Below are 144179 nucleotides of genomic sequence, written 5' to 3'. Positions count from 1 at the left end.
AAAGGGAAAAGGAAAGGGAAGCATGGCAAGAAAGTCTGGAGAAGTCATCCGACGCATTTAAAGGCAGAGTAATAAAGAAATCAAATCATTGAAAAACAAAATTAGTGAATTAGAAAAGGTAAACAACTCCAAGGAAAACAGGATTAGTGAGCTAGAAAAAGAAAACAGCTCTCTAAAAAATAAAATGGATGAAATGGAAAAAAAATTCCATTGAAGAAAAAAACTCACTTAAAAACTCAATTGGACAATTACAAAAAGATATAAAAAAAGTGAGTGAAGAAAATACATCATTGAAAATTAGACTCGAACAAATAGAAATGAATGACTCAAGGAGAAACCAAGAAGTAGTCAAGCAAAACCAGAAAAATTAAACAATTGAAAAGAATGTCAAGTACCTTATTGGAAAGACAACAGACCTGGAAAACAGATCCAGGAGGGACAATTTCAGAATAATCGGACTCCCTGGAAAATGTGAGGAAAAAAAGAGCCTCTACACTATTTTCCAGGAAATTATCAAAGAGAACTGCCCAGACGTTTTGGAAACAGAGGGTAAAATAGACATTGAAAAAATTCATCAATCACCTACTGAAAGGGACCCTAAAATCAAAATGCCAAGAAATATATTGGCCAAGTTCAAGAACCATCAGATGAAGGAAAAAATACTGGAAGCTGCTAGAAAAAAATCAATTCAGATATGGAGGATCCACAATAAGGATAACCCAAGATCTAACAGTGTCCACTTAAAAGAATGAAGGGCCTGGAACATGATACTCCAAAAGGCTAAGGAACTTGGTATGCAGCCAAGAATAACTTACCCAGCAAGAATGAGCATCGTTTTCCAGGGAAGAAGATGGACATTTAACGAAATAAATGAATTCCATCTATTCTCAATGAAAAAACCAAATCTACACAAAATGTTTGATCTTCAAGTACAGAACTCAAGAGATTTCTAAAAAGGTAAAAAGAAATCTTGAGAACTATATTTCTGCCATAAAGATATATAAAGAACACATGTATAATTTGTCCTAGAAACTAGAGGTGGAAAGGAAATTATATCATAAAAAAGGGTAAAGAGGTGGTACTACATCTCATGAAGAGGCAAAGGTAACCTATTATATCTGAGAGAAAGAAATGAGGGGGATGAACATAGTGTGTACATATTCGATTTATGGTGAAACTTCTTCCACTTCATTGAAAAGTGAGAGGGAAAGAGTAAGCTAAGGGGAAAGGAATACAGAAATTGTGAGAAAAAGGGGTAAAATAGGAAGAGGAACTTTAAGGTGGGGGAGGGAAACTAAAAAGGGAGGGCTGTGAAAAGCAAGTGGTATTCACAAGTTTAATACTGGGTAGGGGGTTAAGAGGGAAGGAAAGGAGAAAAGCATAAGCAGGGGTTAACAGGATGACAAGCAATATAGAATTAGTCATTCTAACCATAAATGTGAATGGGGTAAACTCCCTCATAAAGAGGAAGCAGTTAGCAGACTGGATGGAAAGCCAGAATCCTGAAATAGGATGATATATTCAAACTAAAAGTAAAAGAGTGGAGCAGAATCCACTATGCTTCAGGTGAAGCCAAAAAAGCAGAGTTAGCCATCTTCATCTCAGATCAAGCAAAAACAAAAATTGATCAGGGGGCAGAGCCAAGATGGCAGAGAAGATATATGTGAATTTGTAAGCTCCCTTCTTCCCTCAATACCAACTAGTTAAATCAGCTTCAAAAATAATGCTGGACTGATAAAAACCACAAGGATTAGAAGCACAATTTACCAGCTGAAGAGAATCTGGAATTTCAACAGACAAAGTTAGGTCCTGAGGGGAGGAAAAAAAAAGATCAGCACAGACAGGATTAGGTGCTAGCACACTGTGCTGATCGGGCTGGGGAGAACTCTGGGATCAGAGAAGCCACTGAGATAGAGGAATCTGTCACAGGCTGATAGCTCTTCTCTGCTTATAAAATAGCAGACCAGAAGAGAAATCAAGCTACTTTAAAATATAAAGCCATATCCTTAATCCACCCCAATCCGGAAGTGACCTAACACCAATCTTGGCACTGCTGTACAGCCACCTTCTGCTCCCCAGGGCTTCTCCTTGTGGTAATTGAGAGCCTGAACAGCAGGGGACATAGCCTGAGGCAGCCTCTAATCCACATAGTGTGGGGCTCAGCCTGAGGCAGTGGAAATCTAGCAGCAGAGCAATTCCCAGAGAAGCAGAACTCCCAGAGAAGCGGAACCTTTGAAGTAGGGACCACGGTTTCAGGGCAGACATTCCCTGTTTGAGCACAGGGGCTTTTCGCATCAGCTGCTAATACCCACGGCCCCACAGGAGGCTTTGGCTGGGGTTTGTGATGCTTTCACTGTTCAGCCTTAAACCTCAGGGCAGTTGCTAGGCCACACAGAGGGGTCCTTCACTGGGCACTCCTCAAAGCTGCAGTGGTGCTAACCACCTCTAAGGCATTTCCAGGGAGGGGAGGGGAACTCTCTTCAGAGCTCTCTCTTAGCTCAGGCAAAGGACTGCTGCATCCATGTGGTCTGGGAGGAAGCTGGTAAATAATTTTTTTTACCCCAAGGGCAGACCCCCACAGATTTTTAACAATGAGTAAGAAGCTGAAGAGAAGAATTGACACCTTCTGCACAGAGAAAGAGAGGGTATCCAATCCCGAGGAAGCTAACACCAGACAGTCTCCAGATAACACCGTAAAGGGGAATGATACCTGCCCCCCATCACATAACTCTCTCCTAGAAGAGATTATTAAAAAGTTAAGAGAGTTTGAAGAAAAATGGGGAATGGAAAGAGAAGCTATGATAGAGAATAACAATGTCCTAAAATTTGAGTTGGAAAAAATAAAGAATTAATAAGAGGTGCAGGGAAACAAAATTTGTGAATTAGAAAAAGTTAAAAAAATCACAGGAAAGTAGGATTTGCGAATTGGAAAAAGAAAATAACTCACTAAAAAAAATTAATGAAAAGGAAAATAATTCAAAAGAGCAAAATAATTCATTTAAAAACTCAATTGGTCATATACAAAAAGAACCAAAAAATGTGAATGAAGAAAATAACTCATTAAAAATCAGACCTGAACAAATTGAAATGAATGATTCATTGAGAAACCAAGCTAGAGAATAAGGTCAAATACTTATACTTACTAGGAAAATCTATAGACCTGGAAAATAGATCTAGGAGAGATAATCTGAGCATTATTGGACTTCCTGAAAACTGCGATCAACAAAAGAGACTAGATTCTATTTTACAGGAAATCATCAAAGAGAATTGTTGAGAGAATAGAAACAGAAGGGAAAATAGGCGTTCAAAGAATTCATAGAACACCTTCTGAAAAATACCCTAAAAAAAGAACTCCACAGAACATTGTGGCTAAGCTGCAGAACTACCAAACAAAGGAAAAAAATACTGCAAGCAGCTAGGAAAAGACAATTCAAATATCAAGGTGCCACAATAAGGGTAATGCAAGGTGTGGCTGCCTCCACATTAAAGGATCAAAGGGCCTAGAACCTGATATTCTGAAAGGCAAAAGAACAAGGATTGCAACCAAGAATAAACTACCCAGCTAAGTTTAGCATTTTCTTCCATGGAAGAAAAAGGTCATTTAATGAAATAGAGGAATTCCATTTGTTTCTAAGAAGAAAAAAAAAATGCGACTTAAACAAAAAAGTTGATCTACATCCACAAGACTTAAGAGAAGCAGAAAAAGGTAAAAAGAACTCTTGAGAACTGTATCTCTGTTGCGGATACAGTAAGTCCACATGGATAATTTGATTTTACTGATATAATATAAAAAAGGAAGTAGTAGAGGGAAGGGTATAGTATCAGAAAAAGGGGAAGGAGAGATAAAAAGAGGGAAACTACGTCCCAGGAAGAGGCATAGAAAATCTACCACATCTGAGAGAATTTAGAGAGGGGGAGAAACATTGTGTGAATCTTACTCTCATCAGAGTAGGCTTAAAGAGTAAATAATTGACATATTTGTTTTTCTTTTTTTTTTTTTTTCAAAATTAAATTTTCCTCTGTTTATTATGTTATTTTCCTTTAATTTATTAAAAATAAGAATATCTACAAAAAAACAAATATAACTGTTAACACACTGATAAATGTAAATATGGAATTCCTCTACTAAGGGTATTAAATATACCAATGTGCTCCCTATGTTGCTAGCCAGTAAACTCTCTTTTCAGGTACCCTATGTTATAACAATCCAGGAATATCGAAACAGAATAGAACTGAAAATAGAAATGGGATTGGTTTCTCAAATTCTATGAATAGACCTAACTCTTCTTTCCTTTAAATGACACTGCTTTAAGTCCTATAGCAATTCACTTTGGTCTTCCCCAGATAAATATAGCTTCAAACATAAAAATTATGTCATATCTCACAAGTCATCTCTATAAATAACATATGATCATTTTATCCTTTTTTTTTTTCAATTTCAAGATAGATTTATTTTTAAAAGCCCATGACATCCTTTTTTTTTATTATATATATATATATATATATATATATATTTTATAATATTATCCCTTGTATTCATTTTTCCAAATTATCCCCCCCTCCCTCTATTCCCTCCTCCCGACGACAGGCAATACCATACATTTTACATGTGTTACAATATAGTCTAGGTACAATACATGTGTGTGAATATCATTTTCTTGTTGCACAATAAACATTAGAATCCGAAGGTACATGCAACCTGGGCAGACAGATATTAGTGCTAACAATTTACATTCCCCTCCCAGTGTTTCTTCTCTGGGTGTAGCTACCTCTGTCCATCATTGATCAACTGGAAGTGAGTTGGATCTTCTTTATGTTGAAGATTTCCACTTCCATCAGAATACATCCTCATACAGTATTGTTGTTGAAGTGTACAGTGATCTTCTGGTTCTGCTCATTTCACTCAGCATCAGTTGATTTAAGTCTCTCCAGGCCTCTCTATATTCCTCCTGCTGATCATTTCTTACCGAGCAATAATATTCCATAACCTTCATATACCACAATTTACCCAACCATTCTCCAACTGATGGACATCCATTCATCTTCCAGTTTCTAGCTACAACAAAAAGAGCTGCCACAAACATTTTGGCACATATATGTCTCTTTCCGCTCTTTAGTATTTCTTTGGGATATAATCCCAGTAGTAGCGCTGCTGGGTCAAAGGGTATGCACAGTTTGATAACTTTTTGGGCATAATTCCAGATTGCTCTCCAGAATGGCTGGATTCTTTCGCAACTCCACCAGCAATGTATTAGTGTCCCAGTTTCCCCACATCCCCTCCAACATTCATCATTATTTGTTCCTGTCATCTTAGCCAATCTGACAGGTGTGTAGTGGTATCTCAGAGTGGTCTTAATTTGCATTTCTCTGATCAGTAGTGATTTGGAACACTCTTTCATGTGAGTGGATATAGTTTCAATTTCTTCCTCTGAGAATTGTCTGTTCATATCCTTTGACCATTTATCAATTGGAGAATGGTTCGGTTTCTTATAAATTATGGTCAGTTCTCTATATATTTTAGAAATGAGACCTTTGTCAGAACCTTTGTTTTTAAAAGTATTTTCCCAATTTGTTACTTCCCTTCTAATCTTGTTTGCATTAGTATTATTTGTACAGAAACTTTTTAGTTTGATGTAATCAAAATCTTCTATTTTGTGATCAATAATGATCTCTAGTTCTCCTCTTGTCATAAATTCCTTCCTCCTCCACAAGTCTGAGAGGTAGATTATCCTCTGTTCCTCTAATATATTTATTATCTCCCTCTTTATGCCTAAATCATGGACCCATTTTGATCTTATCTTGGTATATGGTGTTAAGTGTGGATCCATATCTAATTTCTGCCATACTAATTTCCAGTTTTCCCAACAGTTTTTTCCGAATAATGAATTTTTATCCCTAATGTTGGTATCTTTGGGTTTGTCAAAGATTAGATTGCTATAGATGTACCCTTTTTTGTCCTTTGTATCTAATCTGTTCCACTGATCTACCGGTCTATTTCTTAGCCAATACCAAATGGTTTTGGTGACTGCTGCTATATAATATAGCTTTAGATCAGGTACACTTAGACCACCTTCCTCTGAGTTTTTTTTCATTAGCTCCCTTGCAATTCTCGACCTTTTATTCTTCCATATGAATTTTGTTGTTATTTTTTCTAGGTCATTAAAATAGTTTCTTGGGAGTCTGATTGGTATAGCACTAAATAAATAGATTAGTTTGGGGAGTATTGTCATCTTTATTATATTCGCTCGGCCTATCCAAGAGCACTGGATGTCTTTCCGATTATTTAAATCTGATTTTATTTTTGTGGCAAGTGTTTTGTAATTTTTCTCATATAATTCCTGACTTTTCTTTGGTAGATGGATTCCCAAATATTTTATACTCTCAACATTTGTTTGGAATGGAATTTCTCTTTGTATCTCTTGCTGTTGCATTTTGTTAGTGATATATAAAAATGCCGAGGATTTATGTGGATTTATTTTGTATCCTGCCACTTTGCTGAAATTTTGAATTATTTCTAGTAGCTTTTTAGCAGAGTCTTTGGGGTTCTCTAAGTATACCATCATGTCATCTGCAAAAAGTGATAGTTTAATTTCCTCATTTCCTACTCTAATTCCTTGAATCTCTTTCTCGGCTCTTATTGCCGAGGCTAGCGTTTCTAGTACTATATTGAATAGTAATGGTGATAGTGGGCAACCTTGTTTCACTCCTGATCTTACTGGGAAAGGTTGCAGTTTATTTCTATTGCATATTATGCTTACTGACGGTCTTAAATATATACTCCTGATTATTCTAAGGAATAATCCATTTATTCCTATACTCTCAAGAGTTTTTTAGTAGGAATGGATGTTGGATTTTGTCAAATGCTTTTTCTGTATCTATTGAGATGATCATATGGTTCTTATTAATTTGATTATTAATATGGTCAATTATATTAATAGTTTTCCTAATATTAAACCAGCCCTGCATTCCTGGAATAAATCCTAATTGATCATAGTGTATTATCTTGGAGATGATTTTCTGAAGTCTTTTTGCTAATATCTTATTTAAGATTTTAGCATCAATATTCATTAAGGAGATTGGTCTATAATTTTCTTTCTCAGTTTTCGATCTACCAGGTTTAGGTATCAGTACCATGTCTGTGTCATAAAATGAGTTTGGTAGGACTCCTTCATCCCCTATTTTTTCAAATAATTTATATAACATTGGGGCTAATTGTTCTTTAAATGTTTGGTAGAATTCACATGTGAATCCATCTGGCCCTGGGGATTTTTTCCTGGGGAGTTGATTAATAGCTTGTTCTATTTCTTTTTCTGAAATGGGACTATTTAAGCAATTTATCTCCTCCTCTGTTAATCTAGGGAGCCTATATTTTTGGAGGAAGTCATCCATTTCACTTAAGTTATCAAATTTATTGGCATAAAGTTGGGCAAAGTAACTCCTTATTATTTCTCTAATTTCCTCTTCATTGGTGGAAAGATCCCCCTTTTCATTTGTAAGACTATCAATTTGATTTTCCTCTTTCTTTTTTTTTGATCAAATTTACCAAAGGTTTATCTATTTTATTGGCTTTTTCATAAAACCAACTCTTGGTTTTATTTATTAATTCAATAGTTTTTTTACTTTCAATTTTATTGATTTCTCCTTTTAATTTTTGTATTTCGAGTTTAATTTTTGGTTGGGGGTTTATAATTTGGTCTTTTTCTAGCCTTTTAAGTTGTAAGCCCAATTCGTTAATCTTCTCTTTCTCAATTTTCTTCAAATAAGCCTCTAAAGATATAAAATTTCCCCTTATTACTGCTTTAGCTGCATCCCAAAGATTTTGATATGATGTCTCATCATTATCATTATCTTGGGTGAAATTGTTAATTGTTTCTATAATTTGCTGTTTCACCCAGTCATTCTTTAAGATGAGATTATTCAGTTTCCAATTACTTTTTGGTCTATTTACCCCTAACTTTTACTGAATGTAGCTTTCATTGCATTGTGATCTGAGAAGAAGGCATTTATTATTTCTGCCTTCCTACATTTAATTTTGAGATCTTTATGTCCTAATATATGGTCAATTTTTGTATAGGATCCATGAACTGCTGAGAAGAAAGTATATTCCTTCCTATTGCCATTCAGTTTTCTCCAAAGGTCTATCATACCTAGTTTTTCTAATGTTCTATTTACTTTTTTAATTTCTTTCTTGTTTGTTTTGTGGTTTGATTTGTCTAAATCTGAGAGTGCAAGGTTGAGATCTCCCACTATTATAGTTTTACTGTCTATTTCTTCTTGCAGTTCTCTTAACTTTTCCTTTAGAAAGTTAGATGCTATACCACTTGGTGCATATATGTTTAGTATTGATATGGCTTCATTATTTATGCTACCTTTCAGCAGGATATAGTTTCCTTCCTTATCTTTTTTAACGAGATCTACTTCTGCTTTTGCTTGATCTGAGATAAGGATAGCTACCCCTGCTTTTTTGGCTTTACCTGAAGCATAATAGGCTCTGTTCCATCCTTTTACCTTTACTCTGTATGTATCTCCCTGCTTTAAGTGTGTTTCCTGTAGGCAACATATTGTAGGGTTCTGCTTTTTGATCCAATCTGCTATCCGTCTCCGTTTGATGGGATCGTTCATCCCATTTACATTTACAGTTAAAATTACTAATTCTGTATTTCCTGCCATCGTATTATCCCCAGATTATGCTTTTTTCCCTTGACCTCCCTGATTCCCCTCCCTGATATTTAATTTACAGACCCCCCTTGTGACGCGCAACCCTCCCTCTTTTTTTTTTTTTTAGGATCCCTCCCCCCTCCCTCCAAGTCCCTTCACTTATTCTCCTTTTCCTTTTCCCTTTTCCTCTCCCCCCTTTTAATGAGGTGAGAGAAAATTCTCTGAAAAACAAATATGTTAATTATTTACTCTTTGAGCTTCTTCTGATGAGAGTAAGATTCACACAATGATTCTCCCCCTCACTAAGTTCCCTCAGATATGGTGTATTTTCTATGTCTCTTCCTGGGATGTAGTTTCCCTCTTTTTATCACTCCTTCCCCTTTTTCTGAACCGACCTCCTTCCCTTTACTACACCCCCCTTTTTTTCTTTTATATCAGTAAAATCAAATTATCCTTGAGTATTTTTTATATACCCACAACAGAGTTACAGTTCTCAAGGGTTCTGTGTACCTTTTTCTGTTTCTCTTCAGTCTTGTGGATGTAGATCAAATTTTTTGTTTAAGTCTGGTTTTTTTTCTTAGAAACATATAGAATTCCTCTGTTTCATTGAATGACCATCTTCTTCCATGGAAAAAGATGCTAAACTTAGCTGGGTAGTTCATTCTTGGTTGCAGTCCTTGATCTTTTGCCTTTCGGAATATCAGGTTCCAGGCCCTTCTATCTTTTAATGTGGAGGCAGCCAGATCTTGGGTGACCCTTATTGTGGCACCTTGGTATTTAAATTGTTTTTTTCTAGCTGCTTGCAGGATTTTCTCCTTTGTGTGGTAATTCTGCAGCTTAGCCACAATATTCCGTGGTGTTCTTTTTTTAGGGTCTATTTCAGAAGGAGTTCGATGAATTCTTTCCACATCTACTTTCCCTTCTGTTTCTATTATCTCTGGACAGTTCTCTTTGATAATTTCCTGTAAAATAGAATCTAGGCTCTTTTTTTGGTCATAGTTTTCTGGAAGTCCAATAATCCGCAGATTATCTCTCCTAGATCTATTTTCCAGGTCTATAGATTTTCCCAGTAAGTGTTTGACGTTGTTCTCCAGCTTCTCATTTTTTTTGTTTTGTTTGACTGATTCTTGGGTTCTCTGTGAATCATTCATTTCTATTTGTTCCATCCTGACTTTTAAGGAGTTATTTTCTTCTTTCACAGTTTTTAGTTCTTTTTGTAAATGCCCAATTTCGTTTTTAAATGAATTATTTTGCTCTATTGAATTTTTTCCATTTCCCTAATTTTTTTTTGAGAATTATTTTCTTTTTCCAATTCAGAAATTCTATTTTCTTGAGACTTTTTTATCTTTTCCAATTCAGAAATCCTACTTTCCTGTGTTTTTTTAACCTTTTCTAATTCACTAATTTTGTTTCCCTGCATCTCCTGTGAATTATTTATTTTTTCCAACTCCAATTTCAGCATGTTGTTATTCTCTATCATAGCTTCCCTTTCCTTTCCCCATTTTTCTTCGATCTCCCTCAATTTTTTAAGAGCTTCTTCTAGGAGAGAGTTATGTGATGGGGGGCAGGAATCGTTCCCCTTTAGGTTGTTATCTGCTGATTCTCTGCTGTCAACTTCCTCGGGGTTGGATACCCGCTCTTTCTCTGTATAGAAGGAATCTATAGTTTTTCTAGCTTTTTTGCTCATATTTAAAAAAATGTTTTGGGGTCTGTCCCTGGGGTAGGAAATTATTTACTTCTTTACCAGCTTCCTCCCAGACCGGATGGATGCAGCGGCCCCTGTGCCTGAGCTAAGAGAGAGCTCTGGGAGAGAGTTTCCCCACCCCCTCCCTGGAAGTGCCTCAGAGGTGATTAGCACTACTGTGCTTCGAGGGCGTAGAATAGTGAAGACAGCACGAAGCCCAGCCTATGTGTCCGGGTGGGGAGTGGATGTCTGCAGCAGGTGACGTGAGAAGCCCCTGTGCTCAAACTGGAAGTGTCTGCCAGAAACCGCAGTCCCTAGTTCAAAGGTTCCGCTTCTCTGGGACTTCCTGGAGCTGAGTTCCACTCCCTCCAGCTAAGCTAGGCAGTGTGTGTTGCCTTGGGCCGTATCCACCCACTTGTCAATCTCTTAACTATTCTCAGGAGGTAGCTGAGGCCACACCCCCTGGTGCCAAGAGATCTGCTGAGTCACCCCCAGGATCGGGGAAAATCTAATTTGAGTTTTAAAATATTTTGGCTTTCTCTTCTGAACTGTTCAATAATTAGCAGAGAACAGCTAACAGCCTGTGCCAGATTCCTTTACCTCAGTGGCTTCTCTGATCCCAGAGCCCTTCCCAGCGCAATGGGCGCAGTGTGCACCTACCCCACCGTCTGTGCTGGTCTCTCTTATTCCTCCCCTGAGAACTGACCTTTCCTGTTGAAACTCCAGATTCTCTTCAGCTGGTAAGTCGTGCTTCCAGTCCTTGTGGTATCTATCAGTCCTGAGCTAATTCTGAGACTTAATTTATCTAATTGGTTGTGATGGAGTGAGGACGTTCACTGAGTCGTGTGTTTCTTCTCCGCCATCTTGGCTCCGCCCCCGACATATTTGTTTTTCAGAGAATTTTCTCTCACCTCATTAAAAGGGGGGGGAGGAAAAGGGAAAAGGAAAAAAGAAATAAGGGAAGGATACAAGAAAGGGGAAGGGACTTAAAAGGAGGGAGAAAGGATACTAAAAAGGAATGCCTGCACATCACAAGTGGGGTCTATAAATTAAATACTGGGGAAGTTGTTCAGTGGGGTCATGGGGAAAAAAGTATATTCTGTGCATAATATGATGGCAGGAAATACAGAATTAGTCATTTAACAGTAAATGTGAATGGGATGAACTCTCCCATTAAACAGAGGCAGATAGCAGACTGGGTCAAATGTCAGAACCCTACAATATGTTGTTTGAAGGAAACATACTTAAAGCAAGGAGATACATACAGAGTAAAGGTAAAAGGTTGGAGCAGAATCTATTATGCTTCAGGTAAAGGCAAAAAAGCAGGGATTGCCATCCTTATCTCAGATCAAGCAAAAGCAGAAATTGATCTAATTAAAAGATAAGGAAGGAAACTATATCCTCCTAAAAGGTAGCATAGACAATGAAGCCATATCAATACTAAACATATATGCACCAAGTGGTATAGCATCTAACTTCCTAAAGGAAAAGTTAAGAGAGTTGCAAGAAGAAATAGACAGCAAAACTATAATAGTGGGAGATCTCAACCTTCTTTAGGGGCTTATTTGAATAAAATAGAGAAAGAGAAGATTAATGAATTGGGCCTGCAACTTAAAAAGCTAGAAAAAGACCAAATTAAAAAACCCCAACCAAAAACTAAACTTGAAATATTAAAATTAAAAGGATAAATCAATAATATTGAAAGTTAAAAAACTATTGAATTAATAAATAAAACCAAAAATTGGTTTTATGAAAAAGCCAATAAAATAGATAAACCTTTGGTAAATCTGATAAGAAAAAGGAAAGAGGAAAATCTAATTGTTAGTCTTAAAAATGAAAAGGGGGATCTTTCCACTAATGAAGGGGAAATTAGAGAAATAATGAGTTACTTTGCCCAACTTTATGCCAATAAATTTGATAACTTAAGTGAAATAGATGATTACCTCCAAAGATATAGGCTTCCTAGATTAACAGAGGAGGAGGTAAAGTGCTTAAATAGTCCCATTCCTACTAAAAACACTTGACAGTATAAGAATAAATAGACTATTCCTTAGAATAGTCAGGAACATATATTTAAGACTGTCAGTAAGCATAATATATAATGGAGATAAACTGGAATCTTTCCCAGTAAGATCAGGAGTGAAACAAGGTTGCCAACTATCACCATTACTATTCAATATGAGGAAATCAAACTGTCACTTTTTGCAGATAATATGATGGTATACTTAGAGAACCTCTGAGATTCTAATAAAGAAGTTATTAAAAATAATTGACAATTAGCAAAATTTCAGGATACAAAATAAATCCACATAAATGCTCAGCATTTTTATACATCACCAACAAAATGCAACAGCAAGAGATACAAAGAGAAATTCCATTCAAAACAAATGTTGAGAGTATAAAATATTAGGACATCCATCTATTAAAGAAAAGTCAGGAATTATATGAGCAAAATTACAAAACACTTGTCACAAAAATAAAGTCAAATTTAAATAATTGGAAAGACATCCAGTGCTCATGAATAGGCAGAGAAAATATAATAAAGATGACAATACTTCCCAAATTAATCTATTTATTTAGTGCTATACCAATCAGACTCCTAAGAAACTATTTTAATGACTTAGAAAAAATAACTACAAAATTCATGTGGAAGAATAAAAGGTCAAGAATTTCATGGGAATTAATGAAAAAAAAAGTCAGATGAAGGTGGTCTAGCTGTACCTGATCTAAAGCTATATTATAAAGCAGCAATCACCAAAACCATTTGGTATTGGCTAAGAAATAGACCAGTCAATCAGTGGAACAGATTAGGTACAAAGGACAAAAAAGTGTACAACTATAGCAATCTAGTGTTTGACAAACCCAGAGATAACAACATTTGGGATAAAAATTTGTTATTTGAAAAAAAAAAAAACTGTTGGGAAAACTGGAAATTAGTATGGCAGAAATTAGATATGGATCCACATTTAATACCATATACCAAGATAAAATCAAAATGGGTCCATGCTTTAGGCATAAAGAATTAGACCATAAATAGATTAGAGGAACGAAGTATAGTCTACCTCTCAAACCTGTGGAGGAGGAAAGAATTATGACCAGAGGAGAACTAGAGATCATTATTTATCACAAAATACAAGATTTTGATTACATCAAACTAAAAAGTTTCTGAACAAACAATACTAAAGCAAACAAGATTAGAAGGGAAATAACATTAAAGGCCTCATTTCCAAGATATATAGAGCACTGACCCTAATTTATAAGAAACCAAACCATTTTCCAATTGATAAATGGTCAAAGGATATGAACAGACAATTCTCAGATGAGGAAATTGAAACTATATCCACTCATATGAAAGAGTGTTCCAAATCATTACTGATCAGAAAAATGCAAATGAAGACAACTCTGAGATACCACTACACACCTGTCAGATTGGCTAAGATGACAGGAACAAATAATGATGAATGTTGCAGGGGATGTGGGAAAACTGGGACACCAATACATTGTTGTTGTAGTTGTGAAAGAATCCGGCCATTCTGGAGATCAATTTGGAACTATGCCCCAAAAGTTATCAAACTGTGTATACCCTTTGATCCAGCAGTGCTACTTCTAGGCTTATATCCCAAAGAAATACTAAAGTGGGGAAAGGGACCTGTATGTGCCAAAATGTTTGTGGCAATCCTTTTTGTAGTGGCTAGAAACTGGAAAATGAATGAATGTCCATCAATTGGAAAATGGTTGGGTAACTTATGGTATAAGAATGTTATGGAATATTATTGTTCTGTAAGAAATGACCAGCAGGATGAATACAGCAAGGTTTGGAGAGACTTACCTGAACTGATGCTGAGTGAAATGAGCAGAACCAGAAGATCACTATCCACTTCAACAACAATACTTTATGAAGATTTATTCTGATGGAAGTGGATATCTTCAACATAAAGAAGATCCAACTTATTTCTAGTTGATCAATGATGAACAGAAACAACTACATCCAGAGAAGGAACACTGGGAAGTAAATGTAAATTGTTAGCACTACTGTCTTTCTACCCAGGTTACTTATACCTTCGGAATCCAATTCTTAACATGCAACAAGAAAATTGGATTTACACATATATTGTATCTAGGTTATACTGTAACACATGTAAAATGTATGGGATTGCTTGTCATCTAGGGAAGGGAGTGAAGGGAGGGAGGGGAAAATTTGGAAAAATTAATACAAGGGATAATGTTATAAAAAATTACTCATGCATATGTATTGTCAAAAAATTATAATTTTATAATTATAAAATTAATTAAAAAATAAAAAATATAAATATAAATATAAAAAAATGAAAACTAAAATTGATCTAATTAAAAGATATAACGAAGGGTATTATATCTTGCTAAAGGGTAGCATAGATAATAAAGCAGTATCAATATTAAACATATATGCACCAAGTGGTTCAGCATCTAAATTCTTAAAAGAGAAATTAAGAGAGCTGCAAAAAGAAATAGACAGGGAAATTATAATAGTGGGAAGTCTCAACCTTGCACTCTCAGAATTAGATAAATCAATCCACAAAATAAATAAGAAAGAAGTCAAAAAGGTAAATAGAATACTAGAAAACTATAATATGATAGATCTTTGGTGAAAGCTAAATGGAGACAGAAAGGAGTACACTTTCTTCTCAGCAGTTCATGGAACCTATACAAAAATTGATCATATACTAGGACATAAAGACCTCAAAATCAAATGCAGTAAGGCAGAAATAGTAATTGCATCCTTTTCAGAACACAATGCAATTAAAATTACATTTAACAAAAAGCCAGGGGAAAATATGTTAGGTTCTTACTAAGTGCTAATGAGATAATGAGATATTAGGTTCTTAGTAATTGCTAAGTCAGTACTTAACAATTCTCTAGTTCTGGTCTTTACTAGGAGTTCAACCCCATTGAATTCCTGGGGAAGAGCTTGCATGCTTAGGAGGAGCAAGTTCATTGTTTTAAATAATTTTTCCCAGAAGGCCTTGAATTATCCCACACCCATTCTCTGGGAGGATAAAAGAGGGCAGCTCTGGAGGAAACAGAGAGATTTTGTCTGGACGAGACTTGAGGCTGCTCTCTTCAGGAAGGGAAGTCAGCTCTCTATAGGAAGAAGAATCTGTCCGAGAGATTTGAGTTGACACAGCATATCTCCTCCCAGAGAGCTATCGGCAGCTTCTGGAGACAACAGCATGTTACAAAAATAGACCAAAAAATAATTGGAAACTAAATAATCTTATGCTAAAGAATGATTGGAGAAAACAGCAAATCATAGACATAATTAATAACTTCACCCAAGAAAATGACAATAATGAGACATCATACCAAAATGTATGGGATACAGCCAAAGCAGTAATAATGGGAAGTTTTATAACTCTAGAGACCTACTTGCATAAAATAGAGAAAGAGAGGGTCAATGAATTGGGCTTACAAATAAAATTACTAGAAAATGAACAAATTAACCCCCCCAGACAAACTCGAAACTTGAAATTCTAAAAATAAAAGGTGAGATTAATAAAATTGAAAGTAAAAAAAACAAAAAAAAAAAAACAAAAACTATTGAATTAATTAAACTAAGAGTTGGTTCTATGAAAAAACCAACAAAATAGACAAACCCTTAGTAAATCTGATTTAAAAAAGGAAAGAGGAAAAGCAAATTGTTACTCTTAAAAATGAAAAGGGAAACTCACCACTAATGAAGAAGAAATTAGAACAATAGTTGGGAACTACTTTGCTCAGCTTTATGCCAATAAATTCGATAACTTAAATGAAATGGAAGAATAACTTCAAAAATATAGCTTGCCCAGATAAACAGAGGAAGAATTAAATAGTCTAAATCGTCCCATTTCAGAAAAATAAGTAGAACAAGCTATTAACCAACTCCCTAAGGAAAAATCCCCAAGACCAGATGGATTTACATATGTTCTACCAAACATTTAAAGAACAACTAACTCCAAATGCTATATAAACTATTTGAAAAAATAGGGATTGAAGGAGTCCTACCAAATTCCTTTTATGACACAGACATGGTATTGATACCTAAACCAGGTAGGCTGGAAACAGAGAAAGAAAATTATGGGCCAATCTCCCTAATGAATATTGATGCTAAAATCTTAAATAAGATATTAGCAAAAAGACTTCAGGAAATTATCCCCAGGATAATACACTATGATCAAGTAGGATTTATATCAGGAATGCAGGGCTGGTTTAATATTAGGAAAACTATTAGTATAATTGACCATATTACTAACCAACTTAACAAAAAACATATGATCATCTCAATAGATGCAGAAAAACCATTTGATAAAATCCAACATCCATTCCTACAAAAACACTATTCCTTAAAATAATGAGTATATATTTAAAACCGTCAGTAAACATGATATGTAATGGCGATAAACTGAAACCTTTCCCAATAACATCAGGAATGAAACAAGGTTGCCCACTATCACCATTACTATTCAATATTTTATTAGAAATTCTAGCCTTGGCAATAAGAGCTAAGAAAGAGATTCAAGGAATTAGAGTAGGTAATGAGGAAATCAAACTATTACTCTTTGCAGATGACATGATGGTACACTTAGAGAACCCCAAAGACTGCTAAAACGCTATTAGAAATAATTCAGAACTTTAGCAAAGTTGCAGGATACAAAATAAATCCACATAAATCCTCAACATTTCTATACATTACCAACACAATCCAACAGCAAGAGATATAAAGAGAAATTCCATTCAAAATAACAGTCGATAGTATAAAATATTTGGGAATATATCTACCAAAGGAGAGTCAGGAATTATACTTGCACTTCCCATGGCTACTTGCCATATGATGGCCTGGGGAGAGGCTTTGCCCTATGCTTTCTATTTAAGGACTATGCTTTTAAATTAGTGGGTGAAAAACCAACACACCCACCTGCCGTTGTTATTGAGACAATGTTATTGGACATGACTTTGCTTATGTGCACCTGTGAAACTGGAATTGCTCTAGGATTGTGAAAAATGCAATAGAGAATTGTGAGAAACTAGAATTGCTCTAGGATTGTGAAAAGTGCAATAGAGAATTGTTTTAAGCTAGAATTGTTCTAGGATTGTGAAAAGTGCAATTGAGAATTGTGCTAAGCTAGAATTGTTCTAGGATTGTGACAAGTGCAACAGAAAATTGTAAGAAACTAGAATTGTTCTAGGATTGTGAAAAGTGCAACAGAATTGTAAGAAACTAGAATTGGTCTAGAATTGTGATAAATGTAACTAGAATTGTGACAACCTACCTCACTGATATTTAATTGTTAACTAGAATTGTGATGTTTTACCTTGTTGACTTCCCACCTCAGTGTTGACATCCTACCTCATTGGCATCCAACCTCTTTGGCTTATTATCACGAGTATGACTTTGATGAATGGGTTGAACACTTGGGCCACTGTTGAGCCTGGTTCTTATTGTCATACTTCTATTTACTGATCTGCTACTTTCTACCTCCTTGGGCATAACACTCTGTCATCTCATGGATCAAGTGAACTATAGCTGGTGCTAAAAGTTTAGCTTGGTGAGATGTGCGGTTCCTGCAAAACAAGAGAAAGGGAATTGTAAGAGCCCTTTAAATGGGCGCCACAGTGCATCGGGAGATTGAGTGGTCCGGAAGTAATTTCTATGGATATTAGGACTGCCTTGTAGGTGGGATCCTGTCCATTTTGAGATAGCTTCATAATGGGTGATTCTCTCGCTGATTGGCTGTGTGTGTGACCTCACAGGCCCTATGTAAGCCCACTGCAGGCAGCAGTTGCTCTCTTTAACTTGGCGCTCTTCACCCTGGCTCCCTAGCCTGAGTGGCCAAGCCAAGATGGGTAGCCAAAAGAGGTAAGGATTTTGGTAGTGAACACGTGGGTTTTCTGACCAGGTGTTCACTCGGGAACCAACAAGCCAGGGCATCAGTCAGGGCATTATGTGAGTAGGTATAATAAAGGCTTTTAAGATTACATGTGGCTGTTCTTGAGTGCGCTACCAGTTATTAAGCTATAGATTCAAGAGATTGTGGCCAGAGACCTTTGAAGGCCTTAGAGGAGGCAAGCCGGGTAGAGTTCACACTGCTAAGCACAGTGGTCAAAGGTACTCTGGTGGGTCTAGGACAGACTAGTAATTGTAACTGCCAGGAGAGCATGTTACAATTGATCACCAAATAGAAAAGTTTGGTTATATCAAATTAAAAAGCTTTTGTACAAACAAAACTAATGCAAACAAGATTAGAAGGAAAGTAACAAATTGGGAAAACATTTTTACAGAAAATTGACTCTAATTTATAAGAAACAAGCCATTCTCCAATTGATAAATTGTCAAAGGATATGAACAGACAATTTTCAGATGATGAAATTGAAACTATTTCCACTCATATGAAAGAGTGTTCCAAATCACTATTGATCAGAGATATGTCTCTGTCATTTGGCTGTCAGATTGGCTAAGATGACAGGAACAAATAATGATGAATGTTGGAGGGGATGTGGAAAAACTGGGACACTGATGCATTGTTGGTGGAGTTGTGAAAGAATCCAACCATTCTGGAGAGCAATCTGGAATTATGTCCAAAAAATTATCAAACTCTGCATACCCTTTGACCCAGCAGTGCTGCTACTGGGCTTATATCCCAAGGGAATACTAAAGAAGGGAAAGGGACTTGATGTGCCAAAATGTTTGTGGCTAGAAACTGGAAAATGAACCAATGCCCATCAATTGGAGAATGGTTGGGTAAATTATGGTATATGAATGTTATGGAATATTATTGTTTGTTAGAAATGACCAACAGGATGAATACAGAGAGGCTTGGAGAGACATCATCTGATGCTGAGTGAAAGTGCAGAACTAGGAGATCATTATACACTTCAACAATGATACTGTATGACGATGTATTCTGATGGAAGTGGTTATCTTCAACATAGAGAAGAACTAATCCAATTCCAATTGATCAATGATTGGCAGAATCAGCTACACCCAGAAAAGGAACACTGAGAAATGAGTGTAAACTGTTAGCATTTTTTGTTTTTGTCCCCAGATTATTTTTACCTTCCGCATCCAATTCTTCCTTTGCAACAACAACAACAAAATTCGGTTCTGCACATATATATTGTACCTAGGATATAGTATAAGATATTTAATATGAATGGGAATGACTGCCATCTAGGGAAGGGGGTGGAGGGAAGGAGGGGAAAAATTCGGAACAGAAGCGAGTACAAGGGATAATATTGTAAAAAATTACCTATGCATATGTGCTGTCAAAAATATTATAATTATAAAATTAATAAAAAATAAAAAGAAAAAAAAGAAAGTCATAATTAATTCTTTCAACAAAAATATATTAAAAACTATTTATTCTGCAGGATTAGAAAATTAGTCAGTGTAAGAACATATTAAAATTCTTCTTTATGCTATGCACTGTTTAAAAAACTAGAGATACAAAGGGAAAAAAAGTATTGGGAGAAAGATTAAGTGAAGATAAATAAACAAATATGATATATAATATATATATATAAACAGTAATTTCTTCAGGGGAGGTTATTAATAACTGGAAAATAAATAAAACATTGTGTAGGAGGGTACCATATGATTTGAACCTTGAAAGTAAGGGATTCTTAAATGCTGAAGTGTGAATAGTATGTTCTAGGCAGGAGATAACGTGTTCAAGTTATTAAGATGATGGATAAATAACATTTGTTTATGAAGAATAGGAAGGAGACCGATTTAGCTAGAATATGAGAGGTATAAAGACAATTAATGTTCAATAAACCTGCAATTGGTTGGAGTTACCCTATGAATGGCTTAAAAGACTAAACAGAGATATTAGAATTTTATCTTAGAGACACTAGGGAACCACTGAAATTTCTGGAGTAGGGGAATAATCTGTATTTTAGAAATATCATGTTGGAGCTGGGTAGGAAGTTAACTGTCCATCACTGAAGATCTTCAAATACAGCCTGGGAAAGCTGGTCATTGATGGTCATTCCTGTTCAAGCATGAGTAAGAGTAGATGATCTCTAAAGTTATGCCCTACTTTAAAAAATTAGTGATTCTATGGGGAAAAAAAAATGACAGGTCTGTTGGGTCCATTCAAACAACCAATTTAGCTAAAAAAATAGCACAGCCAGTCACTTAACTAAGAATAAAGGTCAATTTTGTCAAAATGATTGATCCTATTGTCTTAGGTAGACTTGCACTTCTTAAATCATTTTCTTTGTGATTTTTCACAATCAGAGATAGTTCCAGGTCAAGATGTACCAGACAATCCTATTTTCTTACTTTTTTAATATTTGAAAATCATTTTGTAATTTCTGTTGAGTATATAGAATATTGTTTCTTCTTAAGAGAGAAACAAAATTTGCATTATGGTAGCTCTTGTAAAGGTTTGATTATTATTAAAACAGAAAAACTCTATTCTCTTTGATATATTTTTAAAGAATTTTGCTATTGAATTTATCTGTTAGTTTCCCATCACTTAGTCCAGAATTTCACAGAAATTACAGGCACTGTTATTATTGCTTAGTTGCACTGGATTGGTCATTTGATGATACAGGATTTGTGAATGTTTTTTCTATTGGTGAGCTAAATAATAAGAAGAAATCCTTTGAAGCCCTACCCCTGCATTCGGCACCATTTGTGGGTTTTTTTTAGATAGGCAAACAATGCTTTACAAACTAATATAGTGAAAGGAATTGGGAATCAGGAGGATACAAATAATAATAAGCATAGGAAGTAGCAACTGCAGTCTTAATAATTATGTACTAGGTAAGTGATTAGCATCAGTCATATTGGTCTTTAAAGCATTTATAGATAATATATGTCATTATAAAATAAATAACTACATCATATATAATTGACCTTTGTTTTTGTGGAAACAAATTGGTTTAAGAAAGCAAAAACAAACACCAAAAGAGTCTCTAAAATAGTTTTTAAAAATTGAATAAATGCTGTAATTGATAATTTAAGCAATGGTACACTTTTTGAATGTACTCTTGCTAAAGAAAATAAAGTCTGTTCCTTTAATTACAAGTATGCTGGCAAGGTAATCCATTTCATCTAAAATGTTTTGTTATCATTTGCTACAGTTTTCATTTGCCATCATTTTATTCATTTTACTGAGGTGAAGTAAAGGTGTAAGTCAGAAAGTGATGTTTAGTGTGAGAAGATAAAAATTTGCAATGTGTCAGTCAGTCATATTGGAATCCTCATACAAGAAGATAGTAGAGATTGAAAAAAATAATGAACTTAGAGTATTTTTGTCATTGGTAAATAACTATTGATCAAGTAGTCTTTCCAATGAATTGTACAGAAAAAAAAACAGCTATTACAGCTTTAAAAACAGAAATTTGGCTAAAAACATTGAATTTGGTGACTGCAATAGAGGTAACCTAAGAGTCCCCTGAAAAACTTGTCACATTTAATTTTTCAGACAAACCAGCAGACCACAGGGGAGCCTAGCACAGTATTTAAGCTTGTTTTCAATATAGTAGAAATTCAATTTTATTTTGCTCCATCTGTTGTTACTTTCCGTTTCCAAATCACAGTTTAAAACAAAACTGAGTACCATTGTGTATGTTTTCTAAACTGTTTGTATAATATGCATTCTAAAATCCCAACTCTTGGCAGAGAAAAAGCCAAGTCCAATTATATTCATTTGGATGGTCCCTCCATCCAAAGAATAAACATCAGGTGAATGTTAAATTTCTCACTTTAAACTCACAACTCATCCTTGATTGTTTATTTCTGAAATAAAATTGTACTCTTGAAAAATAGTATTTCTTTTCTCATTAACTCCCTGGTGCATAGTTATTTCACTTCTATTTTCCTAAAATGAGGAACAAGGATGGTGCAATACATCTGGAGGTCATTAAAATGAAAGTTGGTAATTTCTGAGCACAGTGCTGGTAATAAGATTGACTTTGTTTTATGGACAAGTTTTCATATAATCGCCCAGTTACTTTAGATGAATTTTCTTAAACTGTGCAAATTCTGGTCTTTCCTATCAGGCTAATGTGGCATGTATAAAACTTTACAAAAGATACTCATTCTTTTTCCATCTATACATACCATCAGTCAAACATAATGTATGTCATGCAAAAGAATATTGATTGTTGAATAATTCTTTAGTTATATTTAATTAACAATATTTTGATTTTACCTAGAAACACTGTTCTGATTCAGAATTTCTGATCACATATTTGGAATTTTCCTATTTCAGAATATATGGCATAGAAAAGGAAAATGCTATTCATTCATATTCATATTCATTCATATTCATTGGGGGGGGAGGTTATTTTAACAACAATTGAACCTGAGTTTTGATGTGCATTTTGGATATAAGAAAGTCATGTCTTTAGAGATGTTAAGGGGGGGGGATGGGAGTATGATGAATAAAATGTTATCAGTGTTGCTGGAGGAGACTAGGGGATGAAGAAAGGAAGAACATATTATTATCTTGCTCTGTGGGCAGTAGGAAATTGGGCCAGTAAACTATATATTAGTGAAAAAAGGGAAACTTCTTTTTGGTTGCTTATATTTAAATCTGTTCATAATGTATGAGGGGGAAAAATAAGAGAATCTGTAACCTTGGTTTCTTTATCCTATTGTCTTCCAGGTCTGTTTTTCAAGGTGATAAAGGATATATTTCTCATTAGTCTTCTTGATGACATAATGACTTCATGTATTTATAATTATAACTACATCTATCACTCTTTTACTTTATGCATATATGCATTGTAAACATATGATATATACATATGTATACAGATACACATATGTATATCTATCTATCTATACATATATATACACTTCTGTGTGTTTCAAATTTTAGTAGCTTAAAAATATACCAAGACTAGTGGAACACACTATATATGTAAGTTTCAAGTTTACTCCTACTATAGAAAATAAGGTCTTTAAGAATAATACTTGTTTCTTTATATTTTTGTCTCCAGTACATCACAGAGTAGAGTCACATAATGGGTACTTAATTATTTGTGGATTTATTAATATGTATGACATAATTATATGTGATATATTTCAATACAATATTAAATATATATATATAATGTAACAACATAATAAATAGTATGATATGTATAATATATAATGCATATGTGTATCCTTGAATATGAAAGAGTATTTTCTTCAGAAAATTCAACCTTCTATATTTATGTACTCCACATTGTTCATTCTGACTTTATCTAGTTATTTGGATGTTGGTTACTTGATAAAAAATCTTCTAATAATGAGTTAGTTCTGAAGGGAGAAAAAAAAAGATAAGATAATAAAGTGCTATTCAGGACTAGATATAAAATGGAGTTTATAATTGTGCAAGTTTTTCTTTTTTTTTTTTTTTTTCCCATGGAAGTAAAATTAATTAAATAATTTCAGTGGCATTATCAAAAACCTGGCTGAATTCCAATCAGAAAATTGCTGACATTTCTTCTCTAATATCATTTTGATTGAACAACATTTGTTATTCTTTACTTTCTTTTTCTAGCAGATGTTGGGACTGATTGTCTCCTATAGGCCAGTATGGATGGTTTCAATTGCTGCTTCCAAGTGGACAACAGAAGTGAAGTATGTCTCCTTTTCTTGCTATTTTACCTACAAGAATTAAAAAAAATGTAGAAAGTGAGGAGGGCAGATCTGATAGCTAAACAACACTCATCAGCAAGGTAGTTGATTTCAGAAAGCAAATTAGGAAGAGTTAAGTTTGTCATTGTTTGAAAATTTCTTTCTTAATCCTGGGTAGCAATTCTAAATTCAGAAAACCCATGTTTAAAGTCTAACTGCTTATATGACTTTGAGCAAATCACTAAATATCTTTGGGGTTTAATTTCTTCATACATAAAATTTTTAAAAAATTGTACTAGAGAGACCCTGAGGTCCCTTCCAACTCCCTCTATATGATTCTATTATCCTAACACTATTGTGACCAATGAGATCATTTCAGAAATTTTAGAATAGCCAGTGTTCTTCCTCACAATCTTTTAAAAAAAAGCATCAATGTCAGTGTGGGACCAAGATGGCAGATTACAAATAGCAACCTAGAAGAATTCTTATAATATTCCTATCCAAAGAATGTTAGAAATGAATTTTTAAGTCAAATTGTGAAACAATGGAAACAACAAAAAGTCAAACAGAATTTTTTTTACATCTAAGACAATATAGAAAATCAATAGAAGACTGTGATACCTGGTGAGTATTGGCCAGGAGCACATATGATGGGAAACTAAGAGCAGTAGTGTAACTAGCTACAACAATGACAGCAACCACAATTTTTACATAAAGTTGAAAGTCCACAAATAAGATATAAATTAAGCAAATAACAAAACCAAAACTAAACTTAATTATTTAAAAAGCTACTAAAGTGGCAGGAAAGATTAAGGTATAAACTCTGAAGAAGACAACGATGTGAAACAAGCAAAAACAAATTCTCCAAGAAAAATCTTAATTGAACTCAAGATCAAAAAGAATTTGTGGAAGAATTAAAGAAGAAAATAAGATTAGAAGTGGAAAAAATGGTCAAGAAATCAGAATAATGCAAAAGGATGAAAATAGAATTAAAAGCTTAGTAAAAGAAGCATTAAAAAGTACTGAAGAAAATAACACCTTAAAATTTAATTGGTTTAGAGGTCAAAGAGGCACAAAATTTCACTGAAGAAAGGAATTCCATAAAAGCAGTATAAAGTAAAAGGAAAAGGAATTACAAAAGTTCATTACATGAAAAAAAATTTTGTAAAGCAGAATTGGGTCAAATGAAAAAGAGATATAAAATTTAACTGAATAAATTGATTCCTTCAAAATTACAGTGGAGTAAATGGAAGTCAATGACTCCATGAGACATCAAGAAACAATAAAACAAAGCCAAAAGAATGGAAAAGTAGGAGAAAATGTGAGATATCTCATTGGTCTAGGTCACAGTGGTCCTCAAACTTTTTAAAATAGGGAGCCAGTTCACTGTGGCCCGCGGGCCATAGTTTGAGAACCCCTGGTCTAGTATGTCAAGGAGAGATAAATTAAGAATTATTGAACTACCTAAAAACATTATAGGTTTATAATGCATACATATATGTATATGCATTATGAATATGTAAATATGTATACATATTCATAATACATATATATGTATATATATATATACATATATATAAACATGCATGTAGATATGCATGTAATTGGGCCCTGATGATTTAGGTTCAGATGGTAAAATGAAAATTTAAAGAATCTGCCAATCACCTTTTGAAAGAAATCTTGAAATTGTAAACTCTCAGGAATATTATATCCAAGTCCAAAGCTCCCAAGTCTAGGAGAAAATATTACAAGCAGTCAGAAAAATCATTTCAAATACCATGGAATTACAGTCAGGATGCAACAAAGTTTAGCAGCTTCTGTCTTAAGAAGTGGAGAATTAGGTTAATTAGGTTAATTAAGAATAACTTATCCAGCAAACCTAGGTGTAATATTTATGGGGGAAACATTTAATTTCAATTCAATTCAAATATTCAATTCTAATGAAATAGAATACTTTTAAACATGTCTGATAAAAAAAGACTAAAGTTGAATATAAGACTGAATAGAAGCATAATAAATTAAAATGAAAGAATTATCATAAGAGATTCAATAAAATTAGACTATTTAATTTTTATATTGGAAGATCATTCATGTTACTCCTAAACATTTTATAATTCTTAGGGCAATTATAATGAGTCTATATAGACAGAAGTCATGAAATATGAGTTTACTTATGCTGGGGTGATCTAAAAGAGATTAAAGAATGAGGATGCAGAAGGCATTGGGAGAAGTGGTGAGATAGAATGGGGGAAATTATTTTACACAAAAGAGGGCCACAAAAAAAGAGCTTTAATATTGAATGGGAAATTGGGTGTTAGGCAAAACTTGAACTTCACTGTCATCAAAATTGTTTCAAAGAAGAAATGGAATAGTATATACTTGAGCACATGCACACACACATAAACACATGTGCACACACAATTGGGTATAGAAATCTATAATGTCCAGTAGGTAAATAGGAAGGGAAGGAAAGAGGATAAGGGGGATGGGTGGAATGAATAAAGGATGAGTGGATTAGTGGATATAGTAGTAAGAAGCAAAATAAGCTTGAAGGAGGCAAGGATACAAAGAGAGAAGAATAAACAAGAAGAGGGATTCTCAAACTATGGCCTGTGGGCCAGATGCTGCCCGCTGTGGATGTTTATGTAGCCCACTGGGTTATGGCAAATGAGCTGAGGGGCAAAGAGTTTTTGTTTTTAATATAGTCTGGCCCTCCAACAGTCTGAGGGACAGTGAACTGGCCCCCTATTTAAAAAGTTTGAGGACCACTGAACAAGAGAAAACAGAATGAAGGAAAATACACAGCTAGATATAATTTTGAAAATGAATTGATGAGCTCACTCATAAGAGGAAAATAGATAGTAGAACACATTAGAAACTATAATCTAACTATATATTATTTACATGAAACTTACTTGAAATGGAAAGACAGACACAATCTTAAAATACAGCACTAGAGCAAGGTCTATTCTGTTTCAGTTGAAGATAAAAAGGACAAACAAAAAAGGTATAGCATCATGATATCAAAGTGAAAGCAAAAATTAACCCAATTCAAAGAGATATTCACTACATTTTGCTAGAACATGATCACTAATAATGAAGCAATATAAAAATAAATAGTATGATTTTCTTTGACAAACTTTGTTTCTCAAATATATTAAACATTTATGTGTGTATATTTATATATGTGGATGTATATATACACACACACACACATACACACACACATACACACACACACATATATATATATAAATGAGACACATTTATAAAAATAAAAGCCATTTACCAACTGATAACTTATCAAGGAATATACCAAGAGTTTACAGAAAAATAAATCAAACTTATCTATAATCATACAAAAAGTGCTCTAAATTACCATTGATTGGAAAAAGGCAAATTAAAATAGCTTTGAGGGAACACCTCATACCGATCAGAAATAACAAATGCTAGAGTGAATGATGGAAAGTATGTACACTAATAAACCACTGGTTGAGTTGTAAATTAATCAAATGTTTCTGGATAAAAATATAGAACTATGTTCAAAGAGCTATAAAATTGTGTATCTCCTTTGACTCAGTAAACTATCACTAAATTTATTTCCTAAAAGGATCAAAAAAGGAAAGCATATATATATATATATATATATATATATATATATATATACATACATACATATATTTTATATATGTATATATATATATACATACATATATTTTATATATGTATATATATATACATATATCTTTATATATGTATATATATATACATATATATACACACACAGAAATATTCATAGCAACTATTTTTGTGGTGGAAACAATTGAGAGAAAACTCATTATTTTGGGGAATGGATGAATAAGTTGTGGCATATAATTTTGATGGAGTACTATTTTGCAGTATAAAATGAAGAGGTAGTTACAGGAAAAAATACTATATATATATATATATATATATATATATATATATATATATATATATATATATATATATACAGAGACAGAGAGAGAGAGAGAGAGAGAGAGAGAGAGAGAGAGAGAAACTGATACAAATTGAAGTGAGAACTAGATCATTTTGCATAGTTAGAGCAATTTTGCAACAATAGTCAGTGTGAAAATCTTTGATACTTTGATCAATAAAATGATGCAAAACAATTCCAAAAAACTAACAAAGAAAAAAATACTATCCACTTTCATTAAAAAGAACTGATACACTCATTGAAAATTGAATTATAAATGTATCCATTTGAAAAAATGTTTTATATGATTTCACTATTTCTACTTATACATCTGCTGAAAATATTAATACTCTACTGCTGCTAATATTATTATTATTAATGCTGCTGCTGCTATCACTATTACTGTTGCTGCTGCTGCTGCTACTCCTACTTTACTATTATTATTACATATACTATGTTGTATAATACCACTTTTACTATTACTATTACTGAGGCTGCTGCTGCCACAATATTACTATTTTTACTACCACTATTACTGATACTATTACTCTTGATATTGCTGCTGCAATTGATACTACTATTATAGCTATCATATTACTACTGCTGATGATGATACTATTACTACTATTATTATTACTGCTACTACTAATATATATATATATATATATATATATATATATATATATATATATATATATATATATATTACTGCTACTGCTGCTGACATTATAGCTACTGTTACTACTCTACTACTACTACTACTACTACTACTACTATTATTATTATTATAATTATTATTGCTATTGCTGCTGCTACTGATACTGTTGCTGATCCTACTACTATATCTGCTATTACTTAACTACTGCTGCTGATCACTGCTGATTACTGCTGATTACTGCTGATTACTGCTGTTGACTGTTGCTGACTGCTGCTGGTTACTGATACTGCTGCTGATACCAGTACTATTACTATTATTGCTCTTGCTTCTGATATTACTATCAATGCTATTGTTACTATTATTGCTCCTGCTGACTATTGCTGACTGCTGCTGAATACTGTTGACTACTCCTGATGACTGCTGCTACTTATTGATTACTGCCTGTCATTTATTGCTAAATGCTCCTGACTCCTGCTACTATTGCTGCTAATGCTCCTGCTGCTTTAATACTACTCTCACAATTACTATTACTGTCATTGGTGCTGATACTACTCTATTATTATTATTATTGTTGTTGACTATTGCTAACTGATGTTGATTACTGTTGACTGCTGCTCCTGCTGCTGCTTCTGATACTATGTCTATTACTATTGTTATTACTGCTACTGCTAATGCTGACTGCTGCTGATTGCTACTATTGACTATTATTGATTGCTGATTACTACTGCTATTGCTTGAGACACTTCTCCTGCTATGCCTACTATTACTGCTAATACTATTACTGCAGCTGCTGCTTTGGTTATTACTTCTCAGAGGGTGTCAACAAATTAAAGAAAATAAAGAAAAACATGTTTTGATATCCCTTAGCTTAGGCAGCCAATTGAAATCTGAATTCTTAGAAGTGGCATCTAGAAAATAAGCTCATGATGTATTCATAGCTTGGTAAATTACTGTTACCTATTGGACTTCGAGTCAAGAAGCTCTGAGTTTAAACCCAGTCTCAGACACTTTTTACCTGTGTGACCCTGGTGAATGACTTTATCTTGCCTCAGTTTTTTATCTGTAAAATGAGAACAACAGCATCTACATCAGGTATAAAATGATATTTGTAAAAAGTTTTGAAATCTTTAAAGTACTATATGTTATTTATCACAATACATTTGCCTCTCTTTTTTGTACATACAGGGAGTAAATAAAGTTAAATTATTCAAGGTTTTCTTACTATTTTTCTAAAATCTCAGTCGCTTTTGTTTTGAAGCATTTCACTTATATTTTTAATATATAAAACAGTGGAAAGACTATTCTAGAGTGGAGACATCAAAGAACAGACCTTGAACATAAACTGGACACCTGATAAAGCCATGAACCATTGAAGTCAGCAGAGAGGACCCAGCACTACATGCTGGGAGTCCTCTTTGTGTAGGTGACAGTGTGGAAGGGGAGGTAAGAAAGAGACACACAGTTTACATTGGATCCAGTCACTGCTTCAGATTAAGACACAGAATTTGTGATTGTATATACAGATTGTCATCTAGAGATCTTTCTCCATTTTGATCATTAACATTTGGTGTTCCAAGGCAGAATCTTAGGGTCTACATGGGCCCCAAAGTTTGGGAAATCTTCAGAGCTTCTCATGTCAGAAACCTCCTCACTGCTGCCTAATGCCCATTAGGCATCTTTCACCAGAAAGCCTTTGGATTGTGCTTTGGCCTCTTCATAAACAAAGGGCTTCATGTAAACCTGTAGCCTTGGTCCCTACCACATCAGCCCAAGTATTGTTTCTCTAGTCTAAGGACATGATTATTGGCTTCTTCCACATTCTGAGAAAGTCCTTTGACAGTCCAGAGTTAGGGTGGGGACTCTGCTCTGCAAGAAATAGATGTGAACTCATCCATGATTCTGCAGATAGTCTTGCCTCAGGCTACAATAATGTGGGTGAGGACTTGATAGTCAAGTGAGAATTAATTCTCTGAGAATATCTGCTCCAGATCTCCAACAATTTTCATAACTGTATCATGGGGAGCTTCTGTATTCTTTTCCTACCTTGTAATAGTAATTTGGTCCTATATCTGATTTTCATCCTCCTTGTTGGAAAATTGGAAAATCACTTTGGAGTTAGATATTCATGTCAAATTCACCATCATTTATAGACCCCATATCTTTTTTGCACAATTATATAGTTATGGACATGAAAGGACATTTTGAAATCAGTGCCTCAAAAGCTTTCTTGCCAATCTCACACTTTTCTTTTCCATTGGAAATTATGAGGATTCCTTAGAGAACTAGAGTCAATTTCTTACTACTACTATTACTACTACTACTACTACTATTAATATTATTGCTACTGTTGTTGCTACTGATACTGTCACAGATCCTACTACTATATCTGCTATTCCTTAACAAGTGTTGCTGATTTCCCTTCCCTTCCCAATTGCTTCCCCATGTTCTTGAACTACTGGCTCAGCAATGGGAAATATATTTTCCTCCCTGTCAGGTCTGGACAAAAAAATACTGGACAGTATGACTGGTTCTGGAAGAGTTAAAGCCCTTGATGGAACAGTTGCACTTTGGGGGATGGAAACTCTATTATCCTCCAAATTCTAACTGATCTCCTGAATGAATTTTTTGCTGCCTCTACACAATGACGTTATGTAAGAACTAGTTTCTTTAGATGACAAAATAGTGATGATTGAGCAACAGTAAGATTGTATGATGGTCAGTTCTGATGGGCAAGACTCTTTTCAAGATTGAGGTGATTCATGCCAGTCCTAATGGTCCTGTGATGGAGAGAGCCATCTGAACCCAGAGAGAGGACTGAGGGCATTAAGTATGATCACAACATAGCATTTTCATTTTTGTGGTGGTTGTTGTTTGCTTGCATTTTTTTTCTTTCTCATTTTTTCCCATTTTGAGCTGATTTTTCTTATGTAGCATGATAATTGTAGAAATGTGTATAGCAGAATTGTAGCTTTATAAAGAATTAACTACCCAGTAAGATTCAGCATCATCTTTCAGAGGAGGTGATGGAGCTTATATGAAGTAAAAAAATTTCAATCATTTCTATTGAAAAAAAAATATATCTACAAACACAGGACTAAAGAGAACCATAGAAAGGTAAACAGAAGGAAAATATATAGTTAAAAATTAAATTGTTTATATCCCTAGATGGGAAAAATGTCTGTAACTCTTGAGAATGATATCTGACACTGGGACAGATCATGGACTAAGAGTATGGTTGTGAATGAACTCTAAGGTGATATCAAAGAAAAAGACATCTAGGGGTGGGAAAAGGGCTATGCTGGAAAAAGATGAAAGGGAAGGTATAATGGGCCAATGAGTATACACTAGGAGGCTCAAAAGACCTATTGCAGTTGAGGGGGAAAAGAAGGGGGATGACAATTGTCTGAAGCTTGATCTCATCGTTTTGTCTCTAAGAGAGATTAACTTTTTTAAGTCCAAACTAGCTCCCTGGAAGTTTCAGGATCAGCCAGAGTCAGGATAAGTAAAGGTCTTTAGGGGGAGATTTAAAGAAGCAGGCAAACTGCCAGGAGTTTTGCTAAAGATCTCTTCTTGATTCTAGAGCCAGAATCTCCACCTTTCTCCTCCTTGTTCTGCTGCCAATTGACTCTCTGGCCTCTTGTCACCCTACCCTCTAATCCTTGCCTACAATTATCTTAACCCCAAATATTGAGCCATCACCAAACAGTGAAAGGGCCATTTTCCCAAACATATGCTAATAGAGTCATTATCCAATAAGTAATTAGTCTTAAGTGTCTGATTCAAGTGCACCTTTTTTTTTTTTAATTCATTTTTCCAAATTATCCCCTCCCTCCCTCCACTCCCTCCCCCCCGATGGCAGGTAATCCCATACATTTTACATGTGTTACAATATAACCTAGATACAATATATGTGTGTAAATACCATTTTCTTGTTGCACATTAATTATTAGCTTCCGAAGGTATAAGTAACCTGGGTAGATAGACAGTAGTGCTAACAATTTACATTCGCTTCCCAATGTTCCTTCTCTGGGTGTAGTTATTTCTGTCCATCATTGATCAGCTGGAAGTGAGTTGGATCTTCTTTATGTTTAAGATTTCCACTTCCATCAGAATACATCCTCATACAGTATTGTTGTTGAAGTGTATAGTGATCTTCTGGTTCTGCTCATTTCACTCAGCAACAGTTGATTTAAGTCTCTCCAAGCCTCTCTGTATTCCTCCTGCTGGTCATTTCTTACAGAGCAATAATATTCCATAACCTTCATATACCACAATTTACCCAACCATTCTCCAATTGATGGACATCCATTCAACTTCCAGTTTCTAGCTACAACAAAAAGAGCTGCCACAAACATTTTGGCACATACAGGTCCCTTTCCACTCTTTAGTATTTCTTTGGTATATAATCCCAATAACAGCTCAAGTGCACCTTTTTCATATTTTCAGCCTTTTACATAACATATTACTTTAGTTGGGTATAGAAACTTATTTAATCCTAAAAAGAAGTAGGAGAAAGAAGAGGAAAAGAAAAGTGAGGCAAAGGAGAGAAAGGAAGGAAGGAGTACTACAGAAAAATGTAAGAGAAGGGTTGATAGAAGACAAGACAAGGTACTGGGTAGAGTGGGTTAAAAACACTACTAAGAAAAGGGGGAGGACTGATAAGAGATAAACTAGTGGAGGGGGTTGGTTTAAAAAACACTAGTAAGAGAAGAGGGAAATAGAAGATAAGAGGTGGGGTGGGTAAAAAAAAACACAGGACTACTGAAAGGGGAAATAGAGAACAAAAGTATATACGGGGGGAAAAATAAGAGGGAGGGAAATACAGAGCTCTTAATCACAACTGTTAATGTGAATGGCATGAACTCTCCCATAAAATGGAAGCAAATAGAGTGGATTAAAAGTGGAATCCTACTATATCTTGTTTACAAGAATTACATCTGACATAGGGAGACACATACAGAGTAAAGGTAAATGGCTGGAACAGAATTTCCAGGATTAGCAATTATCTCCCACCTCTGTGTATACATACTTGTTGATGATGAAATGGGTGAAGTGTCCTTTGATACCAATGAAAAACTTAAGATGCTTGGGTAGAAAGGACAATTCCATTTCTCTAATACTAGCCAGATGGTTCTAAATGAAAAAAAATTGGGGTTCAAGCAACTTCATAAAGCAAGCCTTGCTTGCCTGTGATGACAATGGTTTCTAAATTATTCTCTGTTGGCAGATCAAATTTGATGTTGTTTTCTTCACAAAACTTTTGTGATGTCTATATCTTCTTTCCCATTGATGTTCTTGTGGAACTGTTTGAAGACCAGAACAAAAATGGAATAGCTATTTTCAACCAGACTTGCCACCTTCTTCCACAAGTATATATACATACACACACATCCATATTTTTGTAATATTTTCTTTTTCCCAATTATATGTGAAACATCTTTTTACACTTATTTTTAAAACATTGAATTTCAAATTCTTTCCTTTCCTCTTTCCCCTCCCAAATTGAGGTGATGTGAATTTATGCAAACAAATTCTATTAATGTCATGTTATAAAAGAAAGCTTAGTTTTCCCCTGAAAAAAGATCTCAAGAAAAGTAAAGTAAAATAATAAATATGTTTCAATCTCTGAATATATTTTGTATATTTTCTACCACATGCTTGGAGCCTCTGAGTTGAACAATATCACTTTTTGGGGCTGTCTGAAAAACTGAGGATAACTTCCAGGAACTTATCACAAATTTCATGGCTTTGTTTATCTTTCTTCCCAATTTTTGTTCCATGAAATTTCTTCTCAGTGATAAGTCCTATGAAAATTTTTTATATAAGATTAAAGTTCTAGCAGGTTTTTCTTGGCTTATTGGATGTCCTCAGGGTTCTCATGAATTTGGATCCAGTTACTTTTTTTTTTTTCATTGTCAGGAGGGATTCTTATCTTGTACTGATCTTTGATTCTATTCATGTGGGTACCATTCTTTCCAATCATATGTGTGTGGAACTTGTGGCCAGTATTGATCTCAACATAAGCCATCTGGTTAATCAGATTATTGGCCATGACCTCTTTTTGTTCTTGAGCCATATTCACATGCTCATGTCATTATATCCTTATAATTTTATCTTCTCCTTTAGTAAATTCTATGTGAAACTTTGGCATCTAGTGAGTAATTTTGGCCAGGTTCTGCTTTTCTAGCCTATGATGAAACAGTGAATCTAAGATAGCACAGACACAGCGGGGACAAGGAAACTCTTGAATTTAGCATAGGCTTTGGTGTTAGCCCTTGCTCTCACCTCTCAGGGTTATTGCCAAGATTAGTCTCTGAGCTGTGGTCTATGAATTTGATCTTAACCAACATTCCAATTCTCTTCAGAATCTCCTGAAGGGAGTTGCACATGGGCTTCATGATGTACTTGTGCTAAGACTTCTTCACCCTTACTGCAATGGTGATGGCTTTCTTTTTCTTCTTGTATATCATCTTGATGCAGACCACAGCCTACAGCCAACTGTTCCTTCAGTCTGGTGAAGATAATCTCAGTGGAGTTCAAGGTGGGATTCCTATCTATCTCCTGAGTGATCTGGCTTACCAGATTGTTGCATAATGCAAAAATGAAAGGGTGGAATACCTTCTCTATGTTGAACCTGTCCAACTCTTACTTTTCCTGTTCATGACTTCATGACATGCTTTCTTAATATCTTTTTTAGTGCTAATTTTCTTGGTTGCTGGGATTCTCTGGGAGAGGGATCTGGACCTGGGCTGCAGTTTTGAGCTCCAATTTCTCTCTTTTTCTTGTCAATGACAAAGCAATGATGTGGGAATGGCCACCATTGCTGAAGGTTGTGTCGGCATCCTCACAACAATGTTCTTCTGATCATTCATGACTGCTTCCAACTTTCCAAAGACCATGATGGAGGGGTCCTAGTCTTTGGTAAGGGATAGCTCCAGGTGAGCGCCAGTCATTTGTATGTTCTTCAGGCAGTTCTTTACTTGCTCCCCTTCCCCAAACTAGTTCATATCCTTATACTGCCTTTCTTCCAGGGAAGCATGAAACAGTTGAGTAATGAGGAAGGATTTAATGGGCAGGATCTTGTTTCCCCAGACCATAACAGGTTCCTTAGCTGTTCCAAATAAGCAGACTTCCCAGGAAGTGAGGAAAGCTTTTTTTAAAAATAAATTTGAGGATCACTTTCATCATCCAAATTAAAAGGAAATTTTATCTAAAAGCTAGGTGTTCTGTAAAGCTCTCCTGGGTCAAAACTGCAACAGAGATCATTGTTGATGTCCCATCTACATGCAATCCAGATAAGTCACATCTAAATACTTAGTAGCTAGAAAGTCCTATTGCCACCTATAGTGAGTGTTAGCAAAAATGGTGAGCACATATATCATAGATCCAGAATCCTGGCTCCATCCTTATTTCCCTAGATCTCTGTGACCTGGAACTCTGGATGTATATGTATGTGTGCATGTGTGTAATGAAGTGTGTCTATGCTTAAAATTTTCCTATTGAGTCTTCTCTGTCTATTGTTAAAAAAAAAAGTGTCTCACCAAGAATTTCACTGAGTCACTGATGAATGTACATAAAATTTTATTTTACATTCCCACAAGAGTAGGTGGTAGGCACTTTTGAAGGTGAAGGTAGTCTTTCTTTCCTATCCTGAAGTGCAAGTTCCTCCCCTGATTCCCCATTGATAGGGTATTATAGAGGTTACAGAATGTCTCCACTCCTGATTATATCTCCCCTTGGCATAGTTTTCTATGTGTAAACCCTCTATAAATTTTGTTTCCTATGTTTCATGTCAATCTAATCCCTGGGTTTCATTTTCATTTCTCCAATTTAGGTTTCATTTAATTCTGTGGAAACTAAACTCTCATTCAGTTCTTACAATATCATTCACTGAAACATTATTATTCACTTGTATTCCACAAAACTTAAGTATGTGGCAAATAGTAACATTGTAGTTTCTATTTCTTATAAAAAATTTTTATATGGAGACAGATTTATGTGTACATAAAAACAAAATTGCAACTTATAAAAACATTGTCCTCCTAACTCTGGCCAGTGGTTAATATAAATGTTATTATCCTCATTTGACCAATTTAGCATTTGAGTTTAGGGGTACCTTATGTTAGGTGAATTATTGTTTACATAAGTAGGGTCAGACTTATGATTACAAATCAGTGTTCTCTCCACTATCAGTCTGATGACATTGTGAATAGAATGTTAGATTTGGAGTCAAAAAAATAAAAGTACAAATATTACCATATGCACTTAGCTATATGGTTTGGATAAGTGCCTTATCCTATCTATATTAATTTTGTCATCATCATCATCAGAAAAAAATGACGATAGGAATGGCAAATACTTCCCAGAATTTTTTGAAGAGGAAATGAGTTAACATTTGTACAGTACTATATAAATGCTAACTTACATTATTACAACTGTAAATTTTCAGCAAAATTATGTTAAGCAAGAAAATGGATAGCATGAAAAAATGTAACTATAAGGAGCAAGTAATATTGATTCCACAATGGTCCATGGACCACAACTTGAAGATTACAGCATGAATGGCAACTTTACTGGAAGAGATATATTAATTGAGGGATTACATTGTTCCATCTTTGCCTAATCTGATACCACACAGAGACCTGGAGACTTCTTCCCTCAGGAAATTTTGCCAGACCACTGTGCCAAATCTTTAGTTCCTGGAATCAGACTCCTATTATTCCTGGCAAACCTTGCTTCTAGAATTCTGATGTTGAATTGCTAGATGGACTTTTACTTAGCATCATGTTCAAACACTGGATTGAGCCCTGCACCTTAAAATCCCCTCACATGTTACAGCATTCTCATCTTATATAAAAATAACTTTTAACACCAGGACGCTACTTTAACATCCTCTTGACTCAATCTTTGACAATAAGCTAAAATTTCATTAAAAAAATGTTTGACAAGAGGAAAGTATTATTGACTTTGTTTTGCAATGACGAAATATAAGCAGTAAGAGTTAATGAAGTTAATATTAAATGCTCTTGGATAGGGCGAGCAAATATAATAAAGATGATGGTAATACCTAAACTAATCTATTTATTTAGCACTATACCAATCAGACTCCCAAAAAACTATTTTAATGACCTAGAAAAAATAACAAAAAAGTACATATGGAAAAACAAAAGGTTAAGAATTTCAAGGGAATTAATGAAAAAAAAAATCAAATGAAGGTGGCCTAGCTGTACCACATCTAAAATTATATTATAAAGCAGTAGTTACCCAAACCATTTGGTATTGGCTAAGAAATGAACTAGTTGGTCAGTGGAATAGGTTAGGTACAAAGGACAAAATAATCAATAACTTTAATAATCTAGTGTTTGACAAACCCAATGATCCCAGCTTTTGGGATAAGAACTCAATGTTTGACAAAAATTGCTGGGAAAATTGGAAATTAATATGGCAGAAACTAGGCATTGACCCACACTTAACACCATATATCAAGGTCAGGTCAAAATGGGTTCGTAACCTAGGCATAAAAAATGAGATTATAAATAAATTAGAGGAACAAAAGATAGTTTACCTCTCAAAGCTGGGGAAGAGGAATCAATTTATGTCCAAAGAAGAACTAGAGATCATTATTGATCACAAAGTAGAAAACTTTGATTATATCAAATTAAAAAGGTTTTGTATAAACAAAACTAATGCACACAAGAGTAAAAGGGAAACTGGGAAAACATTTTTACAGTCAAAATTTCTGATAAAGGCCTTATTTCCAAAATATATAGAGAATTGACTCTAATTTATAAGAAACCAAGCCATTCTCCAATTGATAAATGGCCAAAGGATATGAACAAACAATTCTCAGATGAAGAAATTGAAATTATTTATAGCTATATGAAAAGATGCTCCAAGTCATTATTAATCATAGAAATGCAAATGAAGACAACTCTGAGATACCACTACACACCTGTCAGATTGGCTAGAATGCCAGGGAAAGATAATGTGTAATGTTGGAGGGGATGTGGGAAAACAGGGACACTGATACATTGTTGGTGGAATTGCAAATACATTCAGTCATTCTGGAGGGCAATTTAGAACTATGCTCAAAAAGTTATCAAACTGTGCATACCCTTGACCCAGCAGTGTTACTACTGGGCATATATCCCAAAGAGATCTTAAAAAAGGGAAAAGGGGGGCGGAGCCAAGATGGCAGAGAAGAAACACACGACTCAGTGAACGTCCTCACTCCCTCACAACCAATTAGATAAATTAAGTCTCAGAATTAGCTCAGGACTGATAGATACCACAAGGACTGGAAGCACGACTTACCAGCTGAAGAGAATCTGGAGTTTCAACAGGAAAGGTCAGTTCTCAGGGGAGGAATAAGAGAGACCAGCACAGACGGTGGGGTAGGGGCACACTGCGCCCATTGCGCTGGGAAGGGCTCTGGGATCAGAGAAGCCACTGAGGTAAAGGAATCTGGCACAGGCTGTTAGCTGTTCTCTGCTAATTATTGAGCAGTTCAGAAGAGAAAGCCAAAATATTTTAAAACTCAAATTAGATTTTCCCCGATCCTGGGGGTGACTCAGCAGATCTCTTGGCACCAGGGGGTGTGGCCTCAGCTACCTCCTGAGAATAGTTAAGAGATTGACAAGTGGGTGGATACGGCCCAAGGCAACACACACTGCCTAGCTTAGCTGGAGGGAGTGGAACTCAGCTCCAGGAAGTCCCAGAGAAGCGGAACCTTTGAACTAGGGACTGCGGTTTCTGGCAGACACTTCCAGTTTGAGCACAGGGGCTTCTCACGTCACCTGCTGCAGACATCCACTCCTCACCCGGACACATAGGCTGGGCTTCGTGCTGTCTTCACTATACTACGCCCTCGAAGCACAGCAGTGCTAATCACCTCTGAGGCACTCCCAGGGAGGGGGTGGGGAACTCTCTCCCAGAGCTCTCTCTTAGCTCAGGCGCAGGGGCCGCTGCATCCATCCGGTCTGGGAGGAAGCTGGTAAAGAAGTAAATAATTTCCTACCCCAGGGACAGACCCCAAAACATTTTTTTTAAATATGAGCAAAAAAGCTAGAAAAACTATAGATTCCTTCTATACAGAGAAAGAGCGGGTATCCAACCCCGAGGAAGTTGACAGCAGAGAATCAGCAGATAACAACCTAAAGGGGAACGATCCCTGCCCCCCATCACATAACTCTCTCCTAGAAGAAGCTCTTAAAAAATTGAGGGAGATTGAAGAAAAATGGGGAAAGGAAAGGGAAGCTATGATAGAGAATAACAACGTGCTGAAATTGGAGTTGGAAAAAATAAAGAATTCACAGGAGATGGAGGGAAACAAAATTAGTGAATTAGAAAAGGTTAAAAAAACACAGGAAAGTAGGATTTCTGAATTGGAAAAGATAAAAAAAGTCTCAAGAAAATAGAATTTCTGAATTGGAAAAAGAAAATAATTCTCAAAAAAAAAAAAATTAGGGAAATGGAAAAAAATTCAATAGAGCAAAATAATTCATTTAAAAACGAAATTGGGCATTTACAAAAAGAACTAAAAACTGTGAAAGAAGAAAATAACTCCTTAAAAGTCAGGATGGAATAAATAGAAATGAATGATTCACAGAGAACCCAAGAATCAGTCAAACAAAAAAAAAAAAAAAAATGAGAAGTTGGAGAACAACGTCAAATACTTACTGGGAAAATCTATAGACCTGGAAAATAGATCTAGGAGAGATAATCTGCGGATTATTGGACTTCCAGAAAACTATGACCAAAAAAAGAGCCTAGATTCTATTTTACAGGAAATTATCAAAGAGAACTGTCCAGAGATAATAGAAACAGAAGGGAAAGTAGATGTGGAAAGAATTCATCGAACTCCTTCTGAAATAGACCCTAAAAAAAGAACACCACGGAATATTGTGGCTAAGCTGCAGAATTACCACACAAAGGAGAAAATCCTGCAAGCAGCTAGAAAAAAACAATTTAAATACCAAGGTGCCACAATAAGGGTCACCCAAGATCTGGCTGCCTCCACATTAAAAGATAGAAGGGCCTGGAACCTGATATTCCGTAAGGCAAAAGATCAAGGACTACAACCAAGAATGAACTACCCAGCTAAGTTTAGCATCTTTTTCCATGGAAGAAGATGGTCATTCAATGAAACAGAGGAATTCTATATGTTTCTAAGAAAAAAAACAGACTTAAACAAAAAATTTGATCTACATCCACAAGACTGAAGAGAAACAGAAAAAGGTACACAGAACCCTTGAGAACTGTAACTCTGTTGTGGGTATATAAAAAATACTCAAGGATAATTTGATTTTACTGATATAAAAGAAAAAAAGGGGGGTGTAGTAAAGGGAAGGAGGTCGGTTCAGAAAAAGGGGAAGGAGTGATAAAAAGAGGGAAACTACATCCCAGGAAGAGACATAGAAAATACACCATATCTGAGGGAACTTAGTGAGGGGGAGAATCATTGTGTGAATCTTACTCTCATCAGAAGAGGCTCAAAGAGTAAATAATTAACATATTTGTTTTTCAGAGAATTTTCTCTCACCTCATTAAAAGGGGGGAGAGGAAAAGGGAAAAGGAAAAGGAGAATAAGTGAAGGGACTTGGAGGGAGGGGGGAGGGATCCTAAAAAAAAAAAAAAAAAGAGGGAGGGTTGCGCGTCACAAGGGGGTCTGTAAATTAAATATCGGGGAGGGGAATCGGGGGGGTCAAGGGAAAAAAGCATAATCTGGGGATAATACGATGGCAGGAAATACAGAATTAGTAATTTTAACTGTAAATGTAAATGGGATGAACGATCCCATCAAACGGAGACGGATAGCAGATTGGATCAAAAAGCAGAACCCTACAATATGTTGCCTACAGGAAACACACTTAAAGCAGGGAGATACATACAGAGTAAAGGTAAAAGGTTGGAACAGAGCCTATTATGCTTCAGGTAAAGCCAAAAAAGCAGGGGTAGCTATCCTTATCTCAGATCAAGCAAAAGCAGAAGTAAATCTCGTTAAAAAAGATAAGGAAGGAAACTATATCCTGCTGAAAGGTAGCATAAATAATGAAGCCATATCAATACTAAACATATATGCACCAAGTGGTATAGCATCTAACTTTCTAAAGGAAAAGTTAAGAGAACTGCAAGAAGAAATAGACAGTAAAACTATAATAGTGGGAGATCTCAACCTTGCACTCTCAGATTTAGACAAATCAAACCACAAAACAAACAAGAAAGAAATTAAAAAAGTAAATAGAACATTAGAAAAACTAGGTATGATAGACCTTTGGAGAAAACTGAATGGCAATAGGAAGGAATATACTTTCTTCTCAGCAGTTCATGGATCCTATACAAAAATTGATCATATATTAGGACATAAAGATCTCAAAATTAAATGTAGGAAGGCAGAAATAATAAATGCCTTCTTCTCAGATCACAATGCAATGAAAGCTACATTCAGTAAAAGTTAGGGGTAAATAGACCAAAAAGTAATTGGAAACTGAATAATCTCATCTTAAAGAATGACTGGGTGAAAAGAGCAAATTATAGAAACAATTAACAATTTCACCCAAGATAATGATAATGATGAGACATCATATCAAAATCTTTGGGATGCAGCTAAAGCAGTAATAAGGGGAAATTTTATATCTTTAGAGGCTTATTTGAAGAAAATTGAGAAAGAGAAGATTAACGAATTGGGCTTACAACTTAAAAGGCTAGAAAAAGACCAAATTATAAACCCCCAACCAAAAATTAAACTCGAAATAAAAAAATTAAAAGGAGAAATCAATAAAATTGAAAGTAAAAAAACTATTGAATTAATAAATAAAACCAAGAGTTGGTTTTATGAAAAAGTCAATAAAATAGATAAACCTTTGGTAAATTTGATCAAAAAAAAGAAAGAGGAAAATCAAATTGATAGTCTTACAAATGAAAAGGGGGATCTTTCCACCAATGAAGAGGAAATTAGAGAAATAATAAGGAGTTACTTTGCCCAACTTTATGCCAATAAATTTGATAACTTAAGTGAAATGGATGACTTCCTCCAAAAATATAGGCTCCCTAGATTAACAGAGGAGGAGATAAATTGCTTAAATTGTCCCATTTCAGAAAAAGAAATAGAACAAGCTATTAATCAACTCCCCAGGACAAAATTCCCCAGGGCCAGATGGATTCACATGTGAATTCTACCAAACATTTAAAGAACAATTAGCCCCAATGTTATATAAATTATTTGAAAAAATAGGGGATGAAGGAGTCCTACCAAACTCCTTTTATGACACAGACATGGTACTGATACCTAAACCTGGTAGATCGAAAACTGAGAAAGAAAATTATAGACCAATCTCCTTAATGAATATTGATGCTAAAATCTTAAATAAGATATTAGCAAAAAGACTTCAGAAAATCATCTCCAAGATAATACACTATGATCAAGTAGGATTTATTCCAGGAATGCAGGGCTGGTTTAATATTAGGAAAACTATTAATATAATTGACCATATTAATAATCAAATTAATAAGAACCATATGATCATCTCAATAGATGCAGAAAAAAGCATTTGACAAAATCCAACATCCATTCCTACTAAAAACTCTTGAGAGTATAGGAATAAATGGATTATTCTTTAGAATAATCAGGAGTATATATTTAAGACCGTCAGTAAGCATAATATGCAATAGAAATAAACTGCAACCTTTCCCAGTAAGATCAGGAGTGAAACAAGGTTGCCCACTATCACCATTACTATTCAATATAGTACTAGAAACGCTAGCCTCGGCAATAAGAGCCGAGAAAGAGATTCAAGGAATTAGAGTAGGAAATGAGGAAATCAAACTATCTATCACTTTTTGCAGATGACATGATGGTATACTTAGAGAACCCCAAAGACTCTACTAAAAAGCTACTAGAAATAATTCAAAATTTCAGCAAAGTGGCAGGATACAAAATAAATCCACATAAATCCTCGGCATTTTTATATATCACTAACAAAATGCAACAACAAGAAATACAAAGAGAAATTCCATTCCAAACAAATGTTGAGAGTATAAAATATTTGGGAATCCATCTACCAAAGAAAAGTCAGGAATTATATGAGAAAAATTACAAAACACTTGCCACAAAAATAAAGTCAGATTTAAATAATTGGAAAGACATTCAGTGCTCTTGGATAGGCCGAGCGAATATAATAAAGATGACAATACTCCCCAAACTAATCTATTTATTTAGTGCTATACCAATCAGACTCCCAAGAAACTATTTTAATGACCTAGAAAAAATAACAACAAAATTCATATGGAAGAATAAAAGGTCAAGAATTGCAAGGGAACTAATGAAAAAAAAACTCAGAGGAAGGTGGTCTAAGTGTACCTGATCTAAAGCTATATTATATAGCAGCAGTCACCAAAACCATTTGGTATTGGCTACGAAATAGACCGGTAGATCAGTGGAACAGATTAGATACAAAGGACAAAAAAGGGTACATCTATAGCAATCTAATCTTTGACAAACCCAAAGATTCCAACATTAGGGATAAAAATTCATTATTCGGAAAAAACTGTTGGGAAAACTGGAAATTAGTATGGCAGAAATTAGATATGGATCCACACTTAACACCATATACCAAGATAAGATCAAAATGGGTCCATGATTTAGGCATAAAGAGAGAGATAATAAATAGATTAGAGGAACAGAGGATAATCTACCTCTCAGACTTGTGGAGGAGGAAGGAATTTATGACCAGAGGAGAACTAGAGATCATTATTGATCACAAAATAGAAGATTTCGATTACATCAAACTAAAAAGTTTCTGTACAAATAATACTAATGCAAACAAGATTAGAAGGGAAGTAACAAATTGGGAAAATATTTTTAAAAGCAAAGGTTCTGACAAAGGTCTCATTTCTAAAATATATAGAGAACTGACCATAATTTATAAGAAACCGAACCATTCTCCAATTGATAAATGGTCAAAGGATATGAACAGACAATTCTCAGAGGAAGAAATTGAAACTATATCCACTCACATGAAAGAGTGTTCCAAATCACTACTGATCAGAGAAATGCAAATTAAGACCACTCTGAGATACCACTACACACCTGTCAGATTGGCTAAGATGACAGGAACAAATAATGACAAATGTTGGAGGGGATGTGGGGAAATTGGGACATAATACATTGCTGGTGGAGTTGTGAAAGAATCCAGCCATTCTGGAGAGCAATCTGGAATTATGCCCAAAAAGTTATCAAACTGTGCATACCCTTTGACCCAGCAGCGCTACTACTGGGATTATATCCCAAAGAAATACTAAAGAGCGGAAAGAGACATATATGTGCCAAAATGTTTGTGGCAGCTCTTTTTGTTGTAGCTAGAAACTGGAAGATGAATGGATGTCCATCAGTTGGAGAATGGTTGGGTAAATTGTGGTATATGAAGGTTATGGAATATTATTGCTCGGTAAGAAATGACCAGCAGGAGGAATATAGAGAGGCCTGGAGAGACTTAAATCAACTGATGCTGAGTGAAATGAGCAGAACCAGAAGATCACTGTACACTTCAACAACAATACTGTATGAGGATGTATTCTGATGGAAGTGGAAATCTTCAACATAAAGAAGATCCAACTCACTTCCAGTTGATCAATGATGGACAGAGGTAGCTACACCCAGAGAAGAAACACTGGGAGGGGAATGTAAATTGTTAGCACTAATATCTGTCTGCCCAGGTTGCATGTACCTTCGGATTCTAATGTTTATTGTGCAACAAGAAAATGATATTCACACACATGTATTGTACCTAGACTATATTGTAACACATGTAAAATGTATGGTATTGCCTGTCGTCGGGGGGAGGGAATAAAGGAAGGGGGGGTAATTTGGAAAAATGAATACAAGGGATAATATTATAAAATATATATATATATATATATATATATATATATATATATATAATAAAAAAAAAAAAAAAAAAAGGGAAAAGGGACCTGTATGTGCAAGAATGTTTGTGGTAGCCCTCTTTGTAGTGGCCAGAAACTGGAAACTACGTGGATGCCCATCAATTGGAAAATAGCTGAATAAATTGTGGTATATGAATATTATAGAATATTATTGTTCTGTAAGAAATGACCAATAGGATGATTTCAGCAAGGCCTAGAGAGACTTACAAGAACTGATGCTGAGTGAAATGAGTAGGTCCAGGAGATCGTTGTATACTTCAACAACAGTACTATATGATGTTCAATTCTGATGGATGTGGCCATTTTCAACAATGAGATGAAGCAAATCAGTTTCAATAGAGCAGTAATGAACTAAACCAGCTACACCCAGCAAAAGAACTCTGGGAGATGACTATGAACCACTACATAGAATTCCCAATCTCTCTATTTTTGTCCACCTGCATTTTGGATTTCCTTCACAGGCTAATTGTACACTATTTCAAAGTCCAATTCATTTTTTTCAGCAAAATGACTGTTTGGACATGTATACATATATTGTATTTAATTTATACTTTAACATATTTAACATGCATTGGTCAACCTGCCATCTGGGGGGGGGGGGAGGAGGGGAAAAATTAGAACAAAAGTTTTGGCAATTGTCAATGTTGTAAAATTACCCATGCATATATCTGGGTAAGTAAAAACTATAAAAAAAAGAAAGAAAGAAAGAAAGAAAGAAAGAAAGAAAGAAAGAAAGAAAGAAAGAAAGAAAGAAAGAAAGAAAGAAAGAAAGAAAGAAAGAAAGAAAGAAAGAAAGAAAGAAAGAAAGAAAGAAAGAAGGAAGGAAGGAAGGAAGGAAGGAAGGAAGGAAGGAAGGAAGGAAGGAAGGAAGGAAGGAAGGAAGGAAGGAAGGAAGGAAGGAAGGAAGGAAGGAAGGAAGGAAGGAAGGAAGGAAGGAAGGAAGGAAGGAAGGAAGGAAGGAAGGAAAGAAAGAAAGAAAGAAAGAAAGAAAGAAAGAAAGAAAGAAAGAAAGAAAGAAAGGAAGGAAGGAAGGAAGGAAGGAAGGAAGGAAGGAAGGAAGGAAGGAAGGAAGGAAGGAAGGAAAGAAAGAAAGAAAGAAAGAAAGAAAGAAAGAAAGAAAGAAAGAAAGGAAGGAAGGAAGGAAGGAAGGAAGGAAGGAAGGAAGGAAGGAAGGAAGGAAGGAAGGAAGGAAGGAAGGAAGGAAGGAAGGAAGAAAGAAAGAAAGAAAGAAAGAAAGAAAGAAAGAAAGAAAGAAAGAAAGAAAGAAAGAAAGAAAGAAAGAAAGAAAGAAAGAAAGAAAGAAAGAAAGAAAGAAAGAAAGAAAGAAAGAAAGAAAAAGAAAGAAAGAAAGGAAGGAAGAAAAGAAAATAATTAATGAAGTGCTATACAGTGTAGCTCAAAATCATCAGGCTGTTTCACGAAATAGATAATGTTCTAGGTTGTCTAGGCGATACTTCTATGTATTATCCACCCTCCTTTTAGTAGTAATAGAGACATTGAAACCAGCTAGCTGTTAAATATCGTATGTGACAAATTCTCATACAAGTACTCACAATTTTACTAGGAACATTTTTAATACTAAGATATGCAATGTGAAAGATATACAGTAAGTGTATATATTTTATAATATAAAGTTTCAATTAAATTTTTATCATTTTCACTAGAGATAATGAATAGATAGAATATATTGCTTGTAAAGGACTGTGAGGATATAGTCTTAACTGAGACTGAGAAATTTTTTAAATCATTTTTTGCCTAATTTCTTGCAGAAGTAGGGCTTATTTTTTAAAATGGTCTCATTTTACATCTTACAGCCTTTTTTAAGGCCAGTTTTAGGCCAGGTAGGCAAGGAGATGAAAGTGCCACAAATTCGTCATGTGATGGGATTTCCTTGAGGAGAAGACAGATTTGTACTGTTTTAAATTTCACATTTACAATTTAGGGTCATTCAGTTGATACTCATGTCATATAAAACATTTGGTTTGGTTCACAATGTGATTTCCATTATTTCATAGCCATAAAAGCTCAGACTTCATAGATACTTCTCCAGGTTCAAATAGGGTATTACATATCCCATCCTTAACATTGTAACATGTCATGTCAGATTGTATTCTATCAAATATAGACTGTTTTCATGTAGTCCAACCCATATGTGAAAGGATTCCTTCCTCTAATCATCCCTAAAACAGGTTATCTAGTCTCAGCTTTAAGATCTGGTTTCTCCAGAGGAAGAAAGTATACCATTTTTCCATAGAGTCTAGTCCATTTTGTGATAGTTGCAATTGTTAGGAAACTTCTCCTGACATCAAGCCTAAATTTGTCTGCTTTGTTTCTTCCATCCATTGCTTCTAAGATCAAATGAAATATTTAATTTTTCATCATATGATGGCCTAAAGAGAGGTAACTCAGTCCCTTCAAATCTGTTTGATTGCTCCTCCCTCTGATCCTAATGTGTTATGGATTCAAAGCCCTATGCCATCTTGTTTGTCCTTTTAAGTAGATTCTACAGCTTATCAATATTCTTAAACTACAGCTCTGAGAACTGAACACAGTACTTGAAATGAGGCATGAAAGATCATCCAATCTTGAAGTAAATCCAATAAAAATTATTAAGAATGGCAGCACAGTTATGCAGAACTTCCCATCAGATGACTCTTGGGTCAAAGATATTTTGCTGAATTCGGGCAAAGAAAGTGATTGTGTATTGGCCAGGGCTTATTGAAGTTTAGAGGGCAGGCTTCATTCCTCCCTGGGGTCATAGGATGACAGATGCAGAGCTATAATTGATCTGATGTCTTTTTCTTCTGATAGATAATGACAGAGAAGGACAATCTTTGTATTTATATGCATAGTTTTCATAAGTAACCCCAAATAATTTCCAAACTGTATTTTTAATAGCCTTTAAAGTGACATAAACCAATTAAGTGGGTTAATCAAATTAGTGATTTTCTTACTCTGTTTTAAGTCATATTCACTGGTTTACATACATACATACACATATATACACACACACACACACATGTATGTATACTAGGAAAACACTTTTTCTTTATTTTCAGTCCACCAAAAATATTCAGAGGTTCTATAGATAAAAGTAGAGCAGATATAGCACAGATTTTTTTTTAACTAAAAATTACCTTAGGGAACATTTAGTCTGATTTCCTCCTTTTACAGATAAGGAAAACAGACCAACTAAGTTATAATGACCTAAACAAGGTTACATACTAATAATTGGTATGGATGAGACTTGGGTATAGTTAGGATTTTGGTCTCCAAGTTAAAAAGTGTTTTCCATAATACGAGACAAACAAAACAAGGCAACAAAATCAAGAAGTTTCAGGAGAAAATATCCCTAAAGAATGATGAGACCCTGGAACATGATGGTCTATTGGTTCATTAATTGTTGATGTTGTATTGAAAAAAACAAGTAAAAAAGGACAGGAAGTAGGGCAACCAGTTCATCCCAGCAAACCTTTTGCAAATTAAAGGAAGACCTAGTTACACTTTTTTTTTTTTTTTTTTTTTTTTTTATTAACAACATCTAAGCTCAGTTTGATTTCTCTTTATAATGATACTTATTTGCATTTGAAAGGTTTCAGTTTTCTGGTGATTAAAATTAGTGTTGATGCCTTTATTTCCTTTACAAAAGAAAAAAAAAAAAAGATGTCTTAATAGAATTGAAAAACTTCCATCTAGTTCAAAAAGCTAAACTAACCTGTTTTCCTATGCCTTATTTTATTTTGAGAAGAAAAATAGGATGCAGATTTCTTTCACTAGTTGGATGTCAGAGTAGATATAGTGTTGACCCTTGAGTCAGGAAGACATGGGTAAGTCATTCAGCAATTTATTCATCTGCAAATAAGAGTAAAATAGTTTCTTTCTCCCATTGTTGTTGTGAAGATGAATAAGATAATATTATTTTAAAAGTATTTTGTAAACTGTAAGGTACTGTGTAAATGTAGTTATTTTCATTTTCTCAGGTGCAGTGATATTTTAGTTATAATATTTAATCATGACCAAATTTCACTAATATATGAAATTTCCTTAACTTTTGGGGAGAAAAGAATAGTTATCCTATTGCAGAATGAATTAAATACTGAGTTTCCTAGTCACTTTGATTTACTTGAGCTCCCTTATTATTCAAGAGAGGCTGAAATAATTTGGGAATCAAAATCATCTAGTCAGGTGATTATATGATTTAATATTGCTTGAGTTTAACATAACAGTGACCCCTTGCAGTGTCCAAGAGTGAACCCAGAATACTTCTGCTGTGGCAACAACAGTAGATCTGGCTTCATATCAGCCTCAAATGGATAGAGCTTATACAAAGCTGGCATTCCCCCTATTCTCTTGCCTTCTTTTGCTGTAAAAGCATATAAATTATTCTCTAGCTAATGTTCCCCACATCTCCAGGTTCTATCTTTGCCCAATAAATATTTTCTAATTTTTTACTTGAATTATGCCTCCTTTCCTTCTGTTCAGGTGTACAGTATACCTTAATTAAATACAATTATTCACCATCAATTAAGAAAGAAAAATTCATACCATTAATGATATGATATGATATGATTAAGTCCCTATAATGTGCCCAGGTATTGTGCCAAGGACTGGGGACATATAGACATAGAAAAAAGCAGTCCTTCCCGTGAAGAAGTTTATATTCTAAAAGAGTGCAATTCACAAAAGGAAGCTGAAAAGCTGGAAAGACTGGCACTGGAATGTATATGACTTGATCATAATGATGATGATGATGATAATGATGGTGGTGGTGGTGCTGTTGGTGGTAGAATATGAATTCAATCAGGGATGCTGATGGAAAGGCTAGGAATGATTAGAATTTCAAACTTTTTATAGTTTTATAGTTTTAATAGGGAGGCTATAAGAGATTGTTGTTTTGTTTCACTCCCTAAACTTCCAATCAAAAGAGCAGAAACAACTGAAAATATTGAATATTTTGAAAAACAAAGTTGAAGCAATTTTAGTGATGATGTTTCTTTATGTAATGAGTTTCTGAATGGAAAAGAGCATAATAATTATGATAATGGTGGAGTAGAAACCAACAGATCTACCGTTTGAGTTGCAGTGTGTTTCCAATCTTGTAACAAAAGATCTCTTCAATTGGTTGCACTAGATAGATAAAGAGATCATTAAAAAAAAAAAAAAAATCATCATTACATGTTCTACCTATTTGGCAAAATTTTAACAAAACAAAACAAAACAAAAAAAAATTTGTGTTCCATTTGTGATGACTTTCTCCAAAAAATTATATTTTGTATTAATTTGGTGTATATATATATACATATGTAAATATATTGCTTCATTTAAATTAATCAGTGAACTAACTAGACTTTACTGTGCCAGGTAGTAAATGCTGTGGACAAAAATGAAAGGCAAAAAGCAAACCAGAAAACAAACAAAAAGCAGTATATGTTCTCAAGAAGTTATTTAAAAAAAAAAAAAAGATAAATACAGTATAATTTGAAGGCAATCTTAGTCCTCTAAAATCAGGAAGACTAGACAAAGTTTCTTGAAGAAAATAGGACACTAAGAGGTAGAAAAGACAGGGTTCTGGGAATGGGAAGTAGCCTGTGAAAATCTTTTAAGTTAGGAGATAAAGTGCAATCTATGGTGATATAATATATACCCTCGCTTAGGTCAGTGACGCTTTCCCCCCTCAGATTTTCACCCTGGTGATAGTTTGCATGAAAAGTCTCTGACATTTATATATTTATATTTATATTTATATTTATATTTATATGTGGCTATTAGACATACACACATTATATATATATATATATATATACATATACATATATATATATATATATATATCCATAGGTTTGTCTAATTTGAAAAATAATTCATTAACTTACAAGGAAACATTGATAAATTAGGATCTAGCAAGCTTAAACTCAGAACTTTTCACTGATTTATAAATAGTAGATCTAAACATTTTCTTTTTTATTATTTTTTCAACTTGAATATATTATTTTTGTTAGATTTGAGAATAATAATAATATTTATTTATACCTCCTTCAAATTAGATATTACCCTTTAAAAATGTTTTTCCTCAATAATCTGAAGGGTTACATATTAGTTCTCCAAATAGGAAAATAAATAAATAAAACAATGTTAAAAGAATTTGATAAATCTACAAATGATGCTTACCAAATATTTATACAATAAGAATCAGAATCAGTTAATATTTTGAACATGCTAATGAAGTCATTTTTGTATTTCATACTTCAGAAATATATAACTTTATTTTCATGACAATAGTCTTGTGGAAAGGTGGGTCTTAACTTTTCTGTGGTGTGGATTTTTATTTTTATGAAGCCTATGGATTCCTTATAACAATATTCTTAAATGCAGAAATTAAAATGTATAGGATTATGAAGATTGATATTAAAATATAATTAAAGTATTAAAAAATTAGTTCACAGAATTTTAGTTAAGAACATTTGAAATGAGCATTAATAACTTACTGGGGAAACTGAAGTTCATCAAACTTAAATTACTTAGAAAATGATATGTTCTAATATGTTTGATCTGAGATCTTATGATTTTCAGTTTGGATATAATCTATTATACTCCTCTACTCTTCATTAAATGAAGTTAATCCAAGGATCTAGCCAAAAAATGATCACAGACAGATTCCCTGGTATATGCATTATCGCTGCAGTCATGTCCAAGTTTTTTTGACACCATTTTTCTTCCTAGCAAAGAAACTGAAGTAGTTTGCTATTTCTTTTTCCAGCTTATTTTACAGATAAGGAAACTGAGGCAAGCAGGGTAAAGTGATTTGCCAAGGGTCATATATCTAGTAACTGTTTGATCCCATTGAACTCACAAAATTGAGTCTTTGTGACTCCAGATCCAGTATTCTATTCACTGTATCATCTATCAGTCTTGATATTTACATTATCCTCTAAGAACTGTATGGAGCCCAGCATGCTTAAATGGTTAATGGAATTCTTATCTACTACTAGGATGTAAATTAATCACTAAATGAATCTGTTTTAAGGATCTCACAAATGCTTACATGATGAATATTCATGAATCCATTGCAAAGAGATAACAGGTAGTATTGGGTCATTCCTTTGGAGAAAAATAAGAGACAGAAATACTAAATAACTTGCCCAGGTGTCCTCAGGATATCTCAAGCCACTGGTTGTGAAAGGGCATTTTACTAACCATGTAGTTCTTGGTTTTATATTACTGTGATATGTTATAATTATACTATCCATGTACATTTGGGGCCTCATCAAATTGAATTTATATCCTTTTGCTTTGTAGTTTATATCTTTTTTTATATATCTATAAGCACCAAGTCCCCAGTGCCTTTTTCAAGGCTCTTTTCGCATTTGTCTGAGTAGTGAGGATTTCCCATTTGTAGAAATAGCAATGTTAAAATCTCCCAGGAGACAGCCTGATCCTCAGAGAAGGCCTACTTGAAGATCATATATTTCACCATGGAGAGTTGCTCCGCCCTTGCGTGAAAGATCCACATTGCAAAGGGTAATGGAACCATCATTTAGCCAGTACTGTAAGTAGTAGTGTTATTATCATTTATAGACTGTTGTGAGAATACATTGCTTTAGAAATCCTAAAGAAAAGAAGACAAAAAGCCTTAGCCATGGAAAGCTTTCCTATAAAGAGGAATTTATCAAGACCCTACCATGACATGAGGTATTAAATATAGCTTTCTATAACTATGAGGAAAATGTATTAAGGAGACATAATCCCATTTTGAAGATCTGGCCCCTTGAAATCTTACAATTGTTCCCAGTATGGAATAATAGTTAGAATATTATCCCTGGTGTTAGGAAAATTTGTGTTCAAATTTTTCCTTTAGACACTTGCTAGCTGTATGATGCTGGGCAAATAAAAATCTCTCTTGGACTCAGTTTTCTCAGCTGTAAAATGAAAGTGTTGGGTTCAGTGGCATCTGAAGTCTCTTCCAGTTCAGAATGCATAATACTAAAATTGTTCTTAACACTCACATGTTCAATAACCTAATTCAAATCCTAATCAACAATTGGATTGTTTTACAATTTGATCTTTGCCTCAAGTTTTTCCCTTCAGTCTGACCCAAGTTTCTCTGTTCTCATATCAAAACAGCTGCTAAATTGATATCTAAAAAAAAATCAATTTTATTTTATTTTCAGTTCCTAATTCTCTCCCTCCCATCCTTCACTTCACCTAATGTGATAGCAAGAAAAACAAAAACTATTACAAATATAGATGATTATACCAAAAAAAAAAAAAAAAAAAAAGACAAAAATTCAAGGGAAGGGAAGAGAAGGGAAAAGGGAAAGTAAAGGGAAGGAAAGGAAAAGGAAGGGAAGAGAAAAGGGGTAGGGAAGGGAAGCACAGGGAAGGGAAGAGAAGGGAAGAGAAGGGAAGGGAAGGAAAAAAGGGAAGGGGGGACAGAAAGAGAAGGGAGGGGAAAGGAAGAGAAGGGAAAAAGGGAAAGGAAGGGAAGGGAAAAGGAGAATGAATAGAGAAAGGAAAAGACAAAGGAATAGAGAAAAGAAATAAAGAAAGAAATGAAAATATGTGTTAAATCTTTCAATGTCTCTGTTGGTAAATAATGTGGGGAATAGAGAGAGATAAGGTGAAGAACTTACAAGAATATATGTGAATTCTTTTTCTGTATTTTATTTTCATTATTTCTGTGTTTCCTCTATGACCTATATAATATGTGCAGGCCCATATTTACTTGAGCCTTGACCAGCTATAACCATATTTACTTAACCTGAGCTGATGACATTTATCAGTATTTGACATATATCGATATTTAGTCTCTTTACCTGGACCATTATATACTTGATTAAACCTGAAGGCCTGATTTTCTGTTTCCTAGAAATCAGGAGATTTTGGGAAAACAGAAACCTTTCATTCCAATCTCTCCAAATAGCAACAACCAATTAGATGCCTTCCCCTCCCCTTCTCAATGCTCTCTTACTTGTGATGTAATTTCTTGCATAAAAGCTATGTATCTTTACTACTTCTGTAGCCCTCCTACCGTGAGCTTTCTGTTTCTTATCTCATGATGGGACGGCTTATCCTCTGGAGGCAACTTTTCTGCCTTCTACTGAATGATCTCTGAGTAGTCATTTTGAGTAATGGTCTTCTACATCCCTCATAATAACATGTTTCATCATATGTTCTTTGGTGTTGTTTGTCACTGAGTTGATCAGAGCTACCACAGTATTGTTATTATCATATAAATTATTCTAGCTCTATTCACATCATTTTGTGTCAATTCACCCTAATCTTACCAAAGTATTTTTTTGTAATTTTTATTAAACCTTTATATTTTTCAAAACATATGCATAGATAATTCTGCAACATTAACCCTTCCAAAATCTTGTGTTCCAGTTTCTCCTCCTGCCTTCTCCACTTCCCTTCCCTAGATGGCAAGCAGCCCAAGATATGTTAAACATGGTAGAAATATATATTAAATCCAACATATGTATATATATGTATATATATATATATATATATATATATATAAAATTATCTTGTTGTGCAAGAAAAATAAAATCAAACCAAAAAAGAAAATGTTGAAGAAAATAAAATGCAAGCAAACAACAGCAAAAAGAGTGAGAAAGCTATGTGTTCCCGCAGAGCTCTCTCTGGGTAGATGGGTCTTTTGATTACAAGACCATTGGAACTGGTCTGAATCATCTCATTGGTTAAGAGATCCACATCCATTAGAATTCCTCATCGTATAATATTGCTGTTGCTATGTACAATTCTGTTCATTTCACTTAGCATCGCTTCATGCAGGTCACTCCAGGTCTGAGATCATCTTGCTTATCATTTCTTATAAAACAATAATATTCCACAACATTAATATATCATAACTCATTCAAGCATTCTCCAACTAATTTACCAAAGTTTTTTGAAACAATCTCCATTATTTAAAAACAAAACAAAACAAGACAATAGTATTCCACTATTTCACCACAGTATAGTTGTTCAATCATTCATCTTGATGAATATCCCCAGTTTTCCAATGTTTTACCACCAGAAAAAAAAAAAATCTGCTACAAAAATATTTTGTATGCATGGATCCTTTTCCTCATTCTATGATCTTTTTGGGGTAGAGGGTTAGTATCTTTATTGTTGAGTGAAACGGTATGCACAATTTAATAGTGTTTTAAGCACAGTTCCAAATTGATTTCCACAATGGTGGAAGTAGTTTATAACTCCAATAACAGTGCAATAGTTTATATGTTTTCCCCACATGCTCTAGAATTATTCATTTTCATTTTTTCAAATATTTTTTAGTTGTGACATTTCCCTGTACATAATTTTTTACCAAATGAATAGTCCTAGATCTGATGCTATCATCTCTTTACTCAAGATATTCAATGACTGAAGATGGTGAGTTAAAGGAAGGAACTTGCCTTATCTCTTCCCCAAATCACTCCAAATCCCTTTAAATAATGACTCTAAACAAATTTTAGGTTACCAGAACACCCAAAACAACAAAGCAGAACATTTTTCAGCCAAAAACAAGTCAGATTCCAGTTTTAGCAAAACAGTAAAGCAGTAGCAGTATTAGTGGCTTCCAGACCTCTCCATTCACAAACATCATAGAGACTTGGAAGGGCAGCAGAAAACGTCTGTGGTACTAGTGGGGAAGCTCAGTGTGCAATCCAGCTTCACTCTGCCCTCAGCTTCTCAACCAGGGTTCCTTTGATATATCACACTAAGTCTCACAGCTACAATGGGGCAGAGATAATCATAACAGATCCAAGGTAGAAAAGAGGACTTGATGTCAGGTCTCTAGAAGGGTGTTGGGAAAATAGCTTGAGATAGCACCCTCCACCCTGGAAACAGAGCCCTGCTTTGACAAAGAGTTAAAAGCAGAGTAATAGGCTAGAAAAATGAGCAGACAAAAAATGCTTCTGATCTTGAAAGTTATGGTGGCAATGAAGATCAAAACATAAGATTCAGAAGATAAAGAAATTGAAGTTCCTACATCCAAAACCTCCATGAAAAATAAGAATTGGTTTCAGGTTATGTGAGAACTCAACAGGGATTTAGAAAATCAAGTAAGTGAGAATTCCAGAGTTGGAAGAGAACTCAAGTATGCATTTACTATAATCTATATTTCTGCAACACATTCAAAAAGTGGTCATCCAGCATCTGCTAGAGAACTCCAATGAATGGGAAAACTTCTACCTGATGAGAAAGCACATTTTACTTTGTATAACAAATTCTTGAAATTTTTTTTCCTCTTTTACTTATTCTGAATTTGCTTTTAAACCACTTTACTAACACATATAACCATTGCTCCTATTTGTTTCTTCTTCAGACCATCATATTTCTTTTACAAACCTGCAAGTATTTGAATATGGTTATCATGCATACATCCTTCAATTAGTCATCATCTCAAATGAACTTCAGACTCTTCATCATGCTGATTTCCCTCTGCATACATGTCCAGCTTAGCACACAAACTCCACACAGCACTTCAAATGAGGTCAATTATGGCAGAAAACATTAAAATATTCACCTCTTTATTCTTGAAGGTTCTGCCATTTTTCTTTAACATGCTTCAGTCTTTATTCAAACACTACTCTGTTTTGTTTTTTGCTTTATTTTTTTTTTTCTGGAAGCAGATGGTATGTTACAATATTAGTTCTTTGGAATTGTTTTGGATCATTGTATTTCTGAGAATAGCAAAGTCATTCACAGTTCTTCATCTAACAATATTGTTATTACTGTGTACAATGCTCTCATGGTTCTGCTTACTTCACTAAGCATCAGCTTATATAAGTATTTCCAAGTTTTTCTGAAATTATCCAACTCATCATTTCTTTTGATACAATACTATTCCACTACAACTATATGCCACAGTTTATTTAGCCATTCCCCAATTGATGGACATTCATTCAATTTCCAATTTTTAGCCAGTATAAAAACAGCTACTATAATTATCTATGTATTTATTTACAAATAGATTATTTCCCCTTTCCCTTTTGGGGGGGATATAGAATTAGTAATGATATGGCTAGATCAAAGGATATACATAAATAGCCATTTTGGTACAATTCCAAATTACTCTCCAGAATAATTGGGTCAGTTTACAACTCTACCAATAGTACATTAGAATCTCATTTTTCCTACATCCCCTCCAATATTTTCCTTTTTTTGTTTTAAATCTGATAGGATACATTAGAGTTATTTTAATTTGCATTTTTCTAATCAATAATGTTTTAAAGCATTTTGAATGTGATTATAATTAGCCTTGAATTCCTTGTCTGAAAATTGCCTTTTCATATCCTTTGACCATTTATAAATTGGGGAATAATTTTTATTTGTGTAAATTTAACTCAGAACTTAATATATTTGAGAAGTGAAGCTGTCATCAGAGAAACTTTTTACAATCTCCCCCCACCCAGTTTTCTATTTTCCTTATAATTTTAATTGCATTAGCTTTGTTTGTGGGTAAACTTTTAAATTTCATGTGATCAAACTTATCTTTTTTATATTTTATAATGTTCTCCATATCTTATTTGGTCCTAAGTTCTTTTCTTATCAATTTATCTGACCAATAAATTATTTCATGTTCTCAATTTGCTTGTTATTGCCCTTTATGTATAAATCATGTAGCCATGTTGATTTTAACTTGATATATACAATGTGAGATGTTGGTCTATACCTAGTGAGTGCCATATTGTTTTCCATTTTTCCTATGGTTTTTGTCAAATAATGACTTTTTGTTCCAAAAGTTTGAATCTTTGGGTTTATCATATGCTAGGTTATTGTGATCATATACTATAATATATTTGGTACCTTTGTTATTCTTAATGTAGCCTAAGATACCATAAACTTTCTTAGCTATGAGGGTACTGTCCTCCAAAAAGTCTTAATTTTTTATGATGAGTTACTGGCTTTTACTTCCCTATTGTTCCCTCTCCCCATTCATAGTTATACCTAATCAATTTATTTTTAAATTTAGATTTTTTTTCATATCTATTTTTTATTATATTTTTTATAATATTATCGCTTGTATTCCTTTTTCCAAATTATCCCCCCCTCCACTTCCTCCCCCCGATGACAGGCTATCCCATATATTTTACTTGTGTTACAATATAACCTAGATACAATACATGTGTGTAAATACCATTTTCTTGTTGTACAATAAGCATTAGATTCCGAAGGTACATGTAACCTGGGTAGATAGACAGTAGTGCTAACAATTTAAAATTCATTTCCCAGTGTTTCTTCTCTGGGTGTAGCTACCTCTATCCATCATTGATCAAATGGGAGTGAGTTGGCTCTTCTTTATGTTGAAGATTTCCCCTTCCATCAGAATACATCCTCATAGAGCATTGTTGTTGAAGTGTACAGTGATCTTCTGGTTCTGCTCATTTCACTCAGCAACAGTTGATGTAAGTCTCTCCAAGCCTCTCTGTATTCCTCCTGCTGGTCATTTCTTACAGGGCAATAATATTCCATAACCTTCATATACCATAATTTACCCAACCATTCTCCAACTGATGGACATCCATTCATTTTCCAGTTTCTAGCTACAACAAAAAGAGCTACCACAAACATTTTGGCACATATATGTCTTTTTCCGCTCTTTAGTATTTCTTTGGGATATAAGCCCAGTAGTAGCACTGCTGGGTCAAAGGATATGCACAGTTTGATAACTTTTTGGGCATAGTTCCAAATTGCTCTCCAGAATGGCTGGATTCTTTCGCAACTCCACCAGCAATGTATTAGTGTCCCAGTTTTCCCACATCCCCTCCAACATTCATCATTATTTGTTCCTGTCATCTTAGCCAATCTGACAGGTGTATAGTGGTATCTCAGAGTTGTCTTAATTTGCATTTCTCTAATCAGTAGTGATTTGGAACACTCTTTCATGTGAGTGGATATAGTTTCAATTTCTTCATCTGAGAATTGTCTGTTCATATCCTTTGACCATTTATCAATTGGAGAATGGTTCGGTTTCTTATAAATTAGGGTCAGTTCTCTATATATTTTAGAAATGAGACCTTTGTCAGAAACTTTGCTTTTAAAAATATTTTCCCAATTTGTTACTTCCCTTCTAATCTTGTTTGCATTAGTATTATTTGTACAGAAACTTTTTAGTTTGATGTAATCGAAATCTTCTATTTTGTGATCAATAATGATCTCTAGTTCTCCTCTGGTCATAAATTCCTTCCTCCTCCAAAGGTCTGAGAGGTAGACTATCCTCTGTTCCTCTAATCTATTTATTATCTCTCTCTTTATGCCTAAATCATGGACCCATTTTGATCTTATCTTGGTATATGGTGTTAAGTGTGGATCCATATCTAATTTCTGCCATATTAGGTTCCAGTTTTCCCAACAGTTTTTTCCAAATAATGAATTTTTATCCCTAATGTTGGTATCTTTGGGTTTGTCAAAGATTAGATTGCTATAGATGTACCCTTTTTTGTCCTTTGTATCTAATCTGTTCCACTGATCTACCGGTCTATTTCGTAGCCAATACCAAATGGTTTTGGTGACTGCTGCTATATAATATAGCTTTAGATCAGGTACACTTAGACCACCTTCCTCTGACTTTTTTTTTTTCATTTGATCCCTTGCAATTCTCGACCTTTTATTCTTCCATATGAATTTTGTTGTTATTTTTTCTAGGTCATTGAAATAGTTTCTTGGGATTCTGATTGGTATAGCACTAAATAAATAGATTAGTTTGGGGAGCATTGTCATCTTTATTATATTCGCTCGGCCTATCCAAGAGCACTGAATGTCTTTCCAATTATTTAAATCTGACTTTATTTTTGTGGCAAGTGTTTTGTAATTTTTCTCATATAATTCCTGGCTTTTCTTTGGTAGATGGATTCCCAAATACTTTATAGTCTCAACATTTGTTTGGAATGGAATTTCTCTTTGTATTTCTTGTTGTTGCATTTTGTTAGTGATATATAAAAATGCTGAGGATTTATGTGGATTTATTTTGTATCCTGCCACTTTGCTGAAATTTTGAACTATTTCTAGTAGCTTTTTAGCAGAGTCTTTGGGGTTCTCTAAGTATACCATCATGTCATCTGCAAAAAGTGATAGTTTGATTTCCTCATTTCCTACTCTAATTCCTTGAATCTCTTTCTCGGCTCTTATTGCCGAGGCTAGCGTTTCTAGTACTCTAATGAATAGTAATGGTGATAGTGGGCAACCTTGTTTCACTCCTGATCTTACTGGGAAAGGTTGCAGTTTATTTCTATTGCATATTATGCTTACTGACAGTCTTAAATATATGCTCTTGATTATTCTAAGGAATAATCCATTTATTCCTATACTCTCAAGAGTTTTTAGTAGGAATGGATGTTGGATTTTGTCAAATGCTTTTTCTGCATCTATTGAGATGATCATATGGTTCTTATTAATTTGATTATTAATATGGTCAATTATATTAATAGTTTTCCTAATATTAAACCAGCCCTGCATTCCCGGAATAAATCCTACTTGATCATAGTGTATTATCCTGGAGATGATTTTCTGAATTCTTTTTGCTAATATCTTATTTAAGATTTTAGCCTCAATATTCATTAAGGAAATTGGTCTATAATTTTCTTTCTCAGTTTTCGATCTACCTGGTTTAGGTATCAGTACCATGTCTGTGTCATAAAAGGAGTTAGGCAGGACTCCTTCATCTCCTATTTTTTCAAATAATTTGTATAACATTGGGGCTAATTGTTCTTTAAATGTTTGGTAGAATTCATATGTGAATCCATCTGGTCCTGGGGATTTTGTCCTGGGGAGTTGATTAATAGCTTGTTCTATTTCTTTTTCTGAAATGGGACTATTTAAGCAATTTATTTCCTCCTCTGTTAATCTCGGGAGCCTATATTTTTGGAGGAAGTCATCCATTTCACTTAAGTTATCAAATTTATTGGCATAAAGGTGGGCAAAGTAACTCCTTATTATTTCTCTAATTTCCTCTTCATTGGTGGAAAGATCCCCCTTTTCATTTGTAAGACTAACAATTTGATTTTCCTCTTTCTTTTTTCTGATCAGACTTACCAAAGGTTTATCTATTTTATTGACTTTTTCATAAAACCAACTCTTGGTTTTATTTATTAATTCAATAGTTTTTTTTTACTTTCAACAATATTGATTTCTCCTTTTAATTTTTGTATTTCTAGTTTAGTATTTGGTTGGGGGTTTTTAATTTGGTCTTTTTCTAGCCTTTTAAGTTGCAAGCCCAATTCGTTAATCTTTTCTTTCTCTATTTTCTTCAAATAAGCCTCTAAAGATATAAAATTTCCCCTTATTACTGCTTTAGCTGCATCCCACAGATTTTGGTATGATGTCTCATCCTTGTCATTATTTTTGGGTGAAATTATTAACTGTTTCTATAATTTGCTCTTTCACCCAGTCATTCTTTAAGATAAGATTATTCAGTTTCCAATTACTTTTTGGTCTATTTATCCCTAACTTTTTACTGAATGTAGCTTTTATTGCATTGTGGTCTGAGAAGAAGGCATTTATTATTTCTGCCTTCCTACATTTAATTTTGAGATCTTTATGTCCTAATATATGGTCAGTTTTTGTATAGGATCCATGAACTGCTGAGAAGAAAGTATATTCCTTCCTATTGCCATTCAGTTTTCTCCAAAGGTCTATCATACCTAGTTTTTCTAATGTTCTATTTACTTTTTTAATTTCTTTCTTGTTTGTTTTGTGGTTTGATTTGTCTAAATCTGAGAGTGCAAGGTTGAGATCTCCCGCTATTATAGTTTTACTGTCTATTTCTTCTTGCAACTCTCTTAACTTTTCCTTTAGAAAGTTAGATGCTATACTACTTGGTGCATATATGTTTAGTATCGATATGGCTTCATTATTTATGCTACCTTTCAGCAGGATATAGTTTCCTTCCTTATCTTTTTTAACGAGATCTACTTCTGCTTTTGCTTTATCTGAGATAAGGATAGCTACCCCTGCTTTTTTGGCTTTACCTGAAGCATAATAGGCTCTGTTCCAACCTTTTACCTTTACTCTGTATGTATCTCCCTGCTTTAAGTGTGTTTCCTGCAGACAACATATTGTAGGTTTCTGATTTTTGATCCAATCTGCTATCCGTCTCCGTTTGATGGGATCGTTCATCCCATTCACATTTACAGTTAAAATTACTAATTCTGTATTTCCTGCCATCATATTATCCCCAGATTATGCTTTTTCCCTTGACCCCCTGATGCCCCACCCCGATATTTAATTTACAGACCCCCCTTGTGACGTGCAACCCTCCCTTTTTTTTAGTATCCCTCCTCTCCTCCACGTCCCTTCCCTTATTCTCCTTTTCCTTTTCCCTTTTCCTCTCCCCCCTTTTAATGAGGTGAGAGAGAATTCTCTGAAAAACAAATATGACAATTATTTACTCTTTGAGCCTACACTGATGAGAGTAAGATTCACACAATGTTTCTCCCCCTCTCTAAATTCCCTCACATGTGGTAGATTTTCTATGCCTCTTCCTGGGATGTAGTTTCCCTCTTTTCATCTTTCCTTTCCCTTTTTCTGAAACAGCCTCCTTCCCGTTACTACACCCCCCTTTTTTTCTTTTATATCAGTAAAATCAAATTATCCTTGAGTACCTTTTATATACCCACAACAGAGTTACGGTTCTCAAGGGTTCTGTGTACCTTTTTCTGTTTCTCCTCAGTCTTGTGGATGTAGATCAAAATTTTTGTTTAAGTCTTTTTTTTTTCTTAGAAACAAATGGAATTCCTCTGTTTCATTGAATGACCATCTTCTTCCATGGAAAAAGATGCTAAACTTAGCTGGGTAGTTCATTCTTGGTTGCAGTCCTTGATCTTTTGCCTTATGGAATATCAGGTTCCAGGCCCTTCTGTCTTTTAATGTGGAGGCAGCTAGATCTTGGGTGACCTTTATTGTGGCACCTTGGTATTTAAATTGTTTTTTTTCTAGCTGCTTGCAGGATTTTCTCCTTTGTGTGGTAATTCTACACCTTAGCCACTATATTCCGTGGTGTTCTTTTTTTAGGGTCTATTTCAGAAGGAGTTCGATGAATTCTTTCGACATCTACTTTCCCTTCTGTTTCTATTATCTCTGGACAGTTCTCTTTGATAATTTCCTGTAAAATAGAATCTAGGCTCTTTTTTTGGTCATAGTTTTCTGGAAGTCCAATGATCAGCAGATTATCTCTCCTAGATCTATTTTCCAGGTCTATAGATTTTCCCAGTAAGTATTTGACGTTGTTCTCCAACTTGTCATTTTTTTAATTTTGTTTGACTGATTTTTGGGTTCTCTGTGAATCATTCATTTCTATTTGTTCCATCCTGACTTTTAAGGAGTTATTTTCTTCTTTCGCAGTTTTTAGTTCTTTTTGTAAATGCCCAATTTCGTTTTTAAATGAATTATTTTGCTCTATTGAATTTTTTTCCATTTCCCTAATTTTTTTTGAGAATTATTTTCTTTTTCCAATTCAGAAATTCTATTTTCTTGAGACTTTTTTATCTTTTCCAATTCAGAAATCCTATTTTCCTCTGATTTTTTAACCTTTTCTAATTCATAAATTTTGTTTCCCTGCATCTCTTGTGAATTCTTTATTTTTTCCAACTCCAATTTCAGGACGTTGTTATTCTCTATCATAGCTTCCCTTTCCTTTCCCCATTTTTCTTCAAACTCCCTTAACTTTTTAATAGTGTCTTCTAGGAGAGAGTTATGTGATGGGGGGCAGGAATCGTTTCCCTTTAGGTTGTTATCTGCTGTCTCTCTGCTGTTAACTTCCTCGGGGTTGGATACCCACTCTTTCTCTGTGTAGAAGGAATCTATGGTTTTTCTGGGCTTCTTACTCATATTTGAAAAATCTTTTGGGGTCTGTCCCTGGGGTAGGAAATTATTTATTTATTTCTTTACCAGCTTCCTCCCAGACTGGATGAATGCAGCGGCCCCTGTGCCTGAGCTAAGAGAGAGCTCTGGGAGCGAGTCCCCCACCCCCTCCCTGGAAGTGCCTCAGAGGTGACTAGCACTGCTGTGCCTTGAGGGTGTTGTGTTCTAGCGGCTTCCTTGACTTTTGAGATTGAAGTAAAGAAGGCACAAAGCCCAGCCTATGCTTCCCCGTGGGGCGTGGATGTCTGCAGCAGGTGATGTGAAAAGCCCCTGCACTCAAACTGGAAGTGTCTGCCAGAAACCGTGTCCCCTAGTTCAAAGGTTCTGCTTCTCTGGGACTGAGTTCCACTCCCTCCAGCTAAGCTAGGCAGTGTGTGTTGCCTTGGGCCGTATCCGCCCCCTTGTCAATCTCTTTAACTAGTCTCAGGTGGGAGCTAGAGGCCACACCCAATGTGCCGAGATCTGCTGAGTCACCCCCGGGACCTGGGAAAATCTAATCTATCTGAATTTTTAAGGTATTTTAGCTTTCTCTTCTGAACTGCTATATTATAAGCAGAGAAGAGCTAACAGCCTGTGCCAGATTCCTTTATCTCAGTGGCTTCTCTGATCCCAGAGCCCTTCCCAGCGAGTTCGGCAGATTATGCTAGCACCCAGCCGTCTGTGCTGGCCTCTCTTCTTCTTCCCCTGGGGACTGACCTTTTCTGTTGAAACTCCGGATTTTCTTCAGCTGGTAAGTCGTGCTTCCAGTCCTTGTGGTATCTATCAGTCCAGAGCTATTTCTGTGGCTATTTATCTAATTGGTTGTGAGGGAGTAAGGACGTTCACAGAGTAGTGTGTTTCTTCTCCGCCACCTTGGCTCTGCCCCAAATTTAGATTTCTTCAAAAGTTTTGATTTATTAAAACCTTTTAGTCTGACACAATATATGAGCCCTCTCTTTTAGCTTTGGTTTATCTAAAATTTTGAGAAATAGGCCATCAAGTTATTTAGCTAATTCATTGATGAAATTGTGAAGCAATATAGACCTCCATCCAAATTGATTTTGACTATTAATGATTATTCTATTGTTACACTCATATAACCAGTTCTAAATCCACTTAATTATCTTATCATTTGTTCCCAACATTTGTCTTTTCCACCACAATAACATTAGATTTATTTATTTTTTTTTTTTTTATCAAATACTTTGCCAAAAAACAGGCAAATTATACAGCTATTTTCCCTGGTGTGCTACCTTAGTAAGCATTGGAGAGGCTATAGAAAAGAAGAGAGGGAGAAAAGTGAGTGGGGGGGGGGAGAAAGAAACTTAGTTCTTTCTTCTGAGCTATTCTTAGAGTAACCCATTCTTGGGGATTAATTAATTTTGTAGATTTCTACAAACCAAGCTCTTTGATGATCCACTTTAGAATTTTACTAAAAATCAAATTCAAGTTTCCTGATAACATGCATGAGTTGTTGACAGCCCACAAACACATCTGAGTGCATTGCCTAGGTTGAGCAATTTTGTGAAACAGAGAATTCAAATCTTTTCCTTATTCTGTAGAACAGATGGAAATTTGAGCTGTGTGGTAATTAGATGTTGCCTAATCAAGAGTGCATATGTGAGTAAAAAGAAGTTTTGTTTTTGTTTTGCTTTGTTTTGTTATCACTTCACCCCAACAGTCCCACTTCTAAGGGCCATGGCCATGGAAAACAAAAGGTTTCTCACTGTTAATGTGATCCCTGATATCTACCTAAAAATATAAAAAGAACCATAGAAACATTCTTTAATGGCCTCCTTAGATCTAGGGGATTCTTGACTCCAGATTATATTTCACCCATCACAAATCTGTTTTTTTGTCAATAGGGAAGAACAAAGTATACTGCAGTGAGGACCTGACAGTTATCAAGAGCTTTGAGTACAAAAATCACACAGGTATTTGATAACAGAGGAGGAATTTGAATTCAAATGTAAAATCTTCTGAATCCATGTAGTCAGGGACTTTTTCACAGTGATGAAAAGTCTTTTCAACTATCACTCACAATTAGAATTGCAGTATGAGAGATTATTTTTTCCCCTGAGGCAAGTGGGATTAAGTGACTTGCCCAGTGTCACACAGCTAGGAAGTGTTAAGTGTCTGAGGCCAGCTTTGAATTTAGGTCCTCCTGAATTCAGGGCTGGTGCTCTATCCACTGCACCACCCAGCTGCCCCAGTATGAGAGATTATTAAAGGAAAATCTTATAACAAAAAATGGTATGCTAGTCATATACTGACTAGATAATAATAGATAACATTAATGTAATGTTTTAAGCTTTATAAAGAGTTGTGTGCATATGTGTTCATAATGGAAGATGGGTGTAATTATCATCACTGTTTTATAGACGAGGATACTGGAACAGTTAGAAGTTAATTGACTTCCTAGTGTCAGCCAGTGATTTAGTGCCTAAAATAAGCTTTGAAATCAGATTTCCCTGACTCCAATGTTATATATACCAACTCTTGAATGAGATGAGGGACACGAGGTTGCATAATTCATTGGTAATTCCCAGATGCCGTGAGTTCACCAGTTAGATCATCTGTGGAGTATTCATGGAGAAAATATTGATAAGAATGCATGATAAGAAGACCTTATATTGAATATCATTGGAAGAAGTACCTGAAAAACCTGAAGAAGATGACATCAAGTTATGCTTTGGATCACACACACACACACACACACACACACACACACACACACACACACACGTTGTTTTTGGTTTTGCTTTTTATAGGCTTTTTTTTTTTCCCTGAGGCAACTGGGATTAAGTTACTTGCCCAGGGTTGCACAGCTGGGAAGTGCAAGTGTCAGGACAGATTGGAACTCAGGTCCTCCTGATTTCAGGGCTGCTGCTCTATCCACTGCCCCAGCTTATATGTTTTTAATAAAAAGATATTAAATATTTTAGACTGGTGTTTTCCTGGACAATTTATTAAGACCCTTGTTCATACTACTAGAATATAATCTTAGGAAATTATTATTATTATTAATTATTGTGTTACTAATGATAATACTAATTAATAGGAATTAGAAAGAGAAGAAAGAAGAAGAGGGGTAGAAAAAAAGAAGTTAAGTCTTTGGATTTACTTAATAAAATATCACTTTTATCAATTATTTCATGGTCTGATATGCCTTATGAAATCCACTGTTTATTTTCATTTTCTTTTTTTTGAACTTGTTGCTTATAGTTATGATGACTCTTTTGTAGTATAATTTAAGATATGCTAAGGGACCTCCTAGGGAAGCTTGATGGTGAATCTGCCTACCTCAGGTCTCTCCCCACTTCTAGTCATTTAGCTGCCAAAGTGATGAAACACATGACAAACCATGTCATTCCACTGCTTTATAAATTTGAGTGGTTTCCTGTCATCTCAATGATAAAATATAAAATTCTCCATGTGGTGAAAAATCCCTTCATAATTTCCCTCTTTGCCCGCCATTAAATCTTTTTTGATCCATGACACAGGTCTCCTTTCAAGTTCCTCAAATATAATACCCAATCTCTTGGTTCAGGATATTTTTAGTGACTCTTCCATTCTCCTCTTCATCTCCTTCCTTCCTTGGTTTCCTTCAAGTCCCATCTAAAATTCTATATGTTAGAGGAAACCTTTTCTAATCCTGCTTAATCCTGGTACTTTCCCTCTGTTATTTATCTCCTATTTATCCTTATAAATTTTGTTTGTATATAGTTTACATGTTACCTTGCTCTACCCCTCCCTTAGAATGTGAATTCCCAGAGATCATGGAATGTTTTTTTATTCTTCTTTGTAACCCTAGGTGATAAGCACAATGCCTGTTACAAAGTGATTTTGTGTTAGTTGTTATGCTTAATGACTGACTGGCTAACATAGAAGTTAATTTTCTTTGGTCTGTATTGGCAACGGTGACTGTGACATTTGACTGCAAAATGAAATTAAGAACTGAAATATTATAATAGTCATTCTGAGAATATATGGCTTTTTTCTTCATTCTGTTATTTTTGTTATATATATATACTTTGTTTTAAATGATTTATCCTTTAAAGGGCTTAAGTTTGTCACTTTTTTTTGTGAAAAATATAGGAATAATCCTCTCAAATACCAGTTTTCTTTTTCTCTCTTAATGTTTGCTTATATTTTACAATATCAAAACAGATGGAAAAAAAAGTTGAATTTTTTTTTCAATTCTATGAAGCACTGAGTTGTTGCTCAGTGAATAATAAATCATCTTAATAAATGAGATGACGAGATTTCTTGCAGGGTAGCTGCATTCTGTTTTCTTCAGTGTTGTTAGAGTATGAGTATATCTTGTTGAGTGTCCTACTGCAGCTAATTTAAGGAGAACACAAGCATGTTCCATAAGAACAATTGGATATGACTGGAATAATTTTGTGAAGTCTGTTGAATATTTCATAAATTATGTCGACCTACTGTAGTTCATTTTTATCTTTTATAAGAATATCCTCAATCTTTTTTGCTTCTTCCCTGTCAGTTGGATTTCCCTGCTGTTCTTTTGTTTGCTTATTTTCTTCATGGCCATCAATTCAGTGTCCTCTCCTAATATATTTTCTGTTGTCTAAAGTTCAGTATCAGTTTGATTACACATTTTATCTCCTTTTTCTCACCTGAGCTTTATGTCCTTTCTCATGTCTCTTTTCCTCTCATTTACTGTTACAGAAATCTAACAGAATTATTATTTTTAAATGTGGCCTAAAAGTTAAAAGGGCAACCTAGACTGTCTCCATTACATGTAGGTCATTCAACTCTCCCTCTCTTGTAATCAAAAGAAATAAAAAAATGAAAATTTCTGGCTATAATGAATCACATCTATTAAAAAAAACAAAAAAAAACAAAAAAAAAAACATAACTAATCCCAGGATTTCCTTCTTGAAGTCAATCAAATATACATTAATTATACTTATCATAGTTTTACAATGCTATTTAATAAGATTTATGGGGGGGGAGGAGCCAAGATGGCGGAGAAGATACACGCCACTGTGTAAACTCCTTTCTTCCCTCACAACCAACTAGATTTAATCAGCCTCAGAAATAGCACTGCACTGATAGAATCCACAAGGACTGGAAGCAGGACTCACTAGCTGAAGAGAATCTGGAGTTTCAGCAGGAAAGGTCAGCTCCCAGGGGAGGAAGAAGAGAGGCCAGGGCAGACGGTGGGGTAGTGGCACACTGTGCCGGTCGCACTGGGGAGGGCTCTGGGATCAGAGAATCCACTGACATAAAAGAATCTGGCACAGGCTGTTAGCTCTTCTCTGCTTATAAAACAGCAGTTCAGAGGAGAAATATAAGCCACTTTAAAATTTAAAACTAGATTGGATCTTCCCGGATCCCAGGGGTGACTCAACAGATCTCGGCACCAGGACATAGGCAATCCAGACTTTTGCCTCGGGGTAGTTAAGAGATTGAAGAGTGGGCGGGGCAGTAACTCATAGTGCCTGGTTCTCTGGTTGGAGGAGGTGGAACGGAAGTCCCAGAGAAGTGGAACCTTTGAACTAGGGGCCACGGTTTCTGGCAGACACTTCCAGTTTGAGCGAAGGGGCTTTTCACATCACCTGCTGCAGACATTCAAGCCCCACCGGGACACATAGGCTAGGCTTTGAGTCGCCTTTGCTGTTCAGTCTCAACCTCAGGGAAGCCGCTAAAACACAGCACCCTCGGGGCAGAGCAGTGCTGGTCACCTTTGGGGCACTTACAGGGAGGGGGTGGGGGACTCGCTCCCAGAGCTCTCTCTTAGCTCAGGCACAGGGGCCGCTGCATCCATCCAGTCTGGGAGGAAGCTGATAAAGAAATAAATAAATAATTTCCTACCCCAGGGACAGACCCCAAAAGATTTTTTAAGTATGAGCAAGAAGCTCAAAAAAACCATAGATTCCTTCTACACAGAGAAAGAGCGGGTATCCAACCCCGAGGAAGTTAACAGCAGAGAGTCAGCAGATAACAACCTAAAGGGGAACGATTCCTGCCCCCCATCACATAACTTCTCTCCATGAAGAGACCATTAAAAAGTTAAGAGAGTTTGAAGGAAAATGGGGAAAGGAAAGGGAAGCTATGATAGAGAATAACAACATCCTGAAATTGGAGTTGGAAAAAATAAAGAATTCACAGGAGATGCAGGGAAACAAAATTAGTGAATTAGAAAAGGTAAAAAAATCACAGGAAAATAGGATTTCTGAATTGGAGAAGATAAAAAAGTCCCAAGAAAATAAGATTTATGAATTGGAAAAAGAAAATAATTCTCAAAAAAAAAAAATTAGGGAAATGGAAAAAAATTCAATAGAGCAAAATAATTCATTTAAAAACGAAATTGGGCATTTACAAAAAGAACTAAAAATTGTGAAAGAAGAAAATAACTCCTTAAAAGTCAGGATGGAATAAATAGAAATGAATGATTCACAGAGAACCCAAGAATCAGTCAAACAAAAAAAAAAAAAAAAATGAGAAGTTGGAGAACAACGTCAAATACTTACTGGGAAAATCTATAGACCTGGAAAATAGATCTAGGAGAGATAATCTGCTGATCATTGGTCTTCCAGAAAACTATGACCAAAAAAAAGAGCCTAGATTCTATTTTACAGGAAATTATCAAAGAGAACTGTCCAGAGATAATAGAAACAGAAGGGAAAGTAGATGTGGAAAGAATTCATCGAACTCCTTCTGAAATAGACCCTAAAAAAAGACCACCACGGAATATTGTGGCTAAGCTGCAGAATTACCACAGAAAGGAGAAAATTCTGCAAGCAGCTAGAAAAAAACAATTTAAATACCAAGGTGCCACAATAAGGGTCACACAAGATCTGGCTGCCTCCACATTAAAAGCTAGAAGGGCCTGGAATCTGATATTCCATAAGGCAAAAGATCAAGGACTGCAACCAAGAATGAACTACCCAGCTAAGTTTAGCATCTTTTTCCATGGAAGAAGATGGTCATTCAATGAAATAGAGGAATTCTATATGTTTCTAAGAAAAAAACCAGACTTAAACAAAAAATTTGATCTACACCCACAAGACTGAAGAGAAACAGAAAAAGGTACACAGAACCCTTGAGAACTGTAACTCTGTTGTGGGTATATAGAAAGTAAGCATGGATAATTTGATTTTACTGATATAAAAGAAAAAAAAAAGGAGGGGGTGTAGTAAAGGGAAGGGGGTAGTATCAGCAAAAGGGGAGGATGTGAAAAAAGAGGGAAACTACATCCCAGGAAGAGGCATAGAAAATACACCATATCTGAGGGAATTTAGAGAGGGGGAGAATCATTGTGTAAATCTTACTCTCATCAGAAGAGGCTCAAAGAGTAAATAATTGTCATATTTGTTTTTCAGAGATTTCTCTCTCACCTTATTAAAAGGGGGGAGAGGAAAAGGGAAAAGGAAAAGGAAAATAAGGGAAGGGACGTGGAGGGGGGGAGGGATACTAAAAAAAAAAGGGAGGGCTGTGCGTCACAAGGGGGGGTCTATAAATCAAATATTGGGGAAGGGGTTCAGGGGGGTCAAGGGAAAAAGCATAATCTGGGGATAATATGATGGCAGGAAATACAGAATTAGTAATTTTAACTGTAAATGTGAATGGGATGAACGCTCCCATCAAACGGAGACGGATAGCAGATTGGATCAAAAATCAGAATCCTACAATATGTTGTCTGCAGGAAACACACTTAAAGCACGGAGATACATACAGAGTAAAGGTAAAAGGTTGGAACAGAGCCTATTATGCTTCAAGTAAAGCCAAAAAAGCAGGGGTAGCTATTCTTATCTCAGATCAAGCAAAAACAGAAGTTGATCTAATTAAAAGAGATAAGGAAGGAAACTATATCCTGCTGAAAGATAGCATAAATAATGAAGCCATATCGATACTAAATATATATGCACCAAGTAGTATAGCATCTAACTTTCTAAAGGAAAAGTTAAGAGAGTTGCAAGAAAAAATAAACAGTAAAACTATAATAGTGGGAGATCTCAACCTTGCACTCTCAGATTTAGACAAATCAAACCACAAAACAAACAAGAAAGAAATTTAAAAAAGTAAATAGAACATTAGAAAAACTAGGTATGATAGACCTTTGGAGAAAACTGAAGGGCAATAGAAAGGAATATACTTTCTTCTCAGCAGTTCATGGATCCTATACAAAAACTGACCATATATTAGGACATAAAGATCTCAAAATTAAATGTAGGAAGGCAGAAATAATAAATGCCTTCTTCTCAGACCACAATGCAATAAAAGCTACATTCAGTAAAAAGTTAGGAGTAAATAGACCAAAAAGTAATTGGAAACTGAATAATCTCATCTTAAAGAATGACTGGGTGAAAGAGCAAATTATAGAAACAGTTAATAATTTCACCCAAGATAATGACAATGATGAGACATCATACCAAAATCTGTCGGATGCAGCTAAAGCAGTAATAAGGGGAAATTTTATATCTTTAGAGGCTTATTTGAAGAAAATAGAGAAAGAGAAGATTAATGAATTGGGCTTGCAACTTAAAAGGCTAGAAAAAGACCAAATTAAAAAGCCCCAACCAAAAATTAAACTTGAAATACAAAAATTAAAAGGAGAAATCAATAATGTTGAAAGTAAAAAAAAAAAAAAAAAAAACTATTGAATTAATAAATAAAATCAAGAGTTGGTTTTATGAAAAAGCCAATAAAATAGATAAACCTTTGGTAAATCTGATCAGAAAAAAGAAAGAGGAAAATCAAATTGTTAGTCTTACAAATGAAAAGGGGGATCTTTCCACCAATGAAGAGGAAGTTAGAGAAATAATAAGGAGTTACTTTGCCCACCTTTATGCCAATAAATTTGATAACTTAAGTGAAATGGATGACTTCCTCCAAAAATATAGGCTCCCGAGATTAACAGAGGAGGAAATAAATTGCTTAAATAGTCCCATTTCAGAAAAAGAAATAGAACAAGCTATTAATCAACTCCCCAGGAAAAAATCCCCTGGACCAGATGGATTTACATGTGAATTCTACCAAACATTTAAAGAACAATTAGCCCCAATGCTGTATAAACTAGTTGAAAAAATAGGGAATGAAGGAGTCCTGCCTAACTCCTTTTATGACACAGACATGGTACTGATACCTAAACCAGGTAGATCTAAAACTGAGAAAGAAAATTATAGACCAATTTCCTTAATGAATATTGATGCTAAAATCTTAAATAAGATATTAGCAAAAAGACTTCAGAAAATCATCTCCAGGACAATACACTATGATCAAGTAGGATTTATTCCGGGAATGCAGGGCTGGTTTAATATTAGGAAAACTATTAATATAATTGACCATATTAATAATCAAATTAATAAGAACCATATGATCATCTCAATAGATGCAGAAAAAGCATTTGACAAAATCCAACATCCATTCCTACTAAAAACTCTTGAGAGTATAGGAATAAATGGATTATTCCTTAGAATAATCAGGAGCATATATTTAAGACCTTCAGTAAGCATAATATGCAATAGAAATAAACTGCAACCTTTCCCAGTAAGATCAGGAGTGAAACAAGGTTGCCCACTATCACCATTACTATTCATTAGAGTACTAGAAACGCTAGCCTCGGCAATAAGAGCCGAGAAAGAGATTCAAGGAATTAGAGTAGGAAATGAGGAAATCAAACTATCACTCTTTGCAGATGACATGATGGTATACTTAGAGAACCCCAAAGACTCTGCTAAAATGCTATTAGAAATAATTCAGAATTTTAGCAAAGTGGCAGGATACAAAATAAATCCACATAAATCCTCAGCATTCTTATATATCACCAACAAAATGCAACAGCAAGAGATACAAAGAGAAATTCCATTCCAAACAATGTTGAGAGTATAAAGTATTTGGAAATCCATCTACCAAAGAATAGTCAGGAATTATATGAGAAAAATTACAAAACACTTTCCACAAAAATAAAGTCAGATTTAAATAATTGGAAAGACATTCAGTGCTCTTGGATAGGCCGAGCGAATATAATAAAGATGACAATACTCCCCAAACTAATCTATTTATTTAGTGCTATACCAATCAGACTCCCAAGAAACTATTTTAATGACCTAGAAAAAATAACAACAAAATTCATATGGAAGAATAAAAGGTCGAGAATTGCAAGGGAACTAATGAAAAAAAAGTCAGAGGAAGGTGGTCTAAGTGTAACTGATCTACAGCTATATTATATAGCAGCAGTCACCAAAACCATTTGGTACTGGCTAAGAAATAGAACGGTAGATCAGTGGAACAGATTAGATACAAAGGACAAAAAAGGGTACATCTATAGCAATCTAATCTTTGACAAACCCAAAGATACCAACATTAGGGACAAAAATTCATTATTCGGAAGAAACTGTTGGGAAAACTGGAAATTAGTATGGCAGAAATTAGATATGGACCCACACTTAACACCATATACCAAGATAAGATCAAAATGGGTCCATGATTTAGGCATAAAGAATGAGATCATAAATAGATTAGAGGAACAGAGAATAGTCTACCTCTCAGACCTGTGGAGGAGGAAGGAATTTATGACCAGAGGAGAGTTAGAGATCATTATTGATCACAAAATAGAAGATTTTGATTACATCAAACTAAAAAGTTTCTGTACAAACAATACTAATGCAAACAAGATTGGAAGGGAAGTAACAAATTGGGAAAATATTTTTGAAAGTAAAGGTACTGACAAAGGTCTCATTTCCAAAATATATAGAGAACTGACCCTGATTTATAGGAAACCAAACTATTCTCCAATTGATAAATGGTCAAGGGATATGAACAGACAATTCTCAGATGATGAAATTGAAACTATTTCCACACATATGAAAAAAGTGTTCCAAATCACTACTGATCAGAGAAATGCAAATTAATACAACTCTGAGATACCACTACACACCTGTCAGATTGGCTAAAATGATAGGAACAAATAATGATGAATGTTGGAGGGGATGTGGGAAAACTGGGACACTGATACATTGTTGGTGGAGTTGTGAAAGAATCCAGCCATTCTGGAGAGCAATTTGGAACTATGCCTAAAAAGGTGTCAAACTGTGCATACCCTTTGACCCAGCATTGCTGTTATTGGGATTATATCCCAAAGAAATACTAAAGAGTGGAAAGGGACCTGTATGTGCCAAAATGTTTGTGGCAGCTCTTTTTGTTGTAGCTGGAAACTGGAAGTTGAATGGATGTCCATCAATTGGAGAATGGTTGGGTAAATTGTGGTATATGAAGGTTATGGAATATTATTGCTCCGTAAGAAATGACCAGCAGGAGGAATACAGAGAGGCTTGGAGAGACTTAAATCAACTGTTGCTGAGTGAAATGAGCAGAACCAGAAGATCACTATACACTTCAACAACAATACTGTATGAGGATGTATTTTGATGGAAGTGGAAATCTTCAACATAAAGAAGATCCAAATCACTTCCAGTTGATCAATGATGGACAGAAATAACTATACCCAGAGAAGGAACACTGGGAAGCGAATGTAAATTGTTAGCACTACTGTCTATCTACCCAGTTTACTTATACCTTCGGAAGCTAATAATTAATGTGCAACAAGAAAAAGGTATTTACACACATATATTGTATCTAGGTTATATTGTAACACATGTAAAATGTATGGGATTACCTGCCATCGGGGGGAGGGAGTTAAGGGAGGGCGGGGATAATTTGGAAAAATGAATAAAAAAAATAAAAAAAGAATTGCTTTGAAAAAAAAATTTAAATCATGGAACACTTAGTGAACAACAATAATTGAATCTGAGCATCATTGAAAAGGGGTGAAAAATGTCAACTCACATCAGGTATGAAAAGAAAAAAAAATCCCTATTTATGACTCTGCAAGAGGAAAAACAGTTCATGTGGGCATATTAACCATTGTGTGTTGGTGATTACGATTTGCAGTTTTTTTTATTGATTTTGAATTAGTTAAGATTATCCCATAGAAGTTTTGAACTTTCATAATTCAGTTGATTCTCTTTATGAAATAATCTTAATAAGGATTGTAGCATGTATTTTCTGTTCCATGTTTCAATTTCCCTTAAGAATATGCACATTGATAAATGCAAATAAAGGAATGATATGATAAAATAAAAAATAAGATTTATGGAGAATTATGCCAGCATCAAAAGATTTTCAATAACCTCACCTAGTTATATTTGGTTGATAAAAAAACTAAGTACAAATGGTAAAATAATCTTGTTATTAATAATAAGTAGTCAAACCTGAACTCTGGTGAACTATTAAGAAATCAATGAGATAAATGTTAAAAAGCTTTTAGTATTTTAAAAATGTTATGGGTCATAGAGATATAAGAGGTCTTAGGGTTCATCATACTCAGTATCCATATTTTACAAATGAGGAAATTGAGGCTAAAATGTTTATTTTATTTTGTTTTTTTCAATATTCAATTATATAAGATTTGGAGCTTCAAATTGTTTCTTTTTTCCTTCCTACCTCCATCTTTTTTTCCTCTTATACCTCCTCCAAGATGGCAAACAATCTGATATAGATTATTCATGTGCGACATGTAAACATATTTCCATGCTATCAAGGTTATGCTTCAGATTCTGCAAACTAGGTTTCAGCAATAAGTGAAACCAACACTTACCAGAAGAGTAGGCTGGAATTTGAAAAGGCAGAGTAACTAGAGAACAAATTGCCAGCTGTCTCCCAAAAAGACTGAACAAAGGCAAACAACAACAATTACAACAACAAAGTGGAAATAATATGCTTTTTGAATCCATGATCTTTCTCTGAATGCTAATGGCATTTTTCCATCATGAGTCTTTTGCAATTGTCTTGGCTCACTGTATTGCTGAGAAAACCTAGAGTTATCAAGAGTTGACCATTATACAAAATTGTTGTTACTGTATACAATGTTCTTCTGCTTCTGCTCACTTCACTCAGCATCAATTCATCTAAGTTTTTCTAGGTTTTTCTGAAATTTACTTGCTCATCTTTTTTGCTTTATTTTTGGGGGAGCAAAAAAATGGGGATTAAAGGACTTCACTAGGGTCACACAGCTAGGAAGTCTTAAGTATCTGAGTCCATATTTAAACTCAGGTTCTACTGACTACAGGGCTGATGCTCTATCTACTGCACCATCTAAAAGCCACCTCATTATTTCTTATTGAACAATAGTATTTCATTACATTCATTTATCATTGCCATTAACCAATTGATGGATATTCCCTCAATTTCTAATTTTTTCTAATCACAAATATACAAAAATATAAAAAAGTGCTGCTTTATCCATATGTATAAATAATAATAAACTGGGACACCAACACATTGTTGGCAGAGTTGTAAAGTGATCCAACCATTCTGGAGAGCAATCTGGAACAATACCCAAAGAGTTTCTACTGGGCCTGTATCCCAAGGAAATCATAAAGGAGGAAAAAGGACCCATATGTGCAAAACTGTTTGTAGCAGCTTTTTGTGGGAGCAAAGATTTGGAAAATGAGTAGATGCCCATCAATTGGTGAATGGCTGAATAAGCTATGGTTTATGAAGGTAAAATGATATTATTGTTCTATAAAAAATGATGAACTAATTTTAGATTTTAGAATGTTTGATGGAGTTACATGAAGTGATGCTGAGCAAAACAAGCAGAACCAGAAATACATTGTACACAGTAACAGCAAGATTGTGCATTGATCAAGTATAAAAGATTTGGTTCTTCTCAATGTTTCAGTGATCCAAGATAATCCCAATAAACTTTGGATAGAAGACACTATCTGCCTCTAAAAAGAGAACTATGGAAATTCAACGTAAATCAATAAATGTTATATGAATTTCTTTTTCTCTCTCTCTCTTGTGTTTTTTCCCTTTTGTACTGATTTTTCTCTCCCAATACGATTTATAAATAAATATGTTTTTAAAAAGGTTAATATCCATGTATAACAAAAAAAAAAAAAACAATTAATTTTTTTAAAAGTTAGCCTGATCTTTTGTTAATTGTTGATTCACATATTGCTGAAGTCTAGCTTGCAGAATTTTAAGCATAGTCTTGATGCCATGTGAACTTAGTGTGATTGTTCAGTAATTTGAACATTTATTGGCATTATTTTTTAAGATTGTGATATACATTGATAGGTAGAATTGGATTCCTCTTTCTTTCCTATGTATTTGTTAATAATTATCTCTAAAATAAGTGTTGAATTAAAGATTGCAAAGAATAATAGAAGTCAAGAAAATAAGCTATAACATTCAACTTCATTTATTTATTTGTTTGTTATTTATTTATTTATTTATTATTTATTTTATTTCAAATGATGAAATTTAAGAAATCAAATATATGAAATAAGAGTATTATTTTCTTTTACTATCCATCTTCTGTTCTATGAAGACAGTATTTATTTATTAACAGTACATAACAATGAAATTATTCTAGGACAATTTTGAACACTTGGGTTAGGAAAGAACTCACCTATAAAACAAATTCTTTTCTACCAAGATGTTAATGGATATATGTAAACATGGTGAAATTTGTTGTCCTAACTTGAAGGATACAAGTAGAAATACTTATGACCCTTTTTTGAGGCTAACATATTATTTTTTTTTATTTCTGGAAAAGAAATAAGAGGAAAAGCTATTCTAATGGTAATGTTGTTTCACGCAGTATGCCTTGGTAAATAAATTTAACAAATAAGCATCTAGAAATCATCTACATAGGTAAGGCACTTTATAGAAAATATATTTATATATGTATGACTTTTCTGGCAAGATCTTAGGTTGGCAATTTGAGACCATAATTACATGAATTCTATATAATGCTACTAAAATCACATTATAGACATTACTTTGTATGTGCCGTAAGAATTATTTTCCCACTGATATACATTTTGGAAGATAGAGGAAATACAAATATGTTTAACCAATAATATCCCTTTTATTGCTTTATATTTGTCCTTTAAAGATCCCATGGAGCCCTGATTTATTATGGATTGTAGATAGTCAGTATTCAGCCATAGTCATCTACCAACTCAGGACTGAGAATACAAATCACTGAATGTGAAAACACAATATGTAAAGTATTATTTAAATATAAGATAAATGCAGAGTTAATGGAAAATTAGATAACTGGATGCAACATACTTTTCTTAAAAGAAAAAAAAAGACTTCTAATACACTACATAAATACAGAGAATTTAGGAAAGACATGGTCAAGAGCATGAGAAAGAAAGGAGTTGTTCAATATTTCTGTGGAATGCCAATGTTGAAAAATAAAATATCCATTAAGTTTTCAAAATAAGGAGAATCATAGGAAGTAGTGTCTCTACATTCAGACTAATTCTTGAATTAGAAAAATATTCAACAAGATAAATATGAAACATTTTTTATAATCATGCTGTTTTACCAAAAAATTCATTTTGGTTTCCACCCTGGAGAGTATGAACCTCCTAAATGCTTTATACAGACTTAAAACAGGATATAGATATAGATATAGATATAGATATATAGATATGTCTATTTTTGGTACTGGTAGATGTGGGGAAAGTAAAAATAAGGCTGACAAATATCTTTGATTATTGTTTCCTTTTTTGTAATAGCACTGTTTCCATATTACTCTCAAAATCAGAGTTGAATTTTCAAGACAATATTATCTCAGTATTGGTGATATGAGGCATTTTGTAATCATGAAAAAAGAAGAATACTTTAAGAAGTCTCTTCACATCTGCAATTTACAAAAACATTTTCTCCCTTTTCTACAAAAGATAGTTTTCTTTCCTACCACATGATTTGTCTCATCTCCTCATACCTATGCACAGAGGCAGAACATTAATATATTTAGACCTTTTGATTGGTGACTTAACATTTCCAGTGGCATAAAATATTAATACTGGCAGTCGAGCATGAAAATCCCAAATTAACAGAAACTAATGCTGCCATCCAGGCAGAGGGAGTGTCACCATGAGAAACGGAAGCAATTCTATAATACATGACATAGCATGATATTGGGTGTCTTGATTTAAGCTTGATTCTACATACATCATAGGTTAAGACATTAATCCACTTGTCATTTTTGCTTTGGGTTTCAGGAGACAGGACTACATGACTTTCATTGTTTTGATTTTTGTTTTTTGCTATTACATGAGGTGCTTTAAAAAAAAATTATAGTGTGATGATGTTAATTCCTATTACTGTTACCATCCTAAGAAATGAATAGGCCTTAATTTTTGCAAAATCTGAGTAACTTCCTGGACATACAGCAGTCTCACAAACTTGACTGTGTAATAACATAAGAGGAGAAAAGTACCAAAACAAATCAAATAAAACAAATAAAAAACCTAAAGGTAAATTCCCTTTACATATATATTTTTCATACTACTTTATATTTGAAATATACCCACTTAAATTTTTTTGCTTGCCTTTTCTTTTTCAGTCCTCCTGTGCAATCTGTTGGAAAAGCAAATGAATAGCCCCTGAAGCCAGGATTTTTTTTTCCTCCTGAACTTCAGTTTTCTGTGATGAGATCACTCCTGAGTAAGGCAAGCAGTCTTCAGTAAGTGAAGGCACTAATGAAAATTAGCATGCTAAGAGAATCTACTGCAGCTGTCATCATAAAAAGAAACTGATTAGTGGTTTGGACGGTGCTAACTCTGTAAATTATCAAACAAAATACTGCAGAAGCATCCATTTACGTATATGAAAATTACAATTTGAACATCACACTTAGAGCACATTAATCAACTTCATTCTTTGTTTTTATGGGTAATGAAGCTTTGCAGAAAGGTAAACAGCTTGCTAAATAAAGTTGCCTCTGCAAAAATGGATGAAATGTATTCACACTTGGGGGAAAAAGAAAAAAAAAACACAACAACAACGTGATTTAGTAAGAGCCCGTTGAACACATCTAGCATTCCTGGTACATTTTTCCTTAAAGATTAAAAAAATAGAAATAAATTTCCATGTTTTCTCTCTCTTAAAAAACTTCTCACAAATAAAATACTTAGTCTTATTCTTAGGTAGATTACCTGATGACTATCCAAAACTTCTGAAAACAGATTACTAGCTGTATGGTCCAACCTTAGTCTCCAAATGTAGACAAATACTTCATCTTTTGAAAGATACTGATCTTCTAATCTATATTGTTGCCAGGATCATAGGATTGGCTAAACTCTAGTGGTATAAACAGAAAGCAAATTCTGTGGCATGCCCCCAATTCTATCCTTAAATTACATTTATTAATCCAATTCTTTATAATGATGGAGTTTGAGATCTTGGAAAATTAATGAAGCTGAGATTAGAGATGCAGCACAGAAATGTCATGGTACAAGGAGAATGTTTTAGGGGTTGAGAGCACTGTACTTGGTCAGAAAAGGCCTAAATATGAATTCTGTCTCTGACTTGATTTTTGAATAGAAATAAATGTGTAGTACAAAGATGAACATCATGATATACATATTCATGAATAATAAATGACAGTTGTTTTACTAATCACTAAAAGGTAGAAAGATATGTTGAAGTCAGTTTAGGGAATGCCTTGAATCAAAGGTACACGATTCCTTATTTTACTTGTTAAGTAATGGGGAGCTATTGGAGTGTTGTAATCAAACAAAACATTAGGAAGAAGATATGAGCTTGATAGAATACATAAAACAATATGAAGATCAATTCTGATGAACGTGGCCATCTTCAAGAGTGAGATGAACCAAATAAGTTCCAATAGAGCAGTAATGAACTGAACCAGATATACCCAGTGAAAGAACTCTGGGAGATGACTATGAACCATTACATAGAATTCCCAACCCCTCTATTTTTGTCCGCCTGAATTTTTGATTTTCTTCACAGGCTAAATGTACATTATTTCAAAGTCTGATTCTTTTTGTACAGCAAAACAACTGTTTGGACAAGTATATTTGTATTGTACTTAATTTATACTTTAACATATTTAACATGTATTGGTTAACCTGCCATCTGGGGGGGAGGGGGAAGGAGAGGAAAAATTGGAACAAAAGGTTTGGCAATTGTTAATGCTGCAAAATTACCAATGCATATATCTGGTAAATAAAAACTATAATTATTTTTTTTAGAAAGAGTACATAAAACAATGAATTTAGGAAGGGCAGTTAGTAAGCTACTATAATTGTACAAGTAAGATGTAACAAGCAACTAAATTATGATGGTAATACAACTAAATGAGGGTAATGTTTGAACTATTATGAATCATAATTCTGTTCTCAATTATTTTTGTTTAGTAAAATTCTTTCTCAATTACATGTAAAAACAATTCTTAATATTTTTTTTAAAGTTTCGAGTTCCAAATGCTATCTTTCTGTTCTTCCTCAATCTCCCTGAAATAGAAAGCAATCTGATATAGGTGATTCATATGCAATCATGTGAATATATCTTTCCAAGTTGATCATTTTGTGGAAGAACAGAAAACAATAAGAAAGAAGGAAGAAAGAAAGAAAGGGAGAGAGGGAGGTAGGAAAGAAGGGAAGGAGAAAGAGAAGGAGAAAAGGATGGAAGCAAGGAAGGAGGCAGAAAGAGGAAGAAAGAAGGAAGAAAAAAGAGAGTGGAAAAGAAGAAAGGAGGAAGGGAGGGAGCAAGAAGAAAGTGAAAATGGCATACATGTATCTGTTTCAGACACTATCAATTCTTTCTCTGGAGATGGAAATCATTTTTACCATGAGATCTTTGGGACTGTCTTGAATCATTGCCTTGATCATAGTAACTAAAGTCTTTCACAGATTATCATTACAGTAATGCTATTATTGAGTACAAAATTCTCCCAGTTCTGCTCACTTTGTATTGCCTTATTTCATGTAAATCTTTCCATGATTTTTGAAATCATTCTGCTCATAATTTCTTATATGATAATAATATTCCATCACAATCATATAATATATAAGACATATAATGTTTAAACCATTCCCCAATTGACTGGCATCCCCTTAATTTTCAATTCTAAGCCATCAAAAAAGAGCTGTAATAAATATTTTTGTACAGGTTGGTCCATTTATCTTTTCAGGATACAGACCTAATAATTATATTTCTGAATCAAAGCGCATGCAGAGTTATATAGCTTTTGGAGAATAAGTCCAAATTTATTTCCTGAATGACTGTGTCAGTTCACAACTCTACCAACAATACATTAATATCCAAGTTTTCCAAACTCTCCTCCAATATTTTTGTCATTTTATTTTTCTGTCAGCCTCATTTTTGACTTGTGTTGGAGGTGGGGCTTCACTGTTCACTTGCACTGCGGCAGGACCTCTTAGCTCACCTACCTCAGGCTGGGGTCTTCTTAATTATTTTTAATATTATAAAGTTTTTAATAGCATTTCCTTTTTTAAAGGCATATTTTTTCCTAGAATATAACCTATCTCCTCAAGTATTATATAATATATATGTTACAGGTAGTGTATATATATATGTGTGTGTGTATGTGTGTGTATAATACATATAAAATGCTATATAGTGTTTACCAATAAAACATTTTTATCAATTTATTTACAAACTTGCAGAATTTCAGAATGTGAAGAATTCCTGGTGGTCATCTTGTTAACTCACAATGAAGATGTATTTCCTCTGGAAAATGTTTATTTTGACTTTTCATTTAACTTTTCGTTGAAGACCTAAATTAAGAAGAACTCAATTCTTCCTCCTGTATCCCATTTCACTTTTGAATTCTAATAGGTGGAAATATTATTCAAGATGGCATAACAAATCAGAAATTCATCATGATACTCCCCCCATTTATCTCCAGCTATAAAAAAATGCCTCAAAATTAGTTGTGAAATGGTCAAACCAACAAAATACAGGATGAAATAATGTTTCAAGCTAAAGCAACTTAGAAGGTCTGCTGTCTAACTGGGAAAAAAGGGCACAGTGGGAAGTATTGTCCAGCGCAGATTACATGTAGATAAGCCAGCAGCAAACTCTGACCCAGCAAAGGATCTATTAAGGTCTAACCCTGGCACAAGTTAGTGGTGAGACTTCATGGTCTTAATGCTGTAGTCTAGCTGTAATCATAACTGGACAATGACAAAGTCCCTTCTAACCATCCTATAGGCTAGTAAAAAGGTCCTATGTTTTTGATGTAAGAAATGTGATATAATGCCCCCTCCTTCTGAGGAATAGAGCTTAGCTTTTAACAATTCCCAAAATAAACTGGGAAAATGAGTAATGAAAGCGAAAGAAACAGAGAGACAGAGACATAGAGTGACCGAGACAGAGAGGCAGACAAAGAGAGAGAAAAAAAAGAAGAAAGACAGAAAGAGAGAGATAGACAGAGACATACACAGAGAGCACAAGAGAAAATAGGATGAAAGGAAATCCACAAAGTTTCTAATCATAGTTATAAATGTGAATGGGATGAATTCACCCATAAAAGAGAAGGCAATGGCAAACTTTATTAAAAATTAGAATCTGACAATGTTGTCTATAGGAAACAGATTTTAAGAAGGGAGATACACACAGGGTAAAAGTAAAAGGTTGGAGCAGAATTTGTTATGTTTAGGTGAAGTTAAAAAAAAGTATCAATCATAATCTTGGGCAAAGCAAAACAGAAAAAAAAAGGAAAGAAAAGAAATTATCTAATTAAAAGAAAGGAGGGAAAGTATGTCTTACTAAAAGTTACCATAAAAAAAAAAAATTGAGTAACATTAGTAGTAGACATATATTCACTAAATGGCATAGCATTCAAAATTTTAAAGAATTTGAATAAGCTACAAGAGGTAACAGATATGAGTGAGGTCAATTCCCCTCTGTCTCAGAACTAGATAAATCTAATAAAATATAAATAGGAAAGAAATAAAGGAAGTAAATAAAATTTTAGAAAAGTTAGATGTGGTAGACATCTGGAGAAAACCAAATGGGGATAAAAAGGACTATACCTTCTCTTAGTAATATATGGTATCTACACCCCCCCAAAAAAAAAGGCTATATAGTGTGTCACTAAAAACCTCACAATTAAATGTAGAAATGTAGTGAAAATAGCATATGCCTCATTTTCTGAATATAATGCAATAAAATTACAATCAATAAAGAGATACAGAAATACAGACGAAAAGTTAATTGAAATTTAAATTAATCTAAATTTAAGAATCATTCAGAGAACAAATAATAGAAACAATTAATAATTTCACTAAAGATATTGATGATGAAACCTCATGCCAAAATTTATAGGAATCAGCCAAAGTGGTGCTTAGAGGAAAATTTATTTTTGAATGCTTAAATAGAAAAAAACAAATTAATAAATTGGGCATTCAATTAGGAAAAAAAAAATCCTGAAATTTAAAGAAGATACTGATACAATTAAAAAGTAAGGAAAACTTTGAATACAAAAGATAACTAAATAAAACTAGAAAATAGTTTTATGAAAAATATAAACCATTTGATTAATTTGATTAATAAAGGTAGGAAGAAAAATACATGGCCAGTAGACCAAAGTGAAAATGTAGTGAATTTGACACCAAGTAAAGATGAAATTAATACAATTAGCAAGAGTTTTGTTTTGCAATTATATATCAATAAATCAGATAGTTTAAGTGAAGTAGATGTATATTCACAAAAAATAAATTGTTGAGATTAATAAAAGGGAAAGCAGGATACTTAACTAACCCCATTTTAGAAACATAAATTGAATAAGTCATCATTGTAATCCCTAAGGAAAAAAAAATCAGTAGAACCAGATGGATTCCCATGAGAACTCTGCCAACATTTTAAGAACAATTATTTCCTATGTTATATAAACTATTTGAAAAAATAGGCAAAGAAGAAGAAAGTTTATACTTGCATCAAGCCTAAATTTGACTTTCTTCAGCTTCCATAAATTCCTGGATTTTCTCTTTGTTATCAAGAAGAATTAATAATAAAAGTTTAGTATCCAATACATCATTTTTTAAGTTTTTAAGATTAGATGACATACCAAATGGCTCACAGTCATGACATCACAATCTAAAAAGGATAACAATGAAAAGAAATGTGCAAAATAACTGAAAAACACATATAAAGTGTGATTAAATGAACTACAATTTTGGGGGGCAAAAATCTTATGAGTTATTATTTAGGACATATGAAATATGTCAAGAAAAAAGGGAGGTCAACCATGTGAAGATAATGAGAAATATATTTATTTTGCTACTTTGCCATTTCTGGAATATAAAAGGTATCAGAAGAATGGCTTTTCTATGGAATACTTATGGAAAGGCTAAATGGAGAAGAATTGCATAAATTAAGATGGGGTAGAGAAAGTGTGACATGCTTCAGTTAAGAGGATATTCACTTTGATTAAAATTTCATGGATTCATTACAGTATTAAGAAGTTTCATAAGTTGGATTATATTTTATTATTCCATAATACTTTCAAATGTGAGAGGAATATGATACCATTTGAAGGCATAGTTATGTCTTGGGCCAAAGCTTTGGAAAGTGATATTTTTAGCTATTTGTAGAACATTTGGTAATCTACTTGAAGAAAAAGGTTTACAAGTTTGCTTCTCCTATCACAAATATTACATTTATTTCATGGATCTGTCAAATTGTAATAGCAAATGCTATTGAGAGCAAGGTTTGGCGTATGATAACCTTATTGTTCAAATTAGCAAATTAAAGTCTCTTGGTGATTAAATATATTATCTAAAATTGAAAGGACTAAAAATATCAATTTGTTTAATGCTTAATATTTATTCCTTGAGCCAAACAATTACCAAACAAACCCATAAAAATATTTGCACTGATCTTAATAGATTTGTTTATATGCCAAGAAGCAGATAAGAAGATATTTGTTTTACCCTTTTAAGAAACAGAGGTTCTATAAATGACTAATCAATTTTATTTTGATCATTAATTCCATTGATACATTGTCATGATAAAAGGGCATGTCAGATGGCCTTTGGTTGCTTTTTGTTTAGAACCTTAAATGTCTTTTCTTTCCTGGAAATATAGTAAGTATTAAAATATAAACCTTTCAGAATAGACCCTTTTCATTAGCATTGGGAACATGTGCCTTTTATATTCAATGAACTTCTTTAAAAGATGTATCCATTTAATAAACATTTATTAAGCACAACACTAAACTATATCTAGTTTTTTTTTTCAATGCTAAAAGTTATCTTACTTTAAGCTGTAGATAGCAGTTCAATCACTTTCAAGCTGCAGAGCTTCCCAGCAGACAATAACTGTGAATGAATCCCATAGCAACCTATGGAAACTCAACCATACTCAAATCAAATAGGTCAGAAATTTGCACCAGCAGGGAAGTGAACAAAGTTTTCCTCAGATCACAGCACTTTTGAATCTTTAAAAACTTATAGGCACCATCCTGACTATCCCCCTACCGACTGAGCTATAAAAGCACCAGAGGGCCATAAAATATAGAAACCTAGAACAGACTTATTCTCTAGAAATTAGCAGAGACAACGCAAATAAACTCCAAAAAAATAAGTAGCTTGAAAAATGAGCAAAAAACAATATATACAAATGAAACTGATCCTTACAAGCTATTGTTATAAAAATTAAGTTCAAGAAAAAACATAGGAAATAATATTTTGAAGCCTTAAAAACATAAACAAGAAAAGGGTCCAGAAAATAATTGTCATTTTTACATAAACTCATAGAGAATTACAATACTCCTCAAAAAAAAGATATGGAAAAAACAAAAGAATTATCATTTTAAACAATTAAATAAGAGTTATAAAGGAAAGATGAGGAAAATATGATATTATAATTGGAATTGCTATCCCCATGAGACATAAAGAACAATAGAATCAAAAGTATTGGGAAGAAAAGTGCAATATCTTTTAGGAAAAGTAATTGTATTGGAAAATAGATCTAGAAAAAATAATTTAAGAATAATTACACTGAAGGTCATGATTTTAAAAAAATAATAACCCAGACATCATATTTAAATAAATTAGAAAGGAAACCTTCCTATATATCTTATATTCAGGGGGAAATATAAAAATAAAATAAAATAAAATAGCCATTGGAGACTTCCTGAAAGAGATAATAATCCAAGAATATTATAGACAAAATCTAGAACTCCCAAGTTAATTTGAAAATACTGAAATAATTTGAAAAGAAATAATTCAAATTCATACAATCATACAATCTAAGTCAGTTTTGCATGACATTTAGCAAAAAATACAAAAAACAAAACCTGAGGACTTGGAATATGATATTCTGAAAAGCAATAGAGGTAGCATGATAAGTAAGAATAACCTATCCAGCAAAACTGAGTATAACACTCAAAGGAAGAAATAAATATTTAACAAAATAGAGAACTTTCAAACATTCCTGTTGAAAAGACCAGAGCTGAAAAGAAAAATTCATATTCAGAAAACTAAAAAGATAAACATGAATGATAAAGTATAACAAACAAAGCAAAGTTCCTCTTTTTACATCTATATGTTGGAAGATTATATATGTATATATGTACATATATATATATATGTGTATATATATATATATGTATGTATACATTCAGGACTTTGAACTTGAAACAAAGGATTCTTACAAGGTACTAAGTCAGTGGAATTGATAGAGACAATAGTTATCTAATTTAGCATGGTTCAGTATGACTGATTTAATGCTACAAGGAGATGTTATGGGTCAGAACTTGAAACAAGGTACTAAGTGGAATTGAGGAGACACTGGTTAAATCTAGTTTATCACTGATTTAATCCTACAACAAATAATGGTTTCCTAGTGATATAATGATTGATATACTCATTGTAGAGCATAAAAGGAGAAGCTTTCAAGGCCAAAAAGGACAAGAGCATAGAAGCTCTGGGAGCCTCAGCCATGATTCAATTGGGGAGATTCAGAAGCCAGAGAAGGCAGTCAGGAACTAAGGCCAGACCTCCAGAAAGAAGAAGGTAATAAAGGATCTGGACTATGAAAAGCTAATCAGGCCACAAGAAAGGAGACAAGACTTAGAAAGAGACAGTAAAGGATTTGGACTTTAATCCCTGGCTGTACTTGTGATTACTGAATTGAAAGGGAAGCTGCTTCCAAGAAAAGCTCAACAGAGAATATTACATTTTAGAGAGGATTTTACACATAAGCCTTAAAATTTTATCATCACTACAGCTATTAGAGATAATCTTCTTAGAGGAAATGGGTAAGAACCTTTTGTATTAGAGTATTAGAATGATATCAAAGAAAGGAAGGATAAAAAAAAAAAAGAGATGAACTAGAGCAAGCAAGGAGGAAGAGCTATAAAAGAAAAGTGCTGTATAATAGAATAGGATAGATGTAAAAGTCAAAGTATAAGAAAATAAGATAGAGGGAAATAGACATTTAGCAAACAACACTGTTGAAATGAATGGGCTGAATATATTTATAAAATGGAAGAGAATAGCAGAATGGATTTGAAACTAGAATCCAAATTTTAGTAATAAAACTTGAAATAGAAAGACACACACAGGGTTAAAATAAGTGGCTGTAACAGAATCAACTTTGCTTCAGCTAAAGCAAAAAACATAGGGGTAACAATCATGATCTCAAACAAAATAAAAATAAAATTAGACCTAATTATAAGATATATTTTGCTGGCCACTATGTGGCACAGAGGATAGAACCCTGAACTTAAATTCAGGAATAGTTAAGATCTATTCTCAGTCACTTACTAATTGTGTGCCTCTGAGCAAATCACTTAATCCTATTTGCCTCAGTTTCCTCATCTGTAAAATTATTTAGAGAAGGATAATGCTAATTACTTCACAATCTTTGCTAAAAAAATTCCCAAAAGATGGAAGGAAATGAGGAATTACAAAAAAGCCAAACATTACTGAAACAGCAGAACCATATCAATATTTAGGTACCTCGTACCTTAGACAATGAATTAATATTAATATTGAACATAAATATATATATATATATATATATATATATATATTAAATGATTCTTTCAAATTTAGAATTGAGCAAGAAGAAACCACTGAAGCTATGAGAGACCAAGATAAAACAAACAAAAAAAAATTATAATGAGAAAATAGAATAGAATGTTAAACATCTTATAACAAAAATGACAGGTCTGGAGAACAGATCAAGAAAAGAAAATATAAGAATAATTGGAAAGTTGTGATGCAAAAGCAAACCTTTACACAATAATGCAGGAAATAATCCAGAAAAAATTGTATTGGAGTGTTAGAACATTAGGGGAAAGTAGAAATAAGAAAAAAATCCACTGATCACCATCTCAAAGAGATTTTTTGTGGAAAACACACAGGAATATTATTGTCAAATTTCAAAACCTCCAGGTCAAAGAAAAAAATTTGCAAGAAACAAGAAAAAATTACAAATGTGCTGGAGCTAATATTAGAATTGTACAAGACTTACCAGCTACAATAAAAGACTACAGGTCCTGGAATCATGTCTACTGACAATTAAAAAAAAAAAAAAAGCTAGGCCTGTCACCAAAAATATCATATCTAGCAAAATTTTCTATAATTTTGAATGAGAAAAAATGGACTTTCAATGAACTTGCAGATTTTCAGGACTTTCTATCAACAAATCCAAAAGTATCAGAAAATTTAACATATGAATGTCAAAATCTAAGATCATCAGTTTTAAAGAAATCAACATGGACAAACTATTTGAACATATGCAAATTGTTTATGTTTTTTGTTTTTGTTTTTGTTTTTAACGTGGCAAATCACATCAATAGGACAGCTTAAAAGAAAGATTGACAGAGTTAAAGTAAAAATAGTAATCATGTTATACAAATGAGGAGGGGGAGGAGAGCTTATAGTTCTGAAAACCTACTCACATTGGGAATGAGTTCAATGCCAAAACAACATTATATATATATACATACATATATATATATATATATATATATATATATATATATATATATATATATATATATATATATATATATATATATATATATATATGTATGTATGTGTATGTGTGTATATATATGCACACATACATATATATGTATGTATGTGTATATATACACATATATATGTATGTATGTGTGTATATATACATATATATGTATGTGTGTATATATGTATATATACATATATATATATATATATATATATATACACATACATATACATATATATATATTCCTTCCTTCCTTCCTTCCCTCCTATATAAAATTCTTGAGAGGAGAGACTAACTATAATATTTCCATCCCTATTATTAAGACACATTATATTATAATTAGTATAATTCTAAGTCCTAAGATTCTAGTGTTTAATTCTGTATTTTTTACTACCAGTTACTAAAGTTCCTTTATATTTCTGTCATCCTGGATTATAATTTAACATAAAGCAATGCAGAAAGAAAGTACAGCTTATCATATATGTGTGAATTGCTGATGAGAGGCCCAAAAAGGCCCTGAAAACATAGCACCATATGGACATGATGAATTTCATTCATTTCTATAACTATCTTCCACATTCTTTATGGCATGGCTTCATTCAACTAAAATTTAATAACTGCGTATAGAAAGTTTAGATTTTATTTAAAAGATAAACCATAGGCAATAAATAAGGTGGCTAGAAAATGAAAAATATATATTTATAAATATATAATTTATTACTTTAAAAACACTGAATATTGATTTTCAAACATAGTATGAAGATAAGAAAAACTGAAAATTGAAAATCCGAATAAAATAGTCTATGAATATCAAGAATATATAATGTATATAAATATATATGTATATATATATTTGTGCACATACACACACACACATATATATATATATATGTGTGTGTGTGTAAATATATATATATATATATATATAAATAAATATATATATATATATATATATATATATATATGCATGTGTGTAATATAATATAAATAATACCATTCGGCAAATATGTAATCCAACAAGGAAGCTGGTAGCTGGTCAGTTATACAGAAAATACAAGGCATGGAGAGCCTGACTAATGTACTTGTACTCATGAATGTTTTTTTAAAAAGAATTAAAAAGAATTCTAGCCTGTTTTACTGATTTTTTATATGGGGAACCTTTAGGGAATATAAACAAGAATCTTATTAATGGGTTATATAGGTATGAATGGTACCTATAGCAATGGGATCATGGACTCATTGAATTACTGAAATATAGCCACCTTTTTGCTAAATTCAATATGATAATCTGATCTAGTAGAATGTCTCACAATTAAGAGTTCTAGGCAGTTGTTCCATATCACTCAATTTGACAATCTCATTATTTTATTAAACATAATACTGCTGGTTTCAAAGCCAATTAAACTCAGTCTGAGTAATAATTCTGACTGATACTGGATAGCGAGCATGTATACATTCTTTAACCTCTATGCTATAGGCAATTCCACAAGTCTTTAAGTGGTAAGAGAAGGTACTTATTTACATAAGTAGAGGAAACTTCCTCTTTAAAGAAGTTCCCTATACTAGTAAAATCTCAGGTTCAGTCTTTATCCTAAAGCAAAACCTTTAAAATTCCCACCAGATTGTAGATAGCTTTCTAACAAAACAATCAGAAAATTCTGATGAGAGAAAAGATATCAGTAATTCCTAGCATTCATTGCATATAACTGTCATATTTAAAGAGTTTTGGGTCATTTTCTCACTCTAAACCTTTCAACAATTCTGAGAATAATCAAGTTGATATTGCTATTATTTTACTGGAAATTAAGGCTCAGGGAGGTTAAACCAATAAAGTAAAAGTAGAAGTTATAAATACCAATACTGTGGATTAAATTCAGGCTTTCTTGAGTACATAACAAGTTTTCTTTTTTTTCTCAATAGATTATGATATAAATCTCTACAGATTTCAATAAAGATAGTATGTTGTTTCTCCCAGGCCTTTTATATTATGAAAGTGAATTTACTACCTGTAAAACAACAAAAGGGTGGATATTGTAGAAAGGAAGGTTTTTGACTCAGAGTAAGAAAAGACATACCAACAATTAGATGTCCAAAAGTAAAATAGAATGCTGCAAATTGATCCATTTCCCATTAAACGGGGAATTAATTAATTAATTGGTTTAACCCATCATATCCAGGGAATATCATTAAGTAGAAGCTGGATGACCACACCTATAGAAAGGTGCAGTGACTTGCATTAGGAAAAAAAAGTTTGAGAAGCAAAAGGAATCTCAGGATTGAGTCAGTTCAACTCTCCCACTTAGAAATGAGGAAACTGAGAAGTGAAGACTCTTTCCCAAGATCATATAGATAGTAATTGGCAAAGTTCATTTTGGATTGGACATAGTACCTCAAATCTCATAAGAAGAATTGTGTTGTTGTTTTTTTTTTTCATTTACTAATATATTACTTTGGTAACAATGTATACTAGAGTTATCTTCATGTGAACCTTAAACACTTACTAGACGCTATACTGTAATAAGATTGGTACTGTTTCATAAAAAGTGTACATTTCCCCTGAAAAGTAGAATTGTGCTTTTTCTATAGCTTTTGCTTACTAATTGTAACCTTATAAAAGGTATGCAAAGTCCTTATATCATCTACTATTCTCAATTTGTCCAGTTCATGCTTGTTGTTTTCATTTATCTCATTCTTTGCCATTCCTTTTTTCCTTTTGCCTTCCATCTTTTCTAAAATCAGGATCTTTTTCAATGAGTACCATCTTCTTGTTAAGTGGTCAAATATTTAAGCTTCAGTAGTTGACATTTTAGTGAATAGTCTGAACTAATTTCTCTAAATACTAACAGATTTCATACCTTTGCTGTCCAATGGACTATTTTGCAGCACAACATGAAATTGTTGATTCTGCAGCATTCAGCTTTCCTTATAGTTCAAGTCTCACAGCCATACATTGCTAAAGACATAGCTTTACTTTATGGACCTTGGTCTGCAAAGTGATGTCTCTGCTTTTTAGTATGCTCGTCAGATTTGATCTCTTCCCAGAGAGTGATCCGGCAGCTTCTAGAGATGACAGCTCACTACAAGTTCCAAGGAGTGAATGTCTTTCAGTCTTTTGGCTATAATCACCATTGGCAATGATCTTTGAACCCAAGAATATAAATAAATTCTATGGCATTTCTTTTGCTTGAATTTTTTTTAGGAAGTGATGGGACCAATTGCCTAGATAGATATTTTATGTTAAACTTCAAGTTACCTTTTACATTCTTCTCTTTTATCCTCCATTAAGGTACTACTTAATTCTTCTTCATTTTCTGGCTTCAAAGTGGTATCAGTTGCATATCTGAGATGAAAGCAAGATAGTGCCCTTAAAATATCTGAAAGACAGATATGATAACATAATTCTTGTGCTGTTGTGGAGATATAAAGTTTTAGATAATATGTATACCCTGTCACAGGGAATTTATAGTCTACAAAGAGAAACAACAAAGAGAGAGTAATATAAAGTACATTATCACATGATAAGTACAATAAAGAACTGCAAAATATATTAAGGGGTATCTCGCGTTTTAAATTCAATTGAATTCGCAATCCTGATTTTATTATAGGTTTGCGCCATTTGAGTCTATTTATCCATAGTTTCATACCCTTCATTGGTTTTCATCAGAATACTACCTGTGCAATAATATTGACTTTTATTTATTTTGTTTCTTATTTTTATTCCTTGCTTGCCTCATTGTTAAGTGTTGCAGTAGAATGCCATTCTTCCCCTCCTACTTCCCCCAGCACTAAGATCTTTTAGCTATATTGTCCTTCAAATTTTGACCATAAATTAAAATATTGTTTATAATTTTTTTATTTTAAAGGAAAGAGTTGTTTGTTTGTTTGTTTGTTTTTTGTTTGTTTGTTTTAATCCAAGGGATATTGCCAAGAAAGAAATCCTTTTTGCTATCAGGAACTCATTGTTAAGTGTTATGACTTAGATTTTGAAATTTTTTTTGAATAATTAACTGATAAGACAGTCAAAAAAAGTCAATGACATGAAAGTCATATAACCTTAAAGCAGTAAATGGCCAGTGAATTTCTCAATGAAGGAAGCATCTTTTGTTGTTGTTGTTGTTGTTGTATTAATATTATTTAACACAATTTTTCCTAAATTATAAAATCTCAAAAATGGTAACTTAAAGTTGCTAATCAATCAATCAATAATGTTTTATTTATATTGGAGCAGCTAAGTGTCACAGTAAAGTGCCAAGCTTTCTGAACTAAAATCTAGCCACAGGCACTTCCTAATTGTGTGACCCTGAGCAAGCCATTTAACCCATTTTGCCTTAATTTCCTCATCTATGAAATGAGCTGGAGAATTTCACCAAGCAAATATGAAATGGGGTCAAAGCCAGTCATACACAACTGGAAATGACTGAATACAGCTACTACTTTCAAAGTACAGAAGTATAAAACAGTTCCTGCCCTCAAAGAACTTACAATATCAAGGTTGAGATCATATGAAAAAAATATATATAACCAATATTCAGAATAAATTGGAAATAATTAACAGAGGGAAATCCCTAGAATTAAAAGGGGGTGGGAACAGCTTCTTGTAAAAGAAAGGATTTTTGTTGAGACTTAAAGGATAAAAGAGAAATCAGTAGATGTAAATGAGGAGTAACAGTGAGTAATAGCATTACAGGAATAGGGGAAAGACAGAGAAAATGCCCAGAGATGAAATAAGGAATGACATGTTTAAAAAAAAAAAAAAAAAAAAAAACTCAGAAATCACTATAATTGGAGTTTTGTGACAAAAATTATTTGGAAAACTTAAAGTGCTATATGAATATGTATTACTTCAATACTTTTAAAGCACTGGTTTTAGATAGGAGCTTGAAGGTGTAATGGTTGTCAAGACATTTTTTAAAAGACTAGGATAGAAATGAATGTTTTGATGATTTTTAAAAATCATATTCATATAGTACTTTAAGCTTTGAAAATTTTTCTCAAAATAACCTTGTACAGTTTTTATAACTATCTTTTCCCTTATTTTACAAATAAAACTTTCTATGAGAGTTTGTGGCTTGTCAATGATTATAAAAGTAATGTGACTAAAGTAGGCTATGAATCCAAATCTCTTCATTTCCAAGTTTAGTAATATATTCATTGAGTCAAGGTCCCAGTTTAAAGATAGGAGGGAAAATAGAAGAGGAGAGGTAGAAAAGTAATGGAAGATATGGCTAAAAACAAAAACAAAAACAAAAAAAAACAAAAGGATAGAGGAAAGAAAGAGGGAAAGAGTAAAGAAGAATGGGAGAGGAGAAAAAGACTGAGGAAGACATTGAAAGACAACAGAAAGAATGAGAGAAAGATGCAAATAAGAAAAGGATGCAAAAGAACAAGGAAGGGAAAGGAAGGTAATAAAATTGAAGACTCAAAAGAAAAAAATGGATTAATTACCTAATAAAGGAAATGATGGTATGTTTAATAGAGAGTGTGTATTTCCAAGCATGTGTACAGAAGTGTTAGCAAGCAGTTATTTCTCAGAAAGAACCAGAAACAGGATCGCAAAATGGGATAAATGCAAAATGATTTTCAGGTGGAAAAGAGGAAGCTGAGGGAGTTCACATTGGATAGTTTTGATCTATTCAGTAAAGTGTATTGATCATTTTTGTACAATGTGTAAAACACCTGACTTCTTGCTCACTGACAGCCTAACTCATTTATTTAATGGACTGTGACTGATTCAAAACATAGTAGCTGCCAGTTATTCAGAGGTTAGATCACTGGGTGTAAGGCTTATTCCAGTAAGGCTTGTTAAAGGTCATGTTACCACATCAGGCTAATAATCTTTTGCCACACTGTACAAAACAAGGAGTTAGCCTTCTGAGTTAGTGACTCCTTCTCCAATACAACTCTTAATTAAAAGTCACCTAAAGCAAATTTCTCTATATCTTCGGTTCTGAGATATATCCTTGCAGGCAGCTCTTCTTTGAGCTATTATCTATTTCATGGAACTCTTAGATGCCTATTGATATTAGTTTCAGGTTTACTTATGAATTTAAAATGTGTTTGTTGCCATTGCCATTTAGATATTTTAATTAATTAACTCTGTAGGAGGAATAACTTTTTAAGCTTAATGTCATTGCAAAGCACCTTCAGATACCTCAGCATGACAAGATAACATAAAACGTGAAATATATGCCTCCACCTGCTCTTGGAGTAGAGCACCCTGATGGTTTAGCCAAATGCATTGGTTGCTCAAATGGAAATTCAATATTAATAGTTGGGGGTGGGGAATGAGAAGCCGAGTTCTAATTTGCTGTTTGCATTCTATTAAAAACATACAGGAATAGGGAGAATGATTTGTATTAAGTATGGGTCCCTTTTCAATAGGTTAAAAATGATAGTGATGTGGAATAAATTACTTGATTTAAGGACTTAATGGAGCCTGGGTGCTTATCCACCACATCTACTTTTACTCAAATTATGAAAGGCTGCACAGGTTACTGTGTGTTATTTCATTTATGATGCTGAAAAAGAAAGCACCTAAAGCTATACAAAATGTTCTTGTGGCATGATAAGTTTGCTTATTTGTGAAACCAAGAAAGAAATGCAATTAGTTTTGTAGTGATTGTTAGTAATTACACAGCTCCTGGGGTTAAGGCCCCCTGTATTCCATTTGCCCAAATAGTGAAAACCAACTCTCATATCAAATGGAGTTGAAGTCAATCTATTTGGACAGAAGCATTTGTAACAACTACCTTGACCAAAATCTTTCACTATAATATGAATAAGGCATATAAAGGACCCATTCTTATCTTGTTTCTGGAGCCTGATCCTTACTTCTATTGAATTTGTATTCATTCATTCAATAGAAATTTATTAAGCACCTACTATGTGCTAGGCATTATACTAAACAATAGGGATACAAATAAAAATTTAAAAACCTAATTCTTGCTCTTAACAAGTTTATTAATTAATGGAAACTAAGAGGAGTAGGAAACACTAGAAAAAGTACTCTCCTCAAAAAGAAGTACCTAGCCAGGGATTTTCAAGTTCCATTGAATTGAATTCAAGCAGGGCTACTGATGAAAAGTGGAGAGTTATCTGAAAAGTTCAGATCCCAGCTGACTATTTAAAAAAAAAAAAAAAAAAAAGTCTTTGGGAGAAGTTTAGTTTACTAACCTCCACTCTTATAATCAGAGTGGAGAACTCACTGAGGAGTTGTTATCTCTGAATGTGGATTAATACTTATCTGTACTAAGGTACTATCAATGCTTTGAAAATGTTCTTCCCGAATCTGTGATGTATCAGCTTGTGCTTGGGGAAGGTGCTAAGTGGGGAAGAGTATGTCTTAGTTCTGCTTTCATTCCAATGTCAATATCTTCCATTTATATTGATGCATCCTTGTCTTCAAGGTTTATTATGTCTTTTGGCTGTTCTCTGGTTTCTGAGAAAAAGATCTTAAAACGGATTTCTTTTCTTGAACTGGATTTCTTTCCTAGACTGGGTGAACACAGCTGATTTTTCATCCTGCAATCTGCTATGAGACCCCTATTTATGGTTTACCTTAGTTCTGTAGATGTGTCTTACAGAATGACCACACCTGTTCAACAGCTTAATACATTGGATTTTGGAAATAGTTGCACAAGGTCAAAAAAAGCAGATGGCTGGTGGGATTAGATTTTTTTCAATTGACACATTAAATGAAGGCAATTCCATAACTCATCTTTTTTACCTTCTTCCCCCTAAAAATTCTTCCCATTGCCTTCAGGCCTTCCAAAATTAACTTTGTTGAATTAAACTTGCTTTCTTTACTCTCACTGAAAATATCATGACCATTCCTCAGCTGCAGTCTCACCCTGGAACATCTCTCAACACCTGGAGTCTTCTTCACATTGTAATATGCATTTGCCCTTGTGATTTCTTCTCATCCTTTGACATTCTCTCACTGAATTAGCTTTTATTTTCTCATTAGAGAGCTCACCTCACCTGCCAATAACTTCAATTTCATGAAAAGCCCTGGACTGATTAACCTTAATTTTTCTCTTAGTCTTGCCTCTGATTTCCAGACTTGATTAGGATACTTTTCTGCAGGTAAATTCCCCTCCCTTTTCAATTTAGTTTCGTATGTTGTCTTCCACCTTTAAAAGTAATTTCCTTGAAATCAAATACTAGATTTTTTGTTTGTTTGATTTTATTTGTAGCCCCAGAATTTAGCATATGCCTGGCATATAGTAAGTAATGTGTTCCTTGACTCACTTTGATTGACATTGGTTCTTAATGCTTATTAAATTGAAGTCAGAAAAGTTGAACTATCACTTTGAGATAGCTTTATTTTCTAAATAATGAAATAAATTCATGAGTTAACAGTTAAAGGTGGTTCTGTGCTTATACAAACAAAAACAAACAAACAAAACCTCTAGATTTTCAAACTCAGTGTGCTATTAGACTTAATCCCAATCTTGAAATGTTATCTTTATTGTTATCTTCTATTATTCCCTGGAGCTATCTCCCTCCAAGACACTTAAAGCAATGGTCCTCATCAAACTCGCTTCTCTTCCTATTTAAATCCTTGAGCTCCTTATTGGACCACCCATTAAATTCTTGTTTCTTTACTTTGGGAAGATTAATTCTCTAGGGTCTCATTTTCGGGGAAAATAGCCAGGTCTAGAGCTCAATAAACATTCACAGTTTAACAGCTGTACTTACATCTCCAGGCTATCTCTGATGACTCATCAAGCAGATTTCTTCCTTTACTCCCCACTGTCATTCCCCTCAAAAAATGCTTTTCCCTTAAATTATTACAGCCTCACTATAATTCTCCACCTTCTTCCCGTACTTAATAAAAGAAGCCAATTTTGTCTAATAGTAAAATAGGAATCATTTTGTTAAAGGTCCAAATAAATTTCTGAACAATTGAAGTGCTGATTTTGTGAATTATTAAGGCGTATTTTTAAAGATTCTTTAAATTGCTAGATAATTTTTATTGAGATATCTGTGCTCCAAAATAAATTCACTTTTCAAAGAAAATAATAAAATAGGTTAATAAATATCTGTATTTTAAAATGTTCACAATTCATTAAAAGATACATAAACAAAAAAATACACAAGCAAACTTCCTTTTCTAAAATGTTTATATGCTATTCAAACAATATACAAACATTTATACCCCTATATGCATATACACATATATGTATAAATTCAGAAAATAATGGTGCATTTTAAAGGTCAGAATTAGGATCTTTTGACATTTCTGAAATTTTAAAAAAACTGACAACTTCCGGCCATGAGGAAAATAAAACTTAAGCTGTTAAGGAAAATATATAGTTTTTAGTATTCTTAAGAGAGCCACTGAATATTACATGTAGATTAAATCAAGATGTTATAAGTACATGTGAAGAATATTATCACTTCTAGATCTTTGGCTATTTATATATTCATTTTTAAAAGATTCTTCCATCTATTATTTCATCAGAGTTGATGAGTATTTGTTGTGTATAGTGTATGTTGTATTGAGTATATGTTGTATTACTTTCATGGAATCATATGCAAACCTAGAAGGATGTGTGGTGGCACTAATTACCAAAAGTTTTTTTCTAAAGAGAAGGAAGAAAGGGAAGGACAAATGTCATGATAACCTCAAGATACATATAGACATACCAAACCCATCTTTCTAGGTAGTTGTATATAAAATGTGAATATTTCATGCTGAAAAATACCTCATGTTTTAGGGGTTTGTAGTTTAGTAGAGACAATAAGACATCATTTTCTCTGTGAAATAACTGTTATATGGTTAGTATGGAAATTCAAATGAAGGAGTTATTGCTTTGTGATGAGATCAAGGAAAATAAGAATTACTAGGATTTCAAAGGGTGTAGTAGCAGCATTTTAGGCAGACAAAAGGGCTTAATAAAGTCTGGGAAATGGTAAAGCTGAAGACATAAACTGGCAATCATAAACAATCTAGGTTGATAAAACTATAGAATATCCTTCTATGTATTTTGGAAAGCAGCTGGAGATTAAGCAAGAAAAAAGTAGATTGGGGTGACATCTTCTAAATTAAGTGGCCATCCTCAGAAGCATCAAGTTTGATGTCATATCTAACATTATGTATTTTAATTCCTTTATTTCTTCAACTCTAATGACTTTAATTTCTATTTTGCTTTAGTCACTGATAAACAAAACCAATTTAATAATAATAGAATGGACACAGTGTTTTCAATTTTTAAAAGCACCTTACTTAAATTATCTCATTTTATTTTCATAACAATCCTGAGAGATAAACATTATTATTTTCCCCATTTTACAGATGAAGAATGTAAGGGAGACAGAGATTAAAGATTTATATGGAGCTAGACAATTAGTAAGTGGTTAACACAGGATTTCAACTCAAGTCTTCCTGACTTTAAATTTGCCATAAGTGAACTTGGCTGGAGGAATCATTCAAAATGCTTCAAAAAAAAAAAAAAAAAAAAAAAAAAACAACTTGAAATCTACAACCTATCTTCTATAAAATGCTAATTTCTTCTATTGCTTTATTTTTATTGAATTTATCCTTCTGCTTTAGCTTCTCTCTGTCCCACCAATCATCTCTGCCTATTCCTTTAGTTGGAAATTATTTCTCCATTTTCCAAAAATATATATATTTAAAAAAAAAAACAATCTCAGGATACTTATTAATAATAGGATGTGTGTGTGTGTATGTGTGTGTGTGTGTGTGTGTGTGTGTGTGTGTGTGTGTGTGTGTGTGTATACCTTAATTTTCCTACTTCATTGATGGTAGAGACTGTTTCACTTATCTTTTATTTCTTCAGTATCCAGTATAGTCTTTTGTACATTTTGAAAGTCTATAAATATTTATTGAATGATTGGAATACATGATGAAAATTTAAATTATCTGTAATGGGCAAAAATGCAGGAAAAAAGTTTCAAGATGTGAAGTAGCATCTTTATTATAATGACTGAAAAAAAAAATCCAAACGATTTTATTTTGATCATTTTATTTGTACCCTAGAAAATGTTCTTAGATTTTTTACATTAAAGCTGTATCATTTAGGTACTAGCTTCTCATATTCTACTGCACTATGTGCTTCTTTTCCTTCCCAGCTGTGTGTAACCCAAAATATTAACAAGGTTAAACATCCTAATCTTATCCACTCTTCTATTGTGCATGTTTGTCCTTGTGAGTCAAACATTTTGAACAGTATTTTAATGAAATTCAACATTTAATGGTCTCATACCAATGAAAAAGAGTGAAAATATGATAACATAAAACTTTGAAAGAGAGTGGAATGTATATCCAGTATTACAGTTGACATTCAATTCTTATCATAGACAGAAATGAATGTATTGCTTTTCTTTAACAGAGAGACCAGGCATGTTAATGAGTGACTTACAGAAGTATTTAGGAGCCAGAACAATTTTTTTGAACTTTACAGAGAATAGCTGGGAGTGGAGAGGTGGGGAAAGCTCAACCTGGCAGTTCAAAAGAAAAAAATATCAGCTAAGAGAAAGCAATGGCCTAAGTTTAGGGAAAAGGCTACTGATAAACAAAAACAAAAAGGCAAGAAAGACTATCAACTATGTCCTATTTAAATAACATCTGGAATTTGTTAGAATTTCCAAGCCATAAAATATGTTTTCTCTATTATGTATATCTTGTTTCTATTTTTTTTTAAATCAAGTAGATATAAAATTTAACATGTAAGCTGTACTGCCATCCTTCTCTGTGTTTCTTTTTTGAACTTGCTTTTATACTTTTCTGGAGCACACATACATGCAAAAACTGCACAAGAGATGTGGATATATATGTATATGTATGCATCTACATATATATGTGGTGTGATTGAACCTTTGTTAATGTATGCATTCATGTGTGTGTATGTATATGCATATATGTATGTTTGTGAAAGGCAAAGAAGTGGCAAAGCTAATACCTACATATACTTAAAAAAACACACAACTATTTATTATTATACTACTTCTAGGTAGCACAAAAACTAGAGTAATAGGTCTGGAATCAGAAAAATGCAATAATACTTCCCACCTTAGACACTTCCCATCTATTGTGAGTCTAGGAAAATAAAAACATGCTTCACAGGAATGTTGTGAGAATTAAACAAGATAAGGGATAGCTAGTTGGTGTAATAGATAGAGCACCAGCCCTGAAGTCAGGAGGAGCTGAGTTCAAATCTGGTCTCAGACATTAAACAACTTCATATCTATGTGGCCCTGGGCAAGTCACGTAACCCAATTGCCTCAATGAAAAGAAAAGAAAAATCTTAAAAGAGAGAGAGAGAGAGAGAATTAAACAAGATGCTCAACATGATGTCTGGCACAATAGTAGTACTTTAAGTACTTTAGTAGATAATGGTAATAGCAGGTACTTTATAAATATTTGTTTTCTTCCTTCTTAATCTACATTTTTTCCTTATATTCACCACCAAAATAAATAAATAAATAGCACAAATCTTTCCTTTGCAATGAATATGTATGTTAAAACAAATCAAATTCTGTGTCTCTAATCAATCACCTTTCTGCCAGGTAATAAGCATGGTTCATCATCAACATTCTGGAGTGATTTTTTTTCCTTCATAATATTGTAATAATTATAAAAAAAATATTGTTTTAATCCTTCTAACTTAATGCCATATCACTTCATGTGATACCTTTCAATTTTCTCTGAATATGCTTCTTTCATCCATTCTTATAACACAATAATACTCTATTTCATTTACAAAACATAATTTCTTTAGCCATTTCCCAAATGATGAACACCTCCAGTGTTTCCAGGTTGTTTTTGTTTTTGTTTTTGTTTTTCTATTACGAAAAGTACTACAAAAAAAGTTAACAAAAAGTTAACATTTGTGACTACAGCTCTTTTTACAGGTTTAGATTTTGTTAGAAGCAAATAAAAAATGACTAGATACTTGTCTGTCTCTCATGGAGAATAGCTCTGTCCCCACTCCCCCCAAAAAGGTCATTCTTTCCATTTAGATTGGTGTAGTCATAGTGCAAACTGTTTTTTTTTTTTGTTCTCACTTTGCATTGTCATGTAAATGTTTGCATGCTTTGATGTATTTATCAAATTTGGTGTTTCTTTTAAAACAGTAATACTCTAATATGTTTGGGTATCATAACTTGTTTAGCCACAAAAATGCTGCTATTAATAATTCTGCAAATATGGAAAATTTTTGTTTAAATAAGATATCCTTGAATACATCTAGTAAAGGGTTAACTATGTATTTCCCAATTGCTTTCCAAAAGTGGTTGGAAGGATTCATATCTATCTACAAAATATTAATGTTTCTTTAAGTCTAGAAATCTTATAAATGGATTATTCTAGTCTTTTGTTATATTTTAGTCATTCAACAAACATTTATTAGGTAGTACTTGCTTTATTGTAGACATTGTGGTAAGCACTAGGGATACAAAGTATATTTATATTCCCAATCTATTTTTTTCCATTTTTATTGAAAACATTTACATCCATTTATTTTTTTCTAATCCACTCTGCAATTGAATAAAAATAAAGAAAAAAAAAAACAAAATCCTCATAACAAATATACATTGTCCAGCAAAACTAATTCTTACATTATCCATTTCCAAAAAAAGTATATCTCATTCTGAGTTTTAACTCCATTGCCACTCTAAAAAGAGTTGGGTACTATATTTTAGTTTTGGTTTTCTGTAATCTTCATTCATCATTGCACTGATTAATTCTTTTGTTTTTATTTTTTATCTTTTCATCATTTTGTATTTCTTTTAAATAATAGCCTTTTATTTTCAAAATACATGCAAAGATAATTTTCAACATTTTCCCTTGTAAAAACATTTTGTTCCAAATTTTTCTCCCTCCCTTCCCCCACCTTCCACCCAGCACGTAATCCAATATATGTTAAACATAATGGAATTATTTTATACATGTTTCCACATTTATCATTTTGTATATGAAGAATAAATCAAAAAGGTAAAAAATGAGGAAAGAGGAAAAAAAATAAAGCAAACAAGAAGAAAAAAGGTGGAATACTATGCTGTAAACCTCATTCAGTCCCACAGTCCTTTTTGTGGATGCAGATCTGAATCACCTCATTGTTGAAAAGAACCACATCCATTATACTTGATCATCTCATCTTGTTGCCATTGTATACAATGTTCTCTTGGTTCTATTCACTTAATTCAGGATAAATTCCTATAAGTTTTTCTATCATTTTCTGAAATCAGCCTATTTCATCATATTTATAGAGCAATACTATTCCATATTATATATCATATGCCATATAACATATATACCATATACCATAACTTATTCATTCTTCATCTGATGGAACCATCCATTCAGTTTCCAGTTTCTTGCCACTACAAAAAGGACCACCACAAACACTTTTGCCCATGTGAGACCTTTTCCCTTTTTTATGACCTCTTTGGGATACAACCCCAATAGAGATACAACCTGATCAAAGGGTTATGCACATTTCTATGACCTTTTAGGTATAGTTCTAAATTGCTTCCCGGAATGGTTTGATTAATTCACAACTCCACAATGTATTAGTATCGCAGTTTTCACATATTCCCTTCAATATTTATCATTATCTTTTTCTGTCATCTTAGTCAATTTAAGACACATATAGTGGTACCTCAGAGTTGTCTTAATTTGCATTTTCTTTTTTTTTTTTTTTTTTTAATTTATTTATTTATTTTTTTTTAATTTTTTATTATATATATATATATATATATATATATATATATATATATATATATATATATATATATATATATATATTTTATAATATTATCCCTTGTATTCATTTTTCCAAATTACCCCCCCTCCCTCTATTCCCTCCCCCCGACGACAGGCAATACCATACATTTTACATGTGTTACAATATAGTCTAGGTACAATACATGTGTGTGAATATCATTTTCTTGTTGCACAATAAACCTTAGAATCCGAAGGTACATGCAACCTGGGCAGACAGATATTAGTGCTAACAATTTACATTCCCCTCCCAGTGTTTCTTCTCTGGGTGTAGCTACTTCTGTCCATCATTGATCAACTGGAAGTGAGTTGGATCTTCTTTATGTTGAAGATTTCCACTTCCATCAGAATACATCCTCATACAGTATTGTTGTTGAAGTGTACAGTGATCTTCTGGTTCTGCTCATTTCACTCAGCATCAGTTGATTTAAGTCTCTCCAGGCCTCTCTATATTCCTCCTGCTGGTCATTTCTTACAGAGCAATAATATTCCATAACCTTCATATACCACAATTTACCCAACCATTCTCCAACTGATGGACATCCATTCATCTTCCAGTTTCTAGCTACAACAAAAAGAGCTGCCACAAACATTTTGGCACATATATGTCTCTTTCCGCTCTTTAGTATTTCTTTGGGATATAATCCCAGTAGTAGCGCTGCTGGGTCAAAGGGTATGCACAGTTTGATAACTTTTTGGGCATAATTCCAGATTGCTCTCCAGAATGGCTGGATTCTTTCACAACTCCACCAGCAATGTATTAGTGTCCCAATTTCCCCACATCCCCTCCAACATTTGTCATTATTTGTTCCTGTCATCTTAGCCAATCTGACAGGTGTGTAGTGGTATCTCAGAGTGGTCTTAATTTGCATTTCTCTGATCAGTAGTGATTTGGAACACTCTTTCATGTGAGTGGATATAGTTTCAATTTCTTCCTCTGAGAATTGTCTGTTCATATCCTTTGACCATTTATCAATTGGAGAATGGTTCGGTTTCTTATAAATTATGGTCAGTTCTCTATATATTTTGGAAATGAGACCTTTGTCAGAACCTTTGTTTTTAAAAATATTTTCCCAATTTGTTACTTCCCTTCTAATCTTGTTTGCATTAGTATTATTTGTACAGAAACTTTTTAGTTTGATGTAATCAAAATCTTCTATTTTGTGATCAATAATGATCTCTAGTTCTCCTCTGGTCATAAATTCCTTCCTCCTCCACAAGTCTGAGAGGTAGATTATCCTCTGTTCCTCTAATCTATTTATTATCTCCCTCTTTATGCCTAAATCATGGACCCATTTTGATCTTATCTTGGTATATGGTGTTAAGTGTGGATCCATATCTAATTTCTGCCATACTAATTTCCAGTTTTCCCAACAGTTTTTTCCGAATAATGAATTTTTATCCCTAATGTTGGAATCTTTGGGTTTGTCAAAGATTAGATTGCTATAGATGTACCCTTTTTTGTCCTTTGTATCTAATCTGTTCCACTGATCTACCGGTCTATTTCGTAGCCAATACCAAATGGTTTTGGTGACTGCTGCTATATAATATAGCTTTAGATCAGGTACACTTAGACCACCTTCCTCTGAGTTTTTTTTCATTAGTTCCCTTGCAATTCTTGACCTTTTATTCTTCCATATGAATTTTGTTGTTATTTTTTCTAGGTCATTAAAATAGTTTCTTGGGAGTCTGATTGGTATAGCACTAAATAAATAGATTAGTTTGGGGAGTATTGTCATCTTTATTATATTCGCTCGGCCTATCCAAGAGCACTGAATGTCTTTCCAATTATTTAAATCTGATTTTATTTTTGTGGCAAGTGTTTTGTAATTTTTCTCATATAATTCCTGACTTTTCTTTGGTAGATGGATTCCCAAATATTTTATACTCTCAACATTTGTTTGGAATGGAATTTCTCTTTGTATCTCTTGCTGTTGCATTTTGTTAGTGATATATAAAAATGCCGAGGATTTATGTGGATTTATTTTGTATCCTGCCACTTTGCTGAAATTTTGAATTATTTCTAGTAGCTTTTTAGCAGAGTCTTTGGGGTTCTCTAAGTATACCATCATGTCATCTGCAAAAAGTGATAGTTTAATTTCCTCATTTCCTACTCTAATTCCTTGAATCTCTTTCTCGGCTCTTATTGCCGAGGCTAGCGTTTCTAGTACTATATTGAATAGTAATGGTGATAGTGGGCAACCTTGTTTCACTCCTGATCTTACTGGGAAAGGTTGCAGTTTATTTCTATTGCATATTATGCTTACTGATGGTCTTAAATATATACTCCTGATTATTCTAAGGAATAATCCATTTATTCCTATACTCTCGAGAGTTTTTAGTAGGAATGGATGTTGGATTTTGTCAAATGCTTTTTCTGCATCTATTGAGATGATCATATGGTTCTTATTAATTTGATTATTAATATGGTCAATTATATTAATAGTTTTCCTAATATTAAACCAGCCCTGCATTCCTGGAATAAATCCTACTTGATCATAGTGTATTATCTTGGAGATGATTTTCTGAAGTCTTTTTGCTAATATCTTATTTAAGATTTTAGCATCAATATTCATTAAGGAGATTGGTCTATAATTTTCTTTCTCAGTTTTCGATCTACCAGGTTTAGGTATCAGTACCATGTCTGTGTCATAAAAGGAATTTGGTAGGACTCCTTCATCCCCTATTTTTTCAAATAATTTATATAACATTGGGGCTAATTGTTCTTTAAATGTTTGGTAGAATTCACATGTGAATCCATCTGGCCCTGGGGATTTTTTCCTGGGGAGTTGATTAATAGCTTGTTCTATTTCTTTTTCTGAAATGGGACTATTTAAGCAATTTATCTCCTCCTCTGTTAATCTAGGGAGCCTATATTTTTGGAGGAAGTCATCCATTTCACTTAAGTTATCAAATTTATTGGCATAAAGTTGGGCAAAGTAACTCCTTATTATTTCTCTAATTTCCTCTTCATTGGTGGAAAGATCCCCCTTTTCATTTGTAAGACAATCAATTTGATTTTCCTCTTTCTTTTTTTTGATCAAATTTACCAAAGGTTTATCTATTTTATTGGCTTTTTCATAAAACCAACTCTTGGTTTTATTTATTAATTCAATAGTTTTTTTACTTTCAATTTTATTGATTTCTCCTTTTAATTTTTGTATTTCGAGTTTAATTTTTGGTTGGGGGTTTATAATTTGGTCTTTTTCTAGCCTTTTAAGTTGTAAGCCCAATTCGTTAATCTTCTCTTTCTCAATTTTCTTCAAATAAGCCTCTAAAGATATAAAATTTCCCCTTATTACTGCTTTAGCTGCATCCCAAAGATTTTGATATGATGTCTCATCATTATCATTATCTTGGGTGAAATTTTTAATTGTTTCTATAATTGCATTTTCTAATTAATAGTGATTTAGAATATTTTTTAATATGACTACAAATAGTTTTAATTTCTTCATCTGAAAATTGTTCATATCCTTTGACCATTTGTCAATTGTCAATTCTTATAAATTTGATTTGATTCCCTATATATTTTAGACCCTACTTTTTCCCCTACTTTTCTGCTTCCCTTCTAATCTTGGCTGCACTGGTAATTTTTGTACAAAAACTTTTAAATTTAATATACTACTTAGTTCTTTCAAAATCATCTTTTTTCAAAAATTATATATTTTCTCTTAATCTTTCAATAAGCATTATATTAATTCATATAAATCTTATCAGTTTCTTTTGAAATCATGCATTTCATAATTTGTCATGCTGCAATTAAACATTGTATTACTATAACATGATTTGTTTCACTATCCCCCAGTAGAAAACTTTTATTTTCCAGTTTGAAGTTGATAAAAATTAGTATAAATAATTATTGAATATGTATGTCTTTTTTTTCACTTTTTCTTTATTTTTTGGGGGTATAGATCAAGTTGTGGTACAGCAGAGTCAAGGAGTGACTTCTTAGGCACTGTTACAAATTGCTTTCCAGAATGATTAAACTAATTTAGAGCTTCATTAGTAATGTATTAATAGGATTTTCCTCAAGAAAATCTCTAATATTTGTCATTCTCATCTTGTATCAACTTTGTCAATCTAATGGGTAAGAGTTAGAACCTCAGCATTACTTTAATTTAAATTTCTCTAATTATTAATAATTGCCTTTAAAATATACTTTTAATTAGTTTGAATTTTTTTCTTTTAAAACTGTGTTCATATTGTTGACTATTCATCAGTTTGGGAGTGTTTCTTATTTGTATAAATATGATTCAATTTTTTTTACATCTTGCATATGAGAACTTTTTGTTAATAATTCTGCATAGATGTACAAAAAAGTATAAAGACAAATATTTTGAGAAAGTTAAATGAAAATTGAATAAAACTTTTAGAAGCAGAGAGCAAGGCAGAAAAAGAAAAATCTGTATATCATCTCCTAAGTGAAATCCCAAATTGAAAAATTCCTGGGAATATTATAAGCATATTCCAGAGCTTTTATGGAAAAGAAAAAATACCTCAAGTGACCAAAAGGAGGGAATTTTAGTACCAAGAATTCCAAAACAAGATTATTGTCTCACAAAGTAGAGTACTTATAAAAACATTACAAATGGGAAAAGATAAAGGCTTATTACTAAAAATAACCTATTAGGAAAGAAAATATAACTCTATATGGGGGCTAAATGAACTTTAATGAAATAGAGGATTTCCAAATTTTCCTTATAAACAGACTAGAACTAGTAGATATTTTGAGATTAAAATGCAAGAGCAAAATGAAATATGGAAAGATATGCAAATTTTTGCATTGTGAAGCAACTATGAAGGGGATGAATTATTTATATGCCAATAGAAAAAATTTAAAAAATCATATTTTCTCAAGAGCCTAATTAAGGGTCATAAAGGAAAGGTAAATATAATAGAGAGGGGGCTTATAAGTGATTTTAATTTATTCTGGTCATTTTATGAAAAAAGATAGAATTAAGAGACAAGTCTGTATACTGGGGAAGAAAAGAGGAAAAAAGCAAGCAAAATTATTATTAATAATAGATTTATTAGCAAGAAAAGGATCTAAACATGGAAAAGGGGATTGAAAAACAAAACAAAGACAGAAAGAGAGAAACTCTGATTTAAAAATTCATAAATTCAAAAGGGAAATGTAAGGTAATGAATACAAGGGACTGATTGAGAGCTGTGTTAAAAAAAAAATAGCTTCTATTATTTGTGAAAATATTTGATTCTTCTTCCTGTATTAGTATTTAGACAATCCCCACAAATTTCTAATTGAGTGTGTATTCTTTTTTATATTTTACTTGGCATGTGAATTTAATTTCAAAATATCTATTCATTTCGGGGCAACTAGGTGGTACAGTGGATATTGCACCAGCTTTAGGTGGATCTGAGTTCACATGTGACCTCAGACACTTAACATTTCCTAGCTGTGTAATCCTGGGCAAGTCACTTACCCCCAATTGCCTCAGCAAAAAGAAAAAAAAAGAGGAAAAAAAAAAAAAGATACAAGAGAACATATCTATTTATTTCTGCATATTCAAGAATGCTTAGAAATCCTTTATTCCAATAAAAAGGTCCATTACATATATATTTTTTTCTGTCATAGGTTTATACTTAGTTTTGATGAATTGTTCACCATTGGTTGTAAGAAAAGTTCAACTTTTACTATAGGAATATCACATTCCAAGCTCTTTTTTCCTTTAAAGTAGCAGGTTCCAAATGCTGTGTGATACTTATTTTGAGTCATTTTATCTTTAACTTTTTCTTTTTGATGCTTCTAGTATTTTCCTTTGAATTGAAAGCTTTACATTTAGGTTATGCTATTCCAATGAGTTTTCATTTTGAAACATTTTCATTTCTTTTAGAAGGTTTCTAGTAGATCCTGTTTTTTGTTTTTTGTTTTGTTTTTTTGTTTGTTTCTTTTTTTTGTTGTTTTTGCTCTCTAGTTTTACTATGTTTGGACAGTTGTATTTCATAATTTCTTATAATTTGGTATTCAAGAATATTTTCTGGCCATAATTTTCAAATAGTACAATATTTTAAAATTATCTCTTCTTGATCAGTTTTTCACAGTAGTTGTTTCAGATAATTCATAGTTCGATAGATATAGAAACATACTTTTTTTAAATCTTTGTGTAAAATATTTCTGACTTTATTTTTAGTCATTTTTTTTTCTCTTGGACCAATTTAGATTTTCTAGGTATCTACTTTCTTCTTCTTTTTCTGAGGCAATTGGGATTGAGTGACTTGCTCAGTGTCACACAGCAAGGAAATATTAGGTGCCTGAAGCTGAACTTACTTTCAGGTCCTCCTGACTACAGGGCCAGAGCTCCATCCATTGCATCTAGCTGCTGCAGTTATCTACTTTTTATATATACTTTTAAGACATCAATTTCAATTCACATTGTCATTCTTTCCTTTCTATTTGCTCTTGTATCTCTTATTTATTTTAAATATTCTTATAATTCTTGAAAACAGGGAATTTTTTTCTTTTTTAGTTCAAAGTTATTTTTAGAATTTTGGTGTAAGTTCTGTTTTTTTTTTTTCAGGTTCTATTCTCTGGAAGTTTCTAGTTCAAATCATTTCTTCATAGTTTTAGTTGCTTTCCATCAGTTTCAGCATCTAGGCTAAAGCACCTAAGCTTGGGTCATACAGCCATCCTGTAATCCTTCTTAGTCCTGATGTTGTGGGGAGGCCACATGTATGTGTGATTTATATAGTTGTTTATCCTTCTTTTTCAAAGAACACTAATTATACCACAATAATTCAGTCAGGATATGGGGTATTTGGCTGTGGCTGATCAGTCCAACATGAATTTGCAAAACACAACTACAAATTGGGTCCAAGTGGTCTGTTTGAACATTTGAAATGACAATGACTGGATTTGTGCAGTTTTCAGTGTCTTTATGGTTCTACAATTCTGCTTTGCTCATGGAATACAAATTCTTCTTTAATGCATACATGCTATCCTGAATTGTCATTTATCATTGTTTCTCCTTTCTCATAGTCATTATTAAGATTCAGAGATACCTTCAGAGTATCTCTATATACTTCTGACCATTTTGTGAAGGATTACCTCTATGAGTTCTCTATAAAAATAGTCTTTTGAGTAAATGTACATTTGTCATTTAAACTATGTGGCCAGCCCAATGGCACACTGAAACAAACTCTGAATGTTAGCATTTCAGCTCTAGAGAGCTTTCACTGTTCATCACTTTATTTTGCCAGGTAATCTTCAGGATCTTCCTGAGACAATTCAAGTGGAAGGAGTTTCTTTTGCAAGCAGACTTTCCAGGTTTCACATAACCCATAGTTCTGAAGACCTTCAGTTAGATCTATTTCTTCCCTCCCACACTTTCTTTTGGAGCTTTCCAAATGTTAAGCTAGCTCTGATATGCGTATTAACCTCATCATCTTTCTGGACAACCCTGAGGGTATATTGCCAAGATAAATGAATTTATCAGTGTGGCTCTAGAAATGACGGTGGAATGGTAGAAATGGTGTCTGCTGCTCAACAAATAGAAATTCTAGGAACAGAACAGAAATCTGTTTAGAGCATTTGTTGATCTGACCAAGGCCTCTGATGCTATCAGTTACAGGGACATTTGGAAGATAACGATGAAATTATATTTCCTGGAGAAGTTTATTAGTATTGTATGCCAGATACATGATAGCATTGTTCTATAAGCCCTGGAAAAAGAATGATCTCATGATGTTCCAGTAGCCATGGGAGTGAAATAAAGTTGTTTACTTGCCCCCATGTTCTTCAACATGATATTTTCTATAATGTTGTAAAATGCTTTAACAAGAATGGGAAAACAGTATCAAGATCAACTTCCTCATGGATGGTAAACTAACTTGAAAAAGCTATAAACCAAGATGAAAGCCAAGGGGTATTGGTGCTCCGATTTTTTTTTATTTACTGATGATTATGTATTCAATGCATTGTTTGAGGTCAGAATACAAGACATTATGGATTAATTCTGTGCTGCCTCTGCTAATTATGGCTTCACAATCAACACCAAAAAAACAAAAAACAAGAAAACACAAACGTCCTTCATCAGCCAACACTGCAAGATCCATACTTGGAACTATTAACCATTACTTAATGTATGAAAATATACATGTATATTTGCACTTGTATTTACATAAACAGACATATGTATATGTCTATATATATACATACATACATATATATATATATATATACATACATACATACATACATACACACACAATACCACACATTATGTGCTTATAAATGCATACTTACCTTTGGAGTTTCTTTAGGCAGTCACTGCTTTATTATAGAATTTCATCTTTTTTTTTTACAGAGCCCTTAAGGAAAGACAGTCTCTCCTTCAGAAGCCTAGATTTTATTTCTTTAAAATGTAGAGGGTTTGGGGCAGCTACTTGGTGCAGTGGATAGAGCACCAACCCTGAAGTCAGGAGGACCTGAGTTCAAATGTGGTCTCAGACACTTAACACTTCTAGCTGTGTGACCCTGGGCAAGTCACTTAATCCCAATTTCCTCACCAAAAATAAATAAATAAATAAATAAAATAAAATAAAATAAAATGTATAGGGTTGATCATCACTTATATTTAAGGGAATTTAATTAAGAATATTTAAAGATGGTATTTCTAAGCATCAAATATATACCGTTTCACATTCATCTTCAATCTTATTTTTTTAAAAAGCAAATATTTAGAAAAATATTATTACACAATAAGCAATGAAATATGATTCAACAGGCACATGCATGAATTTATTGGGGATGGTCTTTATGTGTACATTTGTTGTTTTTGTTGCCTGGAAAACTAACAATAGGTTTGACTAGGATTGTATTAAAATTATAAAAATATTCTCTCTCCCTCTCTCTCTCTCTCTCTGTCTCTACCTCTGTCTCTGTCTCTGTCTCTGTGATTCTGTCTCTTTCTCTCTCTGTCTCTCGATCTCTCTGTGTGTGTGTCTCTCTCTTCCTATCTCTGTTTCTCCTTCTCTAAGTGTGTCTCTGTCTCTCTATTTCTGTCTCTCTCTCTCTCTCTCTCTCTCTCTCTCTCTCTCTCTCTCTCTCTCTGTCTCTCTCTCTCTCTCTGTCTCTCTGTCTCTCTCTCTGTCTCTCTCTCTGTCTCTCTCTCTGTCTCTCTCTGTCTCTCTCTCTCTCTCTCTCTCTCTCTCTCTCTCTCTCTCTCTCTCTCTCTCTCTCTCTCTCTCTCTCTCCATCCCCCGATGGCTTTCTCAGTCCATATATATCAACCCAAACCTCCATTTCACTGAGATATCACTCACAATTAACATTCTCATTAATACTTTGAAATTTTCTCTTTGAATGGCAACTAGACAGACAGGCAAGTGACTGGTTTAAAAGGCAAAGCCAAGCTGCTTCTTTAAATTGACCAGCAGGGGGTGGACAATTTCCTGTATACCTAGGATTGACCCTGTCATTTTTGTCCTGTGGCCAGCTTCTGAAATAGTGAGCACTGAAGACTAGGAACTTATATACTCTTTTGCAGGTTCATTTTGCACACTACAACCTGAGTTCTGCTGCTGTTGAGAATGATTTTCAAATAATCTCTTTAGGAAAAAAAAGGCAAAGTGATTCAAGTATTGTTAAAGTCACTGCAATGAAAGCTTTACATCATCTTATTTATTCTTTACTATATACCTGACTTCTTATCAAAGAAGAGCTAAGGGCACTCTCAGGAAACTTTGAAGCCTAAATGTAGTATTTATGAAAAGCTAAACAGAATAAAACTGATAACAGTTCTATGCAGTGTGCACCACAAGCATGCAGGTAACACACAGGTGATCCATCATTTGGCTCCATTGTACTCAAGCTTTTTTTTTTTTCTTTCTATTTCAGATGATACCAGCGATGAAGCATAAAGCCTCGGCTTTGCTCCCATTCCTATTCCTTCTCCTACAAAGAAAGAACCATCTGTTTTGAAAATGACCTGTGGAAAGTTGACAACTGGAATAACCCAAGCCTGATTTGCTAGGTAGAAAGGGGCGTTTTGAATCAAATGAGACTTGACCTGTCCATTTGACAAAGAGTGGTAAGCATTAACTGTGCTTGGGTGAAGGGTGAAGTTGGGAATTGGGGCAGAAGAAGGAAGCTGATTAGCAATGTAAGCTTTAACGTTGCTGAAAAGAAACTGATAGCTAGAGAATCCAGGCATTCTTTACCTTTTGTTGACCATCTGCACCTATAACCTCCCCCTTCACTCTCTACCCCAGCACAGATAGCTCACTTGGGATGAGAGAGCAGAAGGACATAGCATCCTCTACACAAGAGAGAGAAACCCCAAGCCATGCTAAACACCATCAATTAAAATTCATTAATCCTGCAGGAGCTGCCCATTAGAGTGTTGAGTGTGCACAGATGCCGCTATTACAAGCCTGACACCAGTAATTAGGCACCAAAAGTAGGAGGACTTCACAGACTATTTAGCAAAGATATGATTTTTCTGTTCTTGCATAAACTTTACCATAACTTTAATTGCTCTGAATTTTACCTACCTTGGTCAAAAGAAATATTGCCTTTCTTATAACTGCCAGGATTGTTGCTTTCTAATTAGGTTTAAGACATAGCAAAATAGATGAGATTACTACATGGGGGGAAAAGTGCTATGCTATTATAAGTGCATTAGTTATGATAGATGTCTATACTTAGTCGAGAAAAAATTAAAGTTCAATTTATTCTTCTACATTTTCATGTTTGCTGTCATTGCTAACTGATGGCTTGTCTTTGGAGTGCATCTGTAATGTTTTAAAATAAATAAAAAGACGCAAATCCAGCCATTCACTTGTTACTGTATGTTTTCCTGAGCACTGGTACCTGTTAGAAAAAGAACAGTTTTTTTTTTTGATGAATTAAATCCATTTTTAAATAAAAATAACAGAGTGCAGACCTGATATAGTATTCTTATATAATTCACAGAAAAAATAATAAACATAATTGATACAGAAAAAAAACTTTTAATAGATATTCAAAACACTTGGATTTTAAGTGAGTCAATTACAACAGATTATGAACAACACTAAGGAAAAGTGAGATTTTTTTAATTGAGGAAAATAAATAAAAATAGGAAGAGAAATATAGAAAAAGAAAAGAAAGAAAGATGAGGAAGAGAAAGGAGAAAGAAAAAGAGGAAGAAAGAGAAAGGAAGGAAGAAAGAAAAACACAGAAGAGAGAGGAAAGAAGGAGAAAGAGAAGAAGGAAAGAAGGAGGGAAAGAAGAGAGATAAGAAAGAAAGAAAGAAAGAAAGAAAGAAAGAAAGAAAGAAAGAAAGAAAGAAAGAAAGAAAGAAAGAAAGAAAGAAAGAAAGAAAGAAAGAAAGAAAGAAAGAAAGAAAGAAAGAAAGAAAGAAAGAAAGAAAGAAAGAAAGAAAGAAAGAAAGAAAGAAAGAAAGAAAGAAAGAAGGAAGGAAGGAAGGAAGGAAGGAAGGAAGGAAGGAAGGAAGGAAGGAAGGAAGGAAGGAAGGAAGGAAGGAAGGAAGGAAGGAAGGAAGGAAGGAAGGAAGGAAGGAAGAAAGGAAGGAAGGAAGGAAGGAAGGAAGGAAGGAAGGAAGGAAGGAAGGAAGGAAGGAAGGAAGGAAGGAAGGAAGGAAGGAAGGAAGGAAGGAAGGAAGAAATGGATAAAAAAAAAGAGAAAGACGTTTTTAATCCAGTTAAAAGGGAAGAATAAAATGGATTTGGGGAATCCAATAACAAATGAAAGCTGGACAAACAACAACACTAACTCTAGCATTACAAGGCCCTTAAGGGAATAGGCTCTGCAGCATGCAGATTAATAGAAAAGGCAGATTAAACAAGCTATTTAGAGCATCCCTGACTATCCCTCCCTGCTTCTTCACTTCTTTTTCTTTTCGAAGAGCTTTGCAGAGTGCTCTCATTAGGAACAATCTGCTCAAGCCCATATTTCGCCCTGGAAGAGCATCACACTGAGGAAACAAGAATCAATGGGGAAAGCATCAACAGGACAATCAACCAGTCCCCAGGAAAGCAAGAGAGCTATGAAAACAACAGCTTGTAAAGCATGTCAAGCCAGAGTCAGAAACTGCTTTTGGACTCTTGAAGTCTGGCATCTGTGTTTGGGAATATGAACTGTCATATGTGTTCAAGGTACCAACTTTAACATTTAGTATGTATTAACATACACAAGGAAAAAATTACAGATCCTTCTAAGTATAGAGTACATTAATTTTAAAATCTGTCCCTTAAGATTGAAAGAAGAATATAAATGTTACTTCCCATTTTTCTTTTCTTTTTCCCCCCAATCACATTTTCCAATTCAATGCTATCATCCTCAATGACAACTGACGTTGGAAAGAATCATTCTCCCACTTAACCAAGTTTAAAACATAACAAATCATTATTTGTTGCTAAAAATGTTCTTTTTTATATATATTTTTTGTTGTTGTTCTTTTATGTTTTTCTCCTGATAAAACAGTGGATTGTATTGCTATAAATGTTATGGTCTTCTAAATATCTTATATATATTTTCATGACTGCATCCAATAAAGAATAGATATAAATGACTTCTCAAAATGTATAATTTATGCCATTAAATAATCTGAATGCAACTATTTAGAGATCAATTGAATATATAGCCAAAAGTGAGCCTTCTAATTTTCTTGTATAATTGTAGATTCCAAAATAAAAATTGAAGTGGCAATTTAATTGCTCTGAATTGAAACACCACATTATTTCATTGGACTTGTTTTTGCAGAAGACAATTAGGCCTTTCCCCAGTTGAAGGAAGCTATCAATGTTAAAGCAACAATTAAAAATATTCTGAATCTTATGGAGGAGTAGGGAGAGTAAAATACACTCCCCCTTGGGAGTAAAGTGCTTGTCCCTATGAGGTAAATTACCTCTCTGAGTGAGCCAAATGATGATAATGATTTTCAGAGGCCAAGTAATAATTCAGCAACAAGTAAAATTTGTCCATGGCAAGTATGAGTTTAGAGTATTTATAGATTCCCTGGAGCCTTTCATATGAGAAATATAGCAAATGGCCTGGTAATTTGGATATTTCTAAACGTAAATGCATTTGCCCAACATGCAGTCAGTTATTACAGATTACAGCAGTATTTATGACATTGCGTATCCCAGCATTGTAGGCACTGATCAGACATGGATCTGTTGACTTCATTTCAAAATGAAATATGTAGCTCATAGGTGTAGTACAGAAAGGTAGGAGTACCTCAAGAATTGTGCCATTCAATGCTAATTTTATTTCAAGAATACTTTATAACTAATGGTATTCAAAGTCTGCATAGACATCCCCTTCTCTGGGGTCCAGGTGAAACTTGTAATTTTATTCATCAGCTATGCTATGGTGTCTACTTTTCTTTTCTATCATTGAGTAACCTATTTTGGGTGCCAAGGTAATAATGGAAAAATCCTCCGCTCTAGCTGGTATGATAATTTCTTTATTCAAGAGCTTTGTTATTGGGTCTGAGCAGCTAGGTGATACAACGGATAGAGCAACAAGTCTGGCCTCAGAAAAACCTGAATTCAAATCTGGCCTTAGACACTACTTATGTGACCTTGCATAAATCACTTAACCCTGTTTGCCTCAGTTTCCTCATCTGCAAAATAAGCTGAAAAAGGAAATGGTAAACTACTCCTGTATCTTTACAAAAATAAATAAATAAATAAAAGTTTGGGGTTCATAAAGAGTCAGATACAACTAAAATCACCAAAGAACAATAAATATTGAATGTATTTAATTTTCAAACTTTCCAAATAAATTTACAGATTTCTATTGTGTTGCCTGTGGTCATCATGCAATAGATAGATAGATACAAGGAGGAAGAGAATACTTACTTTTCTTCCCAGGATATTTACTCCTGGTGCAGTCACTGAGAAAGAAAACATAACTGAGTCTTCAATAAAACTTAAGGCACAGTCTTTCTTCAAAATTACACTTTGATTGAAGTGCAAAGGTTCAAAGCCAAAACAGCTAAATATAAAAGAGAGAAAATAGTCCACGTTCTCAAGTAATGAAAAATACATCAATTTATCACACACTGTATATTCCTCTAGTTTAGCTTCCATTTTTTATAAAAGCTGAAAGAAAATTGTAGATATCTTTCAAGGCAGCACAACAATCTACTGAAAACTCTTCTCAAGTAGTGGTCCTGCATGCAAAATGAAAAGGGAAAGGGTTAAGAACTGAATAAATAATAAAGCTAATAATAATAGTAATAAAACTAGCAGTTATATAGCACTTTAAGCACTTTTGCATAGAGCTTTATAAATAATCTCATTTCATCCTCTCATTAACCCTGGGAGGTAAATGATCTTATTATCACCACTTTGTAGCTGAGGTAACTAAGGCAAACAGGTTAAATAACTTGTCCAGTATCACATAACCAATAAATATCTGAGGTGGAGTTTTTAAACACAGATTTTTCATACTTCAAATCTAATGTTGTATCTACTATCCTGGGGGTTCTTTTATTATTCATTTTGTTAAAAAGACAGAATTCAATCAAAATCAGGCACCAAGCACTAATTACACTAATTTGACACATTCTATTTTCCCTACTTCAAACTTTACTAGTAAACAAGAAACATGCTCTTTCATAAGAAGTTCCTCCACATACTAGTTCTGCATTACACTTTACATGTTACTATACTGACAAAACCAGTGCTTGAGACATGACATGATTTTAAGATTTTTTCCAACTGTTGCTAAATAGTAAAAATACATTAAGTATTTATTAAGTTCATACAATGTTCCAGGAATCTAAACACAGGGGATACCAAGACCAGCAAACAATTCAGTATTTGCCATCAAGAAATTTACATTCTTAGAGAAGAAAAACTGGAAAACAAGAGCAGACAGAAGGGTGCTCACAAAGAGCCAACATTCTTGGCAAGGAAAAGGAAAAGAAGGAACAGCAGGAGCAGGAGGAAGAGAAGGAGGAGGAGGAGAAAGAAGAGAATTAAAAAATCTTTAAGTGGAAAATGATTGGCACTCCTCCTGAAATAATTGTACAGGAAGACAGTTACTAATCAGTTGAACATTTCTCCCAAGAGAGAAAGTAGCTTGTGAGGAAGTTTAGACGTACAGAAATTCATGTGGTGAATAGAATTAAGACATTTCCAATGACTTTATGTCTTAACTCTGCCACTAATCCCTCCACAAAAGGATATAGTTTAAAGGATCCCATTTCTGCTATTTCAAAACTCAGTTTAGATGCTAATGTCATCTTTGGAAAATTACTTAACTTGTCTAGGACTCAGTTTCCTCATCTGTAAAGTAAGAAAGTTAAAACTAGATTCCTTGTAAAGTATCTTACAATTCTAATCCTCAAAGTATCTAAATTCTTAGTTGAGCAAAGAAGGCTTAAAATTCTCTTGAAGCTACAGAATGGCTCAGTAAATAGAGAGCTAATCTCCCTTTCTCTATTTCTCCCTTGTTGTCAAGTAAATGCCTCCTTTTTAATTTTCTTACTTTCAGTTTCAAGACTCCATGAGAGACTCCCATGATGGGACACTAAGATCCTCTTTGGCTAAAATTCCTCTAGTACAGAAGTTGTCATTAGCTGTTGTGTTGGTGCAGCATCTGGACTTCAAAAATGCAGCATTTTGAAAGAAAAAAAAAAGAGAGAAGAGAAAAAGAATCAAATACAAACAGGACCACTATCTCTGAAAAACACAGATTGTCTTAGAAAACCAGGTATTAACATTGTCTATATGCTATTGTATTTTTATTTTATTAACTATTTCCCAATTACATTTTCATCTAGTTCCAGCAGTTCTCAGGTGAATTCCCACTTCATTGAGACGTATTTTGATAAATCTGGACTGGATAGCTTCTGAGTTTCTTTTTAACTCTGTACAGAGATATAGGTCTCCTTCCATATCTAAGATGCTTTATTTCCTGTTTCATTGTCACTTATTATGCCCTTCTATTCCATTAACTATTTTGTAAATCAATACTTTGGTTTATCAGAGAATTTAGTTGGTTAAAATCTTTGCCAATTTATGTTTTTCACAGTGATTAAATAAAAAGGAAAGATAGATAGTTCTTAGTATAGATACAAGAAGACAAAGCTTAGAATGTAAGTTATTTGAGGGCAGAGATGAGGAACCACACATTTTTATTCGTATATTGACTGACATAATGCTCTACTCAATTATGGATGAGCTCATTAAAAGCATTTTGATGATCTTGTTACCTAGGGACACTGTATATAGATTTGTTCTATGGTCCATTACCCCTGTGAATAAGGAGAAAATAGGACTGAATGCATAACAACTGCTCCAACTCAATACAATATGTTCGGCAAAGTGATTTTTTTTAATATTTTAATTATTTTTCCTTTAATTACTTACCTATTGTGCTTTTTGACCAAACTCTTATGTTCACTTATGAGAAAGTCTCTACACTTCATTCATTGAAGAGTTGATTGTTCTGAGTGTGTAACAAATTTCTTGTTTAATTGGCTTCCTTTAATTAATCTAGGCTTTTAATAATCTCTTGTTCTTTCAAGCAAATATTTAAAACTCCTGATATGCTTTCAAATGATACTTCATTAGTCATGTCATCTGAACAATTTGTAAAAAAAAAAAGAAATCTTGCACATATATATGTATAGATAGATATGTATGCATATATAAATATATATCTCATTAAATATTCACATAAAATATACACATATATAATGTATGTATTATTATTTTATACATAGGCAGAAATAGAATAATGGAACATAAACACACACATGTATAATGTGTGTAATTCTCTTATACATTTGTAGAGATAGAACAATGGAGAAAACCAAAGTCAGAATAAATAACAGGACTATGGGACAAATTCCTTTTCTTTTGCTCTCTTAATGGCTTAATTGGAAAGGCAAAGCATATGATTCATCCAGTTTACTGGCTTACCATACATAAAGTGAATGAAAGAAAATTGTCTTATTTGAATCAATTATATAAAATAAATAAATAGATGTAAAGCCTATTCATTTAATGTTCATCCATATGTGAGTGAGGAGAGATTTTTATACAGAGGTTATTGTTATCTAGCCAGGTTTATACATCTATTCTCATATTTATTAATAGAGTGAGTTCCAACTCCAATAGATCTGTGATCTCAATGATTCAGGTTTTCTACCTTGTAGTGCACATAGTAGCCCATCCATAATAGCCCATTCTTAGAGTGTCTATCTAAAATGATGAATGCCTCTGAGTTTTACTAAATTCCTGTGGATATCTATGAAGCAGAGGGCTCTCCACCCATTATCTCTTACTTTTGCCAAATGTCCAGGCCACCCTATGTGATCACACATTTATGTGATAAAATCCTTTATATCATTCCTCTCTCATGATTTGTCATATTTGATAACCTGCTCACTTGATAACGCCACCACAAACTACTTCATTTTGTTTGGTGGGATCCTCATATTTGGTTCTGTAATTCTGTTAAATTTGGGGTCAAATTTTCGTACTGTGGAGACTTCTGAATCACAGTTATCTCCCTTTCTCTCCTAGTGAATATATTTGCATATCATAATGTCTAACTTGCTGCAATGCATAAAATTACAGCACCACAACTTACACATAGTATAGATTTAAGAAATGTGTATTCCCTTTGAATTCATAGAAATATTCAATTTAAGAGATTAAAACTTCTGGTTAAAGCTTTTCCTTCAAGAATTCTCTGTTAAAATTAGAATAATAGCTTACATTTCTATTGGTGCTTTATAGTAAAGCCAATCCCACATGCATTATCTATCTGAGTCTCATAATAATCCTGTGCATTCAATCTTATGAGTAATGTTCTACCCTGTTTCATAAATGTAGAGAATTAGGACCAGAGAAATGAAGATATAATTTCACACACCTTAGCACTGATAGAGCTGACTTAGGAATCCACAGTATCTTAGTTGGAAAGGTTTTCAGAGGCTACATACCTATACTTGAATTGTAGAGAGATTGTAATACATCTGCAAAAATCTCAAATGGCCCATCCAGCTGCTATTCAAAATCCTCTTTCTTGATGAAGTATATCTATTACCTCCAGAAAGATTAAATATTTGGACATGTCTAATTATTAGGTAGACATTTCTTGCATGAAGAGAAAACTATCACTGTGCAACTTCTTTCTGTTTCTAGTTCTGCTCTATAGTGCCAAATATAAAAAAGTTTATACATATTTCTTCAGGATATTCTATACCATTAAAATTACCTCTCTTCCAAACTCAATATCTCCACTCAATTTTTCCTCATAAGATATGGTTTTTCATTTTCTCACTCTACAGCCCATTTTTGTAAAAGTGCTAAATTTTCAAATCTAATTATAAGCACAATCCTTTCTCTCCATTGATAAGGGAAGGAGGTAATAAAACATCATTTGTATTTATATTTGTAAGTACAAAGTTATTTGGAAAATTGAAAAGGTAGTATTTAGTACTGGTAGGAAAAAGTGGCTTGAATTAAAGTATTCAAAAAAAAGGAATATAATTTGAAAAATAAGGAAACATTATGAAGGCACAGAGACAGGTGTAATGATGATCCCTGGTGTGTGTGTGGGGGGGGGGGGGGAGAGAAGGGATGTATGACAAGGAATGGAAGAGTCTGAAAAAGACAAACTTTGCAGTTTCGGGAATTCATTTGGCATTAGATATGTATTAGTAACACTATCACACTAAAGGATGTTTACAAAAATAGATATTGTCATTACTTAACTTTTGCTACCCGCACTGAGAATGTGGTATCATCACAAAAATTTACTAACAAGAAAATATGTATTCATGAAAAAGCTAATTATAATGGAAATATTTTTTAGCTTGAAATCTTCATAGAATTCAATCTTTTTAATTAAGAAAAGGTAAAAAAATATTACTGTAAGCTATTTTGTGTACTGTGAAATAAATATTTCTACTATGTAAACATAAATTCATTTTTCTAAGACATATTCAGGGCATTTAAAATGGATGCTTCCTGAACACAGATTCTGAGAAATACAAAGGAAATATCCTTGTAGGAGTTTCACTTTTATAAACAAAAGAAAGGCAAATGATGCAAAATACATATATCTTTCTATTTGAAGTAATATTTATTACAGCCGCTTTCACCCACAGCTCAAAATACTTCATACATATCCAATTACTACTCAGTATTTCTCCAAGATTGGTAGCAAGTGTCATTATCTCCATTTTACAATTAAGAAAGCGGAGTTCTAAGCAGTTTGAGACTACATCCAACTTCATTCTCATTATTCAACATAAGGATTGCTTTTTTTTTTTTTAACCAGTGCAAAAATAAAATGTAATTATAAAAACAGTGTTAATGATTTTTTTTAAAACAATTGTACGAGGGTATGTGTGCTGTACACACACACACACACACACACACACACATACACAGAGTATATATTATAAAATATAGCAATATATTCATATATCTCTCTCTATATATATATGGCATATTGTATATCTATGGCACCCATATATGTGTATATATTCTCTATATAATATCTATATACATACATGCATGCATGCATACATATGGTCTTGTTCATTCATTTAGTTGTGTCCAGTTCAACAAAGCCCCATGAACGTTGTCCATGGCGTCTTCTTGGCAAGATACTTGGCAATTTACTTTTCAACTATTTCTGTAGTTTACAGATGAGAAACTAAGGCAAATCTGAGGCAAATAAGAGTTAAGTAACTTGCCCAAGCTCACACAGCTAGTAAGTATCTGAGAACATTTTTGAAGTCAAATTTTCCTGACTGCAGACCTGATGCTTTATCTATTGTATCACCTACCTGCCCCCTCCAACACACACATAGACAGACATGATCAAATGAGTGCTGTCCTCCAATGCAGTTATAGATTCATACTATCATATCCAATATAGAAAGGCAAAAACAGATTAAAGATCTTGGTCATTGTCACCAGTTTACTAAGAATTTAAGATAAGATTTGAACCCATATTTTCTTGACTTTCAGTCAATTATCATTTATTTAGTGCTTACTTTGTGCCAGACAATGTGCTAAATTTAGTATACTCCCACTACTGATTCTTCAAAACCTACATTGGGAATGTGGATTTCTGTGTTTGTTTGTTTTTTTTCTGATGATATTCTGCAATTGTTCAAAATACTGAGACTTTACCTATGTAATTACAGCCAAAGTAGTATTCCAGACTTCTTGGGGTTCCTTTGTTCTCTCTAAAATTTAGCAACATATCCATTTATTTCTTTCATGAAGATCAAAAGGTATTTGTATTTTCTTATCCATGATAATTCATAGAATCAACTTTTAGGGGTCAATAAATTATACAGATGAGGAAATTTTGGTGGAGTGTTAAGTGACTTGCTCCAGATCATTAAGTAATGGGCAAATTGAAACTAAAAGTTATATATTCAGATTATGAAAAAATATTAATTTTTAAATCTCATGACTTTACACATGCACATCTTGTTTACACTTAATTGAAACCTAGTTTTTAAAAGGCTGTATGCTTTTGTAAATTATGCTTGATACTGAAAGATCAGATTGTTGCTTTTAATTTTACTTCTTAGATAATGCTGAAATTGTATTTGTATTTGATAAGTCCCACATGTGTTAAGAATAATATTTTTCTTCGCCTATTAAAAGTGTACAATCTTACAATTAAAAGATACTTAAAAGCATATAATTCGGTCTATTCCTGAACAGAAGTCACTTTGTAATATCCATGATAATAAGCCTGTTTGAAAATCTCCAGTGATGTGAAATAAATGAGGCAGTATATTCTATTTTTAGATACCTCTAAGTTTTGAAAAATTATTTTCCTCTTTTCTACTGTGATAATCTACAACTTTGAAATTTGGCCTACTTTTATGCTCTCATGACAACTAAAAGTCCAATTCATCTTGTTACTTTCCAATGGACACTCCTGAAATGACTCAAAAAAGAAAGAATAAAATAGGACTATTGTTCTTTTTGTTTGTTTGTTTAGAATACTCTGCATCAGCTAATGCAATCTAAGATCAAATAGGTTACCTTTGTTTTAGTTTATTTTAGTTACCACGTCACACTTGTGGATTCATATTGAGCAGGGATTTTTTATGAAGATATCTAGAGCTTTTTAACCTGAATAATATCTACCCATTTCTATCACATACTTTACTTCTAAAGTATTTTTTGGGGGAAAGTGTTGGATTTTATCTTTATATGAAATTTAATCTGAATAGATTTATTCTTTTTTTGAGACATTTTTGAATTGTGATTCAGTCACACAATGTTAACCACTCCTTCTAACTTTATGAGAACCAAAAATTTGTTAACCATGGATTAAAAATTCTGAATAGAATAGGAGGAAAGATCAATCTTTACATTAGGCAACATAGGCAAAAGGTCTATCTCCAAATAAATATCAATCCATTATTGACCACTCTTTTTGTCAGACTGTATGAATACTTCCAAATCTCCCTTAAGTTAATCTTCTTTGTTTCTCTGTCTCTCTGTATATGTCTGTGTCTGTCTGTCTCTTTTTCTCATTTAGTTATCTTTCTTGCTAAAATATCCAAATGGATAAGATAGATTTTCCTTAAGAAATTAAAAATATAACCTTAAGAGAGGTTGTCCATACTTTATTTCAATAAAACATAGAAGGCACCATGTTAGAACAAGAAAACAAGAAAACTGTCCTTGACTTCAAAGAGATTTTATAAGAATACGATATGTACACAGAAAAATAAATACAAAATACATGTTTTAGGACTCAGTGTGACATAATGTATAGCCTCGAATTCAAGAAAACAAACTAGCCAAGTGACAATAGACAAGTAGTTCTATCTTTGTGTCCCTAATGACTTACTAGAGATAAAAGTTATTGACCAGCTACTGCTCTACAGAGTGAATAAAGTTTGTTTAGGTTTTGCCATATGTCAAATGGAATCACATGACTTTTTCACCTTTCCTCCCTCCCCAGGAAAAAAAAAAATGATAATAATTTTAAGAAAGAGAACCATCAAATGAGTCTATTCAGTCCTCTCTCTTTATTTGCAACTCCTAATTAATTTAATTGTTTGGGGGTAATCATTGATTATAGCTAATCAATTTAATCAATTAATATTGATCTCAAAAGAGTTACCTTATTCCTCTCTACTCTCATTTTAGTATCATCCCATAAAAATAGGGCCACATATCAAAATCTAAAATATCAATAAACTCTCCACATAAATATGGGTAGTAAATGAATACTTATCTCGAGAGGACTTTAATGAAAGCATTCCAGTGAACAATTAATGATGCTATTTTCAAGATGACTGGTGGCTGTAATGGGAGGAGCACACCAGTCTTAATGTAACTTCATGATTCACTTGGTTGGAGCCATTGATTGGTAAAACTTCTAAGTCTAATTGCAATTTACCTTAATTTAAAATATATACTAGTATGAGCAGACTAATGGCATTTTGGGGACAGCTAAGGGATATAGTGAGTAGAGCACCTGACAGGTCAAATCTGGACTCAGATATTAGTTTGTGACTTGGGCAAGTCACTCAACCCCTATTTACTTCAGCTCCTCATGCATAAAATTGAGTTAAACTGGAGATAGAATGCCTAGTATCTTTGCCAAGAAAACCCCATGGACTTTGGGGTCACATAGAATTGGATAGGACTAATCAGTTGAGCAATGATAATAACAATAGCATCTTGATGATATAGCTTTCAGTTAGAATTTCAGCAATAAGAATGTCCACATTTGTGAACTTTTGGCAACCACCCCAAAATAACATACCTGGTATTAACAACTTACTTTCTTTTGGAGTTTGCTGCTGCTTCTGTGTGTTTTGCAGAAAGAGGCATGAGAAGCCCAGGAGCACTATTCAATGAGTGTCAAGGTATGAATGGAACAAACAAAACTGGGCCTGCAGCTCCCTGTACAGGTAACCTCTTGCCAGGCACTGGAAGTGAGGGGAATACACACAGGATTGTAAAGGATCTAAATCGAGTTAACTACAGAAAGCATATATGGCATGTGGTGCCAAGTTGTGATTAGCCAGCCAAAGGGATAAAACCTCAAATGATCAGTAGGGTATTTTGAAGACAAAGAGGAGAAAACAAGGCTTTGAACAGATTTATTTTGGCCAGGGATGTATCGCTAATTATGTGGAAGAGAGTGAAAGAAATGTATGGAGGAACACATGAACACAAGAAAATAGAGATAATAGTATTCACAAGTGGACCAATGTCTTTATCACAGTATTTGTGGAATGAATAATACCTCCCCTAAGTCATATGGTGCTGGAGTCAAAATGTCATTTTGTTAAATTTAATCCTCTCTATTGTTTAACATCTATGTATTTTTAACAAAAGTAATACAAAGAACCATAGTTATATGCCCTGTGTGATTAGCACTATTGTGCTGAAATCCAAATTTATACAAATTATAATGATGATAATTTGCTTTTCCCAAATATTACAGCTCTTAGCATTTTCCAAGAGGAGATGTGGAAAATGTCCAAATTTTTGCTTCCTTTTGGTTATATAGATAGTGTACTTATATTTTTAACTGACTTCCAGTCTACCATGTGACAGATTTCAAGACCCTATTTTGAACCATGTACAGGGTTTCACATTATATCATGCTGAAAAATCCAAGAATCCTTTAGTTATTGAACCAAAAGAGCTGCCAAATCAGTGAATTTTTTAATAAATGATATAACTTCTGGCTGGAACCTTCATTGAACAAGATAATAATGATAGCAACCATTTATATTCTGTTTTAGTTTTTACAAAATTCTTTACGTATGTTATCTCATTCCCCCCTTAAAATAAAGATGGGAAATAGACATTATTATTCCCCATTTTATAGATGAAGCAAGTAAGACTTACAGAAGTTAAATGATTTGTGTAGGCTCACATAGTTAATATGAAGTAAATTTGAATTTAGGTATTCTTGACTTCAGGTCCAATGCTGTATCATCTGGGTCACTTCTGTGAATGGAAAAGAAAGATAAGACTCTTTTGTATTATGGTGTAATAACAATACTCCTCAGATAGCAGCTGTACTAGTGGACCTAACAAAAAGATTTTGCACAAAGCTCCTCACTACCTTTGCCTTTTATTACTTTGTCCCCACTCCTTGATCTTAGGTGAACACATATCTTGAGTTGAAATTACAAAAGCAACCTTGGGAGTTTTAAAATGTCTAGGGAGGTTTCTTGGCTTTAGTGGTAATAGTATCACTGCCATGGACAATGGAGGTAGTGGAGTTTACCAGAATAATGATGGATGGCATCAAAGAAATTTCCACATTAAAAAACTTGATTATTTAATGATTATACTAATCTAGTGTTTGACAAACCCAAAGACCCCAGCTTCTGGGATAAAAACTCACTATTTGACAAAAACTGCTGAGAAAATTGGAAACTAGTATGGCAGAAACTAGTCATTGACTCACACTGAAATGGGTTCATAATTTAGACATAAAGAGTGATATTATAAGGAAATTAAAAGAAGAATAATTTACCTCTCAGATCTATGGAGAAGGAAGGAATTTGAGTACAAAAAAATGGAGTTCATTATTGAACACAAAAAATATAATTTTGATTCTATTAAGTTTAAAAAGTTTTTTGTACAAACAAAACTAATGCAGAAAGATTACAAGGGAAGCAATAAACTGGGAAAACACGTTTATATTCAAAGGTTCTGATAAAGGCCTCATTTCTAAAATATAGAGAATTGACTCAAATTTATATGAATTCAAGTCATTTTCCAATTGATAAATGGTCAAAGGATATGAACAAATAAATTTTAGATGAAGAAATTGAAACCATTTTATGCATATGAAAAGATGCTCTAAATCATTATTGATCACAGAAATGAAAATTAAGACATCTCTGAGGTTCCACCACATACATCTCAGATTGGCTAAAGTAACAGGAAAAGAAAATGATCAATGTTGGAGATGTGGGGAAGAAATTTTTTTTTTTTCTGGAAGAGAAATTAGAGAGCATATACTCTAATATCCTGACTGTATAGTTTAAAACAAGTGAAGATGCAGAGAGAGATGCAAGAAGATATGCAGAGTCATATCAATATTAAGACTACTGATTTCATGTTTTTATTATATTTTGAAATCATATTTTAACTGTTCCTATTATTAATGAATTTATTTCAGTTTTGTAGTTAGAGAAAAGAGATAAACATTTGATCTGGAATATTGGTGTGAAACAACTGAAAACATGTTTGCTAATCTGTAAATAAGGATTACTGCAGGCCACATATTAATTTAGCTTTAAATATAATGTTACCTATGTTTTATTGCATTTTAAAAGTTATTCTGTTAAATATTTCCCAGTTACATTTTGATTTAGATCAGGAGGCTTCTGGAAATTTTATAAGCACCATAATGAACCATGGATGGTATATTTGATACCTCTAGTATGGAAGACAATATGTATATGATTGGAAAGATCTATTCAAATTAAAAGAAAACAAAAAAAATGTTGTTATTATTTTTATAATATATAAGACATTTTACATGTATTTATCTCATCTGATCTTCATAAATAGTCCATTGATTCTTATGATGCAGGCATTTTTCATCCCCTTTAGCAGATTATATACTGTTTAAGTTATTCACCCATGGTTATATACTATAACCATGAGCCAGCATTTGAATCCACACGATGTCTCTTACACCAGTTCTCATTTAGTTTCTCCATAGTTGAACACTCATATAGGTCTGTGATGCCATTTCTTCCAATGATGCATTGTCATATATGCCTTCCCATCCTGTATGCATCTTTCCATATTTATAAGAATTATTGAGTTTTAGCCAGAGGGGTAATTGGCATCTGATTAATCTTCTATTAATTTATTCTTGGACTTCTATACAATGAACTAAAGATTTTCCTTGCTTCCTTGTGACCCTGAGGACACTGAAGGTACACAGATAACTAAATATCCGTATTCTTGTTATATTATTTACATTTTTTTTAGATAACATGTCTATTAAATTTCTTCTATCTTTTTAAGTTATTTATTATGTGATGCAACATGCTGTCACCAATGGTGTATGTACTGTTCCATGTCCTGCTACCTAATACTGCATTGAAATTCTTCAAACTACTGTACCATGTATCATAGACATAAATAACATAGATATAATATTGGTATTAAAATATAGGCCTTTGTAGGAAATGGTCAATATCACTATAATATATCTGCAGTTTTCTGAAGGCAATTGTGTTTGTTTTGTGTTGTGATACAGGAATCACATGCCAATGGCTGCTGGAGGTCTAACTCAGATCTAAAGAATGGATATCTTCATGTGAGAGCATGATGATGATACAAGGAGACTGAGAGGCAGTTACTGTTCTCTGACCTCTCTCCTCTTCCCTTTTGCCTCCAATTTATTTCATTCCCAATCCACAAGGAACATCTGGGAAGGCTTCTTTGTAACTCCTTCAAGTGTTCACAGCTATGGAGGCTCTTGGAGAATTGACCTGCCCCCACTTAGGCATGGTTCTTAATAGTTTTGCTATGGACTAAACTCAGTGTCCATTCATATTTTTTATCTTAGATGTACATTCTTATAAACAAGTTATATATTTGTCCATATAACTGCATTTGGGTAAGAGACATATATGAATCACTTGGTTTTTCCTATACGGGTAGAGGGGGAAAAAAAGGATGTATTCTTTGAAATGAAAATCTACCAAAAGAATGTCATGATCAGGGACTTTGTATAAGCAGAATTATATAGGAGTATGAGAAGTAAGTGGTGTCCTGGTATTTTTAGTTAAGTGAAGCAACTATGGGACTATGGATATCTGGAATCAGAAGGCAGGGGGAAAATGCTTAGGAGTGTGTAAATCTGTACATACATGGTTTTAGAGAATCATAACAAGAGGAAAAATTAAGGGATATAAAACCTGAGAAGAAGTATCATGGGTGGACCTGCCTAGAATTGAGTTAATTGAACTATAGGAAAAAAATGGCAACAACTAAATAGTAGCATCAAATTAAAGGAGAAACTGAAAGTAGGGAAGATTTATGGCAAAGAGAAAAAATATTGAGATAGATATTTAGGCCCTAAAATCATCAGGGAAAAGAGAATTCAGACAACCTATTAGTAATACTTGTTTCTTCAAGGACTGAAAGAAGTTCTCATTAAAAGGTCCATTCTTTCTCCAACATCTCTTCACTATGTCTATTTAATAATAGAAACTGTAATATACCCTGCTCAGTTATTTAAACTATATTTCATGTATGCTGAATTTGGTTTCAAAAATTAAAAAAAGGTCATGGGTTAGCTAGTGATATATAAAATTTTAAATTAGAACAAAGATCTGAACTCTCAAGGCAATTTGTTACACAAGATATTCCATCTCCCAATTCTGGGTATTTCTAAAATATCTACCATGCCTAGAATTATTATTTAGCATTTTTTAGCTTCTTTACAGTCTCAACAAAACTATACCTGTCCCAATCCTTGTAATGCTAATAGCATTTTTCCACACAATCCTCAATATAGTATCTTTGTAGATATATGTTTGCATGTTGTTTCACCCATTAGAATGTGTTCACTGAGGGCAAGCACTATTTTAACCTTTGTATCCAAAGAACTTAGCACCATGCCTTGCACATAGTAAAAACTTAATAAATCTTTGCTGAATTGAACGAAATGTTAATTTCTTCACAGAAGGCACTGAGCTATTGTGATAGTACTAACAAATTGGCATCTAATATACATTCAATAAAATATCAGAGAAAGAGTCTATGAGATAACTTGAAGGCCATTACATTGCCTTTAGACAAAAAGTGAAATCTTTGTTGTAACAAGTTGTCACTAATTAAATCTCTATTCTGATGAGGAAAAAAAGAAAGGAAGCAGGGTGGAAACAAGGAAACCTAAGTGATAAAGGGGAAGCTAGATGAAATTCACATATCAGACCACCAAAACCCCATTCCTGAAAATAAGAGAACAGAAATAATTGAGTACCTTTTATACAACCAGTAATCTAGAATATTGCTATATCTAAACAGAATCATCTGTAGATTACCATAAGGAATCTCTCTCAAAATAGGATTTTACTCTTGAACTTCTCATAACAGCAGTAAACAATAGTTGAGAAAGTATCTCCTTTAATACTGTCAATTATTAATATTAATAACTAATATCTATAATCACTATTATAAGATTTCTTAAAGAATCTTTAATTTTGAGAGCAAATATTGCATATATTTGAGAAATATATTATGAGCTTTTGATGGAGAGAATTTTTAAAATAGAATTTTGCTTTACTGCATTAAATATTTTTAAAATAATCCACAAAGAAAAGTACAATTAGCTCATAGTTTCTAAATGATTAAGTAGATGTTATGATGGTAAAGATGTTTTGTATTGTAGAATATTGTTCTTCAACTATAAATAGTGGACCTGTTTCCTTCCAATATCATTTTATTAATGCCTTCAATATATGATTTCATGTTTCTCATTCAAATCGTATATAGTTAGAAATATAGACAAACACATGTCAGTAGTTTATACCTTTTGACTGGATTTACTTCTTCACAGATTATCCTACTACTATCAGTTAGCCATCTGAAGCCAAGTAGAATTGTTTCAGTGCTTCTTTCTTGTTATACTCCTTAAAAAACTTGGAAATAATAGTCTTTTTTTATCTATGCTAAATATCCCCAATTTCTTGATATTCTTTATTTTATCCTGTTACAATGATACTTCTTCATGTTGGGTCTGTACTATGAAACATCAAGTGTATTAGGTAGGACTTTGATTGATTTATTTTATGCCCAATGAATCTGTGTGCCTTTTGCCAAAAATAACTAAATCTTGCTAAGTTAGTTGGTAGTTAGCCACACCAGGTAACATTGCTTTAAAGTACTTTACAATGTATTTGGTCACATTCTATACTATAGGTGCTTTGTTACTCTCTCAAGGAGTGCCTCACAATACATGAATTTTCTACAAAAGGCTAACCAATAAGGAAAATAAAACCGACAAAACAAGGCAATGAATCATCACCCAACCACAGGAGTTAAGAATCTTCTTACTTTTATTGTAATTTGCAAGTTATTTCAGATTTCTCTGCAACCAATTTGCTCTAGGATTTTGCATCATTCTTGCAGAATCATTTTTAAAATACAAAATTGTATTTATTACTTTTTAATGCATGCTAGAAGCCTTGGTCTAATGCAAAATATGTACCTTAATAGGTTTTTGTTATTGATTCATTTAGGGAGGAGTGGGGTGGAAAATAAAACACAACATAATCAACTTTTATAAAGAATTAGTCAATGAACTTGTAGATAATATAGATGACATAGCATATACCACATGGCTGAAATTTTTTAAATGTATAAACTAATGTATGAGAGGGACTTAGTAAGAACTTATTTCTTCTTATGAGCCATTTACATATATTACCTACCTAAATGAAAAAAAAAAAAATCCGAAGCAATACTTGCCACCATATTCTCCTATTATGAAGAAGAGTGACATAAACAATTGGCCCTCTCTAGTCTAAGGGCTCCTGCAGCACATTTTATGGATTCTTGCTTGGTTGTATTATTGGTTCAGCAATTCTTTACAAAGTTCAATGAGGTTCATTAGCTTATCTGAAGAAAATGGGATTGGTACTTTTGAGACAGCTTCTCTCTGTGACTTTTCTAATTAAATCCCTTCCATCAGATGAAGAGCTGCCCTTTTTACCTGACAAACATTTGTTCTAATTTGGCCTTGCTTGATTTTTCAGCATTTTCCCTTCTCTCTCTCCCCCCTGCATGCCCACCAGCATCTGTTAGTCACAGGATTGCACTGGCTGACATTTACTTTGAATGTGCTTGCTTATTAAAATATTTCAATGTTAGACAAGCTTATCAGTTCAAAAATACAATATAGCTCCTGAGTATTGGCTGAATATTTCTTAAAGGATGGTTCTGCTGCATTAATGTGCTTTTCTTAGTGCTAGTAATGTATGTACCAAGAGACTCCGATAGGTGCCAAGCATAGTCCAAAGACACATTTCAGAGAGCGAGCGTGCACGCACACACACACACACACACACACACACACACACACACACACAGACACAGACACAAACTTCTCTCTCACTATTCTCATGAGAAATGAGGAAAAAAAATAAACAATGGTGGTGGGTTTTAGGAGTACCAAGCTCCGTGTCAGCCTAATACTGAGCTGACAACTGCAGGGTCAGTTTTGATGCTGTATCTATCATCAGAATTTAACTCATCAAAAACAAATCGAATCTTCCAAAAATGTTTAATCCCAAGAAGTTAACAGGATTTTTTGGTATTACTAGTAAAAGCTTTCAAATATGTGTCTCATTGGTGAAGAATTCTTCAAAAACACTCTTCTCCTTAGACAAAATGATGGTGTGTAAGATTAAGTGTTCACTTGGGAGATACTGAATAGTCTGAGTCTTGAGTGTTCATGCTGGACTCCACAAAAGTATGCTCTGTCAGTGACAAGCATAGCTCTATAGTGTTTATTCTTCTATTTTCTTTAACACTATCCACCTCTATTAGCTTGCCAGGCATGTAGTCTGTAAGTAATAGGTTGCAATAGCAGCTGAAATTGACAAGTGCTTAGCCCAGAGCATGGATAGAATGTAATTCATAGGGTTCCTGAGTTAATTTCCAATACCTATTTCATCAAGGCAGACTGATAGATGGCTGCCAACTTCTTTTGGCTGCATCTCTAAATCCTGGTGTCTTTCACTGCTATCATCCTATTTTAAAACCACAACCCCTGTTTTTTATACATAACATCTCTTGCATTTGATCTTCCCCATTTTCATAACTCCAAGTAGAGCTTGCTCTCTTGGCATATTGCTCATTTAGATTTGAGGCCCTTGCAGCTAAATGCAAGACCTTCAAATGTTATTGAAGTGCGTTTTTCCATGTGGCCCTGTTTAAAGTGATGTTCCTTTAGGGACTAGAGGGTGAAATATGAAGTTATCTGGGAGAGTAAATCTGAGACATCGGACAGATGGTGAAGCGTCAATGCATCCACAGAAATGCATTTCATTTTTATACAGGGGACACCCTCAATCAATTGTGCCTTGAGAAAAGTTCCTTGTATTGCATCACTGGCAGGTTTTTCTATTTTGTCTTTTAACAGATCAATAGCAAAGTCAATGATTCCATAATAGATTCTAAATAAAATAATTAATATAATGAAGTCAAAAAAAGGATAAAATGTGAATGGGAAATTTTTTTTAACAAGGCTTTAGAAATTATTGGAAACACAACAAAGGCTGCCTTAGTGAGGTCAGAAGAAATATCAATGTAAGTAAAATACAAAACTCATTTAATATGAACTGTGAAACTTCATTTCTTACTTCATATGTGTTTTGATAACAAAACCTTTTCACTAAATATCTTAATTAAACTTTGAAAAGTTATTTTCCATTTTATTCAATAAAGTCTTCAGAGTCTACTTTTAATTAGCTTATAAATCCAATAACATAATCTTTTCTTGTATTTATTTTTCTTTCCTGAAACGAAGCACAAATTCCTAGATTCCTTTGATATAGTGCAGTGAGATAGCATTTAAAATAGTTGACGTTTCTTTTATGACTGATGAAATGCATTGATAGCTAATCTCATGTGAAACTAAAATCTAAAATCTTTACCTACTTGAACCAGACTCAATTTTGATTAGTGACCAGATGGTGTTTATGCTTTTAAGAAAAAAGCTTAATTCATTTATGGTCTCTATCACTAAATGGATCCTCACTTTCCAGTTTGGGACTAGCAGTTAATCAATCTAGAATCACTCACATCCTTCACAAAGTTGAAAGTGCAATGAGAGTAGAATACTCCATTCAACATAGAGAACTAAATTGTTTTGATAGCTCAAGCATGCCTTTTTTCCAGTCTTTTTAATGGATTGTTCTATAAGCATATGATTAAAGTCCATGTTCTATTCTTTATCCATCTCTACAAAACAAACATTCTATAGCATACATGTTCTATTAACTAAGAATCTTCATAGTAGTTCATGCTAGTTTTTTTTTTATATTCATCTTTTCATCTTCATGAGGATTCTTCAACTACCCCACCAATGGTTTAGAAGCCTCTATATTTTTCTTCTTTGATATATCTATATTCAAGTCTCATTTAGATATTTTTGCATATGCTTTTGGGAGTATCACTATATCTCCTTTGTATTCCTATCCCTTAACAGAGATCTGAAGACAAAATAGGTGATGAAAAATGTTTAATGAATGGAATTGTTCTCTTCAAGTTCATTTAAATAGAAGTAGGAGTCCTGCTGGTAAGCTTATATCAATTTGAAATTTCCTCTGTGCTAGGTATTGGGGACACAAAGGAAATACCAAAACAAAAGATATTATCTGTCCTCAGGACACTTACAGAATATTAGTGGAGATCATCATATGTACTTGATTAAATATGTTTTGTGACTAGTTGGCAGCACAACTAGAGTAGCTATCAAAATCAAGAAGACCTTCATTCAATTCCACCTCTCACTCATTTTGTCTTTTTTTTAATAGTTTTTATTTGCCAGATATGTGCATGGGTAATTTTTACAGCATTGACAATTGCCAAACCTTTTGTTCTAATTTTTCCTTTCCTCCCTCCCCCCCAGATGGCAGGTTGACCAATATATGTTAAATGTTAAAGTATGAATTAAATACAATATATTTATATTTGTCCAAACAGTTGTTTTGCTGTACAAAAAGAATCAGACTTTGAAATAGTATACAATTAGCCTGTAAAGGAAATAAAAAGTGCAGGCGGACAAAAATAGAGGGATTGGGAATTCTATGTAGTGGTTCACAATCACCTCCCAGTCATTCAAGCAAGTTACTTAGCTTCTCTGTGACCTAAAGCCAGTAGTGTCAACTCAAATAGAAGTTGGACCCACTAAACTAAACTTTATATAAGGAGACCAGCTTACGCACAAATTGACTTGGAAAATGACATATTGTTATCTTGTTTTATTTTATTTTTATATAGTTACACATTCCCCAATTACATTTTAATCTGATTTGACCTGCATTTTGGAGAATTGCCTGTTTGACATGGCTTTAAATAGTTTTTTAAATAGTTTCATTAAATAGTTTTCTAAGAAAATAAATTGCAAAGAAGTTGGCAGCCTGCATTAGTAGAGAGAGTTCTCATCTGGAAATTCTCTGTATCATTGAAATCACAGATCTGGTTCTTATGTCTTTCTCTAAGTTAGGATGTGATTCATGCAAAGTAGAAGACTCTGTATAAAGAGCTATTTAAAAATCTGAGAATGGAGAGGTCAGTTTCAGTTAGAGAAAAGACTTTATATGGGAGCTAGCATCTAAGCTAAGTAAGCCCTCCAATAACAGAATTGCAACAGGAACACATGTAAGGAAAGTTTGTTTTAGGTGAAGAGATGCAGGAAATGAGATCTGGGAATTATTTACAAAATAAAAAAATGGGTTGAGATCCATTATTTCTTAAAATGTAAAGCAGATACAGATAACTAGCATGAAATAAGGCTGGGGAGACAGTTTGGAAATCTATTAGAGAGAAATTTAATGTTTAAGGAGCTGATATTCTCATCTATAGATAATAGGGAAATATGTATTTGAAAAGGGGAATGACATGATCAGACTTGTGCATTTGGCATCTTTTTGAAGGAAAAATTATAAAGGGAAGAAAGTAAAGATAGGTGAACATGTAATTAGGGCCTGCACCAAAATAATGGAAATATATGGGAAGAGGTGGATGCTTGAAACACTATGACATCTCCATAGCTAGCTCATCAGTATTACATCCACAAATTCTGTACATAACCAAGACTCAGTCTTGGATTCTCTTATCTCTCAGTATTCTCTTTGGGTGACTTTATCAGTTCTTTACAGATGACTCCAACATCTATAGTTTCAGCTCTCCCGAATTCACACATTCATGTGCCTTTTTTCAAATTGGGTAATCCCTAAGCAATTCATATTCAACCCATATGGAATACAATGTGTTATCCTTTACCCAAAGCAGTACTCTCTTCTGGCTTTTTCTTTTAGGGGTATTACATTCTAGTGTTCCTGGTTCATACTTATTAATATTATCTTTCTCATCTGCTCCATTGTCAAATTCTGTCATTTTTACCTCCAAAATATTGCTTGCATTAATGCCCTTCAAATTATTTGCATAAAGCCAACCTGGATTCAGACTTTCATCTATTCTCACCTGTATGAATACATTTGCCTAAAACATGTTATTTCAGTGTCAAGTCTCTTCTTTATCAAGTTCATTCTCCACAGAGACACCAAAGTTATTTTCCTTAAGTGTAGTTTTCACCAGGCCACTTCCTACTCAATGAATTCTGGTTGTTCACTTTATACCTCCAGGAGATTATGCATACTTACTTGTTTGGTTTTTGAAGTCTTTCCATCCTCTCTCTAGTTTATCTTTCTTTCTCATAATACATATTTTACCCTTACAAATGCTATGGTATAGCCCAATGAGATTTCTTGCTGTTTCTTACAAACAACACTCCTCATAGCTCCACATTTTTGTACAGGCTGCTCCCAACTCCTGGAAGGCATTCCTAGTCTCTTTTGCAATGTAGAATTCTTTACTTCTTTCAGAATTCAGCTCAAGTTTCATTATATGTATGAAGCATCCCTATGATTCTATCCAGGTTCTAATAATCCTCCTTTCCAAATAATCTTGCTTATATTATCCATCACTGAAAGGATCCTCAGAGGGCATCTAGTCTATTCCTTTATCATAGAAATGAAGAAAGAGGTCTCAGAGGTTAAATGTTTTCTCTAAAGTTACAAGGGAATATGTATATTTATGCTTATGTTTCTATGTACTTATTTTCTCTCCTCAAAAATTCAAGCTCCTTGAGGTCAAGGATAATCCTATTTTGTCTTTGGATGTCCATTGCCCAGGATAATTCCTGGGATAAATAGCAGTTTGCTTAAAAAAAAAAATTCAACCTGAACAGGATCAAATAAAATACTGCTTCTGTTCTTATCACCTGATCTAGGCAAGGTAGAAAATTATACAATTATTATACCATTTTAAAAACAAAGAAACTTCAGATCTAAGCAGTAGGAAAAATACAAAGTGCTTGTGGATAAGTCGAGCAAACATAATAAAGATGACAATACTCCCTAAACTACACTAATCAAACTCCCAAGAAATTATTTTATTGAACTAGAAAAAATAACAACAAAATTCATCTGGAAGAACAAAAGTCAAGAATTTCAAAGGAATTAATGAAGAGAAAAGTAAATGACGGTGGCCTTGATAGGGGTTGAGGTCCCTTTAAGCTAGGATCTTTTGATTTACAAATCCTGGTCCCCCAACTCCCACCAGATCTGAGCTAACTTGAGTTTTCCTAACCCCCACAGTTTAAACCCACTGACTTCTATTCAATGCTGACCTTGGCTGAAAACCCGCCAGGAGACTGGGATTCCACCCACATTCAAGATCACCAAGAGCCCCCATTATAAAAGGGGCTACTTTGGAGTCCACGTTTGCAGAAGTCTTAAGCACGGCATCCTTATGTCGGTCATGCCAAGGGTTTCTGCCCACCGGACCTAATCTGGTACCCTTTTATCTCTACCCTCAACTTTACTAATTAAACTTTACTTCCAAATCCCTACAATAAATCCTTTTTATCAATCTAGGTTTTTGGGCCTGTAAATTCATTTACAGGGGACTCTGCGCCGTCACATAACTATCTTTGTGCCGACCCAAGAGGGTTCCCCCTTCCCTAACACTCATCAGCCTAGCTGTACCAGATTTAAAACTATATTATAAAACAGCATTTAGTACTTAGCCATTTGATACTGGCTAAGAAATAGACTAGTTGATCAGTTGATCAGCTCACAGAATAAAATAGCCAATGAGTATAAATCTAGTATTTGACAAAGCCAAAACCCATTTTCAGATAAGAATTCACTATTTGACAAAAACAGCTGGGAAAATTTGAAACTAGGATGCAAGAAAGTAGGCACAAATCCACACCTAACAAGGTTGAAATGGGTTCATGATCTAGACATAAAGATTGATACTATAAACAAATTAGAAAAACATAGGATAGTTTACCTCTCAGATTTCTGGAAGAGGAAGGAATTTGTGACCAAAGAAGAACAAGAGATCATTATTGATCACAAAATAAATAATTTTGATTATATTAAGTTAAAAAGTTTTTGTACAAACAAAACTAATACAGATAAGATTATAAGGGAAACAATGAACTATGAAAACATTTTTATATCCAAAGGATCTGATAAAGGGGATCTGATAAAGGCCTCATTTCTAAAATATGTTCAGATTTGACTCAAATTTATAATAGTTCGAGCCATTCTCCAATTGATAAATGGTGAAAGGATATGAACAGACACTTTTCAGATGAAAAAATTGAAACTATTTTTAGCCCCATGAAAAGGTGCTCCAAATCATTATTGATTGGAGAAATGCAAATTAAGACAACTCAGATATCACTACACACCTGTCAGATTGGCTAAAATGACAGGAAAACATAATGTTGGAGGGGATGTGGGAAAACTGGGACACTGATACATTGTGCTGGAACTGTTTACGGGTCCAACCATTCTGGAAAGCAGTTTGAAACTATGCTCAAAAACCTATCAAATTCTGCATACTCTTTGATCCAGCAGTGTTTCTACTGGGATTATATCCCAAAGAGATCTTAAAAGAAGGAAAGGGATCCAATTGTGCAAAAATGTTTGTGGAAGCCCTTTTTATATTGGCAAAAATCTGGAAACTGAGTGGATGCCCATCAATTAGGGAATGGCTGAATAAATTATGGTATATGAAAGTTATGGAATATTATTGTTCTATAAGAAACAACTAGTGGGATTATTTCAGAGAGGCTTGGAGAGACTTACATGAAATGATGCTAAGTGAAATGAGCAGAACCAGAAGATCATCAACACAATATCAAGACTATATATGATGATCAATTCTTTTTTTTTTTATTCATTTTTCCAAATTATCCCCTCCCTCCCTCTACTCCCTCCCCCCGATGGCAGGTAATCCCATACATTTTACATGTGTTACAATATAACCTAGATACAATATATGTGTGTAAATACCTTTTTCTTGTTGCACATTAATTATTAGCTTCCGAAGGTATAAGTAACCTGGGTAGATAGACAGTAGTGCTAACAATTTACATTCGCTTCCCAGTGTTCCTTCTCTGGGTATAGTTATTTCTGTCCATCATTGATCAACTGGAAGTGAGTTGGATCTTCTTTATGTTGAAGATTTCCACTTCCATCAGAATACATCCTCATACAGTATTGTTGTTGAAGTGTACAGTGATCTTCTGGTTCTGCTCATTTCACTCAGCAACAGTTGATTTAAGTCTCTCCAAGCCTCTCTGTATTCCTCCTGCTGGTCATTTCTTACAGAGCAATAATATTCCATAACCTTCATATACCACAATTTACCCAACCATTCTCCAATTGATGGACATCCATTCGACTTCCAGTTTCTAGCTACAACAAAAAGAGCTGCCACAAACATTTTGGCACACACAGGTCCCTTTCCACTCATTAGTATTTCTTTGGGATATAATCCCAATAACAGCACTGCTGGGTCAAAGGGTATGCACAGTTTGATAACTTTTTGGGCATAGTTCCAAATTGCTCTCCAGAATGGCTGGATTCTTTCACAACTCCTCCAACAATGTATCAGTGTCCCAGTTTTCCCACATCCCCTCCAACATTCATATGATGATCAATTCTGATGGATGTGACACTCTTTAACATTGAGATGATTCAAACCAGTTCCACTTGTGTAGTGATGAAGAGAACCATCTACACCCAAAGAAAGAACCATGGGAACAGAGTGTGGACCACAACATAGCATTCTAACTCTCTCTGTTGTTATTTGCTTGCATTTTGTTTTTTTGTTGTTTTTTTTTCTCAGTTTTTCTTTTTTTTTTTTTTTCTTCTTGATCTGATTTTTCTTGCACAACCAGATAACTGTATAAATATGTATACACATATTGGATCTAATGTGTATTTCAACATATTTAACATGTATTGGACTACCTGCCAGATAAAGGTGGGGGTGGGGGGAAGAAAGGGAAAATTTACAACAAAAGGTTATGCAAGGGTCAATGTTAGAAAAAATTACCATGCATATGCTTTGTAAATAAAAAGCTTTAATTTAAAAAAAGAAAAAAGAAAAACATAGAAACTGAGACATAAAGAAAATGTGACATGTAGGTGTCAGAGCTAGGACCAGAACTCATATTTTATGACCTCAATTTCCATGCTC

General features: G+C 33.6%; 2 pseudogenes; both read right to left on the bottom strand.

Annotated features, from left to right (window-relative positions):
- Positions 1-30112: 30112 nt before the first annotated feature.
- Positions 30113-33664, bottom strand: LOC141561898 (vigilin pseudogene; annotated as a pseudogene).
- Positions 33665-33710: 46 nt separating this feature from the next.
- On the bottom strand, positions 33711-140012 carry LOC141561896 (vigilin-like; annotated as a pseudogene).
- Between the last annotated feature and the right edge of the window lie 4167 nt (positions 140013-144179).

This window comes from Sminthopsis crassicaudata, chromosome 3 (genome assembly GCF_048593235.1).
Source record: "Sminthopsis crassicaudata isolate SCR6 chromosome 3, ASM4859323v1, whole genome shotgun sequence".
NCBI lineage: Eukaryota > Metazoa > Chordata > Mammalia > Dasyuromorphia > Dasyuridae > Sminthopsis > Sminthopsis crassicaudata.
The sequence above is the reverse complement of the archived record's forward strand: the minus strand, read 5'-3'. Positions and strand labels throughout refer to the sequence as shown.